Consider the following 144,179-nt stretch of genomic DNA (forward strand, 5'->3'; position numbering starts at 1 on the left):
GGGGTGCAGGGTTTGGGGAAGGAGGATATGGGGGTGCAGGGTATAGGAGAGCAGGATCTTGGGGTGCAGGGGTTTGGGGTGGGGGGCTTGGTAGGGCAGGATTTGGGGGTGGAAAGTTTATTGGGTAGGGCTGGGGGTGCAGGATTTGGGGGTGAAGGGGTTGTGGGGTGCAGGGTTGTGGGGTGCAGGGTTTGGGAGATCGGTACGTGGGGCTGGAGGATTTGGGGGTGCAGGGTTTGGAGCAGCAGAATCTGGGGGTGCAGAGTTGGGGGGTGCAAGATTGGGGGTAGCAGGGTTTTGGGGAGCAGGGTTTCGGGGTCAGGCTTTAGGGGGACAGGGTTTGGGGGGCAGGGTTGGGAGGGATGATTTTGGGGTGCAGGGTTTAGGGCAGCAGGATCTTGGGGTGAAGGGGTTTGGGGTGAAGGGTTGGGTAGGACAGGATTTGGGGTGCAGGTTTTTAGGGTGCAACTTGTGGGGGTCAGGATTTGGGGTACAGGGTTTGGGGGTGCAGGGTTTAGTGGTGCAGGGTTTGGGGGTGCAGGTCTTGGGGAGGCAGAATTAGGGTGCAAGACTTGAGGGTGCAGGGTTTGGGGGTTTGGGACATGGGGCTGGAGGATTTGGGGGTGCAGGATTTGGGGTGCAGTGTGTGGGGGTGTGTCCTGGTTTTGTTAAAAACAAGTTTCTCTTTTAGTGAATTTGCCTGTCAGCCAAAGCCTTCATGTCAGCTGCATTTTCCTGGAGAACCAGACACATGTTTTGGCAAACCCAGCAATGGAATGAAAACTTATTGATAAGCACGGATGGACATCTCGCGAGAGGGGCAACGAGAAAACTGATGTCCGAGAGACTGACCAACGGTGAATAACATTCCATTCACGTGAATACTTCATATAAAAGTGGGAGATCACGAGGATCTCGTCCCCTTTGCCTTTTCCCTTTTTTCCTCATGGCCGACATCAGGAGAGGACCTTGCTGGTCGTCCCTGCGAACGGAGGCCAGTGAGAGACTGAATCCAGCTCCGGTTGGCTGCAGAGTCTGATCCAGGACTTTGGGTGCTGGCTCTGCAGTTGCTGAGACTTACAAGATGGGTTTTGTATATTTGTATCATTTTCTCTGTTCTTATCAGTAGCATCAGTAAAACATCTTGAACTTTTCCAACTCTCTCCCCTCTGTCCTTCTTCCCCTCCCGATCGCCTGTGCTGAGTGGGAAGGGGGGAGGGGGAGGGGCAAAAGGGGGAAGTGGGGGGGAGAGGAGGTTGACAACACATCTGCCAGGGTTTGATTGTCACCCCGCAATCCTAACCCTCGACAGATAATTGGCGCCCAACGTGGGGCCAGAGAACGGGGTAAATTTGGAGATTTTTGGCTTTTCTACTGCTCTGACGTACCTTTCAATTTTCTTGGCACGGTGCTAGCTCATAGAGTTGTGATACTCGCGCGTCTGTTTGATTCGGATATTATTTAGTTGTGATGATGATCCTGTGTGGTTTGGCACTGGTTTATTTCATTATACTGCAGCCGCTAATGTATTTTTACTCGTTTTTGCTTTACCGTGAAAAACCTCCAGGAGAGATTAAAGAGCAGAATGGCTCTATATTTGCTAATTGGTCAAGCGAATCTTTAGAAAGGCTGACTAACAATACTTTTGTGATTTCGCTGGGACAGTTTGCAAATGTGTTAGAGAACTTTGAATACCCTTGGAGGTTTGATAGAACTGTGATGGTGTTATCTGGTTTGCTGAATGTGTGTCAGTTTGCGTTACTGTTAAGAGAAATGAGGTTCAATAGGAGGTTTGCGTCTCTTTTTAGTCCTGAGATTTGCGGTGCGCCTTCGGAAGCTTTAGCAAAAAGCACTCCTGGCCGCTCGAGAAAAGGCAAAACAGCCAAAGCTGCTGCTGCAGCCACTGCCCCCCAACCGCGGCCTCGCAGGCTGAAGCTCCAGCTCCTCCGCATTGCTCCTCTGCCAAGGCCGCTGCAGATAACGTTACTTCTCCAGCCTCAAAGGCTGACAAGGCAGCCCCCCCGCCTTCACACACTGGGCACTGTTGCTGCTGTAACCACAGCAATCACTGTGACAGTCATTCAGACTCTGGAAATGAATCAGATGATGGTGAACCCATATCAGCATCAGTTGCTGGTTGTAAGAAAGTCACTAGAAAGACCACCCGTGCAGCAGGTGATGGCACAGGGCCAACATCAACCCAAGGGGCATCATCAGGGCAGGGTGGAGATGAAGTGACCACCACTCGGTCCTTTTCTCCAGGTGAGCTGAGAGACCTGCGAAAAGACTTCAGTCGTCGTGAAGGTGAGAATATTTTAACCTGGCTGCTGCGATGCTGGGACAACGGGGCAGAAACAATTGAATTAGAAGGTGGTGAAGCCAGGCAGCTGGGATCTCTGTCAAAAGATTCCACCATTGATAGGGCAATTTCAAGAGAGTCTAATGCCGCTACTCTCTGGACCCGACTCCTGCAGCTATGAAAGTCAGATTTCCCTACAAGGAAGATTGTGTATCCAAGTTAGGGAAATGGAATACAATGGAGAGAGGTATCCAGTTCCTGAGAGAATGAGCTGTGCGAGAGATCATCTATCTAGGACCAAACAGCCAAGAGGGGACAGACCCAGATAGAATCAATTGTACAAAATCTATGTGGCGCAGATTTGTACAAAGTGCACCACCTGCATATGCTAAGTCATTGGCAGGAATGGTCTGGTCAGCTAGAGGTGCACAAGAAATTAATGAAGTGATTGAGCAGCTCCGGAACTTTGAGGACAGCCTTGCTGGTTCTCTACGGGCTTGTGTCTCCGCTGTGGAGAAACTGTGTGAAAAATCTGATGACCGGTTTGAAAAGCTGCTGCAAGAAATCCAAGAGCTCAGAGCAGACTCGTACCGTTCACGACCTGCACAAACCTATGTTTCAGCTGTTAGGAGAAGGCGTTTCCAATCTCGAGAGAGAGGGCAGAGGCAGCCCACAAAAAGAGGTTCACTGTGGTTCTTCCTACATGAGCAGGGAGAAAACATGAACAAGTGGCATGGAAGGCCGACCTCAGAACTTCAAGAACGAGTACGTGAGATAAAAGGAAAAACTCCTAGGAAGGTGGCTGCTCCAGTTTACAAAAGGAGCAGAAGAGATTGTGATGCTCTTGAAGGAACCTCTAATTCACACCCAGAAACTGTGCAAAACAGGAATTAGAGGTGCCCTGCCTCCAACCAGGTGGAGGAAAGGGATAACAGAGTTTATTGGACTGTACAAATACAATGGCCTGGTACAACACAACCCCACGAGTACAAAGCTTTAGTGGACACTGGTGCTCAGTGCACAATAATTCCTTCTAATTATAAAGGAACACAACCCATCAATATTGTTGGAGTGACTGGGGGATCCCAGGAGCTGACTGTTGTAGAGGCTGAAATGAGCCTAACTGGAAAAAACTGGCAAAAGCATCCCATTGTGACTGGTCCAGATGCTCCATGCATCCTTGGCACAGACCACCTCAGGAGAGGGTATTTTAAGGACCCAAAAGGGTATAGGTGGGCATTTGGTATAGCAGCTGTGGACACTGAGAAAATTGAACAACTGTCTGATTTGCCTGGTCTTTCAGATGACCCTTCTGCTGTAGGACTGCTGATGGTTGACGATCAGCAGGTGCCAATTGCTACCACGACGGTGCATCGCCGGCAATATCGCACCAGTCGAGACTCTTGGATTCCTATCCAGAAGCTGATCCGTCAATTGGAAAGCCAGGGTGTGATCAGTAAGACTCGCTCACCTTTTAACAGCCCAATCTGGCCAGTGCGTAAGTCTAGTGATGAGTGGAGACTAACTGTAGGCTATCGTGGCCTGAATGAAGTTACAGCACACTGAGTGCTGCTGTGCCTGACATGCTAGAACTGCAATTTGAACTGGAGTCAAAGGCAGTGAAGTGCGATGCTACAATTGACATTGCTCATGCATTTTTCTCTATTCCTGTAGCAGCAGAGTGCAGGCCGCAGTTTGCTTTCACCTGGAGGGGCATCCAGTATACATGGAATCGCTTGCCCCAGGGGTGGAAACACAGTCCTACCATCTGCCATGGGCTGATCCAGACCACGCTGGAGCAAGGTGAAGCTCCAGAACACTTGCAATATATTGATGACATCATCGTATGGGGCGACGCAGCGAAAGAAGTCTTCAAAAAAGGTGAGAGAATAATTCCTATTCTTTTGGATGCTGGTTTTGCCATAAAACGGAGCAAGGTCAAGGGACCTGCACGAGAGATCCAGTTTTTAGGAATAAAATGGCAAGATGGCCGTCGTCAGATCCCAATGGAGGTGATTAACAAAATTGCAGCAATGTCTCCACCTACTAATAAAAAGGAGACACAGACTTTCTTGGGCATTGTAGGTTTTTGGAGAATGCACATTCCTGACTACAGCCACATTGTGAGCCCTCTCTATCGAGTGACTCGTAAAAAGAACCAATTTGAGTGGGGCCCTGAACAACAACAAGCCTTTGAACAAATGAAGCGTGAGATAACTCATGCAGTGGCCCTTGGACCAGTCCGAACTGGACCAGATGTTAAAAATGTGCTCTACACCGCAGCCGGAGATAATGGACTTACCTGGAGCCTCTGGCAGAAAGCACCAGGAGAAACCTGAGGTCGACCCTTAGGTTTTTGGAGTCGAGGATACAAAGGATCTGAGGCCAACTGTACTCCAACTGAAAAGGAGAGACTGGCAGCATATGAAGGAGTTGGAGCTGCTTCAGAAGTGATCGGCACTGAAGCACAGCTCCTCCTGCACCTCGACTGCCGGTGCTGAGCTGGGTGTTCAAAGGGACGGTTCCCTCTCCACATCATGGCACCGAAGTTACATGGAGTAAATGGATTGCACTGATCACGCAATGAGCTCGGATTGGAAGTCCCAACCGTCCAGGGATATTAGAAGTGATTACAGACTGGCCAGAAAGCAAAGACTTTGGGATGTCTGCAGATGAGGAGGAAGTAAAACGTGCTGAAGAAGCACCACCATATAATCCGCTTTCAGAGACTGATAAGCAGTGTGCACTGTTCACAGATGGATCCTGTCGTCTGTAGGAAAACATCGACGGTGAAAGCTGCTGTGTGGAGTCCCACACGACAAGTTACAGAAGCCACTGAAGGACAAGGTGAATCCAGTCAGTTTGCAGCAGTGAAAGCCATCCAGCTGGCTTTGGACATTGCTGAACGAGAGAAGTGGCCAATGCTTTGTCTCTATACTGACTCATGGATGGGAGCAAATGCCTTGTGGGGGTGGCTACAGCAATGGAAGAAAAGCAACTGGCAGCGCAGAGGTGAAACCATTGGGAACCACGCTGTGGCAAGACATTGCTGCTCGGCTGGAGAGCCTGCCTGGGGAAGTTGGTCATGTAGATGCTCATGTGCCTAAAAGTCGAGCCACCGAGGAACATCGAAACAACCAACAAGCAGATCAAGCTGCTAAGATTAAAGTAGCTGAGGTGGACTTGGACTGGCAACATAAAGGTGAACTTTTCCTAGCTCGGTGGGCCCATGGTGCTTCAGGGCATCAAGGTAGAGATGCAACATACAAATGGGCTCGTGATCGAGGGGTGGATTTAACTATGGACACTGTTTCACAGGTTATTCATGAATGTGAAACTTGCGCCGAAATCAAACAAGCAAAACGGTTAAAACCTGTATGGTATGGGGGTCGATGGTTAAAGTATAAGTATGGAGAAGCTTGGCAGATTGATTATATTACACTTCCACAAACACGTCAAGGTAAGCGTTATGTACTTACAATGGTGGAAGCAACCACTGGATGGTTGGAAACATCTGCCGTACCTCCTGCTACAGCCCGAAATACCATCTTGGGCCTTGAGAAGCAAGTCCTTTGGAGGCACGGTACACCAGAAAGAATTGAATCAGACAATGGTACTCATTTCAAAAACAGTATTATAGACAATTGGGCCAAAGAACATGGTATTGAGTGGGTGTATCATATTCCATATCATGCACCAGCCTCTGGGAAAATTGAAAGGTACAATGGTTTGTTAAAAACTACACTAAAGGCACTGGGTGGTGGAGCCTTTAAAAACTGGGATTCACATTTAGCAAAAGCCACTTGGTTGGTCAACACCAGGGGATCAACCAATCGAGCCGGGCCTGCCCAATCAGAAATTCTATGGACTGTGGAAGGAGATAAAGTCCCTGTAGTACACATGAAAAATATGTTAGGAAAGGCAGTCTGGGTTCCTCCTGCATCGGGCACAGGCAAACCTATTCGTGGGATTGTTTTTGCCCAGGGACCTGGCAGCACCTGGTGGGTGATGCTTAAGGATGGAGAAGTTCGGTGTGCACCTCAAGGGGATTTGATTTGAGGTGAAAATGTGCAATGCTGAACTGTATGATGTGAATTGCCGCACTAACAATGTTTAATAAGTGTCTTTCAGATCAAGACAATGGTGATGAAACCAGCGCTGGCTTCTTCGAGTGGCGCCCGACACCTTCTTGGAAGTTGGTGTCCTTAACCCACCAACAGGGGTCATGAGATGCACTTGGACCATTTTCCCTGCCCTGGGAGACTGTGGTGACAAAATGAACTTAATGAACTTTTCAAAGGATGGTCCACTGATTAATTACTCCTGTGTATATATGTACATATCTATATATATATATATATATATAGTAGTAGTGATTAATTAGATTGTATTGATAGATTGTATTGATAAGGTTTAAGTATTCAGTGAATGTCATATGATAAGGGGTGGAATGTCCTGGTTTTGTTAAAAACAAGTTTCTCTTTTAGTGAATTTGCCTGTCAGCCAAAGCCTTCATGTCAGCTGCATTTTCCTGGAGAACCCGACACATGTTTTGGTTAAACCCAGCAATGGAATGCAAACTTATTGATAAGCATGGATGGACATCTCGCGAGAGGGGCAACGAGAAAACTGATGACCGAGAGACTGACCAACGGTGAATAACATTCCGTTCACATGAATACTTCATATAAAAGTGGGAGATCACGAGGATCTCGTCCCTTTTGTCTCTTTTCCCTTTTTTTTTTTTCCTCATGGCCGACATCAGGAGAGGACCTTGCTGGTCGTCCCTGCGAACTGAGGCCAGTGAGAGACTGAATCCAGCTCCGGTTGGCTGCAGAGTCTGATCCAGGACTTTGGGTGCTGGCTCTGCAGTTGCTCAGACTTACAAGATTGGTTTTGTATATTTGTATTATTTTCTCTGTTCTTATCAGTAGCATTAGTAAAACATCTTTAACTTTTCCAACTCCCTTCTCTCTGTCCTTCTTTCCCTCCCGATCGCCTGTGCTGAGTGGGAAGGGGAGAGAGGGAGGGGCAAAAGGGGGAAGTGGGGGGGAGAAGAGGTTGACAACACATCTGCCAGGGTTTGATTGTCACCCCGCAATCCTAACCCTCGACACTCTGTCTACAACTACCTAATAGGGAGTTATAGAGAAGACTGAGCCAATTTTTTTTGGAGGTGTATAGCAAAAGGACAAGAGGTAACAAACTGCAGGAAGGGAAATTCCAACTGAAATAAAAATATATCAGCTTCACCGTGGAGTGGGTTTAGTGGTGTGACAAGGGTCGGAGAGGTTATGGGAACTCCAGTCATGGAAACATTCAAAACTTGGCTGATCAGCCTGACCTGACTTTGAAGCCAGCACTGCACAAGAAGGGTTTGGACAAGAGAGTGTGAGCTAAATTATGAGTTTATGAAGATTGAATGAAAGTAACACATGGAAATGCATTCCCGGAGCTTCTTTCACACTCAATTTCAGGAAGAAAATTGTGTTCCCGTAGGGACAAACAGGATATCAGGAGATCTCAAAAACTCAAGAATATTTAATGTGAAGGAATAATCAAGAATGAATCCAAAAGGTAAGGAAGGATTTCAAGAAAAATTGGACCACTATTTCAATAAACATTATGAAGCCCAGGAGCCAGACTCCCCCACTCCTGAAGCCACGCGATAAACAAAACAACACCTGAGCTCAGTCGCTGCTCCTGCCCCAGCATCCAGACCTGGCAGGACATTTCCTAATATCCCACAACCTGAGCACCTTTCAAGCAGGTTACAGTTAAAATTAAAGCTTCCCATGGAAATGCTGCTTTTCTCTCTCTGCCTTTCAAAGCACAGATTAACTAGAAGTCAGGAGTTAACACGACCCACATCTAACATCAAAAGCTGCTGATGTTTAGCTGAGCATAAGTGACAGGTCTGATTCTTTCTTGGCACAAAAGAGTTATTAACTTTTTCAAGGCCCTGTTTTTGCATTTCCCACTACGTCATTACTTCAGTTCTTGTGTGATGGACCAGACCACAAGGCACCAAACTTTCAGTACGTACTTAGGAGAACAGGTGTTAAGAAGGACAGCAACAAGTTACAAACCGGGGTTCTACAAGAGTTTATGGTGTTCCAAACCTCTCGATTCGGCTGCTGAGAACCTTCTCAAATTTTACTAATCAGCCTTAAACTCTGAAAGGCTCTTTGAGCAGTAATATCTACTGCTTCAAAGTACGAGATTTCAGGGGAAAAAAAAGTCTCTCCGTTGTTGGAAGAAAATATTTCTAAATCTGAACAACTTCCCCTTGGTACAGAACTGGCTCTGGTGGAAATTCAGTTTTAGCAATTAAGTCAAAGCTGGGTTTGATTCAATTATCACCTTTTTAAATGCCACCCTTCATGCAGATACTGAGCATCTGACCATCAAGAAGCTAAGAGGACATGCCAGTACAGGCCAACAAGCTAAGCTGGATCTAACTTCAGGGCCAGTAACCCACTACCTATCCACCACCTGCTTCAGTACAATAAAATACTTTGCCTGTGTGGTGGAACAGTGCCATTAATCCCCACATTTACACGTGTGGAACTGAGGCTCCCAAAGATGAGCGCAGCTCCATCGCACTCACCATCAGTCATTTAAGTGCTGAAGTCGGAAGCCCAAAGCTCCCTTCAGCTGGTCCCTTCTACAGCCAGAGGGCGTTTCAACCCACCCCAAACCTGCACATCCATCTGGAACTACTCATCCCTCCCCGCTGACCACAAGAGGCTGGAAAGTAACTAAGCTTCTCAAAGCCATGGGCAATGGTTCTGGAATCCATCCAAAACTAACAAGGAATTAAGGAACGGCCTAAGGTCACCCACTTTACTCAGGGCACACATGTGCTGTGTCATTTTTAGGTAGGAGACTGCATTCTGCCCACCAGAGCTAGAGGAACACAGCTCCGCAGCCTCTTGTAGCATCGGGACAAGCTTCAAGTCCCACAGGACAGCAACTGCACTTACTTGGAAGATACTGGAGAAGTCTCTCAAGTTGAAAATGTAGTGGAACTTGATGGCTGTTGGAAGGAATGTAGCGGCTACTTTCTGGTGCAGTCCCAGGGCAAGGGCAATCAGCTGCTGAGCTGATTTTTGCACAGCCCCCGAGAAATTTCCACTTGTCAGGTGCTGCGTTAAAATGGTGCTATAGATCCTGGACAAGGCATCCTGCCCAGGGATGGACAGCGCGAAGACACAGAAGTGACGCTGAGGGAGAGAAAGGAAGGCATGGAAAGGTCAGAGAGGTAGAAAAACACCTTTCAAGCAAAATGCCCTTGGGGATTTGCTGTGATAATCTCATCTAGGCTCGCTTTCCCATGAAATGCTGGACCAGATGATCTTTTGAGGTCCCTTCCAACCTGGGTTGTTCTATGATTCTCTGATTTGCAGTCCACCTGAACAAGGTTATTTCCCTCTCCCAGTTTGCCAGCAGAGCTCAGGTGGGAAGTGACATCACTCTGCTCACTAAACCAGGGATTTTCAACTGCATCTCACCAATGCTACACTGGAAGTGCAGTCCATTGAAGAGCCAAAGGGCTCTGAAGGTCCCACCGACCTCTGACAAAGCCCAGTCACTGTCTCTATTAAGAGCAGCCCCTGGAAGGTGCCATCTCCCAGAGGACCTCTTTACTAATTTGGAACTTGCAAAGTTGCCCATGGGACACTTCATTTTAACTCCACACCTTGCTGAAGAGGAGCCAGGGTCCAAGCTGACTCTGGTCATTAGGTTTCTCCATGATGAAATGAATTTTGCTCACTGCTACCCAGTCCCTCCATCGGTTGGCAGCTCCCAAAAATCAAAGTCTAATGTTTAAGATCTCTTCCCAAATCTTCTGTTATCAGCAGCGCTTGAACTGCTTTTTGTTTGGCTTGGGGTTTTTTTGTTCGGTTAGGTTTTTGGGGGGATTTGGTTGGTTGGTTGGTTTTGGTGTTCTTTGTTTTGTTGGTTTTGTTTGGTTGCTTGGTTTGGGGTTTGTTGGGGTTTTTGTTGTTGTTGTGTTTTGGTGTGGCTTGGGTTTTTTTTTAGTTTTGTCTGTTTTCTTCGTTTGGGTTTCTCCCCCACACCTCTTTTTACTGACAGCTGCAGCAGACAATTCTGGAAAGCAGGCGGCGTTAATGCACCATGCTTCAGAGCTAAATACGAGCTAAATGAAGGCAAAATCTGCCTGTATGGACCAGAAGGTTGTCCTGAAAGTAGGTGTTAAGCTGGCTGGCAACTTTTGACTTCCTCCTCTGACGGAGCTGCAGAACGCGAGGAAAAACAAACAAGGGAATAAGGGACCCAGTTCGGTGCTTCACTATTAGGAATCACAGTCACTCGACAGATTCGTGCCATTTGTACTGATAAAACAACAGCAGGATCTGCCAGTGGTTGTCCTCTAACCTCACGTTTAAATGATCCACCCCAAAATAAACCCAGCGATGCACCTGCCGTTGTGCAGGGCTTTACCTGCAGCCGAGGGTTGATGGTGAAGCTCCCCGCCGTCGGGTTCACGCACGACACACACTGCACGTTCGTGATCTCCTTCAGCGACAGCTTGGTCCGGTCGTACCTTCGGGCAAAACACAAGCAGCAGCACAGTGACCACGGCCACTGCCTCTCTCAGTACGTGTCCCTGGGCTGCCAGAGGCCGCTTGTCTTCAGGGGGTCAAATTCTGCGTCTTGCCAAGATGAGGCCCAGGCCCAGGTTGCCGGCCTATCTGTACACGGCCTGGCACACGCGAGTCCTGCTCCTGGTGGAAATCCTTCAGCTTCAACAACCTGTAGCTAATATTTCTATCAGTAATAAGCACTGAGCAAAGCCCCTGGGCCATACTCTTCACTTGCATGGAAATGGCAGAAAACAGCAGGAGTGTCTCTGGTTTGATCCCAACCCGGGACAGGGTGTGAGAGACTACAAGGGTGACTCTCAAACACTGTGGCAAACCCAGCCCTGCAACACCCAGTCATGGGAGACGGGCCATCGTGAGCAGGTGAATGGTGATTTACATGTCAAGGCCGAGGTGACAGCCACAGACAAAGGCTGGGTGACACAGGCAGTGCTGTGTTGAAGGACACGCAGCCTGTGCGCTGACAGGCCCGACACGGTGTCAAGGCCCAGGCTGAGAGACCCTCCGGGCCTCCCCCATCTTCCACAATCACCCCCAGTGACGCCTGCACAAAAGCCCAGGTGATCCCGAGGGCTATAAACCCTATAAAACCTGTGCCAGCACGGGCAGGGTGCCACCCTGGGGACCCTTCCACCCACCGGGCTGACCACGGGAACCGAACCACACACCACAGGGTGCTGAACCCTGACTACAGACCCAAGCATTCCTGCACAGGAACTGGACCTGAGACTACAAACCCCTCAAACACACCACGGAGCCCTAAGGGTGGTGAGACCTTTCCTTTCCCTTTCCTTTTCCTTCCCTTCCCATTTCCTTCCCCCTTCCTTTCCCCTTCTTTTCTTCCTCTCTCTTTCCTTCCTATATTCCTATTTCCTTGCCTTCCTTTTTGTGAGTAATACAGTAACATAAGGTTTAGAGCCCCACTTGTGCCACAAAACTCTTTCATGTGAATCTTTTCGCTGCTAAACTGTTTATCGATTGAGCTTAAGTAACATAAATCCTTCTGCCACTGAGTCATTTGCCAATTGGACCAAGCTACAAAAAATAAAGGTCTTTTGTTTGTGGACCTTCAGGATTGTATGTACTTTTTTCCAACCCAGGGGACTGACAAATCTCAGTCACACTTCCCCCAACCATAGCGCCAGGTGGGACATGACAAGGGTCAGCAGGCTGCTGCTGCCGGGGGAGGACAGGGAGTCCTGGGCTCCCTGGTTTAAGAAGGACAAGGAATTACTGGAGAGAGTCCAGCGGTGGCTACAAAGATGCTAAGGGATCTGGAGCACCTTTCTTGTGACAAGAAACTGAGAGAGCTGGGGCTGTTGAGCTGGAGAAGAGAAGCTGAGAGGGATCTGATCAATGGGATCAATATCTCAGGGTGGGTGTCAGAGGATGGACCAGACTCTGCTCAGTGGTGCCCAACGCCAGGGTGAGGGGCAACGGGCACAGACTGAAACACAGGAGGCTCCATCTGAACATGAGCAGAAACTTGTTTGCTGGGAGGTGCCAGAGCCTGGCCCAGGCTGCCCAGAGCGGGTGTGGAGGAATTGAAAACCATTCCAGTGGTTAAAATTCAGACAGTCAAGAAAACACACCTTCAATGAAAATAAAGAAATAATGGGAAGGGTTATTAGAATGGAGTCGTGAGACAGGTAAACTGAGCCTGGGCAGCTAGGAAGTGTCAGGTAGTCTGTAAACCCTGCCGTACCCAACCAACGGGGAATTGGGGAGGGAATTTGCAGTTGGGATTAGGGGTGGATATAAGAAGTGGCTTTTTGCCCTGTTTTGTGTGCCTACCTTTAGGTGGAACACCCGACCTTGCAAAATCGTTAATAAAATATGCTTTGCTGAGAGATCCTACCTGAGCCTATTATATTGGTGAGATGATAACTTCCTGCATGCAATACAGTGCCCAGTGGGCACTGCTGAGCACATGGGCAGAAGGCCTCGATGTGTCTGGGAGGGGACCCATGGCATGCTGCATCCCCCCGCACCTCGCTGCATCCCCTGTACGTTGCTGCATCCGCCCGCACCTCGCTGCATCCCCTGTACGTTGCTGCATCCGCCCGCACCTCGCTGCATCCCCTGTACGTTGCTGCATCCGCCCGCACCTCGCTGCATCCCCTGTACGTTGCTGCATCCGCCCGCACCTCGCTGCATCCCCTGTACGTTGCTGCATCCGCCCGCACCTCGCTGCATCCCCTGTACGTTGCTGCATCCGCCCGCACCTCGCTGCATCCCCTGTACGTTGCTGCATCCCCCCGCACCTCGCTGCATCCCCTGTACGTTGCTGCATCCGCCCGCACCTCGCTGCATCCCCTGTACGTTGCTGCATCCCCCCGCACCTCGCTGCATCCCCTGTACGTTGCTGCATCCCCCCGCACCTCGCTGCATCCCCTGTACGTTGCTGCATCCGCCCGCACCTCGCTGCATCCCCTGTACGTTGCTGCATCCCCCCGCACCTCGCTGCATCCCCTGTACGTTGCTGCATCCGCCCGCACCTCGCTGCATCCCCTGTACGTTGCTGCATCCGCCCGCACCTCGCTGCATCCCCTGTACGTTGCTGCATCCGCCCGCACCTCGCTGCATCCCCTGTACGTTGCTGCATCCGCCCGCACCTCGCTGCATCCCCTGTACGTTGCTGCATCCGCCCGCACCTCGCTGCATCCCCTGTACGTTGCTGCATCCCCCCGCACCTCGCTGCATCCCCTGTACGTTGCTGCATCCCACCGCACCTCGCTGCATCCCCTGCACGTTGCTGCATCCGCCCGCACCTCGCTGCATCCCCTGCACGTTGCTGCATCCCCCCGCACCTCGCTGCATCCCCTGTACGTTGCTGCATCCGCCCGCACCTCGCTGCATCCCCTGTACGTTGCTGCATCCCCCCGCACCTCGCTGCATCCCCTGTACGTTGCTGCATCCCCCCGCACCTCGCTGCATCCCCTGTACGTTGCTGCATCCGCCCGCACCTCGCTGCATCCCCTGTACGTTGCTGCATCCCCCCGCACCTCGCTGCATCCCCTGTACGTTGCTGCATCCCCCCGCACCTCGCTGCATCCCCTGTACGTTGCTGCATCCGCCCGCACCTCGCTGCATCCCCTGTACGTTGCTGCATCCCCCCGCACCTCGCTGCATCCCCTGTACGTTGCTGCATCCCCCCGCACCTCGCTGCATCCCCTGTACGTTGCTGCATCCGCCCGCACCTCGCTGCATCCCCTGTACGTTGCTGCATCCCCCCGCACCTCGCTGCATCCCCCTATGCCTCACTCCATCCCCCACACCTCGTTGCATCCCTCTGCGCCTCACTGCATCCCCCTACTCCTCGCTGCAGCCCCTTGTGCCTCCAACGCTCCCTCGCAGCTCCCTCACCCTCTATCTGCCTGACTTCCCTGACACCCACAGCCCAAGATTTCTGCCTCCGCTCCACTGTCTCTGTTCCTCGGAAGCTTTTGGCAGAGCTCAGGCATGCACACAGCTGAGGAGAGTGGAAATTGCAATGCGTCCCTGCCCTGTATTCCCTGTGGAGAGATGCAAATATTCATGTCCCACACAGAGCTGCTGGCTAAAGTGTAAAACACACCAATCTCCTTCCAAAACAGTCACTGCTTTTCCTTCAAATCCCCTCTGCCTAGATAACGGTTGTTTGCTGCTGCCTGACAGAAGACAATGTTAGGTGCTCACAGCAGGGGGGTTCACCCCAGCTGAGGCCAAATCCACAGCCGCCTCTGCTCTCAGCGTCGCGGGGCAGCAAGGCCGAGCATCGCGCTCCCCTCGCAGGCTTTGCCCTGGGACCACAGTCACAAGCCACAGCAAGAGCAGAGCAAAGCTCCTCTCAACCCAGCTATGAGTAAGCAATCAAGCGGTATTAAAGAAGCGATGGACAACGTCCTCGGACACACGGTGTGAACTGTGGGGTTGTCCTGTGCAGGGACAGGAGCTGGACTCGATGATCCTTGCGGGTCCCTTCCAGCTCAGGACGTTTTGTGATTCTAAGTGAATTTGTTTGCTGGGGACAGGGGAAGCCCTGAGGGTGCTCAACTCTCAGTTCACCCAGAGCCTCCCAACCAGCTCTAGCCCAGCAGTATGCAATGGGAAGAGGGACCCACGCTTTGAGATTCTCTCAAACCCACTCCCCAGCACTGGAGCTGAACAAAAAGGTCTCCGACAACCAAGCCCGAGCAGGCTCCTACCAGTGGCCGTAGTCCAGGTGCTGCCGGATCAGCGTATGGGGCTGCACTGTCCCGTAAGCGTCCACCTCGGGCATGTTGAGATCATCAATGAAGTACACGAGCTTCTTGGTACCTGGAGGGCCATAATTCCTACCAGCCTTTTTCTCCAGAGGTTTCTCAAGCATACCTGTAGGGAGGCAGAGGTGCAAAGCTCATCTACTGGGAGAGCAACTGCTGCAAAATAAAAATGATTTCTCAGCCCAGCTCACTGCTGTGCTGTGTGTAGCTACAGCGGCCCCTCAAGGAGCTGAGATGTCCCCCAGCTGCAGCTGTATGAGGAGCAGCTGAGGGGCCTGGGGGTTCAGCTGGAGAACAGGAGCTGAGGGGAGACCTTCTGATCTCTGAACTGCCTGAAAGGAGCTTGGAGCCAGGGGGGTCGGGCTCTGCTCCCCAGGAACAAGCGCCAGGAGCAGAGGAAACGGCCTCAAGTTGCACCAGGGGAGGCTGAGGCTGGATCTGGGGAACAATTTCTTCCCCAAAGGGCTGTGGGGCATTGGAACAGGCTGCCCAGGGCAGTGCTGGAGTCACCAGCCCTGGAGGGTTGGACAGACGTGGAGATGAGGTTCTCAGGGACTAGAGTGCTAGAGCTGGGTTACGGTTGGACTCGATGATCCTGAAGGTCTCTTCCAACCAAACTGATTCTATGATTCTACAGTGCAGCTGGGAGCCCTGCAGGGACCCTTGGTCAGCACTTTGGTTTGACTTAAATCAGAAAGCTCTCAACTCTTCCTTCCAAACAAAAATACAACAAACTTCGTCTGCTACAAAACATGTCTACCTCAGAGCAAACAAGAGCTTTTCATGCAAGATAAAGCCTTTTGAATCTCTTCTGCATAATTTTGTAAACGAAATCTTGCTTGCAGAGGTGGCTGTGCCAGAGCAGTGAGCATCCCCTGCTGCCTGCCCCGGCGATGCGGCAACTGCAGCGTGGCCAGGGCAGCAGGCACTGGGCGCTGCGATGGAGAAAGGGAGATGGATGCTGTGGGCACAGAAGCCCACGAGCAAAGCTGCTGGTTTTGTGAATATATGCATCTTTTACCCTGTTAGACAAAAATAGGCGATCTCAGGGCCAAATTCCTGGACATCTTCAGAACAACCAACATGACACTTTTATTGAAATGCATCAAATAATCATAAGTTCCCTGATCTTCTCACCAGCGTTACCCAACCCTCCAGATAATGTGACAAGACTTAATTCCAACACGAGCTGTCAAATTACCACCTAGTTTCAAGTAGGGTCACGCACACGCAAAGGAAAGCACGGAGAGAACAGTTTCGCATTTCAAAGCCTTGGAAGACTTTAATTTGTTTTAGCAGAAGGCTGGGGTCATATGTTGCTCTAGCTCATAAAACGTGGGGAATATTTATAATCCTGGGCTGATATTTAATAAAAATCACCCCACGTCGCTGCACATCATGTTCTATAGGTTATTGATTCCTCTGATTGCAGCCCAGGCAACCTTTACTGTCTCAGTAAGTGGAAAAGCAAACGGAAGCAACGCTCCTCTGCCCAGACCCCGGGTGGGTTTTCTGCCCTGTGCTTACTCGAAGAATTTGTTTCATTAGCAGTTTTGGGTTGGCAACAGACCTATAAGGTGCTATAAAGCAGCACACGGTAAGTAGCAATTCTTTGTAATTAGGGAAGACTGGCAAATGTAAACGGGACTGGGAGTTTTTTTAAGCCATTTATTATCACGTGCAAAAGTTGTTAAGGAAGATTTATATTCCGTTGGTTTGTTTCAGATCACAGACCTTTCAAAACGCTGGGTTTTTCCTGCTTGGGTGCACTGCAGACAGCTCGCCTTGCTCACCACTCAAAACGCAGCTGATTTCTTGTCACAGACAGTTGCTGCACAAAGGAATGGATTGTGCTACGAAAAATGATGAATCTTTCCTCAGCGGAGCCTCTCTCCCCGTTCAATAAAACCACAATATTTGAAATTTCTGGTAGCAAGTTAAATTAAGTGTTTCAAATAAGCATTTAATTTAAATTTAATTAGTCCCTAATTAACATATAAAATCAGCCCTTTTTGAGGTTAAACAAGTATGCAAGAGATTCATCACACTGAAATGCAATTACTGGGGATCAAGTGACATGTTCGTGGAAGTGGTATTTTAATTCAAAGCCGTATCTCACAATAATAATAAGGGGCGGTGTGTCTGTGTGAGATCCTGACACATACTCAAACCAGCACCTCAAAGAAACAGCCTGGACACCTCGTACCTTCTGGTTGGTGAGCAAGGGAGAGGGAAAAAAAGAACCCAAACAAAAAAAACCACAAGATTTATTGCAATTTCTCTGAATGACAGAAGTCAGGGCTACATCTGATGGAGGGGCAGAGGCCCAAGAGGGCACGAAGCAGAGCGAGGCCCAGGGCAAATGCCACAGAATGTGGTATTTAGTCACAATAAACTACAGAAAATCCCCAAACTGGCCCCAGGTTCAGGCAGAGAGAGTGTTGGGCTCCTTTTAACCCCTGTGCACACGGCGCTTCTGGAAGCCACAGGATGCAGGGATGGGTTGAACAACAACTCTGCTTCCCCTAAGGGCTGCATCTTATACATCTCTGCAGCAACAGGCACCTTGTCTAAGGAACTACTGGAACTCAGGTTAGGATCTTTTTTAAGTAAGAAAAAATCCAAAATTACTTTGTGCCCATGTTTTACAAATTTAAAGATGTGCCTGCTGGGGAAAAGAATAAAGCAGCCAAGTGACAAACTACACAAAAAGGGACAAATTAACTCTAAAAAATGAGCAGCAGGGATCCAGGCCAAGCAGTATAAATCATGCTTCTCAATGCAAATCTCACCACCACATCTTCATCCACACACAAGACAACTTGCTCCTCTGTGCAGGGGAAGAAAATCACTGACTCAGCCCACAGCTCATGACCAGGGACACGGTGCCAGGTCTGCCTGTACAAATAACACCTGCACACACTCGCCCATCCAGCTGGAGACAAACGGCTGCACATTCACAGAATCACAGGATCCCAGCCTGGTTGGGCTGAAGGGCCCTCTGCAGATCCCCCAGTCCAAGCCCTGCTCACGCAGGGTCACAGAGCAGATCACACAGGTGGGTCCAGGCGGGTTTCAATGTCTCAGAGAAGGAGACTCCACACCCGCTCTGGGCAGCCTGGGCCAGGCTCTGGCACCTCCCAGCAAACAAGTTTCTGCTCATGTTCAGATGGAGCCTCCTGTGTTTCAGTCTGTGCCCGCTGCCCCTCACCCTGGCGTTGGGCACCACTGAACAGACTCTGGTCCATCCTCTGACAGCCACCCTGACATATTGATCCCATTGATCAGATCCCTCTCAGCTTCTCTTCTCCAGCTCAACAGCCCCAGCTCTCTCAGTCTCTCCCCATAAGAAAGAATCTCTAGGTCCCTCAGCATCTTTGTCCCCCACCCAGGCAGCTGGACAGAGAGACAGACAGACAGACAGACAGACAGACAGACAGACAGACAGACAGACAGACAGACAGCTCAGCCCATTTAGCAGCTCAAGGGCATTTTGCAGAGACCCCAACACAGGGAAAAAAGCAAAGGGGCACCTGGGAGGGAGGAGGGAGACTGCAGCCATCACACACTAGCAAGACCCAAAACCCTTCAGACCTGCCCCAGAAAGCTGCCGTGACTCCACGACACAGCCCCAGGTGACACAGCGTGGGCTGAGCCTGTGCTGTCACCTCTGCGAGTGGATCAGTCCCACAGGGCAACTTTAAACTCTGACACCTTCCTTAAAACATCTGCAGTGTCGGGAGCCCAGCAGAGCACAGACAGGGGCTGTGATGCTCATGGCCGTGAGCGTGTTCGCCCCAGGGCCACCTGGCCAGGAAAAACCCACATGGTGAAGGTTAAAACCTTGGTCTCACTGGTGCTGGTCCTGTAGAGGGAGTAAAGGGATTTCAGGACACTTGGGTCAGACCAAACTCCATAAAGGAAGTTATTTTGGTTTACAGTGACCCACAGCTGTTGTTCAACTCAAAACAAGCAAGGTTGTTTCATTCCTGATTAATAAACACATGTAGAAAATTATCCTCTCTCTTTAGGTCAACTGAAAGTGAAAATACCATTCCAAAATGAGTCACTTTTCAACAATTCCCTCTTTCTCTTCATCTGTGAAAAGACTACACAGCAGAACTGACCTTATCCTGGTCTCAAACTTCATCTTTCACTGATGTGCCAAAATCCTCATCAAAGATATTCTCATGGGCTTCCCCAGGTCAGAGCCTCCCAGGGTCAGCAGCCGTGTCCCCTGGGGCGGTGGGATGTGGCACCCGCTCCGTGGGAGCACACGGGGCTGCATCAGGATGCGGGGGACAGCCCAGGAACCAGCAGCACCTGCACATCCCCATTAGCACTGTCCTCACTGACAACTGGGATGCAATTCCCATCATTGCACTCTGAGGACAGCTTAGATCCCAGCCAAGCAACCCATTCTATTCAGCACGGGCTTAAATTCAAGCGTATTAAAGACACACCTCAAGTCAAGTACGAGCTGTGTGCTGTAGAGAACAGCAGCAGATTTAAGTGTGTGCTTTGCACAGCCCTGAACCAGAGTCGTGGTGTTCAGAATTCAATCCCTCATGTTGGGAAATGCCATTTTCCATAAAACCAGGAGTCTGCGGACCAGTGAGTTTCACAGTGGGATTTAAGAGTCAGTGGGTGCCAGTGCAGTGCCCACAGTGCACACCCAGCTCCAAACCCCGACGGGCGCCCCAGGAATTTGGTGACCTGCCAGGCAGAAGTCCCACATCTCAGCCATTGTCTTACCTTGCAGCATGGCAGAGGTGGTGTAGTAGTTAAACGGGACCTTCTTCACCACATAGGCGTCTGTATCCAGTGAGCAGAGCTTGTCCCCCACCAGCACAGACTTCCCCGTGCCGGCGTTGCCCACCAGCATCACGGGGCGCCGGCGCTCCAGGAGCCTGTCCATGAAGTGCCGCACACGGACCGTCTCGGTGGTGGGCACCAGGCAAGCCTGAGAGGGGCAAAACGAGCAGGTGAGTGTACCCATCTGTGGCACCACCCCACTGCCATGTTCTGAGGAGACATCAAACTGGGAGAGCCAGGAATGAGTGCGGTGACCTGAGTTTCTAGATGGCGCTAGGAAGGGAACAATACACTGCTACCAACCATTCAAGTCAAACTATCTGTACAGACGAAACAATGACAGCGGGATGCTGAGAGCAACATCTGGATCTCCCCGCAAACACACATTTTGCTAAAATGGTAACAATTTTTACAAGTCATCTGCTCACTGTGGCACCTCTAAAAGGAAAGAAAGGCATAGCTGGCAAACGCAATTCACTACCTGCAGCAACTCTCATTTTTCGTCCAAATCATATAAACAACCCTATTTTCAGCCACGCAGAATGACGAGATGGTGTCTCAGGGACTTTGTCACTACGTTGTCCCACATCCTGCTTCTCTCTGCAGGCCAAACGCACCTCCATCCCGCACCCTGGGCACACCAGCCCTGGCTCATAGGTGTCTCTGAGCCTGCGCCTCATGTACATCACTCAGCTCTGGAAGATGGATGGAGGATGAGTCTTCACAGTCAAAGTACAGTAAAGAAAGATGGGTAATTGAGTTGTACTTCATAAAGAATGTGTCAAGGGTTTTGATTGTGGGGTGACAATACAACCATGGCAGATGTGTTGTTAGCCCCCTCTCCCCCACCTTCAGCCCCTCTCTCTCCCCCATTCCCACTCAGGACAGGTGATTGGGAGGGAAAGAAGGATAGATAGAAGAGAATTGGAAAAATTAAAAATGTTTTACTAATGCTACTAATAAGAATAGAGAAAATAATACAAAATATACAAAACCAATCTTGAAAGCCCCAGCAACTGCAGAGCTGGCACCTGAAGTCCTGGACTGGACTGTGCAGCCAACCGGAGCTGGATTCAGTCTGTCATGAGGCCTCAGTTCGCAGGGACGACCAGCAAGGTCCTCTCCTAATCTCGGCCATAAGCAAAATGGACGAGATCCTCGTGATCTCCCACTTTTACATGAAGTATTCACGTGAATGGGATGTTATACTCTGTTTGTCAGTTTCTTGGTCACCTGTTTCTCATTGCCCCTCTCGCGAGATGCGAATCTGTCCTTATCAATAACCTCACATTCCATTGCTATGTTTACCAAAACATGTGTCTGGTTCTCCAGGAAAACGCAGCTGATATGAAGGTTTTACCTGACAGGCAAATTCACTAAAAGAGAAACTTGTTTTTAACAAAACCAGGACGGAATGCCATTCTTATTATGAAGTGCTTGACCTCGAATGAGACTTCAATTGAAATGCCTGCATACAGTCACTAAAATGCATGTGCTCTTCCCAGACAAAACACGTGCAAGGTTCACATACCTGTAAGGGCATTTCTGGATCAAATTCAAACTGAGGAATAAGTTTAGACCAAGGTTCAAACTTCTTCGTTTCTGGATCAATGTAGAAGTCAAAGACTGTGCCCTGAGAGGGAAACTTGATAGTCTTGAATTCTGCCACCCACCACTTGCTGAACTCCACTCTGTAGTCCACAAGCTATAAGACAAAAAGTGGAGAAAATACACTAATCTGGATCAATTAATTAGTAATGGAGAATGTTATCTATCCCAGTCCACCAGAGCGGGATTAGTCCTTAAAATATATTCCACAGCATAAAGTTCTTATCATTTTTCCTGCTATTAAGCCTAATTTTTCATTTTCTTCATTTCTGCTCATCAGTCCTATTTATTCATCTAAATAATTCATCCTCTGTGTTGATCACTCTTGGTATGTCTGAGACTAGATAGATGGATCAATTTGAAAAAGAGAAATACGTGCCTATGACTAAACAGACCGCTTGATTGATTCTTGGTGCCTACTTCTTCCAACAGACAAGGACACAACATCCGTCTACATCTGTGCTCATGGTCGGTCACAGCATGCATACCAAAGCCTTTCCTCATCAATCACACCACTCTATTCAGAGTGAGTTGTTGTCTTCTGGCTTCTTTTCAAGCCACAACGTTTCAGACAAGCAGGACAGCAGACACCAGCGTACCAAAGCAGCAGCGAGGGGCTGCCCCTTTGACCCCGCCGTGATTCTGCGCTGCCACATTCCCCTCAAAGCACCCGTTTCCTTGCTTTTCCCCATTGTATCTTTCTACACATGGAGATTTTGGAGCATCTGAATTTTTTCAACTGGGGTGACAGTTTTGCTTTAGATGCTGGGTCAGGACTCACCAAATGTGCTTAGTCCCCTCCTCTGCCCTAGGTCTCCTGTATGACATTGGGCCAGCCATTCTGCCCAAACACCTTCCCATGTGGACAATGGGAACTGGAGAGAGGTGGAGGGGAGGAGGAGAGGAAAATTGCTGTGAGAAAGATGTTTGTGAAATACCGGACGCATCATTTAGCCCGTTTTAACAGCACAGTTTGTTCCTGGGGTGTCTGCGGGTCTCTCCTCCCCATAGCCATACAATGTGGGGTCACCAACACATTGTCCATAGGCTGCTCGGCCTCCATAAGGAAACCTGGGTTTGTTGCTGAACTGAACCAAGTGTCCTCCATAAAGCCTCCTGAGCCACAGTCCCTCAAAAGACCAGTGGATTTGAAAAACACATTAATAGTATCCACGATTTTGCAGACTCGTGCTATTCAGAGAGGCAGAATCCCTGTAATTCTCCATTCTCCTGTTGTTATAACTCCTCAGCAGCGGCAGCAGAGTCGCCCGCAGTGGAGCGGGACGTGCGTGGCTGCTAAAAGCTTTCCCACAAGGGTGCCCTTACCCCGCACAGCCAGACCGCCTGCAAGCGCGCTGTGCCGCGCTGCCCGCCCTCCCTGACCCCGCGGTTAAATGGAGCCACTCCAGCCCCAGCTCTATTGCCAGAACGGTGTGGAATTCAAACCACTTCCTTAATAAAAACCCCATATGGATTACCGCTAATTTCAGAGCCAGGAAATGGCAAATCTATCATCTGTTTTTATACAGGGGCCCCGCTACCCACCAACAAGCACCGAGTAGTGGGAAGCCTCCCAGACTGTTTCTCCTGACATTTCGGCCGCGAAAGGTCAGCGCGAAGGGCACCTTCGGTGGAAAGCAATAAACAGATTTTATATTGGATCATTTTTCATCAGGCTCCCCATTGCTCGGACTGCTGTATCCTCGCACTCTCAGCTCTGACATTTACAGAGCACCGCGGGCAGTAACGCACAGCCAGGCTCCCGGCGGAGCCTCCCGGAGGGTCGCTGTGCCTGCAGCTGCTCCTGCAGCCCACCCAGAGCCACTACCGCAGGCAGGAGCCCGGCCTGATGCACCCGAGACTGACTGTGCGGCATGGGGAACACAGCGGCCAGCTGCCACAGCACCGCACACCAGCATACTTGCGCTTGTACTGCTGAAGCAAAGACAAGTAGTGCTTCCCAGGCTTTATTGTGTTTTGTTTTGTTTCTTTAAGTCATCCTAGACTGGCAACACTAAGGCTGAGTATTTCCCAGCTGGCACATGGGAAATGGAGGCTCCACAAGGACCAAGGAAGCTGGTCTCGCACAGGTCATTCAATGGTCACAAGGTGTGATGGCACCAAGTGAGCACCCAGCTGAGCTTGAGCTGTGTTGTTCAGCACTTCCTGAAGCATCTGATCCTTGGCATGGAGCAAATCTGAAGAGACCAGCAGACACTCTAGGTCTGGCGTTAAGGTACATGAAAACACACAAAGAGACCCCTGGGAGCACTTGAGCAGCCATCAAGAACGGCAGTGCCTCCACCCGAGCTGGGGAGGGGTGTCTGGTGTTACATTCGTGGAGAGACCTCCCGCATAGTCCAGACAACACAGAGTTTGACACGAGCCCAGCGGAGATCAGACGTGGATCTCCAAGCCCTTGACAGCAGTGCAGTGTGGGCAGACCCAGACATCAGGACTACACACTTTAGATCTGAGGATAAGGCGTCCTCTGACTAGGGGATGCAACCACCCAAGAGTAGGTGTGCCCCTGTGGCCACGAAAGTCAATGGCACCTGGGGTGCCTTAGGAAAAGTATGACCAGCAGGTCAAGGGAGGTTGTTCCTCCGGCTCTGCTCTGCCCTGGTGACAAAACACCGGCTGGTTTGTGTTATGTAGCACGTCTACTGTGCAGTCAGAAGGCTGAAAGACTGCTCCACTGATACATCCATCTGATAAATCAGTCTTAATTTGATCACATTATGCACATCCACAGGCTTCTATAAGTTAACCTTATGTTTCTCCCCAGTGAAATGCATCTGCATAAGCAAACATCCCTCCACCTTTACCACTGACCCCTCAGCTGTTCTCCGGTGGTGTTACACCCTGGATAACGAGGCCTTTCGTAAAAGGAATTGTTGTGTTTCTAGTTTATTATCACCTATATGAGAGCCCCAGGAAAACAGCATTACTGGCATAGCACTATGTTTCAGAAAGTATGAAGAAATCAAAACAACACAAAACCACACAAACAAACTGTGTGAAAGATGCTGAAGAGGCATCTTCCGTCTTACCTGATCTCGAAACATTGATCCACCAAAGGCCCAGACGGCAGCAAAGACAAAGTAAAGTTCATAAAGCTCCTTGGGACAGTCAGGAGGTGTGTTCTCCTCTGCCAGGAGACATTCAAGGAGGTAGCACAACATCTGAACCATACTCTGTTCAGGAAGGGGAATAATCTTCTTAAATCTAAGGGATGGAAATTAGAAAGCAATACGTCCATCACAACCCAGGAAGACTAGAAATGCTCTTTCAGAATACTGGCATTCTGCTTGTCAGCGGTACGTGTCCTATTTCCAGGTACAATAAAGAGAACACCCATTCTCACACTCAGACCCGCTGGCACCGGCACATATACAAGTGATAACAATAATCAGAAGTTTCAAGCATTTTAAAACTTTGATCTTCTTGAAAGAAGCAGAACGGAAGACTTGCTAAAGGCAATGATTTCCTGCGAGCACGATGAGTTCAAAAGCGGTCAAATAGAGGAGTAATAAAATAAACCCTTTCATCTTGCCATTTTACATTCATTTAAGCTACACTTACAGAATTCCAAACTAATATTGTAGCTGCACTGAAGTCCTCCATAAAGTAATTATAGCTATTTGAAAGGTTGGTTCTACGATTTCTGAATTAAGCAAGCTACCAAAACACTCAGCTCAGGGTTGCCTGCAGCTAATCCCGTGGATTTCACGCTCTGAGACAATGTTCAGCAAACAGAATGGGAAACGTCCGATTGACTTTGCTACCAACAGTCAAAACCAACTTGGTCCCACAGAGAGAAGTTCCCTAGCACAATGTTTAAGTCCTGATTCCAGACCCTTCTGACACATCCCCCTTTTGGCTGACATCTCCCATGCTCACTGATTTTTCTTTTGTTTTTAAAGGAAAGTGCAACTATAGGAAGCAAGTAGAGGATGGGAGATGCTCCCTTAAGTTTTCTGGGACTCTACTTTGGCCAGTCCTCACCACAGTATGAGAAAGAGAATGGTTTCACATGATGATAAGCAAGAACCACATGACTTCCCTGTGGACACTGCTTTAAAGCCAAATCAAGCCAAGAAGCACTAGGACCCTTCCAAATACCCAAGTTCTTAATGAAAAATAACTTGTGGAGTGGGCTCAGGTCTAGCCTGACACATCAGGAGGCTGAAAAGCTTTCTCTTTGGGATCTGCCGGAATTATTTTCCAAGAGATAGAGAGTTGATACAGGAAATACAATAAAAATCAAATCAAAATCAGATGAAAACCAGATCTGACCAACACGATACAGGCAGGAGCGTCACTTTGCCCACCTCGCCCTGCTGGTTCTCTGAGCTTAAGCCAATGATGCTCAGGGCTTCCAGGGGCAAGGAGGATCATGTGCAGCACAACCCAGCGCAGCACAGCTGGGCTGGACAGTGGCAGGTGTCCCCATGCCCTCACCACGGGTGACACAATCACTCATCAGATGGTACCTTGTTCTGAGGGTGTCCAGGCAAATGGGCAGGTACTTATCAAACAAAATGGTCAGGTTGGCTCTTTCGGACTGGATCTCTCGCCTGTCGATCCAGCTGCTCACTGGAGGATTCCAGCCCAGATCCGACGGGTTGATGTACAGGATCCCTTTAGGCCCAGGGTAGGAGAGAACATATAGTAAAGACATAGCAGAAACTGTTCCTTTCTTCCAGCAGAGTTTACCAGGTACTTTCACACAACTAAAACCCTATCAAATATGACGGGACGTCCCATTACCTGCCCCCTTTTCCTGCCCCACTGCAGAGTAGCAACATGAACAGTGAAGAAACTTCACCCTTGAAACCACGGCGCTTTTCATGACCTTGCTCTAAATTCAGAACATTGTCTTGTCTGAGCAGTTTCATTGCTCTGGGCCCCATTTCCCCATGTGTAAAACTAGGGGACACCTCCATTCCCTTCTCCCATACTTCATGCACTTCTTCAGAAGATCAAGAACTCTTTGAGACAGATACTGTCCTTCTCCTCATAAAGTCCATCCAAAGGGCTTTGCACAACAGGAGCACTCAGCAACGCTGAAGCCATGATCACCCACCAACAGTCAGAGTGCTCTGGGTAAATCTCCAGGATGATGACAGCTCCACATGTGCATTTGGGGTCAGGATCCTCAGTTTGTCTGTCAGAAACCTGCCCTGTCCACCCACGGCCGCTGTGATCTCAGGTTGGGTACTCGCAACAGGAGTCAAGTTGGCCAACAGAAGACTGGTTAATGGCACTAGATCCTCCTGGGTTCACGGCAAATCCCAGTGCGGAGCTCAGGCCAGGACTCACCCGCTCGGGACACGGTTGCTGGGGTGGCTGTGCGCAGGTGGCTGATCTCAAACACCAACCGCATCGCTGGGTTCAGAGGGATTCTCTCATTGCTCGCCAGGGTCAGCACCTGCATTGGGCAGACAGACAGACAGAATGACATCTTCCCCAGGAACAGGAATGAAAAGCATTCAGCACTTTGCACTAAAAAGCTTGGTTGCTGCCAGCACAGTTCCTTGAGGGAATGCAGCTGATTTCCAGCAGGCAGTAGAACTGTCTTCCATGACTCAAAGGAACAGCACTCCCTTCGAGCGGCGGAAAAAGGTGTGGAATTATGACCCCACCCTATTTTTGAAGGGCCTGGAGTTACAATCAGGACATCTGTGATTATCCATGAGCCCAGTTCCAGGAAGGGAAATTACAATGAAACCATGATTTGAGCTATTTCCCCTCATGCACCATTTTCTATATGTGATATTGTTTGGTGTATCTGAAGAAACACAACCGCATTATTCTAGGAGGTGTTATTTCAGCATCTGCATTTTTAGGCTGAACCATGCCATGCAGTCAAAGAATATCTCCTTCTTTAACTTATATTCATTACCTTATTATCATCCATCACAGTATTAAGAGACTCAATCCGCATTGGATCAATATCTCCATCTAGTACCATCCACTTGGGACCGTCATGCGTGATGTTGGCCAGCTCTCGCATGATTGATGGAAACAGGCCTGGGAGGGTGACAGGAAGATGGTGATGAACACTGAACTTGACACCTGCTCTAACGGTTTTCTCCAGCAACACAGTAAAAATTACTCTAATTAATGCTTTCCTCTCAAACATGCAAAACTCTATGTGCCTATACGTAAATATTACTATATCACAATACGGTTCTAGTTTGCTTTAAAGTGAAAAAAGGGTTATCAGTTATCACTACTGAAAATGATTGCAGACCTACGCACGAGCTTCATTCCCACCGAGAATCATAAGGGATAAGAAAAATGTAGAGTAGCTACTCAAAGGCAAAAGGCGGCATGAGTTATACAATGCAGAGAAAACCACCTGAATATGCCTAGGAAATCCTTATAAATATTTTTTTGTGGCTCAAAGTATATCAGGGCAATCAAGATGCATTAAACGCTGGGTCATGGCTTTAGTGAGACTGAGGGGAGAACAAGCACAGAATGACATTGAATGACAGAACAAAATGTTGGTAAAATCAAGGAGAGAGAGGATACAGAGTCTCAAGGGGAGTAAATAATGAATGTTAAGAAGACCACGAAGGCTGGGAATAGAGCAGCAGCACTGCAGAGCAAATGAAAACTCCACAAAACTATTGCTCTCCTCTACATGTGAAATACCTCGGGAGACGCTGGTCTTCATGAAAAAACATCAGGCAAACATTAAAAAAAAGCCTCTCTTCCAGTGAATTGTGACAAGAACTCTTTTTTTTTTCTTTTTTTCTCCAGGACAAGCTATTTCTTTGTGATCCAGATCAGGAACAGCTAGTGGCACCATCTGACTGAAGACAAAGCTTGTGCTCAGCAAATGCAGAACGGCTCACCTGGAACAGGTGTGTGATCCCGAGACTGGGTCAACAAAAATAACGCTTCAGCGCCTCTGCCTCCAGCCAGTTCCTTACGTGTTGGACACACGCCTTGGGAACCACTCCGACATTATTAGCATCAGAAACAGTTGCTGTCTCAGGGCATCAGGGCTTCCCTCGGATACACCGCGGCAGCGGGGAGAGGAAAGCGCCTCTGTCCTGACCTTGTGCATCCACAGCACACGGCTCTCTTGGGGTTTAAAAGAAGAGTTTTGTTCTGCAAAGAACACTTTTGGGATTCCCATATGGGACCTTTTACCACCTAACATGTAGGACCTTTTCAACTTCTGATAATGTGACAGGATAAAACTGGGGAGCGGAAAAGCAGGGGCTGATCTGTAAGGGAACAGGTCACCTCTTGCTAGGCTGTGGTGAAGATTGCCTTGCTGGTCTTTGACAACATGAAACAACATTTTCAGGAATGGTTACTGCAGAAAATATCTGCCTTGAAAGCTCAGGGAGGAGTGCCACTATTTCATTTAAACCATCGCAGGCCAGAAACCACTGGACAGTCACCTGTAAAATGTCCCTCCTGCTGTTCGGTGTCACCGCTGCCCTCGATCTGCAGCCACTGCTGCAGCCAGTCTGCACAGTTCAGGCTGTACCCTGCACGTCCCTCTGCCACTTTGATTTAGGCTCCCTAATTACAATTAGAAAGAAATTAACCTGGCATTGGAGCAAAGCAGGGGGTCGGGAAGGGTCCATGGCGGGGCCAGGGGAGGTGGGTGGCAGCTCATCTGCTGCTGTGGATGATTCATGGTAATGTCTTCCCTCACCTCCCCCACACCTCCCAAACCCGCCGCACACGTAAATCGAAGCTGCCTTTATGTATCAGTCACAACCCAACATTTCCACTCCAGATTTTCTGTAATCTGCCAGCAAGTTTGAAATGTTCCTCAGGAGTAAGCAGGATCAACAGCTTGGCAAACGCTGGTGTGCTACAGAGATCGGGCAGCCATACTGAGTGGAAAAACTGACGTTAAGGCTGCTGTGCGTGCTATCAGCAATGAAAACCTGGGGATGGGACATTTTTTGGGGTCCCAGTGCACACCACAGTGCAGGAGGGACATCTCTTCCATCACTGGTCCAGCCAACTCCCAAAACCTGCCTGCCCCACCTAGGAACTGGTAAGTGTTGGTATTAATGGGCATTAAAATTATTCTTAGGGCAATAGGATCAAGTAGGCTTATGCTATATTTCCCATTTGAAGATCAAAGAGCTAAAACATCCTGTGTATCCTTTCAACAACAAACTGTCATGTGGCTGTAGGCAGCAGACAAGCACCTGGGCTCTCAGACCTGCACATGAAGAACCAGTCACCCTGCTGCTGCTCGGGAAATTCATTAAAAACACCCGTCTTTATCTACATATTTCAGACATGAAATGACATTTACCGTCTTTCCATTCTCTTGTTGCTGGGTTAATGATGCCAAAGAGCTCATCATTGGTGACTGCCTTGGGGTTGAGGTCTGTCCAGACAGGACGTCGCTTCATTATCTGGTAAGTCCTGTTCAGGGATCTCATCACCTGAGACTTGCCCGTGCCCGCGTTACCCACCACGCAGACAGAGTGCCGGACCGTCAGCAACTCCTCCAGCTGCACCACCTGAGAAAAACACTCCCAAATTTTAGACAAAGATGCCAAACTGAAGTTCAGGTCTATAAAATAGGTCCCACTGGGCCACCTCTTTAGAAAGACGTGACCCTGAGACACAAGCAGATTTGACAATTGAGTTTGGTCCAGCCACTCTAATCACAATGGGTGAAATCCTCAGCCTGCAGATAAACTTTCAGCGCTGTTTATACTTGACAACCACCACCTGATGAGGCCCTGCTCTCCAGGGGCTACACTTTCATGAGCCTACAAAAGTTGGCCCCTTTGGAAGCCCAGAGACTGATCCAGTGCTGACTTCAGGAGCAGGTGCAGCTGCCTCAGACCCAGCACAGCTGACTGCCCTCCAGCGAGATCTGCCTGCAAGGACAATGCTGTGCAGAGCTCTCTTTGTAGAAGCAAAGCTGTTTGAGAAAACCCAAATGATTTGATGGCGATGTGGGTGTAGCAGAAGATCTCTTGGTCTTACTTTGAGCACAAAGTTGTCCTCAGCCTGCAGCCGGAGGTCCAGCACAGCCTGCCTCACAAACGACTCAAAATTCAGGTCACGCTTCCGAGGCACATCCAGTGCAGGGAATAGATCCCCAATCAGCCCCATAAACACCGGCACATCATCCGTCACAATCTTGGGGATGTTGAAGTCACGAAGAGAGCGCATCAGAACCTGGTCTTCGGGTCGCTCTGGGTCATCTCGCTTGAGGGAGCCAGCAACAACTAGCACTGACTTAATGGCACGCAAGCCCCAGTCGTAGTGATCCTACACCAGAGGAAGAAAAAAAAAGAGGCATGAGTTTATGCTTAGACAGCACCATGTAGGGTGAAGAACCACCATTCCCAAACTGCCAGACTAGTAAGCAATGAAAATACATCTAAATCTGTTACTTGCATTGTGGCCAGAGACCTTCTCCAGCCTGAGTGACCTGGTTTCCATCTCAGTAGGTGAGATTCCCGTCAGGGACAGTATTAAAGAGTCAAATAATTCAGCTGTTCAGACCATCACATGGGCTCACAGTTGGCAGTAAGACAGCAGCAGGATTTGCACTCCAGAGACCAAAGCAATTTGTTTCACCTAAATCATAAAGCACCTATAGCAAGGCCAGCCAGCCCCCTGCATCTGCAGGAGCCACCAAGGTGAAAGGCTTGTTAGTCCATTATGAGGCCCCAAAGACCCAAGTTTCTCCACCCTGCCCATCACAAGATGACAGGCCTGTTTGGTCTCAGAGGAGGTCCAGGAATAAGGGGTCAGTAAAGACATTGCTGAAAAAGTACCACAAAACGGCATGAGAAGAACTCTCAAGCCAACAAACAACTGTTCATATTTCTGTCCTGTTAACACCCTCCAGAGCACAGCTCGACAGCTGACTGCTCTGTGTGGGAGGCCATGGCTTCCACCAGGCCCCTCAAGGCACAGCACCAAGTTTCTGCGACAGAGCATATCCCACCCAGCCTCATGCTGGCACAGCCAAGATCAGGTTTGTATCATCAGGAATCCTGATTCAGGTCTCCTCTGGACCCAGCTTCGATCTACACAAATAATGACAAGGAAAAATCTGATTTGCTTTGCACTGACAGTAACTCTAACAAGACCTGGAACCAGCCTAAGGCTGAACTCAGAGAGGGACACCATAAACCCTTTGCAGGCAGGAGAATCAATAGGAAGAGACTGGAAAGCAAAAGGTCACTGAATACTACCCCAAACATGGTGTCATTTAAACTCACTGAAAGGTCTCCCATTAATGCAGCTGGTCAAATGCTTTTGTCCCTGCAGATGCTCCAGTAAAGCAGTCTGAAAATTTTATTGCTCCGATGATCACCAACCCTCTCCTCCCCCAGCAGCCAGTGCAAATGCAGTCATTAAATAAAAGCTGTGAAACGTTAGCCATGGAGCTGAGCAGCACAGTGCCATGTTTCTGCTGATTTTGGAGATTCATCATACCACTCAGCCACAGAATCAGGCTCACCTGCTTGGACAGGAGCTCTTTGCAGAGTTGGTAGAGAGTAATGAACTTCCTGGCTAACACCCGGGCCTCGATGAATCCCTCAGCCACCAACATAATTTCACAGATCAGCTCAAAGTCTGGCACAACCATCGCACACGGCCTAAAATGACAGGTGAGGAGGCATTGCAGAACAAGTATTTCTTGACTACAGGTCTTACAGGCAGCGCATTTGCAGCTTCATCTTCTAGGCCTTCTTTTATGAGCCAGGTCACCCTCTGCCTTCCCCACGACAAGGGACAGAGCTCCTTTGCCCTGCCTGTGCGTGCCCAGACCCAGGCCTGTTGTGCAAGGCTTAAACTACCTGCGAATGCCCTATGCAAGTGAATTCCCCAAGGACATGAGGTCGAGCCTGGATGTTCCAAAAGACAGTTTCTGCCAGGTCACAAACCCTGACCTGGACTCACCTGAAGAGAGCTTTTAAATTCTCAGGTAGCTCTGTTCGCCCTGCGTAACCAGGGTTCATGGTGATGAAAATGCCTACTGATGGTACTAAGTTGATGTCTTCTCCAAGAAAATGGAAGGATTTCTTCTTCTCCCGTATTGCATCCTGCACGCTCTTCACCTAGAAATCAAGACAGTACTATAGTATCAGCGTTCACTTATGAAAAACACATCAGACAACGGTGCTTCCTTCGTTACTCTTGGCCTCGTGACAAATGGGGCTAATCACTGTTTTATTTTTTACCGGCAGCATAAAGCTTTATACACTGTTTGGAGTACATCAGCATGGCAATATCAATTTCCCATCTCAGTCAAACTCTGGCAAAGCAGAAAAAAGAGCTGAAGAGAGTGGAAAGTCAAAATGCAAAGGAGTTGCAAGACTTCACACCTTTGCTCCATGAGACAATGATGAACGTGGGTCAGGAAGAGCAACTCAGGAGCGGGAAATGTCCCCAGCACTGCCTGCATTCACCTTGGCTTTTGACATCACCTGTGGGACACTGCTCAGCACATCTCACAGCAAAAACACCACCAAAGGCTCCACCATCTCTGAACCAGCCAGCCCAGCAGAGGTCTGATGTGTGAGAGAGACACAGGGCAGTACAGGTATCCACAACACAGCCAACACCCAAACGCACTCCCCAAAGTCTATCACAATATGGGCCCATTATTCCCTTTACCCATCTCACCTCTCCCCACACAGCGTTGCTCTTCAGGACATCCCAAAACCCTCCTGTGCCTGCTCCGTTCCCTGACCAGGCCCAGAGAAGGGGTAGCACCTCCCAATAAGCTTGGCCTCAGCTCAGTTGTAAACTGACCACTTGATATCACTTTTAAAGATTTTGGGACATCAGACGTTTGATTTAAAAACAAAACCAGAAGGCAGAAGCTGTAAAACCTCTCCTAACACCTTCACTCACTAATATTATATTGTTTTTTATATTTGCCTGATTGCAGCTTTGTTCTGCTCATTCCTCTCCTTCCGAAGAGTTCACCTCTCTGCAAACAGCACCTCAGCGAGGGGCAAATCTCTCTCTATTCACCGCTCTAACCTCACTACTGTTTGCCATCTCAAAGTAAAGCAATTAATCGAATTTTTCCCTGTAAGGAACCATATCGACATCAGCTGCATGAGTAAGACAGCCAATTAAACATCGCCATGGTAACACTCCTAATAGCAGCCAGGAGACACCATGATGGAATGACGGCCGTGCCGCTTTCTTCAGCTGCCACGCTCCAGCCAGGAGCCAGGGAACCATCAGCAGTTGAGTCATTCCTGGGCTTCTTTTGTTCAGCTTCCCTTTTTATTTCAAGATCCTCAAAGACTTTTTTTCAATGACAACTTTAAACTAGGACCTGACGGAAGAGAAATTGAGAGGGAATGATACATAAACTCTTGTACCTGCCTGGGGTTTCTCTGGGATGCCACATAAGGTACCAATTATGAGTGAAACAGATGAGAAGAATGAGGAGTTCATGGAGGGGTTAAGAACAATGTCTTTGACCGAAACATTTACAGAAGTGTAGAAACTTCTGAGCTTTATATCTTTCTATAACACTGAGCCCAAAAGGGAGTCCAGGAACAATTCAGCACCTCAATCAGATATTAGGATCCTAAAACACGCACTCAGCTGACAGTTGGATCCTGAAGAACTTGGGCACTTTGGCACCTCAGTTTTCTGCACTGAAGCCCCCCAAGGCTTCCCCTGTATAAAATAATGCCAGGTTTCCTCATGGGCTGGTAAGAGGAGGGGAAGGAGGACGCGAAGTGACAGATTATATATATAAGCACGAGAGCACAGGACTTTCTGGCACGATGGGGAGGCCAGTCTCCCTTCCAGCCCTTCTCCAGGGATGCTGCTGCGCTTCACACGAGACTCACCAACACAATGCACTGAGCAGCTGAACTACAGAGGAGATGAGAAACCATTCGCCAGGGGAAACACCCATGCCCAGCTGGGCACCGCTCCAATAGCTCTGTCCCAGGTTTAATCCCACGGTGTCAGGGTACCCTGGGCAAGCGCGTCAGCAAGGGCCGCAGATCTGCCCCAGATTCCAGCTCCCGAGTGTCACCAGCTGACACTGGCTTTTGGGAGCACCACGGGGCTGCGCACATTCCTCCAAGGAATGGTGCCAGTTGGCCAGGAATACCTTCCAAAGCCACTTGGCAGAGCTGTCGTTACAGACACCAGAACTAAATCCACAGCCATATAGTTTTGGAGACAGGTTAAGAAAATTAATCCTGAATGTATTCCCATTTCCTGAGTATGACACACAACCTGTGCCTGACCAGGGGTGATAAGGAACCCCCAGAAGTCCAGCGGATCTGCCCCAAACACCCCTCTTCCCCTCTGTGAAAATTATTCCCTACATTGCAGACTGAGCAGCCGCAAGTCAAGGCAGCTTCTCTGTCTTGAAACGATGTGCTGCAATTATCTCACAGCAGATTAATGACACGAGTGCTTTCCTGAGGAGGAACAGGTACAGAGCCATGGTGCGTAGTGGTCCGGGAAAAGATGCTACAAAGAATTGTCTTGGCACAAATGCTGTAACTGGGGCAAGAAAAGTGACAAATATCTTTGCAGCACGTAACTGCGACATCTTGGCAGTGCTGTGATATTCATGTGATTAATCTTGAGATCTAATCCCACACCTGCCTATACACAGAACTGAAACCGGCAATATGCAATTGCCGTTTTTACCCTTGCTCCAAAGACTGCAGAATGGCTCTGCTCTGTTTGTATTTATTTATGAGGGTTTCTCCACTCACCTGTACAGCAACCACAGAAAGGACCTCAACTGAGATCCTGTTAAATTCATCAAAACAGCCCCAGGCTCCCGTCTGGGAAAGGCCTTTGTAAATATTCCCACAAGACTGGAAAAACAAAACAAAAACAAAGATTACAGGAGTGAAATCATAAATGGAATCAACTCCAGCAAAAAATTGATTTTATTTCCCAGCCTGTTTATTTATAGCAATTTACAGTCTATTGTGGGTATTTAGAAAAGTGCATGGAAACAGCAGGCACAACTCAATTATAATATTTATAGCTCTGCGCAGCTTGCCACTTTATCTGCTAATTGCACTTTCTCGAGATATCTGTGCACCAGTTTCATTTAAAGGTCACTTGTGCTGAATTACTGATGGTCCCGTTTCCTGGGAGAGCCCATAAGCTAAATGAAATATGATCCGAGGCTACCAAAATCACTGTACCGTGCCAGACTGGCAGAGAGCAAGACTCAGCCTCATGATTCAGTGCTCTGTAGCGGCTGAAGGTTCACTATGTTTTGGGTTTATTCTGGGAGAGGATCCTGAGAAAACCAGGACAGGTCCCTCCCCGTGCCAGGGGCTGCCAGGTCGCGAGCACGCCGAGAAGAAACGACCAGGGTCCAACTATCAGCACAGCCTTGGTCTCAACTGAACAGACCAACATTTTTGAAGAATTACACATGAAATCTAACTCCAGAAAGGAAGGGAAATGCATAATGAGGCAGAGAAGATAGTTCGGGTCTCTGCCTCCTGAAGAACCTTGTGCAAATCTTAGAGAAGGAACGGGAGGAGAAGGAAAAGGCATTCAGCTTAAAGGAGTGTAGCAGGGATTTGGAGAGAGGTGATCACAGAATCCCAGCCTGGTGGGGCTGAAGGGACCTCTGCAGATCCCCCAGTCCAAGCCCTGCTCACGCAGGGTCACAGAGCAGATCACACAGGTGGGTCCAGGCGGGTTTCAATGTCTCACAGAAGGAGACTCCACACCCGCTCTGGGCAGCCTGGGCCAGGCTCTGGCACCTCCCAGCAAACAAGTTTCTGCTCGTGTTCACATGGAGCCTCCTGTGTTTCAGTCTGTGCCCGTTGCCCCTCACCCTGGCGTTGGGCACCACTGAACAGAGTCTGGTCCATCCTCTGACACCCACCCTGAGATATTGATCCATTGATCAGATCCCTCTCAGCTTCTCTTCTCCAGCTCAACAGCTCCAGCTCTCTCAGTCTCTCCTCACAAGAAAGAAGCTCCAGACCCCTCAGCATCTTTGTAGCCCACTGCTGGACTCTGTGCAGTTATTCCTTCTTAAACTGGGGAGCCCAGAACTGGACACAACTCCAGATGTGGCATCACCAGGGCAGAGCAGAGCGGAAGGAACAACCTCCCTTGACCTGCTGGTCATACCTCTCCTAATGCACCCCAGGTACCATTGGATTACTCTCATCCTTCAGGTTTGCTCGGGCCCTGAGCATCCCCAGCCCCATGTGACCGCACTGCAGCCGAGGTGGGAGCCATACCTTGTAGTCCATCTGCTCGGAGCAGTTAAACACGTACACCATGATGCCCAGGGCTCGCCCCAAATCTTTCGTAGTCTCCGTCTTGCCGGTGCCCGCAGGGCCTGCAGGTGCTCCGCTCATGGTCAGGTGCAGTGACTGGGTCAGGGTGATGTAACATCTTTCACAGTGAATGATGAATGAAAAAAGGAAATATGTCCAATAGGTCAACTGTGGGCTGCAGGGCAATAGCACTAGAGCATTGCACTCAGCAGAGCCTCTCCTCTGAAAAGCTGTACGTGAGCAGGGGTCATGTCTGAGCTGAAAGCCTTCTTGGCATTAATTACCACCTCTGCCCAGCTCTGTTTTCTCCAAGAGATACTCATCTTCCACCAAGGTCTGCCCAAACCTCTTCATGTCCAGCTTGTGTTCTCTCTGGATCCTCATACAACTCATGGATATTGGGCACATCTCAGGCAGTATGAGAAAAGGACAGCTTTTCTGGAAGACCTGTCACTGACAGAAACCTGCTCAGGTGGCCTATGAGTGAACCCAACTCAAAGCTGCAGCAAGTCCCAAAGTTTCTCCATCATGTTGATGATGGACACTGGGGTGGTGTCCACATGTGAGTATCTATACTACCTGTATAAGCCACAGAGGTGTAGTCAATATAGCCAACAAAACCTGATGATACCTGGGGGCTTGACGCAGCTGACTAACACAGGTGACTAGAGCCACCTGAGATGCTCTTGGTTGCTGAAATGTCACATAGGGTGGAGAGATATGACAAGGGGTCCATAGGAGACTTTTACACTTCTGGATTGGCAGCTGGAAGCCAGGTGGGACAACACAGAGTATCTCAAGTAACCCTAGGTGTCCCCACTGAGGCAACCAGGTAGATGTCTGCTTCAAGATGGGATGAAAGCTCTCTAGACTCACCAGCTTTATGGACTGTGGACATCTTGTGCACAGGAAGACACCCACAAGTGTTTTAATGTGTGAGCTGAATCCCACCCAGGGATCTGATGTACAAATTCCCCAGAGGGTACCACCAAAAACCAGATAAGAGTTAGAGCTCGACCACTGGAGTGCTGGGACATGGAGACAGAACAAGAGGGATACAGGTGTCTGAACTAAATCCATCTTTGGTTGGCATCTCTCTCTCTACCTGTGTGGCAAAGCCCAGCTATGACATTGTGTCCCAGGGACTTACCTGTCGGTCAGCGGAGTGATCACAAGCCGAGGGGTATTGCCAAGGTATTCATAGGAGTACAGGAACTGGGCGTCACAGATGTTGGCAAAGCAGTGCCGTTCCTCATCTGACCATCTGTGCCGGAGCTGTGACAGCCAAATGAAGGCCTGGGCATTGTCCACCTGCAACACACCCACAAACACCATCACAGGAAGGCCGGGGATGCCAGACACATGCAGCTCGGGGGCCAAAATAGCGACTGCTATAAAATTTTCATGGGGGATGACTGGTCCTCACTGCAAGGCAGGTGTGGTGAGGAAGGCCGCCTCCTTGCAATGCGGTGAGAAATGTCACCTCCCCATCTCCCATCAGTAAAGGGGAGGAACCAAATTAGTGACCACATTGGTGGGAGAGGAAAAAATTAATGGCCAAGAGAAAGAGCCTTACAAAAAGACTCCTGAATAGATTTAAGAAGCAGCAAGTCATGAAGAAGGTCTCATAACGCAACCAGAGTGAGAGAAGGAGCAGAGGCCATCTAGACAAGGAAGAGGTTGCAGACAGCACCAAGGAAACAGACTGGGGACAGGTGGACAAAGACAGGCATGGCCAGCGCTCTCTGCACAACCAGCAGGCAGGTCCAGATGCATCACTTCACCCCAGGCTGGACCGAGGCACCACTGAGCCCAGCTGAGCCTTGAAGACAGAAACCCTGTGAGCAGCCTGGCTGCCTCTGAGATGACACAGATGAGGGAAGAGCCACAACCCAATACATTCAGGGCATCTTCCCACCCACCTGCAAGGCTAAACACTTGGCATGGTGTCAGGGACAGGGGAGTAGTGTGGGAGAGGTGTTGCAGGAGAAGGGAGTCCCACATAAGTCCCTGTGGCCCCACACCAGACAAAGGACGCTACAAAGAACAAAGCTTGAATGCTTTTTCTTACTTTCTAAAGTCAAAACTGAGACTGAGTCCAGCAGCCTCCCAACACACCACCATCATCCACCAGCACATGTCTTGGCACCAGGACGCAGTGCCGCGCTCTCACTCCTGGTGTGAATCTGCAGCAACTACAAGTTGGTGTTGCAGGGCCATGACACAGCACAGCTCTGCAGGCTTACAGGGGCTTTCTGCACACTTACTACAAACATTGTAGAAATAAATTTAGTCATACGTCTCCCACTGAGACCGGCAGTGATCTGAATGGCCAGTGGTTGGGCCCCCTGAAGCCCCCTCTCCAGCACCCACAGAACTGTGCTGAACTGCCAACACCAACCTTCTGTGCTATCATCTTTGCCACCACATCCCGAGCATGCACGTCGATGGTGCAAATGGTCATGATTTTCTGTCTGTCGCCCTTGGAGAGCTGCCCGATCAGCATGGTAACGAGGGTGTTCAGCTGGGTCACTTGCTTCTTGTGCTATTCCTTCATCGCATTCTCGTAGCCTTCCTCCACCCTGGCAAAGGCAATCCCAACCTCGGTTGTCCACCAGATCTGGGTGCAGCAAAGCGCCACCTAGGGAAATAGGCTGGTTCAGTATCAGGGAAAATACCAAAGCTTCCTTATGTTCAAGAGTGTCGGATCCACAGGGAGATCAAGGATGAAACATCCGTGACATGAAATTAAGTATTTTTTCATACAGTAGTCACAGCAGACAGCACAACAAGGATCTGCTCCATGACATCCATTTAAAACACCGTATCAGTGATAGACACATTTAGCAGCTAGTTGTAAGTAAATCAGCACCTTTCACATGCCTGACACAGCAGAGGAGGAAGAGTTGGAGACCACGAGGTTGTCAGAGGTGCATCTGAGGGGCTCTTCACTCTTATCAGGCCTCACCACTTTGCCTTCCTGCTGCACCTCTCACTGCTCTGGCTGTACAGACTGCACTGCCCAAGCCCCTGGGCTCTGTCACCCAACCAAGAGCCCCAACCAGAGCATGGAGCTCAGCCTGAAAACTCCATCAGGAGACCGCCAGGATAAAGGACAACTCATCCTCCCTCTCTCCTGGATAGCAAGGTGGAGGCCAGAAACATGCCTGTCCACAGCTGCTGAAAGAAGGGAAGGGCAGGACTGATGGGGAACCCAAGAGCTACCTTTCCACGAGCCAGCCTGAGTGGTGATAAGAAGCAGTGGCAGATACCTGGGCAGGATAGTCAAAGAGCCATTGTTCCCTTGGTTTTTCCTCATAAGCCATGACGGCTTCTGTCATCTCATCTCTCACAGTAGCCCTCATGCTGTCTAGTACATGACTGAGCCAGACTTCAACCTGGAAAAGAGATTAAATCCCAGTAACACATTTGCTCTTCTTAAGTGCCTTTGGTAATTAGTGAAGATAGGAAATGAGGCAAGCATCTCAGTTCTCTTTAGACTGGACATGAGGGAAAGGTTCTTCACCCAGAGGTGCTGGACACTGAACAGGCTCCCAGGGAGGTGTCACAGCCCCAACCTGACAGTGTTCAAGGAGAGACTGGACAACGTCCTCAGACACACGGGGTGACCTGTGGGGTTGTCACTGCAGGGACAGGACTTGGACTCCATGATCCTGGTGGGTCCCTTCCAGCTCAGGACATTCTATGAGTTAACCAAACCTCACAGCCTCCTTCAGACTGGGTAGATTTGGCTAATTCTGGTACTGTAGGATTAGCATCTACTTCCAGACACCAAGAACAGAAGACAGATTTTTTTCTTGAACTCTAGCTACAGGAGGAACCAAAATGAACTCCGTCAATGAATAATTTGGTCAGGTGTGTTCCACCTCCAGGCCATGACAGAATCCCTGGTGGGATGTGGGCAGTCTGCCAGCAGCAGAAGAAAGATGCTGCCAAACTTGGGAACACAATTCCTGCTGAATTTCATATTTCACAGGCAAAGCCCTCAACAAGAAGACAGACTGAACGCAGCAAGCTCCATTGCTGGGGAGCTCAGTAGCCGGTATTACGTACTTTAGCTTCCTGTAATAGACCGTGCAGAAAGGTGAAACTACCAGGATAGATAAGCTGAGCAGTAGCTTGATTCTTACATTTCATACTTTCACTCGTGGTATGAAATAATGAAGACTTGAGAAACAGGTAAAAGGCCTTCTCCTGCCAAACACACCCGTGCAGAGGTACTATGGAATAGCTTAGTCTCTTTTCAGTCTGCATCCCCTCCCTCACCGAGGATATTTGTAGCAAGCTTTAAGACTAACCTTCAAAAGGTCTTAGAAAAAATCAAATTAAAAACCTAGTCAGAAAAATGGCACAGCTCTTTCTCTCACAGTGGACTGCGACATCCACGTCCCCCCTTAGTGAGGACCTATCCAGAGTGACACGAAAGGTTGCGGTGTAAGGAGGTACTAAATCACCACCTCTTCCAGCTTTGCTCATGCACCAAGGGAGAGCAGTGAAGCTCTATGACGTCTTGGCAAGGGATCTCACACGAGGGGCAGGGGAGCAGACTCCACCGGACAGTTTTGATAGACAAGGACTTCCCTCTCACCTGCCCGCTGCAGTCACAGGGCTCGCTGAAGCTGACGTACTCCTCCTCTCTACTGTACATTCCCAGGCCAACCTTGGTTGGCTTTTGCTCAGAGTCCAGCTGGAATTTCATCCTGGCCAAGCTGTCAAAGAGTTTGGAAAGATGACGTTGCACCTGCAAAACGGGTCGTATAAATAAAGCAACCGAGATAGGACGAGCGGAATGAAGATCACTATACATGTCACAAGCAAAATCATGTTAACAAAATATCTTGGATATTTAGGTAGCACCACATCTTCTCAAATGTGGCCAACATACTGCCAACAAAAGCCTCTTGCTGTCTCTTGTAATACTTCCACCTATTTCTACGTAATTTAGAAAACAGACATGCCTTAATAAATCATGTTTCTCCATTGGGAAATCTTCCATACAGAGCAAAAGCATAGAAAACATTGAAACACCTCATGACTCCTACCCCAAATTTCCCTACATGTAGTGATGAGAAGTCTGTAGCCATTTCTCCACCTCATCCTATTCTCAGCACAACGTGGAGTTTTCTTCACTATGAACTTTCCTGTTTTTCCACTACTAGAAACTGATTTTGTGCTAGTGAAATATCCTAAATTCTCTTTCATGGAGAAGAAAGATCTTTATTTCTGCCTAAGACCTATGATAAACAGCCCAGACCTCCTATAGAACAACCATGTTCACCAAAAGCACTCTTCCAGAAGGAAAAGAATAATTCAGTTCTTTCCTGTTCACCTCCATCTGAGTCTGCAAAGCCAACAGGGAGATGCTGTGGGCTCTCAACATCAGCATCTGCCTGCTGGGAGCTGAGCAGGTCACCAGCACTTCTTCCAGACCACTGCGTAACACACAACTGCATCACTGCGCGCCCCACGCCAATGAAGGTGAGATTCTCCTAGGATTGACGTCCCCACAGAAAGGGGAAGCTCCCAAAGCAGTCCCAGACAGGAGCTGCCTCTCTCAATTACAGCAGAGAGGTAGAAAAACTCCCATAGGGGAGATGAGAAATGAGGGAAAGGGACCTGGGGGTCCTGGGGACAGCAGGGTGACCATGAGCCAGCACTGGGCCCTTGTGGCCAGGAAGGCCAATGGTACCTGGGGTGGGTTAGAAGGGGGTGGTCAGTAGGTCAGAGAGGTTCTCCTGCCCCTCTGCTCTGCCCTGGGGAGACCACACCTGGAATCTTGTGTCCAGTTGTGGCCCCTCAGTTCCAGAAGGACAGGGAACTGCTGGAGAGAGTCCAGCGCAGCCACCAAGATGCTGAAGGGAGTGGAGCATCTCCCGTGTGAGGAAAGGCTGAGGGAGCTGGGGCTCTGGAGCTGGACAAGAGGAGACAGAGGGGGGACTCATTCATGTTTACAGATATATAAAGGGGCAGTGTCAGGAGAATGGAGCCAGGCTCTCCTCGGTGACAACCAGTGATAGGACAAGGGGTAATGGGTTCAAACTGGAACACAGGAGGTTTCACTTAAATTTGAGAAGAAACTTCTTCTCAGTGAGGGTGGCAGAGCCTGGCCCAGGCTGCCCAGGGAGGTTGTGGAGTCTCCTTCTCTGCAGACATTCAAACCCGCCTGGACCCCTTCCTGTGGAACCTCAGCTGGGTGTTCCTGCTCCATGGGGGGATTGCACTGGATGAGCTTTCCAGGTCCCTTCCAACCCTGACATTCTGGGATTCTGCGTGAGATGCCCAATGCTCTGATGCTTTCAGAGAAGGAAGGGTGGAGGTGGATTTGTCCATCTAATTCTGACTCACTGACTCACAAAGAACTACAACCCTCCCTCTCATGAGCTGTGCTGCAAGTGGACGCAGCTTCTCACACACATACAAGCAGGGCCAAACCCTGGGAGGTGCTAAGTGACTCTGAGAAGCACAGGGCACTCAGCATCCCCCCAGATCACAGAATCATTTTGGGTGGAAGAAACCCTCAGGATCAAGTCCAGCCATACCCTAGCTCTGGCACTAATCCATGTCCCTAAGAACCTCGTCTAAATGTCTTTTAAACCCCTCCAGGGATGGTGACTCCAGCACTGCCCTGGGCAGCCTGTTCCCATGCCCCACAGCCCTTTCTGGGAAGAATTTTTTTACAATATCCAATCTGAACCTCCCCTGGCACAACTTGAGGCCATTAAGCGTATCTTGAGGCCATAAGCTTATCTCTTTTCAAACCGTAAGTAAACCGTAGAAACTTTTTCTTACATGTAGAAGCTTCTGGTCACAAATCCCCAGCTGCCCCTTCCCAGACCCTGTCCAGTCTGGAGGGTTCGGACACAACCCCAGCACTTGCTGCGATCCTGCTGCCAGAGCCCGAACGCACCTGAATCTGCACAAGTTCAGCACCCAGTTCACGAGGATAATGTCACTGTGTATTTAATCCTCCTTTAGGAATCATCAGACTTTGAAACTACATTGGGAAGGCTGAGAGTGTATCTATGTATGATACTGCTTGACATTTACTTTGATTTTACTGCAAATACTTTTGAATAACAGAAAACACCAGGAATTTCTTCTTACTCAATAGAGCATTTCAACACAGTATCTTTGCTTCCTGTGTTTTTTTTTTCCTCTTCATTTTAAATATCAATCAACTATGTATTTATGATACTCTGTGGGCTGAAATCACCCAGCAGCAGACACAGATAGAAGCAGCGTTACAGGTTAGAGGTAAACAACAGCATTTCCAAATACACATGCAAACCTGCTCCATTCCTGTGCTCACATCAATACTGAAAATGGTGGAAAGCCTGAAGAAAGTGAAAATACTCGCTACCAAAAGACAGAATTAGGACTTTGTTCATCATCCAACACTCGCCTTTTGCTGTGAACGTTTTGACTGGTTTTATGCACCAACCTCTGAATAAAAGATGCGTCCCAAACAAGGCCAAGCAGAGCTGTGCAGGGGTGGGTGGCAACCCAAGGAAGTCCTGCCTTGGCCACAGCCACTGTCTGACCACCAGCTGTCTTACCTCTTCCAGGCTGTGTTCTGCTCTTCCCCTGTGAACAGGCCATCCCAAAGACCTTTGCATGGGGGAAGGAAGAAGTGGCTGACTAGCAGATGTCTCCTCTGCCTAAAAACAGAGACGTCTCCAAGCCCTCGGCTGTCAACACTGTCACATTTGAATGATCGGTCTGTGGCTCTTTCAACAACAGATGCTGTTTGCTGGCATCCCAGCTTGGGGAACCAAGCTCAGCAACAAGTTTTGGCTGAGATCCTCAAGAAATGGTTTCCCCCAACCTCACTGTATCCCAGCAGAAACAAACCCACTGTTTTTATGGTATCAAGAACATAGCTCTGCTCTGTGCAGTGCTTTCAGAACCATCTGCAAGCATCACCAGGGACAGATGGGACAACATACAGTGTGCGCATTGCCTTTCAGAGACGACAGATGAAGGCCAGCAGTGAAAGAGTTATTGTTAATCCAAGTGAGGGTGGGAGAAAAGGCACTCAAGAAAGGATAAGCTACAGCTGAGTCCCTAGACAGCATCTTCCACCCTGACATTACTGACAGCTGGAAAATGTGAAGGTGACATAGTGCAAGGCTTACCAGCTGTGGGTTGGTGCCATTGGAAAGAATATCCAATCAATCTGCTGAAGAAACAAAGTAAAATCTGGGAAAGGCCAATCTTTTCATGTCCAAATATTCAGCCAAAGCCTTCTCACACAGGGACAACCTGGGGAGAAGAGCAGAACAATAGAGCCCAGGACAGGCGGGTGAATATCCTTTAATGTGTCGTGCTACAGTTTGGGTTATCGAGCAGATTCTCCCCTCCCATGGGGAAATGCCAGACATGAGCTGAGCCTGCAGGCTGGTCCTTTACAGCATTTTCCAAATAGACAACAAAGCACATAGTAACTCATAGATCTCTCTCCACTCCCAAGGGTCAAACAGACAAAGAGTCAGAGAATCCTCACCAAAAAGCAGAAACACAGGTGGAAGAAGAGGCTAGAAAGGCTTTGCAGTCTGACTTACTGTTTTAGACAAGCTCTCAACTGCCACAGGTGATTTCACACTAGGATGAAAGTTTCCAAAACTGCTTTTATTCTAATGAGCACATTTTAAAGTCTGATTCAAACCTACTCAGCTTTTTGTGCTTGTGAAGCCTGAAAAGAAACTTGTTTGCTCCGTTCTAAAATGAATCTCTCAGTGTTTACATGTTAAACTGCTGCTGAGCTTTCAAAGTTCATAAATAACATGCAGTTAGTCCTCTGTGGGGAACACGGGCCTTATCTGTTTAGGAAGTAAAATTAGATCTCTATTTTAAATGGATAGTTATTACTGACACAACAGCTCTCACGTTAACTTGTTAGGTGTGTTCCAGGTAGAGTAGCTCATATGTTAGGTGAGAACTGTATCCATCTCTGGACATTAAGGTCTTTCTCAGGGAGTTTAGTTATACCATCTGTGAAGGGTACACACACAAAGATAATTTTGTTAATTAAAGCACATGGGATCAGCTCTGCTGCAGATATCCCTGCTTGGACTGCTAAATAGATATTTAAGACACCAAATTTGGGGTGGCAGTGAGGCCACATGTTATTAAAACCAACTGAGTGCCTAGCTTTGTATGTGTGCAAATCAATATTCAAGATAAGAGTTTGCACATACGCAAAGCCAGAATCCACCTTGGGGGCTTCAGGGTGATGGATCATGAATAAAAAGACTCAATGTGTGAACGCAAAGAACGCACAGTCCAGAAGGAAAGCCTTGGAGCACAGGTTAAACCAACTTATTAGAGCTGATCCCAGTCTCTGACAAAATCCTGGGACTGAAGTTGTACCTACCTACTCTGAATGTCCTCCAGTTGTTGGGACAGACCTGGTTTATTGGTGGCCTCAACCACATTTGGGGTTTTCTGAGTTTCACAGGCCAGTTCTTTAAAGTCCGCATCAATCCCTTCAAAGCGTTTGGAGTCCTAAAAAGCAACACAAACATGTTCATGGTAAAACATGGATTTTGTGCTAAAGGTCTCCATCCTCTGGGTGCTGTCTTTGGGTTGAGGGGAAAACCTTCTGTCCAGTGCAGACAGGGACCCCTCCACCATTCCAGAATGGCTCTTCCACTGACTTGCCTGAAACTAGTCTGCAAACAGGCACTTGCCTTCTTGTCACTGTATCCCAAAGGGGTTGTGGATAAAGTGCTCCATGCAGGAGGCAATGTCTAGGACCAACCATTTTCATGGGATTTAATTCCCCTTGGAAAACCTCATAAATCTCTCTCTCCCATGTCCAGGTGAAGTACCAAGTTTCCCTGGCTGCAGCAGCAGGAGATGCTCCCACACCGTGGAAAGGCTCCCAGCCTCATGTGAGTGCACTCCTCCCCTCCTGCTACAGCACAGGAATCCCAACACCCATCCACAAAACGGGTATGATGACTCTTGTAGAGGAGAGCCCTTCCTTGCCTTCAATGAGGGTATGGAAACCCCATGTCAGCACCGGAGGCCCACATCAACAATTATGCTCCATATCTAACAGGGACTCTGAATTTCTGGAGCTAAACACTGAAGAATAAAGCAAGCTACGTTCAAAACATCTCTGCTCCTCCCTTCTTCCCAGGTCAGGCCTCCTAAGTGAGGCGGGACACTGAACAAGTGTTCCAAGCAGTCCAGGTAACACTTCCACGCTACCCTGTGTTCAGCCCCAGGAGCAAGGCTCCATCTGGAAGGTTGAGCCCTCCCTACACTCACGCCACAGATCCAGCTCCAGGTGAGCATCCCACAGCCTGTCAGCACATCCCCCCAGCCCTGGATGCATCCTGAGGGTGCTCAGCTACAGAGACTTTGAGCTTCAGTCTTTCTTTTACGGAAGAGAAGCTGCTGACTGAGCCACCTGTGTCCCTGGAGCCAAGAGGGCCCCGTGTCCTGGTGCATCCAGCACGGCACGGCCAGCCGGGCAGGGAGGGGATTGTCCCGCTCTGCTCTGTGCTGGGGCGGCCTCACCTGGAGCATTCACTGTGTGCAGGGCTGGGGACACAGGAGAAAAGGAGATAAAGCTACTGGAGGGTGTCCAGAGGAGGGACATGAACTTGGTGAAGGGTTCGGAGGGGAAACCGTATGAGGAGAGGCTGAAGTCCCTGGGTTTGCTCAGCTGGAGCAGAGGAGACTGAGGGCAGAGCTCATGGGGCTGCAGGTTCCTCAGCAGGAGCAGGAGGGGCAGGGCTGAGCTCTTCTCTGTGACAGTGACAGAGCCCAGGGAATGGCAGAAGATGTGCCAGGGAGGGCAGTGGGACATGAGGAAAAGGTTCTTCACCCAGAGGTGCTGGACACTGAACAGGCTCCCAGGGAGGGGTCACAGCCCCAACCTGACAGTGTTCAAGGAGAGACTGGACAACGTCCTCAGACACATGGGGTGAATTGTGGGGTGTCCTGTGCAGGGACAGGAGTTGGACTTGACAATCCTGATGGGTCCTTCCAAGTCAGGACATCCTATGGTTCTATGGTTCATACCACTGCCAGACAGCTACTGAGATGCAGACAGCTGCCCAGCAGGATGCAAATGTAAATCATGATGCAATTTCAGACATGACATTAGATAGCTCCTGGATATTAAGAGCTTGCTGGCACATGGTACAGCCTCAGGGCACTGGTTATCAGCACCTGTATATATTGCCCAGTGAGCGAGGTGTGCCCAGAATCATAGAATCATTTAGCTGGAGGAGACCATTGAGATCACTGAGTCCAACCATAACCTAAATCTAGTACTAAACCATGTTCCTCATCTATACATCTTCCAGGGATGGTGACTCCAGCACTGCCCTGGGCAGCCTGTTCCAATGCCCCACAGCCCTTTGGGGAAGAAATTGTTCCCCAGATCCAACCTCAGCCTCCCCTGGCGCAACTTGAGGCCGTTTCCTCTGCTCCTGGCGCTTGTTCCTGGGGAGCAGAGCCCGACCCCCCCGGCTCCAAGCTCCCTTCAGGCAGTTCAGAGATCAGAAGGTCTCCCCTCACCTCCTGTTCTCCAGCTGAACCCCCCAGCTCCCTCAGCCGCTCCCATCACACTTGTGCTCCAGCCCCTCACCAGCTCCATTCCCTTCTCTCAACTTGCTCCAGCACCACAAGGGCTTTCTTGGTGTGAGGGGCCAAAAACTGCCCCCAGGACACTCAGCACAGCGTGCTCTCTGAAGCAGATGGAGGAACAGTCCAAGCAGAGCAGAGTGCAGGGTTGGAGACAGAACAGTGTGTTGTCCAGGGGTCAATGGGCTGCGCACATCCCCTCGTGGGTGTTCGTCCCACAGTGGTGCTGTCAGCGATGCTGCTCGTGAACAGGGACGGGGGTCACACAGCCAACTGTGGGTCACTCGTGAGTGAAAGGCAGGTTCCTCCACAGGGCTGCGAGTGGTCCAGCGGGGCCAGGAACAAGCTTGGAAGATTTTCTAAATAATCAAGAGAATAGGGAATAAGACTGGAAGCTGGACTCAAAGACAGCCCTGAGGAGGTCACAACCCTGAGGAGGGCATCAGTGACAACTCTGCTCAATTTTCTGAAGCTGAAGTGGGAGAAGAGCTGCTCTCCTGCTGCACCAGCACTGGAGGCAGGGAAGCGGATACTGCAAAGCTGCCTGGTCCAGCTCTGATTTGACAATTTGCACCATCTGAGTAATTATCTCCGTCTTCTCCCCTCCAAGGAAAGAGGGAACATGCCTGCATCACTGAAGGAAGCCAGCAGCCTCCTGCTCAGCCTCCAGGAACTCTGCATCTGCTGTGCAATGGTGGAGGGGAGGAAAAACAGTTTCTCAGCAGGGTTCAGGCACAACCAACAGTACAAAAACAGCCTGGGGCAACACTGGGGAAACTGCTGTAGCATTAAGGGAGCCTCCAAGAAAGCAATGCAGCAAGAGAACAGTCCTGCTTGGGGGAACACGGCAATATAGACAACCTTCTTCTGTGTAATGGAGGCTCTTCTTCAACGCTTTCCACACAGGAAAAATAGGATTTGGGATTTCATACCTTAGGAAGCTGTGCCCGTATATCTTCTGAGCCTATGAATATGCTCTCCAAGTGAGACCACGTACGCTGCACTTCGAACCAGAGAGAAATGACGGAATCTGTTGTGGACAGCTTCCTCTGCCATACGGACACTTCCTCCAAGAAGAAAGCAATACATTTGGATGTCATTAAATTCTGCAGCTGCACCTGGTTGTCTTCTAAAGTTTCTATGAGTTCCTCGTCTGACTTCAGCAACGGGATGTTCGTCCGGGGGTGAGGCTCATACTGAAACTCCATGGTGCTCCAAGTCATTTTTAGCTCCTTCAGGACTTTCTCCATACTCATTTCTCGTACCGCTTTGTCCACAATGCCACGAACCTCATCCTCAAAGTTACGGAGGTTGAGCTTCAGGAGGTCAGCCAGCGTGGTGTCCGAGTCCATCACAAACCTCACACCCGTCACCTGCATCAGCTGATTCCAGTGCCTTTCCCTAATGGCGGGATTTTGAAGTTCTGCCACAGCTTTCAGGGCCGTCAGCATGTTCTTCACCTTGCTGTCCAGCCCAGTGAAAGCATCCCACGCCCTCACCTCCTTATCCAAATTCCGAATCTCTCTTGCAAACTTTTTACACTCCAGATCCATGTTTTCCACGTTAATATCCGCCCATTTGGTGGTCTGCCAGTCATCAAGGCAAGTGCCCACAAGGGAGATCATACCCCAGAGCTCTTTGAGAAGACACAGCTCCTTTCGGCACTGCTTCAGTTGTTTATAGTCTGGCACTATGACTTCAAACAGACCAGCTGATTCATAAATCGAGGTCATGGCTGACTCCATTTGTTTAATCTCAATGTGCTTTGTATCCAGCAGTTGATAAGGCTTTTTGGTGTCAAACCTAGAAAGAAATGTTTATTCTTCATAAGTGATATTGTAACAACTTCTAAAGAAAACATAAAACAAATGGTGCCTCTGAGACACAAAGCAGACATGATACATCTATAGTACCCATTGATGGTGCAGCCACATGGCACTGCTGACAACCCCTTTAAGCAATATTGTGCACTCAGCATCCAGATTGAATCTCTTGCTAACACCTTACAGTGTTTGCAGGGACAAAACACCCAGGGCATAACAGATTCAACACCGTGAGCAGGTAGGAAATGTATGCAAGGGTTCAAGAACACATCCTCAGGACACTCCGAGATGATCCCATGAAGCTTTTCTTCCTCAGGGCTTCTCTGATGTTATAATTTCACTGTACCTGAATGGTGCTTCTTTCCGAAATCGCTCTCTGAATCTGTGTTGCTCAACATCAAACGCCGCACAGCTCTTGCGCACAACTGTCATTTCGTTCGCCTGCAGAGGAGCCACATGCTGCTTCACAGCTATCGCCAGCTTCTTTATATTGTTCCATTTTTCTGGCAGCTCCTGCAAGCAAAATTTAAATGACGGTAGGCAGTATTTGCTATTTGATATAAGATGTGACTGATCTGTTTATGGACAATCACAGAACAGGAAAAGCAACAGATTCCATGCCTAAAACTGCAAGGAAGTTTTGTTGTGATGCAAAAGCTAAACACAATTTGGGATAAAACTTATCAGTTATCCACAATTTTGAAGACGAATGAAGACTGAGACTTTAAAACTGACTGCTCTGATTGCAAAAACATGTTAAATAACTTCAGAAGAAGGGTCCCAGACCAGATCCTGGGCTCCCAGGATGGCTCGGTGGTTGAGAGAGCACAGTTCTCCTGACACCGAGCCCAGCGGGACCCAGAGCTGGCTGGAGGCAGGAGGGTGGGCTGAGGATGCAAGTTCATCAGATCGTCCGGCTTCCCAGAGCTAATTAAGAAACAGAGCCCGGGAAATTTCCAGCCAGCTCTTAGAGCAGAAGATATTATGCCAGAAGGACTTCTACAGAGCTTTCTGGGGCAAATCCCTCCAGCCTGCCTGTATAATATTAGTACTAAATAAGACAGTTTCTTTCTCAGGACTGCATCCAAGCTGCTGGTGCACAGCACTGCTAACAATCCACCCTTTGCACCTGGGATTTTATTCAGAAAGAGATTTGATTTCTTCTCTTCTCACTAGACTTCTCGAGCCAAATCCTCACCCCAGACAGTGACACCAGCCAGGGCTCTGCTGTCCTCAAGTCCCACAGCTTTGCTCTCCCACTTCCCCAGGTACTGTGCCAGCCTACAGGAAAGACTTTGGGCTTCTTTTCATCCCAGTGCACATAGTTGAGAAGACTAATGGAGATGCACCAACACTATGCAAAGAAGCGAAATAACCTGGAGGCAGCAGAGGCGGCCAGAGCAGGGCCAGTCCCTCCTGAGGGGTCTCTTTCTGGCACTTCATGTTCCAGTCTCTGTAGAAATCACTATCCATGACCATAGCAGGGCACACATGGAGCTGCTTCCTTGTCCTTCTCATACAAACTATCAGCTCCAGCCCATCCATCTTCATGGCCATGGAGGGAGCGGTACCTGGAGGAACTTACTTTGGTTTTCCTACTGTGTACAGCAGTGAATGAATTATTCAACTATGTGTTGCTGTCACTTGCCAGAAAGAACGAAACTGTTTTGTTATCTCCTCCATCTGAATGGCTGCCCTGCATACCTCATTTCTTCTGTCAGAAAAATAAATCAGTTGTTCAAATCTACACGCACAAACAGGCACCAAGCAAGCAGCTCTTGGGCAGAGGAATCAGCAGAGCTGGGTTCCCCATAGCACCATTTTTTATGCTGAACTGAAGCTGCTGTAGCAGCCAAAACATTCATTTAATGCAGCTCTTCTGTTTTTCAGGGTGTCTGTAGGAATCCAGTTATCTTTAGGACCCTTACCCGTGTCAGATTTGGTGATACAACCATCCGTGGATCACGGCTGCACCAGCAGAAAACTGGGGGATTGCTAAACCCCGCTCAGGTCCCATCCAAGCCTGCAGCAGAGGGAGGAACTTCTCCCCAAAAAGCTCTGCCTTAAACCTGGTGTCCTACACAGAGCCCTCTGCACACAACGCCCCGTGACTAAGGGGTATCCATCAGTACGCAGCCACACGCTCCTCCACCGTAACATGGTGACTGCTGCCAGTTCCCCAAGGCTGGCTGGGCATCCCACAGGCTTTTCCAGCCTTCACCTCATGGTCCCCTGTCCAGAAATGAGAAGAATTCCCCAAAGAAAAATTGATTCATCAGGGCCAGATGTGGAAAGGTGCTGAAATACTTTCATAGCGTGCTCCCAGTGATGTCCTTTGGGTCAAGCAGATTGGGTGTTATAGACCTAGTGGAGGACTGAAGTCCTATGAGAAGGCGACTCCTCTGCCAACATTATCCTTCCCATCTCCACAGTTGCCAAGAACTGGCTTATTTAAAAATAATTATAATTCAAACTAATTAACAGATGTATTTGAAAATGCATTAATTTTTTTCAAGAGTAATCGCTGAGAGTTGGAGCAGGCAATTCTATGTTCTTCATACATAACAAAAGGCTTAATCTCTGCTTTAAAAGAAAAACCTCAATATAACTCCAAAATTTAGAGCTATTAAGGCACATCCCACAATAGTAAAATACTATCCACTGAGGCCCTCTAATGACAGGGAGTGGGGCTTTAAATATTCCTGCAATGCTCTTAAGCTCATACTCTTTGACGCTGGCTACTTGGCAAACCGCCGTGTCCACCGCAGCTTTTCACCCACCTCCAGTTGCTTATAGACTTCCTCCGGCAGCTCTTGCTCATACGTCTTCAGCAGTTCGACGGTTTGCTTCAGGGGCTCGAACGTGGCATCGGTGACACTGTGCCTTTCCTTAACGGCCAGGAGATGCCCCATGATCTCCACCAAACCATCATAATCGCCTTTTTCAACCTTTTTGCTCAAACCTTTGTCAGCAGTTTTTATGAACTCGTCCAGGTCAGACAAGCTGTAGAACACAAAACAGGAAAGCACCAAATGAGAGCAGTTCCCACCGGAATCATCCAGGCAGCTGGACTGGCACGGAGAGGGAAAGGCCTGGCTAACTCTGCCCATCACATGGCAACATGCTGAGGGCATCAGAACCACAGTTCATGCTCACAGGGATCCATAGATGTGGTACAGCTTCCTGTGAGGAACGGATAAATGGGTTGGGACTTCACAGGTTGGAGAAAAGGCATTTGAGGAGCACAAGTCTTACGAGGAGCAGCTGAGGGAGCTGGGGCTGTTCAGCCTGGAGAACAGGAGATGAGGGGAGACCTGATCTCTGCAACTGTCTGAAAGGAGGTTGGAGCATGGAGGGGGTTGGTCTCTTCTCTCAGGTAGCAAGTGATGAGATAAAATGGCCTCAAATTTCTCCAGGGGAGGTTCAGATTGGGTATTAGGAAAAAAATTATTCACAGAAATGGCTGTCGGGCCTTGGAACAGGCTGCCCTGGGCAGTGGTGGAGTCACCATCCCTGGAGGGGTTGGATAGACATATAGATGAGGTTCTCAGGGACATGGGGTAGTGCCAGAGTTAGGTTATGGTTGGACTCTGTGATCTTGATGGTCTCTTCCAACCAAACAGATTCTATGACTCTATCCTATGATTCTATAAGGGAGACCTGTGAGCTCGGGTCTGTGGTCTGAAGAGAGTGAATGTGAAAGGACAGTTTTCATGTCATCTCTTCCAATACAAGAATTCAACAAATGAACCTGGTAGGTTGTAAAGCTACAACAAACAGGGATTCTTCTTCGCACGCTGCCTTATTTCAGAGGGTAAGTCTCTGCTGCAGAAGGATGCAGATGTTAAAAATTCACAGCGGTTCAGAAAAGCAACCGAACATTTGTGGGAGAAAAAAAAATCCATCCAGGTCTTTAGATACAAAGGTACAACCCATGACTCTCAAAGTCCTCAGGTATGAATGGTTAGAGACAAGGAGACTATTTGGGGGAAGTTTCCCTACCTGCTTCTTGATCTCACCAGCTGCTGGACACTGTTAGCAGAGCTTGATGGGCTCCTGGATCTTTGGTCCTTTCCATTCTTCCCTTCTCAAAACGCTTACTTTTGAAGTGCCCGCTTAAATTCTGTGGATGCTGCTGGACCAAAACAGAGCCCTAAACACTTCACCTATTAAAGACTAAACTGCTGAGTCAGGAGCTCTTAATAAGAACTCCTAAATGCCTGTTCTAACCTATGCAAAAACCTCTTTGCACAGGAATTATCGTGCTGAAAAGAACACAAGAGATCACAGCAGCCACCACACGCAGCAGCCTTCACTAGTACATATGGCTGTAAATATTTCTTCGTAAGCATCCAAGCCCTGTGGCATCCTTCAGCTGCTACTACTCAAATAAATCACCTAACACATCATCCTGCAGAGACCAGGCGGCTGAGCAGCTATTCAGAGCAGGGAACACATGTTAATTCAAAACTTACATCCAAAGCTCCTCCTTTTTGTAACCTTGAAACTGCCTCCCCATGACTGCTCATGCCAGGCAACCCAAATTACTTTTTTTACAAAGAGCGCACTCAAAAGAGCACTGCATTTAGAAACGGAGCAAGTATCTCATGGCATTAATGCAGCTTTACTGATGGCAAATTCAACAAAATAAGCATAGAGCCCTAGAAGAGATTAGATTAGTTGGACCAGGATGAACAGACAAACAGACATCCTGTCCAACACCACACAGTAGGTCGTAGGAGCATCAGCTCGCAGGATGTCGATGGTACCGAGTTCGTGGAACTGTTTGCACTTTACACACTCAGCTGGACCAGCTGCTCCCAGCAGAGACGAGGGGATGAAAGTTAGCAGAGATGCGATGGAGCTGGCAGGGGGTGTGTGCCCCCTCCTCTTGCTCCTGTATTAGCCTTTTGCTTATCAGTGTGAAATGATAAAGCCCAGCCAACACAAGAGAAACCCACTTTGGTTCTGGGAAGAAGAGGTAGAACGGTTCCTACCTGTGCATGACGTGGTCCATGAGATGCTGCTTGAACACCAAGCTCCACCGTTTAATCACATTCAGCAGAGACGCTTTGAAAGGCCGAGCATCAACTTTCATCCAACTCTGGAAAATGCTGATGGGCTCGATGCGATTCACCTCCTCATAGATCTTCTCGTAGGAGTCAATCTGCTCTCGGAACTGCTGCAGCGTGGGAGGTGACTCAGGGACCCCGTTCTCTGCATGGGCCTCGATTTCTGCCGCAGTGAGAATGTGCCCGTAGAGGAGGAACTGGCGGAAGAACTCCTTTCTGTCCTCCCCGTACAGGTAGGAGTAGTGGTCGAAGGCACTGCGGTAATCACAGCAGGCCGCCATCACGGCCTGCACACGCCCCATCAGCTCATGGCGCATGTCGGCCAGGTCAGCCATGTCCTCCATGTCAGCCTGGAGAGAAGAGGAGAGGAGCTCGCAGTGATGCGGGGGCAGCGTGGCACCTCCGCACTGCCACACAGCGTGAGGGAGCTCCACAGCCACGGACCTGGTGGTGGAGGAAGCCGCTGTGCTCAGCCAGCCTGGGCACCAGCGATGAGATCCGGTAGATGTCGTTGAGAAGACCTTCCACCACGTCGTAGAAGCCATCGTTTGTGCCAGGGTCCAAGGAGGGTTGAAATACCAAATCTGGGATCACCAAATCCAGCTGCACCTCAAACAGGGGAGGAAGCCCTGCCTTGGGATCTGGTAGGGAAGAACAGAGGTGCCAGGTTATTTTTGAAGGGGAGAAAAGTGATCTAGAGCCACCACTAACATCCCACCACAAGACACACACATGCCCCACAGGGACACCAGGCAGGTGGGACACCCACTCGCTGGGTCCAGTGACATTGTGTCTGCATACAACGCAGAGGGGAGGCTGCCAAACCAGCTGGTGTTCTGGTACCCACAGGAGATACTGGAGAACAGATGAGACACAAGTGATTTAAGGACCGGAAAAATGCTGTGGAGGGAAGCCTTAAAGAGACCAGGCTCTTCAGCTAATCAAAAGGGAGTCTGAGAGCTGAACAATTACAGCGCATAAGTACTTAAAGAGGAGAAAAACAACAGGAACCAAGAGGCTCTTTAATTTAGTGGAGAAAGGCATGAAAAAATAAAACACCAACTGGTTTCACAAATGTGAAATTCTGTGCTTGTTTTTAACAAGATGGTGAGGAACTGGATGCAATTCTCCAGCTCAGTGTGCCTCCACATCCAGGAGGGAAGCGTTCTGAAGATGTGCTTTAGCTGGACACAGCTGCTCTCAGCAGAGTGACCCTCCGTGGCAGCCTTAGGCAGGAGCTCTGCTTTGGTGACCCCTCTCCTCACTCCTCAGTGATGGAGGTTTTTCTTTCATGTCTTTCATCCACAGAACCAACTCTTGAGACTCTCCACAAACGAAAGGTTGTGTCACCTTGATGCTTTGTGCATGGGAGGTCAGGAGATGGCTGATGCCCAAGAACAGACTTGGAATGATGCCTCAATTTTGTCTGTTCACAAATCCCAGCAAATGGTGCACAGTCATCTCTGTCCCTTCCCTTGAGCAAGGCTTTGCTCCAGTGACCAGGGGACAGAGTTACCCTCTGAGTCTGGAGGCTCCTCCAGCACTTGCTGTAGACAATGCAAGAGGCAGAGTAGAAAGACCACCACAAGTCAAAGCACAAAACAGAAACTTCCTTTTGGTGAGACTGAAGATGGTATCACGGCCAGAGCTGAGGAACCAGCAGTTACCTGTGTTTTCGAGGAGGTACTTGAGTGAGCACTCAATGGCAGTGAAGAATCCATCCAGAACTATCTCATCCACGTCATCCACATAGGCCTTCCAGATGTCAGATGCTGGGTCTGCAAGTAAGAGGCTCTGGTTTTCCTGGAAGAAAAAGACGACACTTTGAAATACAGCGGGGCTGAGTCGGTCCTACAAGAGCTGCCCACAGCTGAGGACTCATGGCAATGAGCACACAGGTACCAGCCCTGCGGGGGGAGAGAAACCAGACAGACGGATGTTGCTGCTGGTAGCATGGCCACAATTTTCTCCTTCTGTCAAGGGCTGCTTTGTCATCTGAAGCAACTCAAAATAATCACAAGGTAAAAATGGAGTGCGTGAGAGACTTAGCAGCCCTGCAACCTTCTCCTCCCTCTTCTCTGAGGCCAAAGGGCTCAAGGGTGCTTTGCAGACCTGGGCCAAAGGCTCATCCCAATGCATGAAGCCTCAGTCCTTGTGGCCTGTATAATGTTACCTCGGGTGGATGAGTCCTTCCAAGTGGACTGCTTACACCTCTGCCCTACAAATGGTCATCTCAAAACAAGAGAACTTTAAAATTCAGAAAAGGGTTTTTAAATAAACCAAGTGAAAATAGTTAAAGATTGGGATCAGAAGACAAAGGGTTGGCTTACAGCCTCCCTTCTCAGCTTATTGCGTCCCTTACCTCCAGGCAAGTTCACAGTCAGGAAATTCACGGTTTTCTAGGCCACAGAACGGCCCCATCCTTCTTGCGTCTCCTCTTCCACACCCACAAGACCAGCCTGGGTATCCATCCCCTGCACCTCCCAGGCTCTGCCGTGATCCTGTTCCGGCCTTGCTATGCCCTCTGAGGGCTCTTTCTCCTAAGCCTGCCAGGGGCTCTCAACACAGGCACGGGCTCAAAAAAAACGTAAGGTCCAGCTTGCAGTCTGCTGCCAGGGGTTCAAAGCTGGCTGTATTTCATCTCTGGGGACACAGGAGAGGGTGCCATTCCCAGTGGCATGGCAGCTTGGCACACATGAGATCATAGAATCATTCTGGTTGGAAGAGACCCTCAAGATCATCGAATCCAACCATAACCTAACTCCACCACTAACCCATGTCCCTAAGAACCCCATCTGTACATTTGTCAACACCTCCAGGGATGTGACTCCACCACTGCTCTGGGCAGCCTATTCCAAAGCTTCACAATCCTCTCTGTGAATTATTTTTTCCTAATATCCAATCTGAACTTTCCTTGGTGCAACTTGAGGCCACTTCCTCTCATCCTATCTCTTACTACTTGGGAGAAGAGACCAACCCCCTCCATGCTCCAACCTCCTTTCAGACAGTTGCAGAGAGCAAGAAGGTCTGGCCTCAGCCTCCTCAAGATAGAGTGGCATTGCCAATTGGGCTTGAGTCAACCCAGAGTTGCTGCTCCCCAACTTTACACATCAACGCTGAGTGATTAAACTGTTAACAGAGCAAGCCAGGGCTCTGGTGCCTTGCAGACTCACCTCCACATTTTGCTGACACAAGAGAAAGGGGAACTTCACAGGACTGAACACTATGGGAATGCCCATTTGAAAGCACCACCCCCTCTTCACCGTCCCATGCCCTTGTATTTGACAATGCCCCCTTGTCACTGGTGTTCTACTGAACCTTTACTCCAGAGGCCTCATCCTGGTGCAAAAGGGCAATGCAAGCCAGCATCTCACTGTCCTGCCTGTGCTTGTGGGTGCACGTACCCAAACTCTCTGTGCTCTTCTCTCAGCAGCCTCAAGACTCACCTGCTCAAAAGAAGACCTGAACACCCAAGGGAAACACAGCAGACCAGCTCTTGGCCCCTTTGCTGCTGTTCCTCCAGGTTTGACCAGCACAGCAGGACAGAGGCATGGGGACATCCTATTTTGGGCCACGGTGCCTTTCCCTCCCCAGGACCTTCATGCTGCTTTGCAGTTGGTCCTGCCCTGTGAGCCACCAGAGCAGCGGTGCCAGCCCTTCTGCCTTGGCCACAGCCCCATGTTCTCTCCGGTCAATTTAGGAAGTGTTCCCATCTTTTGGGTGTAGCTGGAGGTGGTTGAGCCTGTCACAGCTGTAGCAGCAGGACAACGTGGGCATAGTAAAATCCTCGCCGTGGGTTCAGAGGGTACAGAAGTGGGTCAGAAGCCCAAGGCTGAGTGCAGACAGTGAAGTAAGGTGAGCAACAAGGGCTCAGTGTCCCAGAGAGGGTCAGCCCAGTCTCTCCAGAGTCCAAGGCCAGATGGCGACCCTCAGGAGTGGGCTGGACCTAAAATCCATCTGCCTTCCAGCCAAGGTGCTGTCCCTGACACGCTAAAACCTCTGGGCAGGTGAGGCGCAGAGATTTGGGCTTTCTCCTGCTCTGCAAAGAGGACTCTCAGCTCTGGCAAAGCCACTGGAAAAAACCCAGGGTTCAGACAGCAGCTTTTTTCTTGTTACTCAGCTTCTCCCTGGACTGACAGCGTCACCTCCTGCTCCCACAGAGGAACAACAAGCCTAAAGCAGAAAGGTCAGCCACAGCCAGCTGCCTCTCCATTTTAAGGTGAATATTTCGGAGGAGTTTTTCCTCTGAGCAGGATCCCAAAGCCTGATGCACGACTCCCCTCTAGTGGCTTCACAAGAACCAGGACTGGGAGCCAGACTGGGCTGCATCGGCTCCCACTCCTGCTCCAAACTCGGTGCCTGGTCAGCAGCCCCGCACACTCAGCTGTACCAGCTCACCCATCAAAGTATTCCTTAATCAACAACAGGTAAGTTTTTCAAATGAGTTAAGGGAGTTAATTTTAAGGTGAAGCAGCTCTGGACATTTTCACCAGAGCGGAGAGACACCCAGAGCCTATGAAGAGTCAACAAACCCCTGGAGAAGGTCCCCCCTCACCTTCACCAGCAGATGAATCCTCTGCCCTGACTCTCGGACAAGGCTGTAACGCCGTTCCAGGCGGTCCTGACAGTCCTCCAGGCTCAGCAGCGATTCTCTTTTACAATCTCTTCTCACAAATATGGGAGACGCCCACGATCCCACGATGGTCTGGATCTCCTCAACATTGTTTTTGGCTTTCTGTATCCTCTGCTCGAGGTCATGGACATCATCCATCACCATGGAGATGTGATCCCAGACACCTGGTAAAAAATGAGATGATTGACTACTTTTTTTCAGAGCTGCATGGCCAAGCTCTTGTGCACTCTCCATAAGACTTTTCCCCCACGGTTTCATGTATTTCTCACCCATCATTAACACAAGAGACTTACCACCTCAACCAAAAGAGTCACTTCTAGCTCCCTCCTACCCCAACAATCCATGGTACAGCTGCAGCCTCTGTTTTCTGCCAGGAGCACCAGCACCGTGGGGACGTCTGACACTTCCCCCTTTCCCGTACCCAGATTTAATCTGCTACCAGAGAGAGAACAAGGACAACAGGCTGAGTGTCCCTGCCACTGTCACTAGAGCAGGGACCCACAGCCCCACAAACACAGGCTGTGACAGCCCAAGGTACCAGCGAGGGCTGCATTTAGATTCAGGGAACTTCATCTGCAGGAAAGTCCCTTCATCTTTGTTGTGCAATGGAGAAAGAGTTTTTCAGCATGAGGAATTCTGCTTTGCAAGTTCCCAAGGGAGGACACTTGTTCCTGTTCATACCACAAGCCTGATGACAGAAATATATATTCCAACAGCGAGCAGTTTGCTTTCACCAAGAGGAAACAAATTGTCTTCCTCCATTCTGCTTTGCAGTTAAAACTGATCAAGCAAGAACACTGGTTAAATCATCCCAAAGTCACGGTGCACAAACCTCACCACTAACCACAGTATTTCATCTGCCTGGAAAGGATAACGAGGTGGCCCTGGCCCCCACCGGGAGAAGTCTGTCCCAAGCCAGATGGCTGGGCCAAGGGGTCCCAGTCCCTGCACAACTCAGGGAGAAAGCAGTGCCTTGGGGACACAGGGACATGACCACACAGTGGGTCACTTGGGCTGGCACGCGCAGGGAGCAGACTCTTCAACCCCAGCCTTGCCAGCTCTCACAAACCCCAATCTTGCCGTTTCCTCAGCATCACTGCTTACAGGGCAGCCTCTCTTCCCCAAAAGCCCAGAGGGAAGCTGAAGGGATCAGGATCCTGTCCCCAGCCCAAGCAGATCAAGGTAAGATGGGAAGGAGCAGGCAGGCTGGGGGCTGCCCTTTGTCTCCCCAGTGCTGGCTCTGCTGGAGAGTCCCCTGCCCTGCTGTGAACTGTCACTGGGAACCAGGTGATGGAGGCTGGGGACATGGGAGGAATCTGATGAGACCCAAGTGAGCAGGTTAACCATGAGCAATGTGCCCTGTGGCCAAGAAGGTTGATGGTACCTGGGCTGCGTGAGTAGGAGTGTGGCCAGCAGGTCGAGGGAGGTGAATCCTCCCCCTCTGCTCTGCACTCGTGAGGCCCCATCTGAGTGGTGTGTCCAGTTCTGGGCACCCCAGTTTAAGAAGGACAAGGAATTACTGGGGAGAGCCAAGCGGTGGCTACCAAGATGCTGAGGGGTCTAGAGCATTTTTCTTCTGAGGAAAGGCTGAGAGAGCTGGGGCTGTTGAGCTGGAGAAGAGAAGCTGAGAGGGATCTGATCAATGGGATCAATATCTCAGGGTGGGTGTCAGAGGATGGACCAGACTCTGTTCAGTGGTGCCCAGCGCCAGGGTGAGGGGCAACGGGCACAGACTGAAACACAGGAGGCTCCATCTGAACATGAGCAGAAACTTGTTTGCTGGGAGGTGCCAGAGCCTGGCCCAGGCTGCCCAGAGCGGGTGTGGAGTCTCCTTCTGTGAGACATTGAAACCCGCCTGGACCCACCTGTGTGATCTGCTCTGTGACCCTGCGTGAGCAGGGGGGTTGGACGGGGAGATCTCCAGAGGTCTCTTCAGCCCTCACCAGTCTGGGATTCTGTGAAATCCTGTACGGCCTCTTTTGCCCTAACACAGAGCTAGCTCACCCTCCATCTTCCAGTTGAGTGTTTCTTCTGCCTTCTTCAGCTTCAAGTTAATATCCCACAGCTGCTCCTGTATGAGAGGGTATTCGACCTCCAGGACTGTCTTCAGGACCTTGTTGTATCTGTTCACCATCAGCTCCAAGTTGGCCGCCAGCTGCCGGTATGACTCCTTGGAGGAATAGATTTCTGCTGCCGTGGGTGGGATGGCTCCCAGCCGGCTGCCAGACAGGTAGCTCAGCTCCCTCAGCACCGACACCAGCTGCAGAAACAAGGCAGAGAGCTGAATGTGAGACAATCCTCCCCATTCACCTGGTAGACACCCTCCCGTCAATTCTGGGGATCTTAGGGGGTTCCTGCTGTTTTATTCACAAAGCAGCACGCTCTGAGAAGGGCCTGGACACCTCCTAGTCCAGACCATCTCCCTCCCATTGATCTTTGCCTCTGATTTGCTTCCCAATCAAAGACATATAGCTCTGTTAACTACCCAGCCAGCAAACCCTGTGCAGCCTCTAAAAGCCATGATGATCTCTGGTCTTCTCAGCTATCCTCATCAATACAGTCTTTCAGCAATACTGTGCCTGCAGGAGGAGGCACAACCAAAAGCATCTTTGAGTTGTGATGGAACGGGATTGAGTGGGTTATTAAACTATAAACCCAAGTAGAAGTGAGTCCCTGCAACAAACGGAGCAGCAAGGTCTTCCAACGCAACATATCACTTCTAAGACAAAAAAAAAAAAATCTTTGCTCAGTTTAGTGGCTTGTGAGAGGGAAAATGCTCCTGAAACTGCACATTTTGGCTGGGTGACAGAAATTCAGTATATTGTATGGGCAATGGCAGGGGTGAGGAGTATCTACAATACTAAAGTGACTATGTCCACAATGACAAGAAGAGGAAAGAAAGACGGAGCGCAGAAGGGTGAAGGGAGCAGTTTGAGGAGGTGGATGGAAGAGGATGGGATGGCAGGAAGGGAAAAGCAGGGGATTGAGGGAGCAGGAGGCCAAGTGAGATAGAACCAAACTCCCCTCCCTTTTATGCACTGGAATGTCTGAGACATCCCCACCATGGTGTCAAGGATGTCTTACCCTCTTTCCCTCTCCTCCATGGAAGGTGAGCTCTGGAAGATTCTTTAATGTTGAAGGGTTGCAAATACATCCTCCCTTTAGGCAAAATGAGGTGCTCCTATCTGCTCTGAAGGGCATGAAGGGGCTGCTAAGCAGGCACCTGAGGACATGAGGCAGTCCTCAGTATGGAAAGCTGAGAGCAGCGCAGAAGCACTCAGAGACTGGAGCTGAGAACATGCTCAGCACGTCACAGGCTCCAAACCCTGGCACCAGGGTGAAGGGTGGAAAACATCCCCTGGGGCCATTTGCTTCCCACCTTAGCAAGGAGATTCCAAGGAGCTGGACAAATCCTTTGTCTGAGAGCCAAGCTGGAATGAGCTCTGGAACCTCAACACTTTTCTCTAACAGCAGCAAGTCCCAGGGAAAGGGGGAAGTGTTTGATGTTTTCCCAGGCCCCTGAGATTCAGCACCTCCGCAGCAAATGGCATTTCACATTTGAGAGGCCCCAGCTCTCATCAGGCCCCAGAACCTTTGAACCCACCTCTGCACTCTGCTGGCTTGGACCCTGCCTCTGCTTTGGGCAGGGGGATGGTCAGGCCTCCCTGTGCTGGAGAGGGCAGCCCTAGGGAACAGAGACCTACTGGAAGCCTCCTGCACCACAATTAAGGAAATCCAACAGCCACAACACTGAAGTAACAAAACAAACCTTTCCTGGGATTTTTATACCCTTTCAGGAAGCTCAGATTTCAGGTAAACATAACACGAACCCACGTCTGTAGGATGATGCTCCTACGCTCCCCACACCAGCGTCAAACCAACCTGCTCTGGAGATGTTGACACCAGTTAACATCTGGCTACTCACAGACTTTCTGGCTTTAATTACAATCTGCGCTGCTTAAACTGTAATCCTGATATTTTACCAGGAGACAGAGCCCACAAAGGGGATGGTTAATTCATGTCACCCATAACAGATGCTCCAGGGACCTCAGCAGAACAGATCTAGTAGCGATCCCACCAGACTTGCCATGCACGGTGGGGCACAGCTTGGAGACGTGCCCTCCAGCAGACAGGAAAGCTGGTTCTTACCTGGGGATCAAAAGTAACTGTGATCAGTTTGGTTTCTGGATCTCGCCGGATAAGCGGTTGAGTAAGGTTGTACTGTGATTTTTCAGAGACTGTCTGGGACCAGTCTGCATAGAGCTTCTCCTGATACCTGCCGAAAAACAAACAAACAAATTAAAACATCCACCACGTAGCTGCCAAGCCCGCACACCAAGACATAGAACCAAATAAAAGCCAAGTCCACTTCTGAGGGCTGAAGAACATCAAGGAATATTTAAAACCCACCCACACCACCTCCATAAAGATCTTGGCTTCAAAGACAAACACCTGAAAACCAGTGACAGCATCAAGTCAGGAAAACAAAGATCCCCCAAGTACCATTCTTAGCAGAGGATTCAAATTTGGGGACAAACATTCAAAAGCTCAGAGCAATCAGTTCAGTTTTAGCATCAAACATTAAGATATTAAGTGAGGTGCAACGAATCCCACTCCCACTTGTGGAATACACACATTACAGCCACGGTAAGTACACTGTGAATGGGCACAAGTGGATTGAGACTTCTGGTCAGCTCAGGTTTTCTACCACAGCATCTCCTACATCCAAAAGAATCTCGTTCCAACATTTCTGCTGGGCTGCACAGCCCCTGTCCCTCCCATGCAAACTTCTCATTTCAAGATATCACAGAAAGACTGTGGTGTGTAGCAAAGGATTCCTCCTCCTCTCTCATCACAAAATTCCTTCTGGCTTAGAAAGAGACATTCTCAGGCCCTGGGCTTGCAAATGTGCTGAAAGGTGGTTTAGAGAAGGAGAAGGAAATGGCCTCAAGTTGCACCAGGGGAGGTTCAGACTGGATATTAGGAAACATTTCTTCCCCAAAGGGCTGTCGGGCATTGGAACAGGCTGCGAGGGCAGTGGTGGAGTCATCATCCCTGGAGGGGTGGACAGACGTGGAGACGAGGTTCTCAGGGACACGGGGCAGTGCCAGGGTTGTGTTAATGGATGGACATGAGGGTCTCTTCCAACCAAAACAATTCTATGATTCTATAAGGTTTGGCTTTTTTTCATATAGTTACAGTCATGCCTGAGCCACCACTTACCTGTCGAGCAGCTGGATCATTTCTTCATACTTCTCTATCACCCTTCTTCCTTCAGCAGAGTCCAAGCAGCTGGTGGCACAACAGACAAGCTCAGCGTTACACTTAGCCCTGTGAGGCTGCAGTCTCTATTTACCCCTTCCCAAAACCACCCACCACCTTGCAGGCAGAGCCTGGCTGGGGATCTTACATTCCAACCCCACCATATCGCCCAAAACCATTTCACTGCACAAAAGCTCTCCAAGCCCCAGTGCGCCCTTTTGCGGGTGTTTGCATGGCAACTGGCAAATGAGAACCACGTCCTGGGGGAAGAACAAGGGCCCAGAGCTGCTGGAGGAACACTGGTCTCCGTAACATACTCAATGCTCCGGTGTTTGCACAGAGCAGGGCAACCTCTGCTCACCAGCCACCACTTTCTGAGGTCAAAGAGGCACAGAAAGAAGCAGAGTGTGGCTCCCGGCAGATGAAGCTCTTGGCGGTGCCCAATTCATGCCCCTCAAACCGAAGAGCAAAGGTGTCCCAGAGTGCGGGAGGCAGAGCCCTGGCCACGCTGCCAGGGCTGTACAGCCCAGGGAACAGCAGGCCAGAGGAATTCTTATCATGCTGTCTTTTCCCCACTGTTTCATCTACAGTATCCAAGTTTTCCTCAAGATGGTTGTTGATTTTGGAGGACATATTGACAAAACTTGAATTAACTTAACCAAAAGCTGGAAAAAAGGAGCGCCTGAGCAGTCACCGCTGGGCAAGTGCTGAGAAACCTGCTGGAAGTAAACAAGTCCTCTGAGCAAATCCAAGTAAATCCCAGCAAAACCACTTTTGTTTCTCCTTTTTAATCCTTTTTCCCTTTCAACAGCATCATGTCACCACCGTTGCAGAGCATGTTATTAACTACTCTAAACAGAGGACAGAAAATCAGTGTGAAATGCAGATCTGGGTCCTTCATGGTGGACAAAAATTTGCCATTTAGGTTCAAATCAGACATGATAACTTGGGCTCTGTGCTGGGAACAGCCCAAGAGTTTGTTTCATTGCACCAATGTCTTTGCTGCTGCAGAATAACTGTGCACTTAAAGACACTTAATGGCAAGATACAGTGAGAGAAGGTTACAAACATGGTACAGTGACGGTCAAGTTATTTTGGTCAAGTACATTAAAAAAGTGGATCCATTTACACAGAATCCTGACCAGCACACGTGAAGCCATTCCTGTGAGCTACCAGGTGCAGTCCCTAGAACACCCTCAGTTGTCATAAGTCCAACACTGCCTTGCTTACAGAGCTCTTAAATGTTGTCTCATGTGGTGCCAGCTGTGAGTATGAGGCCATACTTCCCTGACACCATCCGTTATAACAAGCATTTGGGTGATAAATATACCAGCATTGGTTTCTTTCCTTGATCTTGGGAGATGGCTCCTTTGTTTAACGCTGAGAAAGTTTTCTTCTGCCCAACAAAATGCTCGTCTGCTCCCCAACATGCAAACCCAGCTCCATCGACCCATCTCAGCTGAGTCCAGCCCAGCACTTCTCTGCTATTCACAGTTTGGATGATGCCAGAACCAGGACTTGCAGCTGAGGAGGTCCTGGAGAACATGCTGAGTGGGATTGCAGCAGGAAAGGTTCTGATACCTCTTTCAATTGCAACCCGGGAACTATGTCTGAAAGCTGAATAGCCCACTGTGCCTCTTAATCGCTTCAAAACAAATCCAGTTAATGAGTTTCTTAAAAAAAATAATGATCACAAGGAAGCTGAAAAGCACCAGTGCAACCACTTCACACCTCTTTGACTAAGAATTATTTCAGCTATAACCATGGGATAATGTTCACCACAGAAAGAAAATCAGATTGATTACAGAGAAGATAGCAAGGTGGTCATAAAGCAACTCAGCTGGAACAGACACGCACAGATGTGGGATGTGCCTGAAGTGATCAAACGGCACCTGGATTCGCGCTCGCAGCTCCTGCGCCCAGCGCAGCGCTCCAGCCACCGGCGGCATGTTCTTGTGCACAGGGGGGGATCCTGGGGAGGGCACATTGGAACAGCATTGGACTGAACGCTGCACTTGTAACCCCAAAGATGCAACAACAGAACCTCATTTGCAGAAAACTGCTCTGATTTCCCAGCTTCCTTCCTTAAATCCAACATCTGCCACACTGATGTAGGTCTGTGACCAAGGCGAGTGCCTCTGGATCTTGAATAAGGAGCTGAGATCGAACGAGAAGCCCAGACTATGTCCAAACCTGAGCTGATGTGAGGTGTCCCTTGCCTGGGACACATTCCCCGCCCCTCACAAACACTGACATAGGGATTTCTGACCAGGAGTTACTTCTGTCCGTCTTATCTAACAGCCACAGAACAATAACCACAAATTCACAGCAAATGATTCTCTCCATGATTCTCTCCAGTCCAGGACTTGTCTCGTTCCAGTATGATCTTTCTGAGGCAAGTAAATAGGTTATTGTTCAAAATGACACACTTGAATCCTCATAATCTGATAGAAATCCACCCATTCCCCCCTGTGCCAACAGTCACGGGGAATAATAAACTTGGAAAAGGCTGATTAAACCCTTGGTTACAAAGTCCCACTCGCATACTTTGCATTTTAAGCATTGTAAGGGAAACAAAATAAATTCATTCTGAGGAGCACATGAGTGGGTTTGCAGGTCCCATGGGGTGTTGGAGGCAGCACACAAATGTGGAGAGAAACCTCCTGTCACAGCCTCGCTGGGAGAAAAGCTCAGCATGTGTCTCCATTCCCAGTCACATATCACGCATACACATTTGAAAAAGGGTATTTTTACTCCTAACCAATTATTTGCTTTAATACTAAGAACAGAGCTTTCCCAGGCATTTCCATTGCCACTAGGAGCTACAGAGGCTGAAAACATCTGCAATTTGTAAAGTTTTGGGTTCCTTAGAAAAATAAATCATTTCCCCCCCAAATTAATCTCAATCAAACTCCCTGTAAAACCCATGTTACTCAGCACGTTCTACCTACCGAGCTTCAGCTCTGCCTGGATGTGCCGGGAGTAGATCAGCCTGGCGTGGTCCAGGGCCCTGCTGAACATGCTGATGAGGACGGAGTGTTTGCCAGCAGCATCTGCAGCGACTACCGGTCGCTCCAAAAGGCTCCCGAACATGTCCAGCAGCTGTTGGGGTGAACACGCAGGAAAAGAAGAGGGGAAAAATTTACAACCCCGACTCCTGCAGAGAGATCAGCTGGGACCTTCCTCCCCAGCCCAGAGGCTTCAATACTGTCCGCACCGATGGGCACTTTGGAAAAAGGAAATTTGCTCCCTTTGTTACGGGGCCTCTCAGACTTTCTCTGGGGTTGGACCACATTCCAACTGTTGTTCTTCAAATGCTTCAAGATTTTCTATTTTTTTCAAAAAACTTACAAAGATAAACACTGTCACTTGCTAAAGTCTTTTCTACAAATGCTTATATTGATTTTTTTAAAAAAATACCATTTATTATTTCTGCAAGATAGATTAATTGATAAATAAACCAGCTTTGTTTCTAGAAAACCTGTTTCCAAAACTGAAACAGATCCATGTATTAATAATATTAACAAATTGATACTAACAATATCAATTCTCACCAGGAAATCCTAGAAAAAGCATGATTTCCCCCGACTTGCAGAGAGAGACACAAATATATCTCCTGGCATCCAAAAGCTTTGTGAGGGACCCACCAGCCTGAGCATCCCAAACCAAGAGCAGCCCAAAAGCTACAAGTCCCACTGTCCCACCAGCAAACACCAGCCCCATGTGCCTGTGGCTCCAGCACTGCCTGGTCTCCTCAACGTGATTCTCACCGAGCCGGGTGCCCTGATTTCCCTTTTAGGGAAGAGCAAGGGAGCGATAAACAAACCTTGAAGGCGTGGTCCAAGTTGGAGGCGTCATCAAAAGCCTGGATGAAAATGGTGCCCAGCCGACGGCCCATGTCTTCTACTTTCTGCTGGAAACCAAAGGCATCCTGCTCAAAGTCCTGCACAAAGGCAAAACACAAGCTGTGAGGCTGCAAGATGGCACTAGGAAGGTACCTGTAACTCCTCGATCCAGAGATGCCCTCTCTTATTCACCGTGAACTAAGCCACTCCTCTGGCCAATCTTCAGCCATCGCAACGTGGCAAAGTCCTCACGAAGCTTGAGAACATTTCTGTGCTGTCCCATGGCTGAGATGTTGGCCCTTTCTCTGGGAGGGACCCTTTGGTCCTGAGGGCTTTCCACAGCCCACATGGCACTATCTTCAGCCTACAGGCAAGATGGACTATTTCCACACCCTCTCCCCCACCACTTGGCCTGAAGACCACACCATCATCCAGAAAACCCACGGATGCACCTGCTGAGTCCCAAATCCAACCTACTTTCAAGTCAAAACAAGCCTGTGGTTCCATGGTGAGCTGGTTGTGAGTGAGGCAGTTTCAAAACACTCGCACAGGTTGCCCAGAGAGGCTGTGGAGTCTCCACACTTGGACATAGGTAATCTTGGAGATATTTCACCTGACCAGTCACAGTCCTGCTCTAGCTGAGCCTGCTTTGAGCAGGGAAGGTGGACTGGGTGATCTCCAGAGGTCCTTTTCAAACTCAACAGTACTGGGTTTCTGTAATTTCCATCATCTTCTTGCACTGCTTTTCTTGCTTCAATTGTAATAAATCCTTTGAACTTCAAGAGTAACATCTATATTTGTTTTCCTACACGTAAAAGAGTCCAAATCAAAGACTGAACTTGACAGTCCGTGACAGTCCTTCTGTTCTAGCTTGGACAAAACCACTAAAAATGAGGTCATGTGTCTCTTTTCCAAAGGACAAAGTGCAAGGAAATAGCTTTTACTATTGCTACTGCTGAGCTCCAGCAGATCCAGATGCCATGTTTTAGCTAAAAAAAACGGCTCCAGCAGTGGCAGAGGGTGCAAAACTAGAGCACTGAAAGAACAAACATGACTCAGAGTCACACAAATGGCCATGGGGTCACCAAACCCAAGCCACCTCCTGCAGAGCCACTGTCACCTCTCCTCTGTGCCTGCCCTGCTGAAGGAGGGGTGCTATGGAGCAAGCAGCTTTCCAGCAAGAAACACTGGGGACGGGCCACCCCCTGCAGAGATGTACTGGGAGCTGCAGGAAGCAAAGCACGAGCCACCCATCCCCACACCAGGCAGGTCCCAGAGGGCTGGGAATATTCCTTTAATTAAAGCACTACTGATAATAAAATAGAGCATCCTTGAATTCTGAGAGCCCCAGATGCCATGTGTTCATCTAGGCAGGAGCGAACACATCCCAGAGATGATCTGAGTTGGCCCTCATCAGGCAAACTACCTTGTTTTTCCAAAACTAAGACAGCGTCTTATATTAATTTTTGCTGCAAAAGATGCTTACTTTTTTACATGTATAGCTGCCTGGACCCTATTTAAATTGACTTTTTTATGAACTGTAACTAGGGCTAATTTTTTGAATAGGGTTCATATTTCAAGCATCCTGAAAAATCATGCTATAGCTTGTTTTTGGGGTAGGTCTTTTTTTTGGGGAAACATGGTAAATACCAAGAGCAGGAAAGCAAAGAGATGTGGGTGTTGGTATAGCTCTTATACCTCAGCAAGCACCATGTACAGCAAAAGCTTGTGCATAACTCATGGAAATCCCAGTTTCTCAGCTGCACTGATCTAAGGTGCTGATCTAGCAAGATATGTTAGATATAGACGTGCAAGAAGTCCCAAATCTCTGCAGGAAAGGCCAGCGGCTCCCTGTTCCCTCCAGTACCAGATCAGATCATAATGAAAGGAGGAAAGAGCTGGGAAGAAGATAGCAGGAAACTGCTGCTTTGGAAACATGCACATGTTCCTGATGTTCCCGCAAACTGGTCCCACCTACCGTGTTGGTCAGGTCAAGACAGTCATAGGTTCGCTCTGAAAACACCTTGTATGCCTCCTGGAATTCCTCATACATGTCCAGGACCTGCTGGCCCAGGGTCTTCCCTTTAATCCCACTGAATTCAATTTTCTCCAGCTTCATCAAGTCCAAGGAAGTTGCCAGGAGATCCTTCAAAGTCAACGGAGGGAGACACAGGTCATGATGTTGACAAAAGAAGATGACAGCAGTTGTCACGACAGAGTTGCACTTGCTGAGGGACCTTCCCAAGCACAGCGCTGGTGCTCAGGCTGGGTGGCAGGGATGGGAAGGGGGGAGCCTGATCTGCCTGTCCTGAGCGTCAGTGGCTGCTCATAACACGTCCCTGCCCAGTGAGACCTGCTGCAGCCACTAGAAATACCATGACAACTGTAAAATCGCTTTTAAGTGTATTTAAAGGACAGATCCAAAGCAGGATATGAGACTCTTATATGTCATCCAGCATAGCTAAGAATCCCAATTTTATAGGTATTAACCAAGGACAGATTTCTAATATTTACAGGTACCCAAACTGTCCAAAGCTCCTGCGCAGTCAAACCTCCACGTGTCCAAGTGGGTGTTGCAGCACCTGCCCCGCTGGCCCTCTCTGCTGAGGTGGCACACGGGTCCTTCCCTTCCCTTCCCATCCTCTGCAGCCTGGCAGTGTCACCTCTTGGGAAAATGTCCCGCTCCCCCAGTGGTGGTGGCAGCACTGGGCAGCTCTGCTGCCATCCCACCTCATCTGTCTCCCTAGGTAGGGCCAAGTAAGGGCTGGTTGAACGTCCATTGTCTCAGAGGACCAGGAGAAATGTGCACAGGAATGTACTGGTGGCCACTCTCTGCTTGCACTTGTCCTGGGGCCACCCGAGCAGGGCAGCAGGTTTTACCACAGACACGTAATATGAAACAGTGCAACGAACCAAAGGAAAGGGATCCTTCCCTCTTCACGTGCTCATGGGCTACCCATGCACCAGTGTAACTGCAGCTTTTATGAAAATTCGAAAACAAATGCACGTATGCATTCATATTCACTTCGACACACCAGCACATCCGCTTGAACAAATACCTAGTAAGGCAAAAAAATAATGTGGAAATACCAGTTGTCCCTTGCTTTGTCTTGCAAGGTTGCTTGAAATGAAGTGATGAGGGGAAATTGAGACGGAGAGAGATGCAGCAGTTTTCCTCATTAACAGGCTGGTGTGCACTATGCTTTTAATTATTGTTTTACAGCTCACTCCGCAGGCTCTCCCTCTGACTCCAGATACTGCAGCTTCTACTGTCCCTGGAGTGTGGGACAGCCACGGAAGGAGGAAACAGACACTGGTCAAAACGCACAGTGCCCCAGCTCAAAACCTCCCCACTGGCTTTTGTCTGCAGCCCATATCCACAGTGTGCCCATGGCATCCATGGAATCCCAGCAGTCAGTGCCCCAGAGCCTTTACAGGGTCCCAGTAAACCTGTCACCAACACTGTCCTCATGATAACCTGCAGTTATTCCTGTGTCTATTTATATTCCTCTCTACACTGACCAGCATAATTTGGTTTATTTCACATCAAACCCTACTGGAAACCATCATTATGAATACTTTTAAAATAGGCACCAGTCATGACAGTTTTCAACATAGTTAATTAAGGAACACATAAAAGTATATGGCACATTTAAAGCAGTAAAACTGCAAACACCAGCAACCTGTACACTGGCCATCCAACCCTACACACTGAGAACGCAGCAACAATCAACAAAGAAATTCATTTGGGATGTGTGTGGAGAGCAGATGAATGTGTGTGGTTAGCCACGTGAGAGATAACAGGTACATGCAAGGTCTGTACAAGAGGTACATACAGTATCTGTATAAGAGGTATATACAGTGTCTGTATAACAGGTACATATGGTGTCTGTATGTCTGTGGTCTCCAGACACAGCCATGTGGTAAGGAGAGCATAGGGAGCTCCCACATTCACACTCAGACCTGCTCTCTGCAGAACATCTCCTGTGGCTCAAGGAGCCCTTGGCCACACTGGGAGCTCAGGGATGACACCCCAATGTCCCTGCCTCAGGTGACAGATCTGGCAAACAGGGACACCCCTGAGCCACAGCACCCCAGTTTGATGGACTATGAGGATGCGAAGGGACAACCTGGTGAGGAACGTGTCCCTGCTCCTCCCCAGGCCCACGTGGCACAGCCAAGGGGATCCTGCCATCTGGCCTCTCCAAGACAGGCAGGACCCAGCTCTAGGGTGTCATAGAATCATAGAACCATTTCAGTTGCAAGAGACCCTTAAGATCATTGAGTCCAACCATAACCTAAATCTGTCTCTGATGGCACCAGGAGACCTGGGAGATTACATTGCTTTATTTACAGCTGTGCAAACCACACCTCCAGTAATCCTCCTTTTCTTGCCCCAACAGGAGCAAGGAGTCCAACGGGACTCCTGAGAGCAAAAAACACACCTATCAACCTGACCAGCTTACATATGCACTGAGCAGGACATAGTAAAACACAGTCTTAGACTCGCTGTAACAGGAGACCTAACAGCAAAAGAGTGGCCCCATTCCCTGGTATCAGGTGAAGCTATAGAAAGGAAAGATGCCAGCAAGTGATCTCCTGGCTACAGAGTTCTCCTGACGGTTTGCAATGCTTTTCAAGACCAGAGTCTCACCTCCACCATCTCCAGTCTCTTCAGGAAGGTGTCCAGCCTCGCAAACACCATCGTGGAGCTGAAGTCCCACTCCCTCACTTCTTGGCCTGGTTCATAATACATGTGCAGTTTTTCCCTTCTCTCCTCAAATGCCTCTTTGAACATGTTCAGGATACCGAGCACCATTCGCACCTTGCCCAGGCTCTCCTCCATGTCCCCTTTCAGAAGGTCTTCTGGAGACAGGTACACCAGGGCCTGGAAGAGCAAAATCACACCTGAGAGGTCACTTCTGCCATCATGGAAAACAAGGACTTCTTGTGTTGAACACATTTGAACCTGTTTATTAAGTTAAATGTTGCCTAAAGAATCACTTTTCCAGGGAAGGACAATAGGAAGAAGGGGAGAGGGGACACAGGGGACTGCAAACACAGGCATCACAGCCACAGACCTGCTCAATGAGAAGGTTGCAGATCTCCTGGAGCAGCACCACTATCCGCACGGGCATGTTGTAGTGCTTGGAGGTGACCCAGATCAAACACACCACGTGGAGCAGGGGGAGCAGGAAAGGCTTCACCTCGCTGAACTCAACCCTCTCTACGTCTTCCAAGCGGCGCTTGAGGGGTGTCAGGTGCAGGTGAACGTCCTGAGCTTCAGTCAAAGCTGTGTTGAGAGACGTGAGAAGCGGTAAGAACCACCCAGCTGCGGTGTGCTGGGTTCCCAGCTGGGTGCTGGCCTCACCACATGGAAAAGTGCCTGGGAAAAGAAACTGTCCTGACAAGCACTGAGCACCCTCAGCCACCTGTGTGCTGCAGGTCACTCACTCGTGAACATCACTCACCTGCGGCAGTAACCAGAACAGAAATAAGCTGATGTGATGGCAGGGGACAGGGAGCTGGGACAGGGCTTCGTGGAGAGCCTGAGTCCACAACTGCTAAAAAGTCACACGGAATTTGCCCAACAGCACCAAAAATACAGTGCTGCCATGGCTGTGAGCCATGGCCTTGCTGTACAGCACGACAGGCTGTACAGCCTTGGCCTGAGCCCTTTTTAGCTCAGTTTTGGCTCAAGCAACTCCTTGTCCAGTGGGCAGATGACGACGGCCCCACTAGTCCTGACTGTAATAGAAAACCTGTCAACAGTAAAGCAACTGATGTCTGACTCGTCGAAAGCTTTAGCTTAGCTCTGTACAGCTGTGTGGTTTTACCCTGAAGAATTACCCCAGAGCGCAAGCATTAATAAAACCAGATCGTTGTGCAATTAAACCTGTGGACCAACAAGAAGTGACAGAAGTGCTTGAATGCATGCAAAAATAACCCCTAAGGCCCAAGACCAAGGAAGAAGAGACTCCCACTATCAGCATCACCCTCCCAGCAAATCCACCAACAGCAGCCACACCAGTACAATGCCAGGGAAAGGGGCAGAGACTTAAAAGCAGGTGCACACAAATCTGAACTGCGCTGTAATGGAAATTAACAATTATAGTCCAAATTATCCAATTAGGGTTAGTATCGCTGTAGCCGGATTAAAACGAAATATTTGTTGTACTTTGATTAAACCCTTAAAGTATTAATTAGTTTAACAATGAACCCTTGGCTCCTTATATAAGGGGTGTTTCTCCAGCCCATTTCAACTGCACAATGCAGAGTGTGACACAGATCCTTAAGAGATTCAATGTTTGCACGTGAAGTGGTGAAGAACAGTGTTTTCTGCCAGCACGTGCACAGCTAACACAGTCTAGATGGTTTCATTGTGCCAGAGAGCAGCTGGGTTGGACATGGATGTCCAGCTGTGTTGGTCTGCAGGGACAGACCAGCAGGACTACACTGTTTTTCACTACAGACAGGGATTTGCAATATTTCCTTGGGCTGCGCTCAACTCCCCTAAGCAAAGCAAAGCAAGGAAATTCGGGCTGCAGTGGCCAAAGCCTGAGAAGCAGCGCTCTAACAAAGCAGTCTTAGGTACAAGATCTGTCCTCTTAGTCTGAACTCCCGTTCCTGCATAATAACACCAGAGGAGCTGGTGGAAGTTGAGGTGAGTCCTGTTAGAGTAATGCAAACACTTTATTACAGCAGAATAAATTCCCAAACCCATTCACCCTGAACTTTGGCAAGAGTCTGGCTCAACAGACCAGCGATGGAGCTTGTCCCAGCCTGGAAACAAAAGCCTAGACTCAAGCACAAGCAGCCCAGTCTCAATTCACAAACTAGAAAGATTTGGCTTGAAATCAGTCACACCAGGCCATGAAGAAAGGCCAGAAGCCAGCACTGTGGTAAAGTTGCCCCAGCATCTCACCTGCCTCAACATCCATTAGCATGGTTTTGAAGGCTGGGATGTAGCTGCTCTCAACTCTCTCCAGCAGCTCCATCATGTTCCTGACCTTCCTCGTTGTCAGCTGGTTGTAAATGCATTCCAGGTCATCACACCTACAGCAACCGAGACACAGAATCACAGAATCAGTTGGTTGGAAGAGACCCTCAAGATCATCGAGTCCAACCATAACCTAACCCCTGGCACTGCCCCGTGTCCCTGAGAATGTCATCTCTGTGACTGTTCAACCCCTCCAGGAATGGTGACTCCACCACTGCCCTGGGCAGCCTGTTCCAATGCTTCACAACCCCTTCTGGGAAGAAATGTTTCCTAATATCCAACCTCAGCCTCCCCTGGCGCAACTTGAGGCCGTTTCCTCTGCTCCTGGCGCTTGTTCCTGGGGAGCAGAGCCCGACCCCCCCTGGCTCCAAGCTCCTTTCAGGCAGTGCAGAGATCAGAAGGTCTCCCCTCAGCTCCTGTTCTCCAGCTGAACCCCCCAGGTCCCTCAGCCACTCCCATCACACTTGTGCTCCAGCCCCTCACCAGCTCTATTCCCTTCTCTCAACTCACTCCACTACCTCAAGGTCTTTCTTGGCCTGAGGGGCCCAAAACTGATTTGAGGTTTGGCTTCCCCAGCGCTGAGTACAGTGGGACAGTCATTGCCCTGGGCCTGCTGGCCACACTGTTCTTGATGCACACCAGGATGCTGGTGGCCATGTTACCCACCTACACTGGGCCATCAGCTGTCCCCCAACATCATCTGTTTCCCCTGGGCCTGATTCAGGGCTTCCTCCAGCTACACATGGACTGTGGAAATGGGAGAAAGCTGCATGAGGCACAGACAAACCCTACAGGACAGAAAGTGCTGAGTTCAGCATGACAGCAGCTCTGCTACTGACAGAACGTCGCTGAAAAAAAGCCATCGTGTTTCTGCAGGCATTAGCAACAGCTCTCCAGCCAGCAGGGCTTTGCCCCGAGTCAGCCTGAACCAGTACAGCACAAAGGTTTTCAAAGGGCAGGAGGAAATACCACTCCCAGGCTCCTGAGCATCTAAAGCCCCTCTGGCCCTGACAGATGAACAGCAGCCAGCTGAGATGCACCATTTCCAGACAGCCCCCAGCAGGTGTCCATCAGCAATTACTCCTGTGGATGGCTCCCAGTGAACAGTGACGAAAGAGTGCCCAGAGCGGGTGTGGAGTCTCCTTCTCTGAGACATTCGAACCCGCCTGGACCCACCTGTGTGATCTGCTCTGTGACCCTGCGTGAGCAGGGCTTGGACTGGGGGATCTGCAGAGGTCCCTTCAGCCCAACCAGCCTGGGATCCTGTAAAGGGCATTTCTGAAAAAAGTCCCTTGAGGTGTAGCCCCTGTGGTGGGGCTAAGTTAAAACACAGCCAGCTGCCCAGTGACCTCCCAGGCACTTTGCAGATCATGATGATTTTCTGTGCGGGAGCAATTTTCCTTAGTTGAAGCCTACATGAACCCCAAGTGGCCTGTTCTTCTCAACTCATGGAATTAGCAGCTCCACCACCAGCACTCTCCCTCTACACAAAACCAGCACCACAGGGCACCATGCACTGGCCAGGCTGCTCTGGGTACCTGTTCTTCCAGAACTCCAGCTCCACCTTCGGGTTCGGATTGCTGCCTTGCAGGAGAGGCTCTGAAGACTCTTTCTTCAGTGCCTCCTGGATCTGGTGGCTCCAGTCTATGATGGCCGACTCCATGGCATACACCAGAGATTTATCTATCCGTTCCATGCTGTAGTAAACAGAGTACGTGATTAACTTTGTTGATGTGCATTGCTCAGTTGGATCTACTTCCAATGGCCGTGTGGGCAGCTGGATTTTACAGGGTTTCACATTTCAAAACCACAAAACAATCAAACCCCATAAGATTTTGTCACTGGTTTAATATAGGAATTACACTCTGGAGAAAATGGCTGAATGTCTGCAGCAGTGTGGGCAACAACACTGTTCATAAAGTGAATGGTGGAAATGAAGAGCCAGTCGCCACCTCTCTGCACAGCCAGTCATTGTCACATCAGATCCATTCAGGTTCAGGATCTGACCTGGAGACTCACACATCCAGCAAGATTCTCTCTCCCCATACCATTCTCCCTCAAAATATTCTACATCCCTGCAGTCATTAACTCACTTAATTCAGCAAGAAACACCACCAAGTGGGCTGGGAAGCTGAGGACAGGTCACCCCACTGCCTTGGAAGCAGTAACTTCTCACAAAATCCCACCCGCACCACGTCCTGTCTGAGGAGTGATTCATTCCACTGCACCCACACATCTCCTGGGGTTCCACAGGGGCACGCACGCAGCCCAGACACGATGACAACTTGATGTACAAACGCATCTGCTTCTCCGGACCTTCCAGAACCTGTTATTTTGGGGTGGTACTCACGATTTCTCATTTTCCAGATCAATGTCCTCAATTCCCTCTGAGCCAGCTGGGAGAGGCAGCAAGGTCTTGCCGTCTACTTGGCCAACAACTGTGAAAATGGTACTTTTGAGGTTGTGGACATGACGCACGATGTCTTGTGACACCACTTGTGGCCAGCCCTGATGGTTCTTCTTGTTCGTTAGGATGGGCACGATCACCTACAGCGGGAGTCACGGAAGACCAATGGAGAAAAAAGTGCAGCAGGAGACGGACGGGCCACCAGGCTCTGAGGTCTGTGCTTGGCCAAGCCTGGAGACCCATATTCATTGCTGTCTCAAGCAGTTCCCATGTGAAATAGAGGCAGCTGATGATGAATGGGCATCTCTACAGGCCCACTTTATACAGCAGAACACCCTTTTCCCCAAATCCAAGCAGCCAAGGAGGGTGGAAGCCAGTAGGCAAAGTGAGCAGCCCCATCCCCAGGCTCTCCCAGCCTTTCAAGCCCGCAACTGGAGATGGCCCCATGGGCTGCTGTCCCTTGCCCTCACAACTGTCCCCGGTGCTTGGTCCCCATGTCCCTGCCCATGGGCACAGCCGTCAGGCTGCCCTTTGAGCCTGCCAGGGCTGGGCTGAGCTCAGTGTGCTGCAAGGGAAGGTCTGCTGGTACCCCCTGGGATACACTGGTGGTGAGGGTCCCCCAGGTCCCAGCTGCAGCCCACCAAACAGGAGCTTTGCCTTTATCAGCACTTTTACTGACCCGGCAGCATGGGGTTGTGGGGCTGGTCGGGGTTTGCCCAGATTTGAGCTGCTTTTGGCTTGTTTGAGCTGTGACAGCAACACCGTGTCTGTCACCTATCCTGGCTGGCTCTGCACTGGGACCAGCCTGTGGCAACAGCCTAACAAAGCCAGGTTGTCCCTAGTGACAAACAACAGCCCTTTGTGTTACTGGACTCAGGGTGGGGGTAGGGGAGGGGGGGGAGGTGACTAAAGGCATAAAAATAGCTGCAAATGGACATACAATTGAAACGGAATAAAGCAGCTCAGCACCTCCATGGTGCTGTCCCAGGATGCTGAAGACTCTTTGGAACTGTGGCTGGCTCTGTAGACCCGAAGAAGACCCGACCAGCCACCTTCGTGCCCAGGGAGCCGTGGGAAGGGGGAGCACAACCCCAGGGAACACACGGGCAGGTGCTGACGAGTTCACCTTCAGCAGTTTTAGCTGCATTATTAGCAAGATGTGTCTCTATTACTTAAAGCATGTGGACTGCTAATGCCAGTGATGTTGTAACCAGGCAAATGATAGCCGTTCATTTTCTTTCTGACTGTTAAAATGATAACTGGACTCAGGATGAAGCCCCAGCCCACAGAGCAGGTGTGTTCCCTTCGGCACCGCAGGAGTGAAGCAACAAGTGGACAAGGTCACCAGCTGTGACCCCTCACTGAATAAAGACAAAGTGTGGGCAGAGGAACACACGACCCCAACCCCAGGAAATTCAAGACCTTTTTCACCTTCACGCAGACCCACCCCACCTGCCTGACCCAGCACCACCGCTGCTTTTGCCTTCAAGTGAAGCTTGAGAGGAAAATAGGATGAAAACCAGGCACAATCTGCTCCCTGCAGAAATACTGCATGTCTGCACAGGGGAGAGCAAAGCCTGCAAACACGCAGCTGGGACGCACAATCCCGGCTCCCAAAGGCATCCAGAAAACGGGATTTAACAGGATCTGCCAAAGTGTTCCTACCCCACCATCTACCCATAGCAGACGGTGCTTGCAATGCTATTGGCCAGCCGTGATGCAAAACCACTGTTTGTGCAGACTTCGCAAGACCACGGGGCTCATCAAAACAAAAGCTCCCCGTATAAATAACGTGTTTTCTCACAAAACCAGGATAACCAGTCTGGCAGCCTGCTCTTGGGAATCCAATCTATCAGTCACCATCTTAATATACCAAACATCATGATCAGAGCTTCTCAAATCCAGCAGCTCCTCTGCTTTCCCATTACAGCCTCATTCCTGAGACTTCTCCAGGTGAGGAGCCATCAGGAATAAACCGAAACAACGTTGTCTAGTTCAGGCTAATAACACAGCAAAGCAAAAGCACTCGAACCTCTTGACGATCTCTTTAAGAAAACATCAGCCCACCTGAGATAACCCGACACTGAGCTACAGGAGGCTCCTGAACATCACAAAACACTTTTTCACTAGGAGAGTAATCGAGCACTGGCCCAGGTTGCTCAAAGAGGTTGTGAAGTCTCCATCCTTAGAGATAATGAAGAGCTACCTGGACATGGCCCTGGGCAACTGGCTCTGGATGGCCCTGCTTGAGCAGGGGTTTGGAGTAGGTGACCTGCAGATGTCCCCTCCAGCACCTGTGGGTACATCAGTCCCACAAGGACCCCACTGATAGACAGAGCTGATGTGGATCAGCATTCAGGTGGTTTATATGAGTTCTAAAGCCGTCCATGGTACTGCAAAGGGCAGAGTTAAGGGTACAAGTGCATCAGCAGAGAAGGGAGGGAGGCCAAGGAGCCTGTCTGTAGGAGGGGACACCTTCCCCGCTGCCATGTGCGAGGGGCACCCGGTACTCATGGGTGCCAGGGCTCCCTCTGCACCTCCGGGGCTGCCCAGGCCTCACAGGATCCCAGCCTGGTTAGGTTGAAGGGATCTCTGCAGATCCCCCAGTCCAAGCCCTGCTCACGCAGGGTCACAGAGCAGATCACACAGGTGGGTCCAGGCGGGTTTCAATGTCTCAGAGAAGGAGACTCCACACCCGCCCTGGGCAGCCTGGGCCAGGCTCTGCCATCTCCCAGCAAACAAATTTCTCCTCATGTTGAGCCTGCCCCCGTGGCCCCTCATCCTCACCTCCTCCACGAGGGCGGCAAAGTGCCGCAGGGCATCGGCGGGCAGGTCCCCGCAGAGCAGCTCCCCGGGGCCGGCGCCGGGGGCCCGCAGGAAGAACAGCCCCTTGCGGCGGGCGGCAGGGGGCGGCGGGGGCGGCCCCAGCTCCAGCTCCCCGGCCGGGCCCCGCCAGAGCAGCAGCGCCGGCCCCGCCGGCCCCGCCAGGAAGCTCCGCAGCAGCGGCCCCGCCGCCTCCCCGCCTGCCCAGCGCTCCCAGCGCTCCGCCGGCACCCCCAGCCCCCGCGCCGCGCACCGGCACAGCCGCTCGGCGCCGGGCACCGGCTCCACCGCCTGCTCCATCCGGCCGGCACCGGCGGGTGTTGGCGGGGAAGAGCCGCGTTGCCCGGGGGAAGGGACACTGCGAGGAGCCGGGGGCGGGCCGGGGCGGGACCCAGCTCGCCTGGGAGACGCAGCTGCCCCGGGCAACCACGGCTATCAACACAAGCTGGGGATGGAGGGCCTGAGAGCAGCCCTGCGAAGGACTTGGGGGTGCTGGGGGATGCTCCCTCTGGGGGGGGTCTGGATACCACTGGATCCACCTGGGCACCCCCAAAGTGGCTTTTTAGCACTTATTTTTCTCCTGAAAAAGCAAACACAGTGGGGCTTTCTCCCACCTGGTTTGGCCTTTAGGAAGGGAAGAGCAGAAGAAGGGGCCTTGGGGACTAGAACCACTACGCAAACATTTGATTAGGGAGACAGGAGCTAGAGATTTGTCTGTCACTGTGGAAGAGGTGACAGCGGTGTGATCTTTGCCTCCAGACTAATCCCAAAAATATGCCCAAGCTAGAAATGGGTCAAATGGGGAAAGGGAATGGGCCTGGACCACAATGGCAAACTGATTGTTCAGAACTCCCAGGAAAAGGGGGGTACCGATATTTGTTGGTATTAACTGATGTTTTTTCAGGTTGGCCAGAAGCGTTCCCTACCAGGACAGCAAAAGCTTAGGAGGTGACTACAACACTGATACACAAAATAATACCAAGGCTTGGAGGCCCAGCTGTTAGATCCTCTGATTGAGGGCCACATTTTACTGACGAGTATGTGAAGTCTTTTGCAGAAAACTTTGAAACCATAATAGGAAGGTCCATTTCAAGACCCCCTGACTGCTACCAATATCGGAGAACAGAATGCCTGGATTCGCCATTCTAGAGTGAAGAAAGCCTGCGAAACACCACGGAGGGTAACCCGGGCGCAACCTGGAAAACTCTGTTTTTCACAGTCACCTTTTGGTCCTTCTGGGGGACCAGCCTGGGTGGTGCTTCCCGCATTGGGAAGAAGAAACCCAAAAGAACAAACAAGTAGAATTTTTGGTAGATATGGGGGCAACACTAATGAAAACCTGGACAGAAGAAACTTCAACCCCATGACGGGAGGGGCCTTTTTCTTGTTTTGTTAACTACAGAACCAGCCGCTGCCCCCACCCTGAAGCACGCAGGCTGTTGTCCCACACTGCCAGCACCACCCCCCTTCTTTTAGCAGGATCATTTTATCTGAGCATGGCAGCGGCCCTAAAGGCACTTGCTTTGATAGAGCTGTCCAATAAGGTGTTGAACAAGTCCTTGCAGACACGGAATGATGTAGCACGCTATAGAAATCAGTGCTTCTGTTACTTCGATTAAAGAAGTAATTTCTCTCAATATTCCAAACCAAGATTCTAACAATCCCATGAGTGGACTATCTACACCTGAATTCTCAGCCAATTCTTCTGCTGAAGCTGTGGTTAGACACATATCACCTTTTTCTGCCAACATCGTATCTGGGACCATGTTATTTTCCCATGCCATTCTACTAGTAGCATCTAATTGCTTGGTGATTCATTTAACTGCTTGTCTAGTATAACTTATAAATAAATGTTATTTATCCCGTCTACATTCTTGTTTGTAGTTACCTACCAAAACAAAAAGGACTCAGAACCCGCAGCTACCTTGACTTCTTGCTTTGTGTTCCTTGGGGACTCCTCTGGGGACCCCAATCTAATTGAAATAAACCCTGTCATCAGAGGAAAGCCCTCAACTCCTTTTTCTGTTGCCCTGATGGATCACAGTGTTCAAATGCCAGGGTAAAAGGAATTTCCAATTGTACGACGTCACAGGTACCTTCCCAGTGGGGGATAAAATGGAATGAAGTGTCATCTTCCCACAGTACCACCAAAGATCCACTCAAGAAGCATTTGAGGACATATGAGGACCAACTTCCCGTGTCTCTGCACACCTACTCATGTTCCTAGGAACTTGGTATCATTCCTGCCGCGTCGTGAGAGACAGGCAGTATGATTTCCAATTATTCCTGAAAATGCCAGGGGAATTTTGATATTTTCCCCTGCAAAGCTGGAAACAGGAGGGAGAGAGTATGACACGACTTATTTCTCCATGCCGTAGAGTCTTGGCATAAGGCTAAGACGCACTCCATCCCCTGTCAATCTTCGCTCCACCCCAGAGGGAAGGGTACCACTTGGGCCACAGGCCTTCCTGCTGCACAGGCATAGCAATTGCTCGTTTAGGCTTTGCACCATATATTTGATCCATTCTACCCAGGCATTTGTACCTCCATATATTTTGAACCTTCCCAGGGCATCTTTTCTACTAATGTCTATTTGTGATCCATAAACCCCACTTACTGAATCATCTGCTCTCTGTCTTGCAATTAGCAAAGGGTTGCACTGCAGAGACTCACATCCTGGGAGAGACTGTCCTTTAGATAGGGTCATTTTTCTTTTCAACTCTATAACCGTTCATTGCTCACTGTCCATCCCCTAAACTCTGTGCTCCAAATAACACTGTACCAGGAGGGGCAATGAGAGCACAGGCGGCGGCCTTCCCCGGCCCCAACCACCGCCTGCCCGCCCCAGTCCGCCGCAGCGAGCCCGGCCGCCCATCCCCGCCCAGAGTTCCTCCCCACCCCCCGCCCCGGCCTTTCGCCAGCGAGTTCGCCTCCCCCCCGGGAAGCCGGGGCGTCCCTGCCGGCTCCGTGCCCGGGGTGGACGGCGGGGGGGGGGTGGACGGCGGGGGGGGGGTGGACGGCGCGGGGGGGGGGGGGCACGCGGGCGTCCCGCGGTTTCTCAGCCCCGCTGTCGGAGGCCTAACCCCCTCACCTGCCCGTGCTGCCGCCTCCCGCGCTTCTTCCTCGGTGGCTCGCTCGCTCGGTCCCTCGGCCCGCTGCCCGCCCCGGCCGCGGGCTGAAGAAGAAACCGACCCCGCCAGCGGCTTTGCCTCCCCCCGGGGAGGCATAGAGACACCGCCTCCCCGTCCCCGTCTCCCCGTCCCGGCCCGCCTGCCTCCCTGCCTACCCGCGCGCGGGGTTCCTCGGCCGATCGGCAAGACGCTCCCGCGCTGGCCTCCCCGCGACCGCCCGCCCGACGGGCTTGACTCCGAGTGACTGACCGTTGGGCACCTGGCGGGGGGCAGGGGGCCGGTTGCCGGGCGGCGGGGAGAGCGCGCATGCGCGGCGCGCGCAGTTGCCGACCCCCTCCGGCCCTTCCCGCGGGTGGGCCGGAGGGGGCGGGGGGCAAGGCGAGGGCGGGAGAGACCGCGCTTTGGGGTGCGGGCGGGGGGCGGGGTGTTTGTGCTCGCCGTGCAGTCTGAGCCGGAACACGAAGTGAAATTATACGGCGGCGGCGGCGGCAGGTGCGGGTGGGGGGCACGACGACACCACCACGACCCCGCCGCCCCTGCCGAAATAAACCCCCACCAAAAAAAAAAAAACCACCGCCACGAAACCCGCATCCCCACGCCACGCGCGAGCCCCGAAACTCCAGACACGGACTCGCCGAGCGTGTGCACGGATCGCGAGGGTCGAAAAGCTCGACTCGTAGAGTCGCGTACACTGTCCCGCAGCGGTCCGGTTCGGTTCGGTTCGGTTCAGTTCAGGCCTTTCCCGCCGGTCCGGTGCGGTCCGGTCCGGTTCAGTCCTTGCCCGCCGGTCCCACTTACTTAGACTAAGCCTAAAATGCAAAGATCTCTCCATAAGGATGGGTTTTATACTCTACTTCCACAATCTGCTGGCAGTACAAAAGAATAAGCGGCAGATCTCCTTAGGCTGAGTCACGGTGCTTTGCTCCTAAGACCATGCATACCATGGGAATATTTCAGCTGCATGTCCCACCCCAACCCCAGAGAGCAAGAGCTCCAGGAACAGGTGGAGAAACAGGGAAGAACACTGCAGTGCTTCTGAGAAATAAAGCAAGGACAGAAAGGCAGACGGGCATGCTGTGGAACCTTCTCCTTACCCGACTGTGCTGCTGCCACTCATGAAATGACACTGTAGAGCAAGTACTTTTAGCACCTTTTTTGTGTACCACGTTCCAGGAACCCTTCCCCTGGAGGTCCAGCTGCTGAGGTGGAGACTCAGGACCTGGACCCCATTGCTTCGGGGCAGAGGCTCTGATGGAGAGGAGAGGAGACCAGGGGTTGCACTGGGAAATGTGTCTGCACTGCAGGGGATGTGAGAGAGGTTCCTAAATCCCATCCCCAGCATTTCTGGTAGCAGTTAACTCTTCCTGCCCATGTCTGTGCTCCTGCAGCTGTGTCTCTGTCCCTGGATCTGCTCCCTGTCCGTGTCACAGACCCCGTCCCACCCGCTGTGTGCTCAGCTCTGCCCTGCTCACACCTCCTGGCACTGCCCAGGGGCAGCTCTGTGTGTGCAGGGGCTCAGGAGCAGCTCAGACAAGTCCTAACGAGAACTGGGGTCTCAGTGTCTTCTCCAAAGAGAGAAATAAATCCCCATCTCCCACTGCACACCCAGACAACCAAGAGTGGAAAACTGAAAGCACAGACTCCTTCCCTTGCAGCTGTTGCTGTCTTGATGTCCTTGTTCAGAAGGACCCTCTGCCGTGTCTGTGGGGTTGATCTGGAGCTCTGAGCAGCCTTGACCCACACAGCACCCTCCAACCCCACAAGGTCCCTGCCTGCCCTGCCGGGGGTCGCTCCTTCCACCCACAGCTGCTGCCATGGGATCTCCCCGGGCAGACTGAGCGCTGACCCTGGCAGGCGGCAGAGTCCCTGCCCTGGCACAGCCCTGGGGTGCAGGGACCCTGCTCTGCAGGACAGCCCTGGGCACCCCTGGGTGCTCACCCGGCTTCACAGCTGTTCAAAATTGAGGTGCAAGATCCCCCACCTTACAGATCCCACCAGCTGTGCCTGTGCCAGTTTTAGGAGATGCCTCCAGGAGCTACAGCTGCATTGCCCTGCACCCAGAGACTTACCATGGCAAGGGCTGCAAAGGTTTCTCCTCCAGTGAGCTCTCAGTCATCCTCCCAGTCCTGACCACCTTTAATCTCTCTCTGCCTTGCTCGTCTCCCTGAGATCCGCAGGCAGAGCCCTCAGCCCTGCTGCGTGTGCAGAGGAGCTGCTCCTGGGCAGAGCTGTCTCTCTGCAGCGCTGCCGCTTGCCAGGAGCTCCCTGTGTCCCAGGAGCCCAGCCCAGCTCAGCAGCACAGGAGCAGTCCAAGGCGCTTTAATGACCCCTCTGGTGGGTTTGGTGCTGAGTCCATGAACCTCAGACCCTGAGGGCAAGTTGAAGAAGTCAAACTCAGATCTAAACTTCAAAGTTTCTTGTAATGTTAATGAATCCCACTGAGGGACACAGCTGAGAAACCATCCCCAGGGCAGCTGGGACAGAAAACTTGAAGCAGAACAAAGGGTAAGCATGTGAAAGGTGGCTCTGATGCTGAGTAAACCTGAATGTGTTTCATTAACCAAAGGGCCAAACCCTGACTCCCAGCCCTGAGAAGGCAGATCCTGTCCCTCCCACATTGCCCAGTGCCCTTCCTGGACAGTGTGATGTGGGACTGTGCAAGGCCAAGGGCAGGACTATGGTCCCACACCTCCCAGGTTCCTGGCTGGGGACAAGGAGGCCATGAGGCCCCTGTGCTGGAAGGACAAGGTGTCTCCTCACAGGCATCAGAGGTGCAGACAACAGCCATAGCCAAGGGGAGAAGGAGCTCATGTCTGTTGGGGCTTTCAGCCTCTTTACATCCCTTGATCATCTCCACCACAGCCTGTCCTGTGCTGTGGCATCCCCTGCACCTCTCTCCCTGCAGGCTGCAGACATCCCCCCTGCTGCCCCACCTTGCTCTTGTCTGAGCATCTTCCTCCCTTTGCTGAGATCTCTGCATCCTCCCCAGCTGTTCCTTGAAGCACAAAGCCTTGGGCTGATGCAGACTCCCTCTGCTGACCTGCTCCACCACAGCACTGCCCTTCCAGTCACATTCCTTCCTGCTCATCTCCAGCCTGGACCTCCCCAGCTGCACTTTGGGCCATTATTTCTTCATCTTGTCAAAATTCAGAGTTATCTGATGGTAAATACCAGATGCGTGAAGTTGTGCCTGGGGACAGACAATGTCAGCTGAAGGCTGAGGAGTCAGCATGAGAGGGCAGAACAACATGGGCAGTGTTGTGGTGACTGGACATCAACTACAGGATCCCTGATCAGGAAGAGGAATTAGATGAGGCCTCGTTCAGACAAATGAAAGAAGCCTCATGTTTCCAGGGCCGTGTCCTTGTGGCAGACCTTAGACATCCCAGTCTCTGCAAGGTACCAGCCATCCATGAGGGGTTGGAGCTCATTGACATCATCTTCCTGACACGGGTGACTGAGGAGTCAGTGAGGTGAGGTGCCCTGTGGGACTTCACACTTACAAACCACAAAGAGTTGGTCAGGATGGAACAGTCAGGGATGGGAAAGTGGAGCTGAGGCTCCTGGGAGATGATCACAAGGCCAAGAGCAGGATTTCAGGAGAGCAAGCTTTGGCCTGCTGAGGGACCTGCTTGGGTCCTATGGGATATGACCTTGGTGTCTGCAGTGCTTTTCTCTCACATTTCCTCCCTCCTCTCTCCCACCTGCTGTTGTGCAGCGTTTTTTACCCTTTCTCAACTACAATATCCCAGAGGTGCTGCCAGCATCACTGAGTGGCTCAAATTTGGGAAGGAGTGGATCCATCTTGGAGCCAGCTGAAATCGGCTCTGTCTGACATCGGTCAAACTCCTGTACTTGCCCTGACATTCACTGGCCTGGCGAAGTGGCAGGTGCCAACAGTCCAAAGGATCTTGGGCCAACTGCTCGACAGAGCTGCCTTGTGGGCCAGTGAGGGTGATCTTCACCTGGATCTGGAACTGGGAAACAAGGAAACCCTGGTGAGGGATGTGAACATCAGTGTCCACCTTGGCTGTTGTGACCATGACACAGTGGGGTCCCAGGCACCAGAGGGGAGGGAGGAAGGCCAGCAGCAGAGCACAGGCTGGTGGGCTCCAGAGGAGAAGACTTTGACGTACTGGGGGCTGGTGGGCGACGTGGTGACATGGAAGTCGGTCTGCAGGGTGAAGGAGCTCAGGAGACATGAGAAGCCTTACAGGACAGGCTGCTCCAAGCTCAAGAATGATCTCTGCAAGTACCCATGAAAAGAAGCATTTATGTCATGAGGCTGCTTGTCTGAACTGATGGAGCTCCAGGGCACAAAGGCAGCACACAGGAGGTGGGAGCAGGGGAAGCTGCAAAGGAGGAATTTAGAAACCTTGTCCATGGATGTGGGGATGATGCCAAAGCTGCCCTGGACTTGATACCCGAAGGGGAAGCACAGTAAGATGTGCTGATACAGCTTCCTTACAGTAAGAGAATAGACAGGGTGATCGTGGGACTGCCGCTGAACTTCCTAAGAGTAGAATCAGACAGGACTGGGGTACTTCATGGCTTCTTTGCCTCCATCTTCACCACCAAGGTCTCCTGGGACTTTGTTCCTGATAGCAGGATTCTGGAGAACACCCAGCAGTGGATGGGGCTCAAGTCAGGGGTGACCTGAGCAAACTCAGACACCATTACAGAACAGGAGATGGGTCACTTGACCAGCTCCCTGAACACAAGTATCACTGTGCTGTGGCACCTGAGATTCCCAGGAACACCCACCTTGTTGGTGCAGAGGAGTGTGATTCCTCCAGAGGTGGCCTGGCCTATCCCCTCCCTCATAAAGTGATTTAGGCACCTTCTTTTGTGACATTTTCAGTCTTTATCAGGAGATGCTACACATCAATATGAACCGGAGGCTGCTGCTACCACCTGTTCTGGAAAGGGAGGGAAGGGCAAGCAGAGGAGGATATAGAAGTAATGGGGCTTTACCGCTATTTCCTGTGGAAATGTTCTCTGTTTGGCTGTTCCTGAAATCTCCCTGATCATCCACACCAGACTTGAAGCCTTTAGGAAAATGATGCACAGAGCCTTGGCTTGTAAGAGCATTTTCGGTTCTTTATAGAAGTACTTTTAGAAAGGCCAGCTCTGTCACAGCAGTGCCCATTGCCTGTCCCTGCCTGCGCTCACAGCACTGACACACAGCAGGACGGGGACCAAGCTGCCAGAGCACTCAGGCCTTGCACCAACACAAGGGATGAGAAGGAGAGTGGGGGAGTGGAACCAGAACAGCTCTGGAAGAACAAGCACTGGTGCTCCCTGGCAGGGCTGCCATGCTGGACATTTTTCGCCCTTCTCCCACACACAATAACTCTCCCTGAACCTCCAGAAAAGCCTTGGAGGAAGAATATCAGTGAAAAACATCACTGCAGAGCCTTTTATTTTGTTTAAATACACAGAGAGCATGGCTCCATATTTATACAGCCAGTGGGTTTAAAAGGAAAAGAAGACAGTGAGTTAGAAAGGAGATGACTAAAATATCATGATTTATTAAAAAATAAACACCACCACCACACACACACACAGGTCTGGGCCTCTAATAAGTTCCATTAAAACTGTTATCCATTAAAGAGAAGATGCTGAACACTTTATTATTTTTGAAATGCATCCCTCCATCAGTTTCCACAGGGCATCCTTGAGCTCCTGGTTCCTCATGCTGTAGATGAGGAGATTCAATGTTGGAGGTGCCACCGAGTACAGAACAGAGACCAACAGGTCCAGGATGGGGGAGGAGATGGAGGCGGGCTTCAGGTAGGCAAACATGGCAGTACTGAGAAACAGGGAGACCACGGCCAGGTGAGGGAGGCAGGTGGAAAAGGCTTTGTGCCGTCCCTGCTCAGAGGGGATCCTCAGCACGGCCCTCAAGATCTGCACATAGGACGCCACGATGAACACAAAACACACAAATCCTAACCAGACACTGACCACCAGAAGCCCAAGTTCCCTGAGGTAGGTGCCCGAGCAGGAGAGCTTGAGGATCTGGGGGATTTCACAGAAGAACTGGTCCAGGGCATTGCCCTTGCACAGGGGCAGTGAAAATGTATTGGCCGTGTGCAGCAGAGCATAGAGAAACCCAGTGGCCCAGGCAGCTGCTGCCATGTGGACACAAGCTCTGCTGCCCAGGAGGGTCCCGTAGTGCAGGGGTTTGCAGATGGCAACGTAGCGGTTGTAGGACATGATGGTGAGAAGAAAAAATTCTGCTGAAATGAAAAAGAAACACAGAAAGAGCTGTGCAGCACATCCTGCATAGGAAATGACCCTGGTATCCCACAGAGAATTGGCCATGGACTTGGGGACGATGGTGGTGATGCAGCCCAGGTCGAGGAGGGCGAGGTTGAGCAGGAAGAAATACATGGGGGTGTGGAGGTGCTGGTCCCAGGCTATGGTGGTGATGATGAGGCCGTTGCCCAGCAGGGCAGCCAGGTAGATGCCCAGGAAGAGCCAGAAGTGCAAGAGCTGCAGCTCCCGCGTGTCTGTGAACGCCAGGAGGAGGAACTGGGTGATAGAGCTGCTGTTGGACATTTGCTGCCTGTAGGCATGAGGACCTGTGCAAGGAGGAAAAGACAGTGACGGTTTTGATGAGACTTCTCTGGGAAAAAGCCAAAGCCATTTCTCACAGACCCTCCCACAAAGAGACCCATTTTTTTCTTTTTCCAGGAGAACGTCCTGGCTGGAGGCCTCGTGTGTGCTTGGTGAGTGTGCAATGAAGAGCAGGGTCTCTGCCCAGGGGCTCTTGAGCAGTCAGCCTGACCCTGTGTGATTGGGTGGGCAGGGGCCAGTCCTGGGGTTCGGCTTTGTCAGCTGGAACCGCCCCTGGTGCAGAAGGGACTGTCAGCATCTGTACCCCCAGGCCTGAGAAACTGAGTTGGAGAGGTCTGGTGTTTCTACATCTGCTTCTGCCCTCCCACCCTGGGGAGTGTTGTTGGGTGTCAGAAGCCCTCAGCATTTCTCCTGCACTCAGGGAGAACAGAGTGAGTCCTGTGAGACCAGAGGATGCCTGTGGGTCAGTGCAGAGTGAGGGCAGCTGCTCTGTCCCTCTGTCCTGCTCCAGCTGCCCTGGGCTGGCACTTTTCTGAGGCAGAGGCTGATCACACTCCCATGTTACCCTGAAAAGCCACCAGGCACTGCTGAGAGCAGAGGGATCCACCACAGAGAACAACATGTCCAACCTTTCCCAAGGTCTCAGCACCCCACGTTTAGCCCAAGACACACATGGATCAGTCCCCAGACCCACAGACTGCATTGCCCACACCCCACAGGTCAGAGCAAAGCTGGGACACGTGTTCCCATGGACACACCTGCAGGAAAGGACCCACAAGATCAGGCTGTGACTCTGCAGCTGAAACTGCCATCCCCAGAGAGCCTGACAGCAAGAACAAGATCCCAACAGCAGTGACCCAGAGCAGGGGAGCAAGAAGGACAATGCGGTGAGGGTGGGTGTGAGAGAGGCCAGGGCAGAGGCAGCCGGGCACTCAGACAGCGTCACCCTTCCCCAGCTGTGCAGCCACCTCCCAGACACCAACATTGCCGGGCAGCTGCTCTCAGCCCCTGTGCTCTGCAGAGGAACTGGAGCTCTGGCTGCACAGGAGCTGCTCCATGCCTTGGAGCCCCCGGCCCTGAGGGCAGAGGCTTTGCTGGGTGGGACAGGAGGCCAGGGGGCTGCTCACAGAGGGATCTGCACTGCAGGGGATCACAGGGACTTTTCTCTGTTCTCCCTCCCATAACAATGCCAGGTTTAGTTTCCTCTCATTTCTGATCATTTCCCTGCTGCCTGGAGATTCTCCCCCTGGGAGGTGTTTCCCTGTCCATGTCTCTTCCCTGTCAGTGCTCACAGACCCCATCCCACCCTCTGTGCCCTCCCCCTGGCCCTACAGATCCTGCCTGTTCACAGGGCACTGCCTGGGGGCATCTTCCTGTTTGTAGGCTGGAAAACAGGACAGGTCAGACTAGGCTGAGGGGTCCAGCAAAGGCGATGCAGGTGCTGTGCACAGGCAGAGGGGTGGTGAAGGGATGGTATGAGCCTTCTGGCAGATGTGCTGATCACTCAGAGCTGCAGTTCAGGAGTCTCAGTGACTTGTTTAAGCATTAGAGCTCATTTTCATTTTATCTTTTCCTGCACCCCCACCCCTTGGGAGAGGAAACTGAAAAGACAGGCTCAGGAAAGCTCCTTATCTGTGTGGTAATCCTTGCACTGATCTTGTCCTTGAGGCATCCTCTTGGAAAAATGCTGGGGGTGATCTGGAGCTGTGAGCAGTGCTGACCCACACAGCACCCTCTCCACAGCAGAAACACATTTCCTGCCCTATAGGGTTTGCTCCTTCATGCGACAGCTTCTCCTCTCAGTGTTGTTGGGATCACCCTGGGCAGGCTGAGCGCTGACCCTGGCAGGCGGCAGAGTCCCTGCCCCGGCACAGCCCTGGGGTGCAGGGACCCTGCTCTGTAGCACAGCCCTGGGCACCCCTGGGAGCTCCCCCTGCAGTATCCATCAGCAGAAGGTGCCATGATGCCCTTCCCCACTGACAGTGTCGCAGGGAAGCCCTGCTCTAGAGTGTGTTCTTCTCTACAACAGAGATACTGTGAGAGAGACCTGACAGATCCTGCAAACTGAGTCATGTACCAGCTTTAGGAGATCCCTCCAGGAAATGCATGATGCACAGAGACTTACCGTGTTAGGACTGTGAAGATTTGTCTCTCAGTGAGCCCTCAGCAACGAACCACCTACATTGCCTTTCCCCTCTCTCTGCCTGGCTCCTGTGCCCTCGGTGCTGCAGGCAGAGCCCTCAGCCCTGCTGCGTGTGCAGAGGAGCTGCTCCTGGGCAGAGCTGTCTCTCTGCAGCGCTGCCGCTTGCCAGGAGCTCCCTCTGTCCCAGGAGCCCAGCCCAGCTCAGCAGCACAGGAGCAGCCCATGATGTCCCTTTCTCTGTCCCCTCTGGGCTCCCTCCACGTACCCCTGGGGCTCAAGAGGCACATCCTTTCAAACAGCCTCAAGTGATCAGTGATTCTCTCTCCTCTGAACAGACACTTCTTGCCAACATTGTGTTCTCTGTATTAAAAAATAAATCAGTATGAGAATCATGTTTTTTTGTCCCATCATTAGGCAGGACACAAGGAATGTTACAGCAAATTATCAAATTTCTGTAAACTGTGGATGGGAATTTCTTCATTTGAATGAGTTTAAGCATTATATTCTGGTTTTATACTCCTAGGTCTAGAGAGACATTCATCAATCTTTGGCCATGTCATGTCTGAGCTCTGAAGCAAAGCCTTTGCACACATGGGCTCTTGGACACTTGGTACCAGGTTTCCTGTGGCAGGTCAGAGCTGGGCTGGTGCCACAGCTGGGGTGGTTCAGCCCAGATGTGAGGCAATGGCCTCAGCCAGGGACCTGACTGGGGAGCTGGAGCTGTCAGTGCTGCAGACAGAGCTGTGACACGGGTGGAATGAACTGCCAGGCAGGGTGGCAGAAGTGAGTTCATCTGGTCTGCAAGGACAGCAGCCTCCAAGCACAGGACAGCCCAGATCAGAACTCAGTCTGGACCTCTAAGGCAATTCAAGGGCCCATAATGAGCTGCTACTACTGCAGGAACAGTTAAAGGAGAAACAAAGACACTGTGTGGCCACTGATGAATATAAGAAGAGTAGGAGGGAAGAATCCCTGTGTCCTCTTGTTCTTCCGCTTCACCAGCAAGGTCTACCAGGCCTCTGTGACTGGAGGCAGAACAACCACCAGTGGATGGGATCAAGTCACGGGCCACTGGATCTAACACAACCCTTTCCAGCCTATGGGACAGCAGGGGCAGCATCCCAGGAGCTGAGACAGCAGGACGGTGTCACAGTGAGGCCACTCTCCACCATCTTGGAAAGCTCATGGAGACTGGGGGGACTCCCTGACCACTGGCAGCTCTCACACAGTGTGTGCACTTTTCAAAATGGCCAATGGGTGAGCAGGGGAACTAAGGGCTGTGCCCCAGAACATGTCCACTGGGACCCCATTTCTGGGTGTCTGGAAGAGAAGGTGACGGGGTTTACCCAGGGCAGGTTCTGCCTGTCCATCCTCTTTGTTTTCTCTGAGGAAAGGACAGGGTTTGGATGTGGGCAGAGCAGCTGTTATTATTATTATACTCCCCCAACACCATAGTTTGTATTGCATTCCCTGCTGCACTTGGTACCTGACTTGTGGAGCCCGGACGGTTCGGGCATTCATTTTTCCAGTGTCCTTCCTCCTTACAATAAGCACATTGATTTATACCAAGCTTTACAACAGGTCTTAAAGGAGTTCCCTGAACATTCCGAAAACCGCGCCCTCGGCCGCCTCTGGTTCCTCTACCACGGGCTTCCATTCCTATTCCCCTGCCTTGCCCTTGGACCAGGGCCAACAAGTCTTGCTGAGAACGCCTCGACTGTTCCTTTTCTCTATTATTATAAACTTTCCAGGCTGTTTCTAACATAACATCCAGATCTCGTAGTTGTGCCCCCTCCAGTTTCTGTAATTTCTTCCGAATGTCATCCTGAGACTGTCCCAAAAAGACTAAAGCCAACTGAACCCTTGCTTGTTCCGTTTCAATATCTAAATCCGTATACTTCTTTGCAGTTTCTTTTAACCTTTCTAAAAAGGTTGAAGGGGATTCATTCTTTTCCTGCCTCACATTATACAATTTTGACCAATTCATTTGTTTCGGCATAGCAGTCTGAACACCGATCAATAACCAGTCCTGATATCTCCGGAGGAGAAGCTGACCAGCCCCAGTATTATAATCCCATCGGGGATCCTCTTTTGGGAAATTCTCATCAACATTACCGCCCACTGTTCCATTCCGAATATCCTCCCTTACTCTATCTCTTGCTACCCGTATAACCATATCCTTTTCTGTAGAATACATCGAAGTGTCAAGAATCACTTGCAAATCATCCCAATCAGGATTCTGCGTTTTAATTATCATTTTAATTACCCTTGCAACCTTGTCTGGGTTTTCCCGGTAAGGACCAGCTGATTGTTTCCAGATCACTAAATCTCCTGGCGAAAACGGGACTTTTACATAAACCGGCTCTCCCCCCACTCCTACTGCTTGTCGCAGGGGTGCTATTACATTTGGCAGTCCACCCCCCTTTTGGGCTTCCTTTCCTCTGTTCCTGCTCCTCTGGGATATTGGTGTGGTTGTTACTCCTTTTACACCAGTTGCTGCCCCCACATCCCCACTGGGATCAATATCACTTTCAGTAAGACGCACAGGTGCCGAGGGTTTAAGGGGTTTAGGTGCAGAAGGTTCAGTTTCTGAAGGCGCAACATCGAGACCCGGCAGATCTAATTTTAAAGCGTTACCGCTACTGTTCTCTACAGCCAAACACGTCATGCATTTCTGTTCTGCCGTACAGCCCATACATTTATCATTAGTACCGCTCCTCCGCACTAACATTAACCCACATTCCTTCCTCCAGTCCTGTTTTTGTACAAGATAGAAAAAGAGATCCACATACTGTACCTCATCCCATTTACCTTCCCTTTGACAAAACCTCATGAATTCACTAATAGTTCCAGGTTCTAAAGTACCCTCCGGTGGCCACCGCACTTCATTAGGCAAGTCATACTCAGGCCAGCAGTGAGTACAATATTCAATTAATTTCTTTTTACTCATTGATTGTCCAAATCCAGCCTCCTTCCAATGTTTCAACAAACAGTCCAATGGTGACATCTTTGTATCGCTCATATCAACACAAAAGGGTAACACACAGACGATTAACACAGAAAGGTAACACACAGATAACTTTACCAGAACAGCAGTAAAGACGGATCAAACCACCAGTTTCAACAGCAAATACAGATCAAATTGCTAAAACTGTAGACCAGGTCCTGAACAGCACAGATAACCAGATCAGGTGAGCGCAAATAACCAGACCAAACCAGGTGCCGAGCCTGCGGCGTAAATAACCAGAACCAGAACCAGATGCCGAACCTGCAGAGGTTTCCCTCGGTCTAACGGACGGCGGCCTGGGCAATACCCCGGGAGCTCCCTGCCCAACCGAGCGTGGCTTTCGCCGCGTCTGACCGGCAGGCTACCAAATGCCTGACCAGCAGGCTACAGGACCAGAACAGAACCAGACCAGATGGGTACCCAATAATCCAGGTAAAACAACAGATAAAGCACCTTCTTACCAATCAGAGGTCCGTCGTGAGCAGCGGAGAGCCGGTCGCGTCCGATGCACTCCCCAAGAATACCTCGGTGCTAGCCAGAGCAGGATTGAGACGCGATCCATCTCAGCAATGCTCACGAGGTCCCATCTGGGTCGCCAAAATGTCAGCAATCAGGACACACAACCACGGACGTAGTTCTATGCGGTGCTTTATTTCAGCGCTGGGAAACCAGGGGTTCGCACCCAAAGCTGGTTTCAAACAGCTGATTCAGACCATACCTTATTATACAAGTTGGTCACATACATATTCATTACACCCCTGACAACCATTAGCATATCCCACACCTATTCTAGCACAAACTGTCTATCTAAAAGATGCTATAATTATCAGTTATTTTCTACGGTACCAACTTTAAAAGAATATATCGTAAATCTATGTCCACCTTAAGAATAAGGCTCGGTTACAGTTACCTGCCTTATAAGAATATACCATAAATCTATGTCAGCTTTAAGAACAGAGTTTGGTTACTGATTACAAGAGTTCTATGGCTACAGGGCTGGTTGCCATCCTAATATTAATCCAACTGTAACAGATCCAGCGATATTCAGGGAAGACCCATCCTGTCCTGTTCCATGGAAAAAAAAATCATTTTGTAAGGTCGATTACTATCACTGGGGTTCCCGCACGCCGGCTTTTGGGATCCGGCGCTCGGACAAAACCCATCCCCACCCCTGCAGGAAACACCGAGAGCGCGGCTGCAGCACGTTAGCGCCCCAAAACCCCCAGGCTGCCCCATAGACACCCTAGAGATCCCCCCAGGGATCTGGGCATGGGCTTGGGGACAGCGAAGCGGGGACGGAAAGAGCCGAAGTAAGGACGGAAAGAGCCGAAGCCGAAGGCGCAGGGCGGAGAGAGATGAAGCGGGGACGGAAAGAGACGAAGTAAGGACGGAAAGAGCCGAAGCCGAAGGCGCAGGGCGGAGAGAGATGAAGCGGGGACGGAAAGAGACGAAGGCGGCGAGGCCGGAAAGAGCCGAAGCGGTTACGGAAAGAGCCGAAGGCGCAGGGCGGAGAGAGACGACGAGGAGGCGGAAAGAGCCGAAGAGGGGACGGAAAGAGCCGAAGGAGCAAGGCGGAGAGAGACGAAGAGGAGACGGAAAGAGCCGAAGGTGCAGGGCGGAGAGAGACGAAGCGGGGACGGAAAGAGCCGAAGCAAGGACGGAAAGAGCCGAAGGCTCAGGGCGAAGAGAGACGAAGCGCGTACGGAAAGAGCCGAAGGCGGCGGAAAGAGCCGAAGGGTAACGAGCAGGGGCGGCACCACCCGAGCGTTGCCGGGGCGAGCCGAAGAGGAGGCGGGGAGAGCCGAGCGCTTCCGAACGGCGCCGAGGAGCGTGCAAGGATACCCGAGCGGTTCCGAACGGCACCGAAGAGGAGGTGGGGACACCCGAGCGGTTCCGAACGGCGCCGAAGAAGAGGCGGGGACACCCGAGCGCTTCCGAACGGCGCCGAAGAGCGTGCGAGGACACCCGAGCGCTTCCGAACGGCGCGGAAGAGGAGGCGGGGACAACGGCGCCATCTTGGCCGTCACGGAGCTGGAGATCGTTAAGGAGCTAATTAGCGCTAATGAGGGGATGGGGCTGATTGAGGAGCTGGATTGAGGTTAATGAGGTCGGAAAGCAATTAATGAACATCTGGAGAAGCAGCTCGTTAAGGAACCCAATTAATGAACACCTAGAGAAAAGCCGCTCGTTAAGGGCTGAATTAATGAGTGGGGGAATCTGCTCATTAATGAACCCCGTGGCTCGTTAAGGGCCAACGCTTAATTAACGTAGTAACCAATAAACTCAATTCCTAAAGAGCGGGAGCCGCTAATTGGTGGGGTGGGGGTAATTAACCCATCGACCCCCCAGAGAGCACCCAGGCGTTCGGGGCGTGGCCTGAGGGCGCCCCGCCCACCGGCCGCTGATTGGCTGAACGATAAAGAGCGTGACTCCCCCCCCTCCGCGAGGCCCCGCCCCCTCCCGGCTCTTAAAGCGACAGTGACCCCAATAATTGATTGTTTGGGGGGGTTGTCCCGGAGTTCGGGAGGGACCCAGGAGTGCCCCAAGGGAGCCAGGAGTTCGGGAGGGACCCAGGAGTTCCCCAAGGGACCCAGGAGTTCAGGAGGGACCCAGGAGTGCCCCAAGGGACCCAGGACTGAGGGAACGACCCAGGAGAACCCCAAAAGATCCAGAGGTTCGGGAGGGACCCAGGAGTGCCCCAAGGGACCCAGGAGTTCGGGAGGGACCCAGGATTTCCCCAAGGGACCCAGGAGTTCCCCAAGGGACCCAGGACTCAGGGAGGGACCCAGGACTCAGGGAGGGACCCAGGAGTTCCGCAAGGGACCCAGGAGTTCGGGAGGGACCCAGGAGTGCCCCAAGGGACCCAGGAGTTTGGGAGGGACCTAAGAGTTCCCCAAGGGACCCAGGAGTCCGGGCAGGGACCCAGGAGTTCCCCAAGGGACCCAGGAGTGCCCCAAGGGACCCAGGAGTTCGGGAGGGACCGAGGAGTCGTGCGTGTGGATGAACAGAAGGGTGTTGGGTTCTCCAGTGGGTTGGGGGTGACATAGAGTGCCCCATAGACCCCCATAAGTGACCCATAGTGCCCCATAAGTGACCCATAGAGCCCCATCAGTGCCCCATAGAGCCCCATAAGTACCCCAGAGAGCCCCATCAGTGCCCCATAGAGCCCCATAGGTGACCCATAGTGCCCCATAGGTGACCCATAGGGCCCCATCAGTGCCTCACAGAGACCCGTAAGTGCCCCATAGCGTCTCCGCACTGCCCCATAGGGCCCCACAAGTGACCCATGGAGCCCCATTACTGCCCCATAGAGCCCCGTAAGTGCCCCACAAATGACTCATGAGCCCCATAAGTGACTCTTAGCAACCCACAAGTGCCCCCTAAGTGCCTGTTAGTGACCCCCAAGTGCCCCATGGAGCCTCATAAGTGACCTATAGTGCCCCATAAGTGACTCTTAGTGCCCCATAAGTGCCTTTTAGTGACCCCCCACGTGCCCCATAGCGACCCACAAGTTCCCCATACGTGCCCCATAGAGCACCATAAGTGACTCACAGAGACCCATAAGTGCCCCATAGCGTCTCCCCAGTGCCCCATAGCGCCCCACGAGTGACTCATGGAGCCCCATAACTGCCCCATAGAGCCCCATAAGTGACCCATAGTGCCCCATAAATAACTCACAGAGCCCCATAAGTGACCCATATAACCCCGAAAGAGGCCTATACTGACCCACAAGTGACTCATGGAGCCCCATAAGCAACTCATACAGATCCACAAGTGCCGCATAGTGTCTCCCCAGTGCCCCATAGTGCCCCACAAGTGACTCATGGAGCCCCATAAGTGCCCCATAGAGCCACATAAGTGACCTCTAGTGCCCCAAAAGTGATGCATAGAGACTGGGTCCATCCCGAACTCCTGGGTCCCTTGGGGCACTCCTGGGTCCCTCCCTGAGTCCCGGGAGATCAGGGAAGGGACCCAAAGAAAGGACCCAGGCGTCCGGGAGGGACCCAAATAAGGGACCCAGGCGTCCAGGGGGGGAATCAAATCCGGGACCCGTACAGGGATCCGGGCTCCGGAAGGGACCCAGGAGTGCCCCAAGGGACCCAGGAGTGCCTCCCTGAACTCCTGAGTCCCTTGGGGTACTCCTGGGTCCCTCCCGGACGCCTGGGTCCCCTATTTGTGTCCCCCCTCCCGTAACCTACAGTGCCCCCTACATGACTCATAGTGCCCCACAAGTGCTCCATGGAGCCCCATAAGTGACTCTTAGCGACCCATAAGTGCCCCATAAGTGCCTGTTAGTGACCCCCAAGTGCCCCATAGCGACCCACAAGTTCCCCATTAGTGCCCCGTAGAGACCCATAAGTGACTCATAAGTGGCTCATAAGTGACCTAGTGCCCCATAAGTGACCATAGAGACAGGGTCCCTCCCGAACTCCTGGGTCCCTGCGGCACTCCTGGGTCCCCCCGGACGCCTGGGTCCGCTCTATGGGTCCCCCCGGACTCCTGGTTGCGGCACTTATGGGGCTCTATGAACCACCAGGTGTTCCATGTCCATAATGACCCCAGGAACGCCCGTACATGTTCATAAAGTGAGTCTCAGGTCACCATTTCCATAGCCCCTCCCTGGCCCTCCCCTGTTCGCCTGCGCAGTGGCACTGGGTGAATTTGAGGAGGGGTCCTTGGGGTCTTTGGATGAAGGCTCCTTCAGCTTCCTCACAGTGGATTTGTACCTTTGGCTCATTATGAGGAACTGGCTGGAACCCAAGCGGCCAAACCGACTGAGACCAGACTGTCACCCACTTTTTGCTGTAAATCCTGGCCATCTCGTCTCCTCAAGGTTGCAGCTGGTGCTGTGGCGATCTCGGCATTTGATGAAGTCCTGCTCTTTTTAGCACAATCAGTTACATACAGCTCTAAACTAGATATTCATTATGTGGCTTAGAATGTTAGCTTGTTAGTAGGCCCTTACTATGTAGTTGCTTAACCCTTAAAACGTTAGTTCCCTCTATCAATATAACTTCCTAAACGAGCTTCATAATATTTTACACAGAACTTAACCACCTTTTTCCTTTTTCCAGGTTCAGAGTCCGTGCCTCATTTGGTTGTATCTGTGCACTCTGAACATCTCAGCACGGATCACAACCGCACTTCCCACAAGGCCCAAGTCTCAAGGCCTCTCCAGACCCCCTCTGCTGGCAGCACAGCCGCTTCCCGCACTAACGGCACCGCACTGCTGAGCGAGGGGAAACAGCTCAGGCGAGCAGGAGAGCTGCGTGTGAGGAAGAGATCTTTCTCTTTCTCTTTCATCTTTCTCTTGCTCCAAGTCTGCCGGGGGCAGCAGAGTCTGCCGGGGCAGCTAGAGCTGGGTTGTGGTTGGGCTCGATGATCTTAAGGGTCGCTTCCAACCAAGAAGATTCTCTGATTCTCTGACAGACGTGGGCTACGCTCGGGGCTCTCGCCAGCTCCGTGCTCGCACCCTGTCCCGTCACCGTCCTGTCGGACAGTGTGGGCTGGGCCCGCAGCGGCGCTGAGCACATGCGGGGCAGTGGGTGTCACCAAGTGACGTCACAAAGGGCCCCACTGTGACCCTGTGCCTGGGCAGGGAGGGTCAGGATGTCCCTTGGGAGGCACAGGCCAGCTCAGCCCTGGGCACCTGGCTGCTGAGTTTCCATCCCAGTTTCTAAAAGCTCCAGCACCCATTGCTCTGAGCAGAGTCTTGAACAGTCTGCTGCACCGCTCCATGTTCCCAGCGGCTGGTGCATGATGGGGGTGTCACAGACACACTCAATGCCACGCTCCTTGCTTCAGGCGCCTATGGGGATGTTGCGGAAAGGATCCCGCTATCTGGCTCTGTTCTCTCTGGGCTGCCAGGGGTGGCAGATGCACTCGATCCCCCAGTCACCCCCAGCCAAACCAGAGCAGTTTGGTCCAGGCTCCAGAGGAGGGAAGGGGCTGAGCCGTAACCAGGCCAAGAACTCCTGCCAGGAGACCCACGGGGAAGCAGAAGAGCAGATGAGCGCTGGTGATTTGTGAGCGCATGAGTCTCAGACACACTTTTCTTACTGTGCGCAACGTGACTACGAGCCTATCACTTCACTCCATAAATACGACAGCCTGGATGAGCCCACTGTGAGCTCTCCCTGCTAAATAAGTGAGCTGTGTGGCAATGGTTTTGCTACTCAGAGATAAGTTTAATATTAATCATTTACCTTAAGTAGATGCACACTAAATATAATCAATTCTTTTGGGACATAAGGTGGTATGATTTTTAATATACTCTTTGCTTTTGTTACTTGGTAAGCTGGATTTGCTAAAATTTTAGGCTGCGAAGTTCTGCTCATATCTACAAAAAGCAACTACAAACTACACTGATCACTTACAAGACAAGGCCCGTATTGCACTTCACCGAGAAGAAAGGAATTTGCGTCCAGGCAAAACAGCACCTGCAAGGCTATGGACAATAAACAATGTCTACAGCTCAACACAGCAAAGCCCACGTGGAATCAGAGAAGTTTGCCACTGGAGCTTTAAACAGGGACTCCAGGGCGAACGGTTATCAGGGAGAGAAGAATCCTGACCGTGTGCTCCGTGAACGGGTACAGGCACCTGCAGAGAAGGTCAGCAGCACTGGGCTTGGCGTATTTCCCCCATTCAGTGAACGATAGAGTGAACCTGCCACGGAATTCACAGTATCACAGTATCACAGTGTGTTTGGGATTGGAAGGGACCTCAAAAGATCATCCAGTCCAATCCCCCTGCTGGAGCAGGAATGCCTAGGAGAGGTCGCACAGGAACATGTCCAGGCGGGTTTGAATGTCTGCAGGGAAGGAGACTCCACAACCTCCCTGGGCAGCCTGTTCCAGTGCTCTGTTACCCTCACTGAGAAGAAGTTCTTTCTCAAATTTAAGTGGAACCTCTTGTGTTCCAGCTTGATCCCATTGCCCCTTGTCCTATCATTGTTTGCCACTGAGAAGAGCCCGGCTCCATCCTCGTGGCACTCACCCTTTATATATTTATAAACATTAATAAGGTCACCCCTCAGTCTCCTCTTCTCCAAACTAAAGAGCCCCAGCTCCCTCAGCCTTTCTTCATAAGGGAGATGCTCCACTCCCTTCAGCATCTTTGTTGCCCTATGCTGGACCCTCTCCAGCAGTTCCCTGTCCTTCTGGAACTGAGGGGCCACAACTGGACACAATATTCCAGGTGTGGTCTAACCAGGGTGGAGTAGAGAGGATGGAGGACCTCTCTCGATCTACTGACCACCCCTCCTCTAATACACCCCAGGTACCATTGGCCTTCCTGGCCACAAGGGCCCAGTGCTGGCTCATGGTCATCCTGTTGTCCACCAGGACACCCAGGTCCCTTTCCCCTACACTGCTCTCTAATAGGTCATTCCCCAACCTATACTGGAACCTGGGGTTGTTCCTGCCCAGATGCAGGACTCTACACTTTCCCTTGTTAAATTCCATCAGGTTATCCCCCGCCCAACTCTCCAGCCTGTCCAGGTCTCTGGATGGCGGCACAGCTTCCAGTGTCAGCCACTCCTCCCAGCTTGGTGTCATCAGCAAACTTGCTGATGGTACACTCAATTCCCTCGTCTAAATCATTAATGAATATATTGAATAATATTGGCCCCAGTACTGACCCCTGAGGCACTCCACTAGATACTGGCCTCCAACTGGACTCCGCACCATTGACCACCACTCTCTGGCTTCTCTCTTTAAGCCAGTTTGCAACCCACCTCACTACTCTATTGTCCAGACCACACCTCCTCAATTTAGCTGTGAGGATGCTGTGAGGGACTGTGTCAAAGGCTTTACTGAAGTCAAGGTAGACCACATCCACCGCTCTGCCATCATCCATCCACCTTGGTACATTCTCATAAAAGGCTGTGAGGTTGGTCAAGCATGACTTCCCCTTGGTAAAGCCATGCTGACTGCCCCTAATGACCCTCTTATCCCTGATGTGCCTTGAGATGCCACCAAGGATAAGCTGTTCCATTACTTTCCCAGGGACAGAGGTGAGGCTGACCGGTCTATAATTACCCGGGTCCTCCTTCTTGCCCTTTTTGAAGCCTGCAGTGACATTTGCTTTCCTCCAATCCTCGGGCACCTCTCCCGTTTCCCAAGACTTGGCAAAAATGATGGAGAGCGGTCCAGCAATGACTTCAGCCAGCTCCCTCAGCACCCGCGGGTGCATCCCATCTGGACCCATGGATTTATGGATGTCCAGACTATTTAATTGTTCCCTAACCCAGTCCTCATCGACTAAAGCAAACTCCTCCATTGACCTGGCTTCATCCGGGGTCTCAGGGGTACAGGGTTCCCCAGGACAGCCTCCAGCGGAGTAGACAGAGACAAAGGTGGCATTCAGCAATTCTGCCTTCTCTGTGTCTTCTGCCACCAGGGCACCCACCTCATTCATCAGTGGGCCTACATTGCCTCTGGTATTAGTTTTATCTGCTATGTATTTGAAAAAGTTCTTCTTGCTGTCCTTGACCCCTCTCGCCAGCTGTAATTCTAAGGAGGCCTTGGCTACCCTAGCTGCCCTCCTGCATCCTCTAACAGCAGCCTTATATTCCTCCCAAGTGGCCAGTCCCTGCTTCCATGACCTGTAAACTCGCCTCTTCTGCTTGAGCATACCCAACAGATCCCTATTCAACCACGCAGGCCTCCTGGCTCCCTTCCTCGACTTCCTACGTGTGGGGATGCTCTGATCCTGAGCATGGAAGAAGCAATCTCTGAATGCAATCCAGCTCTCTTGGGCCCCTTTTCCTTCAAGCAGTCTTGCCCATGGGATTTCCCCCAGCAATTGCTTGGAAAGGCCGAAATTAGCCCTGCCAAAGTCCAGGGTTGCAATTCTACTTGCTGTTCTGTTCCTGCCACACGAGATGCTGAACTCCACCATCTCGTGGTCACTGCAACCCAGGCAGCCCTCGACCTTTACTGCTTCGACCAGACCCTCTTTGTTAGTGAGGATGAGATCCAGCAGTGCACCTCTCCTGGTCGGCTCCTCCACCATCTGCATGAGGAAGTGATCATCAATGCGCTGGAGGAACCTCCTGGACTGTGGCTGGCTGGCTGAATGGTCCTTCCAGCCATTAATAAATACTGGCCATCATTAATAAATACTGATCGCCATTAATAAATACTGACCATCATTAATAAATACTGATCCTTATTAATAAATGCTGATCACCATTAATAAATATTGATCCTTATTCATAATGCTGATCATCATTAATAAATACTGGCCATCATTAATAAATACTGATCATCATTAATAAATACCAATCGTTATTAATAAATACTGACCGTCATTAATAAATACTGATTGTCATTAATAAATACCGATCGTTACTAATAAATACTGACCACCATTAATAAATACTGATCACCATTAATAAATACTGACTATCACTAATAAATACTGATCGTTATTAACAAATACTGATCACCATTAATAAATATTGATCCTTATTAATAATGCTGATCATCATTAATAAATACTGACCATCATTAATAAATGCTGATTGTCCTTAATAAATACTGACCATCATTAATAAATACTGATCGTCATTAATAAATACTGACCATCATTAATAAATACTGATCGTCATTAATAAATACTGACCGTTATTAATAATTACTGATCACCACTAATAAATACTGATCATCATTAGTAAATACTGACCATCATTAGTAAATAGTGATCGTCATTAATAAATACTGACCGTTATTAATAATTACTGATCACCATTAATAAATACTGATCATCATTAATAAATACTGACCATCATTAGTAAATACTGAGCTCAATGCTCAGGTTGGGCTCCAGGTCAGGCTCCAGGCTCAGGTTGGGCTCCAGGTCAGGTTCCAGGCTCAGGTTGGGCTCCAGGTCGGGCTCCAGGCTCAGGTTGGGCTCCAGGCTGAGGTTGGGCTCCAGGTCAGGTTCAAGGCTCAGGCTGGGCTCCAGGTCAGGCTCCAGGCTCACGTTGGGCTCCAGGTCGGGCTCCAGGCTCAGGTCGGGCTCCAGGCTCAGGTTGGGCTCCAGGCTCAGGTTGGGCTCCAGGTCAGGTTCAAGGCTCAGGTTGGGCTCCAGGTCAGGCTCCAGGCTCACATTGGGCTCCAGGTCGGGCTCCAGGCTCAGGTTGGGCTCCAGGTCGGGCTCCAGGCTCAGGTTGGGCTCCAGGCTCAGGTTGGGCTCCAGGTCAGGTTCAAGGCTCAGGTTGGGCTCCAGGTCAGGCTCCAGGCTCACATTGGGCTCCAGGTCGGGCTCCAGGCTCAGGTTGGGCTCCAGGCTCAGACTGGGCTCCAGGCTCAGGTTGGGCTGCAGGCTCAGGTCGGGCTCCAGGCTCAGACTGGGCTCCAGGCTCAGGTCGGGCTCCAGGCTCAGGTCCAGCGCTTCCCCGCAGAGCAGCCCGGGGCTCTGGGCAAAGCCACGCAGCTCGTCGCCCAAGGGAAACAGGTCCATGGTCACCGGGCTCCAAACACCCCGGAGCAAAAACCAGAGCGGCCCCAGGACACCCGGGCTCCCAAAGAGCCTGAAAAAGGGACACAAAGAGTTAAATTGGGGGGGGGAGTGAAGTGGCTGCTGATGCTGAGAAACCCCCGGGGGTTCGGGGCTGGGGGGAAAGGGGGGATCTGTATGAAAACTGCTCTGGGGAAAAGGGGGGAAGGGGTTGGGCTGCATGGGAATGGGAGGAGGGACGGGAAAACGGGAGAGGGAAACGGGGGAAGAGGGAAAAGGGGGGAAAAGGGGGAAAGAGGGAAAAGGGGGAAAAAGGGAAAAGAGGGAAAAAGGGGGGAAAGAGGGAAAAGGGGGAAAAAGGGAGGAAAGAGGGGAAGAGGGGGAAAGGGGGGAAAGAGGGAAAAAGGGGGGAAAAGGGGAAGAGGGGGGAAAGGGGGAAAGAGGAAAAAGAGGGGGAAAGGGGGGAAAGAGGGGAAGAGGGAAAAGGAGGGAAAGAAGGAAAAAAGGGGGAAAAGGGGGAAGAGGGAAAAAGGGGGGGAAAGGGGGGAAGAGGAAAAAGAGGGAAAAGGGGGGGAAGGGGGGGGGGAAGAGGAAAAAGAGGGAAAAGGGGGGAAAGAGGGGAAGAGGGAAAAAGGGAGGAAAGAGGGAAAAGGGGGGAAGAGGGGAAGAGGGGGGAAAAGGGGGGAAAGAGGAAAAAGAGGGAAAAGGGGGGAAAGAGGGGAAGAAGGAAAAAAGGGGGAAAGAGGGAAAAAGGGGGAAACAGGGATAAAGGGGGAAAGAGGAAAAATATGGAAAAAGGGGGGAAAGAGGGAAAAGGGGGAAAAGACGGAAAAGGGGGTGAAAGGGGGGAAGGGAAAAAGAGGGGAAAGAGGGATAAAGGGGGGAAAAGAGGGGAAAGAGGGAAAAAGGGAAAGAGGGGAAAGAGGAAAAAGGGGGGAAAAGAGGGGAAAGAGGGAAAAAGAGGGGAAGAGGGATAAAGGGGGAAGAGAGAAAAGGGGGGCAAGAGGGGAAAGAGGAGAAAGGGGGGGAAAGAGGAAAAAGAGGGAAAAAGGGGGTGAAAGGGAAAAAGGGGGGAAAGAGGGATAAAGGGGGAAAAGGGGGCAAAAGAGGGAAGAGGGGGAGGAAAGAGGGAAAAAGTCTGTGGGGGGATTGATGGCGGATCTGCCCCAGCCCCGGGGTCTCTCCTGGAGGGGAGGGACGGGCGGGCTCCAGCGGGTGTGCTGAGGAGATGAGGGGACACGAGGGGACCCGAGGGACACGAGGGGACGATGAAGGGACCCGAGGGACGCGAGGGGACACGATGGGACATGAAGGGACACGAGGGACCCGAGGGGACGCGATGGGACATGAAGAGACACAAGGGACCCGAGGGGACGCGATCTCCTAACCCGGCGTTTCCCGCCCCGGCGCTTCCCGCCCGCCGGCGCCGCGGCCACGCCCCCTCGCCGCCGGCCACGCCCCCTCGCCGGCGTCACGTGCCGGGGGTGTGTGGCGGGAAAAGGCGGGAGGGAGGAGAGGGAGGCGCCGCCGTTTTGGTGGAGGTTGTGAGGGGAGCTGGGGGTCGGCGGGAGGGGCATTGGGGGTCGGTGTGGGGGGAGGAATTGGGGTCGGTGTGAGGGGCATTGGGGGGCCGGGGGGGGACATTGGGGGTCGGTGTGAGGGGGGGATTTGGGGCGCAGTGTGGGGGTGGGGATTTGGGGTCGGTGTGAGGGGGGAATTGGGGGGCGGTGTGGGGGAGGAACTGGGGGGCGGTGTGAGCGGGACATTGGGGGTCGGTGTGGGGAGGAATTGGGGATCGGTGGGGGGGGCTTGGGGGGTCGGTGTGAGGGGGAATTGGGGGTCGGTGTGGGGGAAGTTGGGGGTTGGTGTGGGGAGGATTTGAGGGGTCAGTGTGGGGAGGATTTGGGGGTCGATGTGAGGGGCATTAGGGGTTGGTGTGGGGGGCAGGAACTGGGGGTCGGTGTGTGGGGGGCGTTGGGGGTCGGTGCGAGGGGGAATTAGGGTCCAGTGGGGGGGCACTGGGGGTCGGTGTTTGAGGGGGGAATTGGGGGGTCGGTGTGGGGGGGTCAGTGCAGGGGGGGCCTTGGGGGTCGGTGTGAGGGGGCATTGGGGGTCAGTCTGGGGAGGAATTGGGGGTCGGTGTGGGGGGGGGCATTGGGGATCAGTGTGGGGGGAATTGGGGGTCGGTGTGGGGGGGAATTGGGGTCTGGTGTGGGGGGGGGGACATTGGGGGTCGGTGTGAGGGGGAATTGGGGCTCGGTGTGGGGGGGAAGTTGGGGGTTGGTCTGGGGAGGATTTGAGGGGTCAGTCTGGGGAGGATTTGGGGGTCGATGTGAGGGGCATTAGGGGTTGGTGTGGGGGGCGTTGGGGGTCAGTGCGAGGGGGAATTAGGGTCCGGGGGGGGATTGGGGGTCGGTGTTTGAGGGGGGAACTGGGGGGTTGGTGTGCGGGGGCGGCCTTGGGGGTCGGTGTGAGGGGGCATTGGGGGTCAGTCTGGGGAGGAATTGGGGGTCGGGGGGGCATTTGGGGGTCGGTGGGGGGGAGCTGGGGGTCGGGGTTTGGGGGGAGCTGGGGGTCGGGTGGGGGGTGGATTGAGGGTCGGTGTGAAGGGAATGGGGGGGCCATGAGGGGAACGGAGGCGCAGAAACAACTTTACAGCCTCCGGAGCCATGAACCTTCACACCCCGCAGGGCTCCAGAGCAGCTGCGTTCGTTTCGCCGTCGGGCGCAAGGGGAGCGATGGTTCCACCCCTCGTGCGCCGCTCCGAGCGGCAGGAGCTGCGTTTAAATACAGCGAGGTGCTCGTGTCCCAGCGACCCCGGAGCGCCCGCACACATCCATAACCTTTCCCGCTCATCACTGCCGTAGTCTCCGCCTGGACGCCCCCTGTTCGCCTGCGCGGTGCCACCTGGTGCTCTGGAGGAGGGGTCTTTGGATGAAGGCTCCTTCAGCTTCCTCAGGTTTGGCTCCTTGTGTTGAATGGACTGGGACCCAAGCTCCAGGTCGGTTGAACCCAGCCTGGCACCCCCTTTTTGCTGTAAATCTCGGTTCTCTCGTCCCCTCGACTTCACAGCTGGTGCCGTAAAACTCCTGATCCTGGCACTGCTGGGTTCTGGTTTCCTTACCATGAGTTCACCTAAAGCTCTGAACTAAGGGCTCGTGTGGCTCAGCCCTAAAGTGTTGGCTCGCTAGTGGGCACCCAATTATGTTTTGTTAACCCTTAAAATGTTCGTGCCCTCTATCAGACCCAGGAGTTCGGGCGGGGATTCAGTTCAGGAGGGACCCGGGAGTAACCCTAAGGACCCAGTAGTTGGGGGGTGTCAAGGGTTAAGATCGTGAAACCGTTGGGACCCCTAATGTCCCCAGGGGCCATTGTGACATCCTGGGGACCCTGCATTGTCCCCAGGGTGTTGTGACACCATGGGGACCCACTTTGTCCCCAGGGCCCATTGTGACGTCTCAGGATCCCCCATTGTCCCCAGGGCCCATTGTGACATTCTGGGGACCCCAAATGTCCCCAGGGCCCATTGTGACATTCTGGGGACCCCCTTTGTCCCCAGGGCCCATCGTGGCACCGAGGGGACCCCCCCCCCCTAGTCCCCAGGGCCCATTGTGGCACCATGGACACCCCCTTTGTCCCCAGGGCCCATTGTGACATCCCAGGACCCCACCTTGTCCCCAGGGTCCCTTCTGACAGGGTGGGGACCCCCCTTTCTCCCCAGGGCTCATTGTGACGTCCCAGGACCCCTCGTTGTCCCCAGTACCCATTGTGACATCCTGGGGACCCCTTTGTCCCCGGGGCCCATTGTGACATCCTAGGGACCCCCCTTTGTCCCCAAGGCCCATTGTGACACTGTGGGGACCCCACTTCTTTCCAGGACCCATTGTGGCATTCTGGGGACTTCCTTTGTCCCCAGGGCCCATTGTGACATCCTGGAGACCCCCTTTATCCCCAGAGCTCGTTGTCGCACCATGGGGACCCCCTTTGTCACTGGGGCCCATTGTGACATCCCAGGACCCCCCATTGTGCCCAGGGCCCATTGTGACACCGTGGGGACCCCGCCTTTTCCCCAGGGCCCATTGTGACGTCTCAGGACCCCCTTTGTCCCCAGGGCCCACTGTGGCACCATGGGGACCCCCTTTGTCCTCTGGGCCCATTGTGACATTCCAGGACCCCACTTTGTCCCCAGGGCCCATTGTGACACCGTGGGGACCCCCCTTGTCCCCAGGGCCCATTGTGACAATTAAGGGACCCCCTTTGTCCCCAGGGCCCATTTTGACATCCCAGGACCCCACTTTGTCCCCAGTGCTCATTGTGAAATTCTGGGGACCCCCCTTGTCCTCAGGGCTCATTGTGACAGCCGAGGACCTTACTTTGTCCCCAGGGCCCATTGTGACATCCCAGGACCCCCCACTGTCTCCAGTGCCCATTGTGACATCATGGGGACCACCCTTTTTCCCCAGGGCTCATTGTGACGTCCCAGGACCCCTCGTTGTCCCCAGGCCCCATCGTGACATCCTGGGGACCCCCCTTGTCTCCAGGGCCCATAGTGGCACTGTGGGGACTCATCACTTGGGCCCATTGTGACATCCTGGAGACCCCCCTTTATCCCCAGGGCCCATTGTGACACCGTGGAGACCCCATTTGTCACTGGGGCCCATTGTGACATCCCAGGACACCCCATTGTCCCCAGGGCCCACTGAGACATCCCGGCGACCACCCTTTGTCCCCAGGGCCCATTATGCACATTCAGGGGACACCCCTTTGTCCCCAAGGCCCATTGTGACATCCTGGGGAGACCCCATTGTCCCCAAGGCCCATTGTGGCACCATGGGGACCCCCTTTGTCCCCAGTGCCCATTGTGACATCTTAGGACCCCACTTTGTCCCCAGGGCCCATTGTGACATCCTGGGGACCACCTGTGTCCCCAGGGCCCATTGTGACATCCCAGGAGCCACCGTTGTCCCCAGGGCCCATTGTGACATCCTGGGGACCCCCTTGTCCCCAGTGTCCATTGTGGCATCCTGGGACCCCCGTTGTCCCCAGGGCCCATTGTGGCACCATGTGGACCCCCTTTTTCCCGAGGGCCCATTATAACGTCCCAGGACCCCCCATTGTCCCCTGGGCCCATTGTGACATCCTGGGGTCCCCCTTTTATCCCCTGGGCCCATTGTGACACTGTGGGGATCTCCTTTGTCCCCAGGGACCATTGTGACACTGTGGGGACCCCCTTTGTCCCCAGGGCCCATTGTGACATCCTGGGGAATCCCTTTGTCTCCAGGGCCCATTGTGACGTCCCAGGACCCTGCTTTGTCCCCGGGGCCCATTGTGACATCCTGGGGAACCGCTTTGTCCCCAGGACCCATTGTGACGTCCCAGGACCCCCCCTTGTCCCCAGGGCTCATTGTGATGTCCCAGGATCCCCATTGTCCCCAGAGCCCATTGTGATGTCCTGGGAACCCCCTTTGACCCCAGGGTCCATTGTGACACCATGGGGACCCCCTCTTGTCCCCAGGGCCCATCGTGGCACCGTGGGGACCCCCTTGTCACTGGGGACCCATTGTGACACTATGGGGACCCCCCTTTGTGCCCAGGGCCCATTGTAACATCCTGGGGACCCCCTTGCCTCCAGGGCCCCTTGTGACATCAAAGGATCACCCTTTGTCCCCAGGACCCATTGTGACATCCCAGGACCCCACTTACTCCCCAGGGCCCATTGTGGCACCATGAGGACCCCCTTTGTCACTGGTGCCCATTGTGACATCCCAGGACCCCCCATTGTCTGCAGAGCCCATTGTGACACTATAGGGACCCCCCTTGTCACTGAGGACCCATTGTGACACCATGGGCACCTCCCCTTGTCGTCAGAGCCCATCGTGACATCCCAAAACCCCCAATTGTCTCCAGGGCCCATTGTGACATCCTGGGGACCTCCCTTTCTCCCCAGGGCCCATTGTGACGTTCCAGGAACCCCCATTGTCCTCAGGGCCCATTGTGACACCATGGAGACCCCATTTGTCACTCGGGCCCATTGTGACATCCTAGGACCCCCCATTGTCCCCAAGGCCCATTGCGACATCCTGGGGACCCCCCTTTGTCCTCAGGGCCCATTGTGACATTCAGGGCACCCCTCTTTGTCCCCAGGGCCCATTCTGATACCATGGGGACCACTTTGTCCCCAGGGCCCACTGTGACATCCTGGGGACGCCCTTTGTCCCCAGGGCCCATTTTGACACCATGTGCACCCCCCTTTGTGCCCAGGGCCGATTGTGACATCCTGGGGACCCTCTTTGTCCCCAGGGCCCATTGTGACATCCTGGGGACACCCCATTGTCTCCAGGGCCCATTGTGAACATCCTGCGGACCCCCTTGTCCCCAGGGCCCATCGTGGCACCGTGGGGACCCCCCGTTGTCCCCAGGGCCTATAGTGACACCGTGGGTACCCCCTTTGTCCCCAGTGCCCATTGTGACATCCTGGGGACCCCCCTTGTCCCCAGGGCTTATTGTGACATCCTGGGGACCGCCTTTGTCCCCAGGGCCCATTGTGACATCCCAGGACCCCAAGTTGTCCCCAGGGACCATTGTGACACCGTGGGGACCCCCTTTGTCCTCAGGGCCCGTTGTGAACATCCTGGGGACCCCCTTGTCCACACGACCCATCGTGGCACCGTGGGGACCCCCCGTTGTCCCCAGGGCCTATAGTGACACCGTGGGTACCCCCTTTATCCCATGAGCCCATTGTGACATCCTGGGGACCCCCTTGTCCCCAGGGCCCATTGTGACACCATGGGGATCGCCTTTGTCCCCGTGGCCCATTGTGACATCCCAGGACCCCGCGTTGTCCCCAGTGCCCATTGTGACATCCTGGGGACCCCCCTTGTCCCCAGGGCTTATTTTGACAACCTGGGGACCGCCTTTGTCCCCAGGGCCCATTGTGACATCCCAGGACCCCAAGTTGTCCCCAGGGACCATTGTGACACCGTGGGGACCCCCTTTGTCCTCATGGCCCATTGTGAACATCCTGGGGACCCCCCTTGTCCCCAGGGCTTATTGTGACATCCTGGGGACCCCTTTGTCCCAGGGACACATTGTGGCACCATGGGGACCCCCTTTATCCCCAGGGCCACTTGTGACATCCTGGGGACCCCCCTTGTCCCCAGTGCCCATTATGACATTCTGGGGACCCCCTTTGTCCCAGGGGCACATTGTGGCACCACGGGGAACCCTTTGTCACCGGGACCCATTGTGACATCCCAGGACCCCAAGTTGTCCCCAGGGCCCATTGTGACACCATGGGGACCTCCTTGTCGCCAGGGCCCATCATGGCACCGTGGGGACCCCCCTTTGTCCCCAGTGCCCATTGTGACATCCTGGGGACCCCCCTTGTCCCCATGGCTTATTGTGACACCCTGGGACCCCCTTTGTCCCCAGGGCCCATTGTGACGTCCCAGGACCCCCCATTGTCCCCAGGGACCATTGTGACATCCTGGGGACCCCCTTTGTCCCAAGACCCCATTGTGACATCCTGGGGACCCCGCCTTGTCCCCAAAGCCCATTGTGACATCCTGGGGACCCTCTTTGTCCCCAGGGCCCATTGTGGCACCATGGGGACACCCTTTGTCACTGGGGCCAGTTGTGACATCCCAGGACCCCACTTTGTCCCCAGGGCTTATTGTGATACCATGGGGACCCCCCTTGTCCCCAGGGCCCATTGTGACATTCAGGGGGACTCCTCTTTGTCCCCAGGGCCTATTGTGTCATCCTGGGGATCTCCCCTTGTCTCTAGGGCCCATTGTGAGACTGTGGAAGACCCCCTTTGTCCCCAAGTCCCATTGTGACGTCCCAGGACGCCTCGTTGTCCCCAGGAGCCATTGTGACTCCATGGGAACCCCCCCTTGTCCCCAGGGCCCATTGTGACATCCTGGGACCCCCCTTTGTCCCCAGTGCTCATTGTGAAATCCTGGGGACCCACTTTGTCCCCAGGGCCCATTGTGGCACCATGGGGAGCGCCTTTGTCACTGGGGACCATTGTGACATTCCAGGATTTTACTTTGTCCCCGGGGCCCATTGTGACATCCTAGGGATCCCCCTTTGTCGCCAGGGCCCACTGTGACACCGTGGGCACCCTCTTTGTCCCATGGGCCCATTGTGACCTTCAAGGGACCCCCCATTGTCCCCAGGGCCCATTGTGACATCCTGGGTACCCCCTTTGTCCCCAAGACCCATTGTGACATCCTAGTACCCCCCGCAGTCCCCAGGGCCCATTGTGACATCCTGGGGATCCCTTTGGCCCCAGGGCCCATTGTGACAGGGCGGGGATCCCCCTTGTCCCCAGGGCCCATTGTGAAACCGTGGGGACCCTCTTGTCCCCAGGGCCCATTGTGGCACCGTGGAGACCCCCCCTTTGTCTCCAGTGCCCATTGTGACATCCTGGGGACCCCCTTTGTCCCCAGTGCTCATTGTGACAGGGTGGGACCCCCCTTGTACCCAGGGCCCGTTGTGACATCCTGGGGACCCCCTTTGTCCCCAGGGCCTATTGTGACATCCTGGGGAGTCCCCTTTATCCCCAGGGCCCATTGTGACATCCTGGGGACCCCCTTTGTCCCTAGGGTTCATTGTGACATCCCAGGACCCCCATTGTCCCCAGGGCCCATTGTGAACAACCTGGGGACCCCCCTTTTTCCCCGGGCCCATTGTGGCGTCCCAGGATGCTTCGTTGTCCCCTGGGCCCATTGTGACATCCCGGGGACCCCTTTTGTCCCCAGGGTCCATTGTGACATCCTGGGGCCTCCCTTTGTCCCCAGGGCCCATTGTGACATCGCAGGAGCCCCCATTGTCCCAAGGGCACATTGTTACATCCTGGGGACCCCCTTGTCCCCAGGGCCCATCGTGGCACCGTGGGGGCCCCCCTTTGTCTCCAGTGCCCATTGTGACATCCTTGGGACCCCCCTTGTCCCCAGGACCCGTTGTGACATCTTGGGGACCCCTATGTCACCAGAGCCCATTGTGATATCCTGGGGAGCCCCCTTTGTCCCCAGGGCCCATTGTGCACATCCTGTGGACCCCTCTTTGTCCCCAGGGCCCATTGTGATATCCTGGGGAGCCCTCTTTTTCCCCAGGGCCTATTGTGACATCCTGGGGACCCCCTTTGTCCCCCGGGCCCATTGTGACATCCTGAAGACCCCCTTTGTCCCCAGGGCCTATTGTGACATCCCAGGACCCCCCCTTTTCTCCACGGCCCATTGTGACGTCCCAGGACCCCCTATTGTCCCCAGAGCCCATTGTGACATCCCAGGACCCCCCATTGTCCCCAGGCCCCATTATACACATCCTGGGGACCCCCTTTGTCCCCAGGGCCCATTGTGACGTCCCAGGATGCCCCATTGTCCCCTGGGCCCATTGTGAAATCATGGGGACCCCCTTTGTCCCCAGGGCCTATTGTGACATCCCAGGACCCCCCATTGTCCCCAGGGCCCATTGTGACACCGTGGAGACCCTCCTTGTCCTCAGGGCCCATTATGACATTCAGGGGACTCCTCTTTGTCCCCAGGGCCTATTGTGACATCCTGGGGACCCCCCTTTACTCCAGGGCCCATTGTGACGTCCCAGGACCCCCTATTGTTCCCAGGGCCCATTGTGACATTCTGGGGACCCCAAATGTCCCCAGGGCCCATTGTGACATTCTGGGGACCCCTCTTTGTCCCCAGGGCCCATTGTGGCACCATGGACACCCCCTTTGTCCCCAGGGCCCATTGTGACATCCCAGAACCCCAATTTGTCCTCAGGGCCCATTGTGACATCCTGGGGACCCCCTTGTCCCCAGGGCCCATCGTGGCACCGAGGGGACCCCCCCCCCCCGTAGTCCCCAGGGCCCATTGTGAAATCCGGGGAACCCCCTGGTCTCCAGGGCCCATAGTGGTACCGTGGGGACTCGTCCTGTCACTTGGGTCCATTGTGACACCATGGGGACCCCGCCTTTGTCCCCAGTACCCATTGTGACATCCTGGGGACCCCTTTGTCCCCGGGGCCCATTGTGACATCCTGGGGACCCCCCTTTGTCCCCAAGGCCCATTGTGACACGGTGGGGACCCCACTTCTTTCCAGGACCCATTGTGGCATTCTGGGGACTTCCTTTGTCCCCAGGGCCCATTGTGACATCGCAGGAGCCCCCATTGTCCCAAGGGCACATTGTTACATCCTGGGGACCCCCTTGTCCCCAGGGCCCATCGTGGCACCGTGGGGACCCCCCCTTTGTCTCCAGTGCCCATTGTGACATCCTTGGGACCCCCCTTGTCCCCAGGACCCGTTGTGACATCTTGGGGACCCCTATGTCACCAGAGCCCATTGTGATATCCTGGGGAGCCCCCTTTGTCCCCAGGGCCCATTGTGCACATCCTGTGGACCCCTCTTTGTCCCCAGGGCCCATTGTGATATCCTGGGGAGCCCTCTTTTTCCCCAGGGCCTATTGTGACATCCTGGGGACCCCCTTTGTCCCCCGGGCCCATTGTGACATCCTGAAGACCCCCTTTGTCCCCAGGGCCTATTGTGACATCCCAGGACCCCCCCTTTTCTCCACGGCCCATTGTGACGTCCCAGGACCCCCTATTGTCCCCAGAGCCCATTGTGACATCCCAGGACCCCCCTTGTCCCCAGGGCTTATTGTGACATCCTGGGGACCGCCTTTGTCCCCAGGGCCCATTGTGACATCCCAGGACCCCAAGTTGTCCCCAGGGACCATTGTGACACCGTGGGGACCCCCTTTGTCCTCAGGGCCCGTTGTGAACATCCTGGGGACCCCCTTGTCCGCACGACCCATCGTGGCACCGTGGGGACCCCCCGTTGTCCCCAGGGCCTATAGTGACACCGTGGGTACCCCCTTTATCCCATGAGCCCATTGTGACATCCTGGGGACCCCCTTGTCCCCAGGGCCCATTGTGACACCATGGGGATCGCCTTTGTCCCCGTGGCCCATTGTGACATCCCAGGACCCCGCGTTGTCCCCAGGGCCCATTCTGACATCCTGGGGACCCCCCTTGTCCCCAGGGCTTATTGTGACATCCTGGGGACCCCTTTGTCCCAGGGGCACATTGTGGCACCATGGGGACCCCCTTTATCCCCAGGGCCACTTGTGACATCCTGGGGACCCCCCTTGTCCCCAGTGCCCATTATGACATTCTGGGGACCCCCTTTGTCCCAGGGGCACATTGTGGCACCACGGGGACCCCCTTTGTCACCGGGGCCCATTGTGACATCCCAGGACCCCAAGTTGTCCCCAGGGCCCATTGTGACACCATGGGTACCCCCTTTGTCCCATGGGCCCATTGTGACATCCTGGGGACCCCCTTGTCGCCAGGGCCCATCATGGCACCGTGGGGACCCCCCTTTGTCCCCAGTGACCATTGTGACATCCTGGGGACCCCCCTTGTCCCCATGGCTTATTGTGACACCCTGGGACCGCCTTTGTCCCCAGGGCCCATTGTGACGTCCCAGGACCCCCCATTGTCCCCAGGGACCATTGTGACATCCTGGGGACCCCCTTTTTCCCAAGACCCCATTGTGACATCCTGGGGATCCCGCCTTGTCCCCAAAGCCCATTGTGACATCCTGGGGACCCTCTTTGTCCCCAGGGCCCATTGTGGCACCATGGGGACACCCTTTGTCCCTGGGGCCAGTTGTGACATCCCAGGACCCCACTTTGTCTCCAGGGCTTATTGTGATACCATGGGGACCCCCCTTGTCCCCAGGGCCCATTGTGACATTCAGGGGGACTCCTCTTTGTCCCCAGGGCCTATTGTGTCATCCTGGGGATCTCCCCTTGTCTCTAGGGCCCATTGTGAGACTGTGGAAGACCCCCTTTGTCCCCAAGTCCCATTGTGACGTCCCAGGACGCCTCGTTGTCCCCAGGAGCCATTGTGACTCCATGGGAACCCCCCCTTGTCCCCAGGGCCCATTGTGACATCCTGGGACCCCCCTTTGTCCCCAGTGCTCATTGTGAAATCCTGGGGACCCACTTTGTCCCCAGGGCCCATTGTGGCACCATGGGGAGCGCCTTTGTCACTGGGGACCATTGTGACATTCCAGGATTTTACTTTGTCCCCGGGGCCCATTGTGACATCCTGGGGATCCCCCTTTGTCGCCAGGGCCCACTGTGACACCGTGGGCACCCTCTTTGTCCCATGGGCCCATTGTGACCTTCAAGGGACCCCCCATTGTCCCCAGGGCCCATTGTGACATCCTGGGTACCCCCTTTGTCCCCAAGACCCATTGTGACATCCTAGTACCCCCCGCAGTCCCCAGGGCCCATTGTGACATCCTGGGGATCCCTTTGGCCCCAGGGCCCATTGTGACAGGGCGGGGATCCCCCTTGTCCCCAGGGCCCATTGTGAAACCGTGGGGACCCTCTTGTCCCCAGGGCCCATTGTGGCACCGTGGAGACCCCCCCTTTGTCTCCAGTGCCCATTGTGACATCCTGGGGACCCCCTTTGTCCCCAGTGCTCATTGTGACAGGGTGGGACCCCCCTTGTACCCAGGGCCCGTTGTGACATCCTGGGGACCCCCTTTGTCCCCAGGGCCTATTGTGACATCCTGGGGAGTCCCCTTTATCCCCAGGGCCCATTGTGACATCCTGGGGACCCCCTTTGTCCCTAGGGTTCATTGTGACATCCCAGGACCCCCATTGTCCCCAGGGCCCATTGTGAACAACCTGGGGACCCCCCTTTTTCCCCGGGCCCATTGTGGCGTCCCAGGATGCTTCGTTGTCCCCTGGGCCCATTGTGACATCCCGGGGACCCCTTTTGTCCCCAGGGTCCATTGTGACATCCTGGGGCCTCCCTTTGTCCCCAGGGCCCATTGTGACATCGCAGGAGCCCCCATTGTCCCAAGGGCACATTGTTACATCCTGGGGACCCCCTTGTCCCCAGGGCCCATCGTGGCACCGTGGGGACCCCTATGTCACCAGAGCCCATTGTGATATCCTGGGGAGCCCCCTTTGTCCCCAGGGCCCATTGTGCACATCCTGTGGACCCCTCTTTGTCCCCAGGGCCCATTGTGATATCCTGGGGAGCCCTCTTTTTCCCCAGGGCCTATTGTGACATCCTGGGGACCCCCTTTGTCCCCCGGGCCCATTGTGACATCCTGAAGACCCCCTTTGTCCCCAGGGCCTATTGTGACATCCCAGGACCCCCCCTTTTCTCCACGGCCCATTGTGACGTCCCAGGACCCCCTATTGTCCCCAGAGCCCATTGTGACATCCCAGGACCCCCCATTGTCCCCAGGCCCCATTATACACATCCTGGGGTCCCCCTTTATCCCCAGGGCCATTGTGACACCATGGGGACCCCCTTTGTCCCCAGGGCCCATTGTGACGTCCCAGGATGCCCCATTGTCCCCTGGGCCCATTGTGAAATCATGGGGACCCCCTTTGTCCCTAGGGCCTATTGTGACATCCCAGGACCCCCCATTGTCCCCAGGGCCCATTGTGACACCGTGGAGACCCTCCTTGTCCTCAGGGCCCATTATGACATTCAGGGGACTCCTCTTTGTCCCCAGGGCCTATTGTGACATCCTGGGGACCCCCCTTTACTCCAGGGCCCATTGTGACGTCCCAGGACCCCCTATTGTTCCCAGGGCCCATTGTGACATTCTGGGGACCCCAAATGTCCCTAGGGCCCATTGTGACATTCTGGGGACCCCTCTTTGTCCCCAGGGCCCATTGTGGCACCATGGACACCCCCTTTGTCCCCAGGGCCCATTGTGACATCCCAGAACCCCAATTTGTCCTCAGGGCCCATTGTGACATCCTGGGGACCCCCTTGTCCCCAGGGCCCATCGTGGCACCGAGGGGACCCCCCCCCCCCGTAGTCCCCAGGGCCCATTGTGAAATCCGGGGAACCCCCTGGTCTCCAGGGCCCATAGTGGTACCGTGGGGACTCGTCCTGTCACTTGGGTCCATTGTGACACCATGGGGACCCTGCCTTTGTCCCCAGTACCCATTGTGACATCCTGGGGACCCCTTTGTCCCCGGGGCCCATTGTGACATCCTGGGGACCCCCCTTTGTCCCCAAGGCCCATTGTGACACCGTGGGGACCCCACTTCTTTCCAGGACCCATTGTGGCATTCTGGGGACTTCCTTTGTCCCCAGGGCCCATTGTGACATCCAGGAGACCCCCTTTATCCCCAGAGCTCGTTGTCGCACCATGGGGACCCCCTTTGTCACTGGGGCCCATTGTGACATCCCAGGACCCCCCATTGTCCCCAGGGCCCATTGTGACACCGTGGGGACCCCGCCTTTTCCCCAGGGCCCATTGTGACGTCTCAGGACCCCCTTTGTCCCCAGGGCCCACTGTGGCACCATGGGGACCCCCTTTGTCCTCTGGGCCCATTGTGACATTCCAGGACCCCACTTTGTCCCCAGGGCCCATTGTGACAATTAAGGGACCCCCCTTGTCCCCAGGGCCCATTGTGACAATTAAGGGACCCCCTTTGTCCCCAGGGCCCATTTTGACATCCCAGGACCCCACTTTGTCCCCAGTGCTCATTGTGAAATTCTGGGAACCCCCCTTGTCCTCAGGGCTCATTGTGACAGCCGAGGACCTTACTTTGTCCCCAGGGCCCATTGTGACATCCCAGGACCCCCCACTGTCTCCAGTGCCCATTGTGACATCATGGGGACCACCCTTTTTCCCCAGGGCTCATTGTGACGTCCCAGGACCCCTCGTTGTCCCCAGGCCCCATCGTGACATCCTGGGGACCCCCCTTGTCCCCAGGGCCCATTGTGACATCCGTGGGACCCCCTTGTCTCCAGGGCCCATAGTGGCACTGTGGGGACTCATCACTTGGGCCCATTGTGACATCCTGGAGAACCCCCTTTATCCCCAGGGCCCATTGTTACACCGTGGAGACCCCATTTGTCACTGGGGCCCATTGTGACATCCCAGGACACCCCATTGTCCCCAGGGCCCACTGAGACATCCTGGCGACCACCCTTTGTCCCCAGGGCCCATTATGCACATTCAGGGGACACCCCTTTGTCCCCAAGGCCCATTGTGACATCCTGGGGAGACCCCATTGTCCTCAAGGCCCATTGTGACACCATGGGGACCCCCTTTGTCCCCAGTGCCCATTGTGACATCTTAGGACCCCACTTTGTCCCCAGGGCCCATTGTGACATCCTGGGGACCACCTGTGTCCCCAGGGCCCATTGTGACATCCCAGGAGCCACCTGTGTCCCTAGGGCCCATTGTGACATCCTGGGGACCCCCTTGTCCCCAGTGTCCATTGTGGCATCCTGGGACCCCCGTTGTCCCCAGGGCCCATTGTGGCACCATGTGGACCCCCTTTTTCCCGAGGGCCCATTATAACGTCCCAGGACCCCCCATTCTCCCCTGGGCCCATTGTGACATCCTGGGGTCCGCCTTTTGTCCCCTGGGCCCATTGTGACACTGTGGGGACCTCCTTTGTCCCCAGGGCCCATTGTGACACTGTGGGGACCCCCTTTGTCCCCAGGGCCCATTGTGACGTCCTGGGGAACCGCTTTGTCCCCAGGACCCATTGTGAGGTCCCAGGACCCCCCCTTGTCCCCATGGCTCATGTCCCAGGATCCCCATTGTCCCCAGAGCCCATTGTGATGTCCTGGGAACCCCCTTTGACCCCAGGGTCCATTGTGACACCATGGGGACCCCCTCTTGTCCCCAGGGCCCATCGTGGCACCGTGGGGACCCCCTTGTCACTGGGGACCCATTGTGACACTATGGGGACCCCCCTTTGTGCCCAGGGCCCATTGTAACATCCTGGGGACCCCCTTGCCTCCAGGGCCCCTTGTGACATCAAAGGATTACCCTTTGTCCCCAGGACCCATTGTGACATCCCAGGACCCCACTTACTCCCCAGGGCCCATTGTGGCACCATGAGGACCCCCTTTGTCACTGGTGCCCATTGTGACATCCCAGGACCCCCCATTGTCTGCAGAGCCCATTGTGACACTATAGGGACCCCCCTTGTCACTGAGGACCCATTGTGACACCATGGGCACCTCCCCTTGTCGTCAGAGCCCATCGTGACATCCCAAAACCCCCAATTGTCTCCAGGGCCCATTGTGACATCCTGGGGACCTCCCTTTCTCCCCAGGGCCCATTGTGACGTTCCAGGAACCCCCATTGTCCTCAGGGCCCATTGTGACATTCAGGGGACCCCCTTTGTCTTCAGGGCCCATTGTGACACCATGGAGACCCCATTTGTCACTCGGGCCCATTGTGACTCCTAGGACCCCCCATTGTCCCCAAGGCCCATTGCGACATCCTGGGGACCCTCCTTTGTCCTCAGGGCTTATTGTGACATCCTGGGGACCGCCTTTGTCCCCAGGGCCCATTGTGACATCCCAGGACCCCAAGTTGTCCCCAGGGACCATTGTGACACCGTGGGGACCCCCTTTGTCCTCAGGGCCCGTTGTGAACATCCTGGGGACCTCCTTGTCCACACGACCCATCGTGGCACCGTGGGGACCCCCCGTTGTCCCCAGGGCCTATAGTGACACCGTGGGTACCCCCTTTATCCCATGAGCCCATTGTGACATCCTGGGGACCCCCTTGTCCCCAGGGCCCATTGTGACACCATGGGGATCGCCTTTGTCCCCGTGGCCCATTGTGACATCCCAGGACCCCGCGTTGTCCCCAGGGCCCATTCTGACATCCCAGGACCCCCCGTTGTCCCCAGGGCCCATTGTGACACCATGGGTACCCCCTTTGTCCCATGGGCCCATTGTGACATCCTGGGGACCCCCTTGTCGCCAGGGCCCATCATGGCACCGTGGGGACCCCCCTTTGTCCCCAGTGCCCATTGTGACATCCTGGGGACCCCCCTTGTCCCCATGGCTTATTGTGACACCCTGGGACCCCCTTTGTCCCCAGGGCCCATTGTGACGTCCCAGGACCCCCCATTGTCCCCAGGGACCATTGTGACATCCTGGGGACCCCCTTTGTCCCAAGACCCCATTGTGACATCCTGGGGACCCCGCCTTGTCCCCAAAGCCCATTGTGACATCCTGGGGACCCTCTTTGTCCCCAGGGCCCATTGTGGCACCATGGGGACACCCTTTGTCACTGGGGCCAATTGTGACATCCCAGGACCCCACTTTGTCTCCAGGGCTTATTGTGATACCATGGGGACCCCCCTTGTCCCCAGGGCCCATTGTGACATTCAGGGGGACTCCTCTTTGTCCCCAGGGCCTATTGTGTCATCCTGGGGATCTCCCCTTGTCTCTAGGGCCCATTGTGAGACTGTGGAAGACCCCCTTTGTCCCCAAGTCCCATTGTGACGTCCCAGGACGCCTCGTTGTCCCCAGGAGCCATTGTGACTCCATGGGAACCCCCCCTTGTCCCCAGGGCCCATTGTGACATCCTGGGACCCCCCTTTGTCCCCAGTGCTCATTGTGAAATCCTGGGGACCCACTTTGTCCCCAGGGCCCATTGTGGCACCATGGGGAGCGCCTTTGTCACTGGGGACCATTGTGACATTCCAGGATTTTACTTTGTCCCCGGGGCCCATTGTGACATCCTGGGGATCCCCCTTTGTCGCCAGGGCCCACTGTGACACCGTGGGCACCCTCTTTGTCCCATGGGCCCATTGTGACCTTCAAGGGACCCCCCATTGTCCCCAGGGCCCATTGTGACATCCTGGGTACCCCCTTTGTCCCCAAGACCCATTGTGACATCCTAGTACCCCCCGCAGTCCCCAGGGCCCATTGTGACATCCTGGGGATCCCTTTGGCCCCAGGGCCCATTGTGACAGGGCGGGGATCCCCCTTGTCCCCAGGGCCCATTGTGAAACCGTGGGGACCCTCTTGTCCCCAGGGCCCATTGTGGCACCGTGGAGACCCCCCCTTTGTCTCCAGTGCCCATTGTGACATCCTGGGGACCCCCTTTGTCCCCAGTGCTCATTGTGACAGGGTGGGACCCCCCTTGTACCCAGGGCCCGTTGTGACATCCTGGGGACCCCCTTTGTCCCCAGGGCCTATTGTGACATTCTGGGGAGTCCCCTTTATCCCCAGGGCCCATTGTGACATCCTGGGGACCCCCTTTGTCCCCAGGGCCCATTGTGACATCCCAGGACCCCCATTGTCCCCAGGGCCCATTGTGAACAACCTGGGGACCCCCCTTTTTCCCCGGGCCCATTGTGGCGTCCCAGGATGCTTCGTTGTCTCCTGGGCCCATTGTGACATCCCGGGGACCCCTTTTGTCCCCAGGGTCCATTGTGACATCCTGGGGCCTCCCTTTGTCCCCAGGGCCCATTGTGACATCGCAGGAGCCCCCATTGTCCCAAGGGCACATTGTTACATCCTGGGGACCCCCTTGTCCCCAGGGCCCATCGTGGCACCGTGGGGGCCCCCCTTTGTCTCCAGTGCCCATTGTGACATCCTTGGGACCCCCCTTGTCCCCAGGACCCGTTGTGACATCTTGGGGACCCCTATGTCACCAGAGCCCATTGTGATATCCTGGGGAGCCCCCTTTGTCCCCAGGGCCCATTGTGCACATCCTGTGGACCCCTCTTTGTCCCCAGGGCCCATTGTGATATCCTGGGGAGCCCTCTTTTTCCCCAGGGCCTATTGTGACATCCTGGGGACCCCCTTTGTCCCCCGGGCCCATTGTGACATCCTGAAGACCCCCTTTGTCCCCAGGGCCTATTGTGACATCCCAGGACCCCCCCTTTTCTCCAGGGCCCATTGTGACGTCCCAGGACCCCCTATTGTCCCCAGAGCCCATTGTGACATCCCAGGACCCCCCATTGTCCCCAGGCCCCATTATACACATCCTGGGGTCCCCCTTTATCCCCAGGGCCATTGTGACACCTTGGGGACCCCCTTTGTCCCCAGGGCCCATTGTGACGTCCCAGGATGCCCCATTGTCCCCTGGGCCCATTGTGAAATCATGGGGACCCCCTTTGTCCCCAGGGCCTGTTGTGACATCCCAGGACCCCCCATTGTCCCCAGGGCCCATTGTGACACCGTGGAGACCCTCCTTGTCCTCAGGGCCCATTATGACATTCAGGGGACTCCTCTTTGTCCCCAGGGCCTATTGTGACATCCTGGGGACCCCCCTTTACTCCAGGGCCCATTGTGACGTCCCAGGACCCCCTATTGTTCCCAGGGCCCATTGTGACATTCTGGGGACCCCAAATGTCCCCAGGGCCCATTGTGACATTCTGGGGACCCCTCTTTGTCCCCAGGGCCCATTGTGGCACCATGGACACCCCCTTTGTCCCCAGGGCCCATTGTGACATCCCAGAACCCCAATTTGTCCTCAGGGCCCATTGTGACATCCTGGGGACCCCCTTGTCCCCAGGGCCCATCGTGGCACCGAGGGGACCCCCCCCCCCCGTAGTCCCCAGGGCCCATTGTGAAATCCGGGGAACCCCCTGGTCTCCAGGGCCCATAGTGGTACCGTGGGGACTCGTCCTGTCACTTGGGTCCATTGTGACACCATGGGGACCCCGCCTTTGTCCCCAGTACCCATTGTGACATCCTGGGGACCCCTTTGTCCCCGGGGCCCATTGTGACATCCTGGGGACCCCCCTTTGTCCCCAAGGCCCATTGTGACACGGTGGGGACCCCACTTCTTTCCAGGACCCATTGTGGCATTCTGGGGACTTCCTTTGTCCCCAGGGCCCATTGTGACATCGCAGGAGCCCCCATTGTCCCAAGGGCACATTGTTACATCCTGGGGACCCCCTTGTCCCCAGGGCCCATCGTGGCACCGTGGGGACCCCCCCTTTGTCTCCAGTGCCCATTGTGACATCCTTGGGACCCCCCTTGTCCCCAGGACCCGTTGTGACATCTTGGGGACCCCTATGTCACCAGAGCCCATTGTGATATCCTGGGGAGCCCCCTTTGTCCCCAGGGCCCACTGTGCACATCCTGTGGACCCCTCTTTGTCCCCAGGGCCCATTGTGATATCCTGGGGAGCCCTCTTTTTCCCCAGGGCCTATTGTGACATCCTGGGGACCCCCTTTGTCCCCCGGGCCCATTGTGACATCCTGAAGACCCCCTTTGTCCCCAGGGCCCATTGTGACGTCCCAGGATGCCCCATTGTCCCCTGGGCCCATTGTGAAATCATGGGGACCCCCTTTGTCCCCAGGGCCTATTGTGACATCCCAGGACCCCCCATTGTCCCCAGGGCCCATTGTGACACCGTGGAGACCCTCCTTGTCCTCAGGGCCCATTATGACATTCAGGGGACTCCTCTTTGTCCCCAGGGACTATTGTGACATCCTGGGGACCCCCCTTTACTCCAGGGCCCATTGTGACACCGTGGAGACCCCATTTGTCACTGGGGCCCATTGTGACATCCCAGGACACCCCATTGTCCCCAGGGCCCACTGAGACATCCCGGCGACCACCCTTTGTCCCCAGGGCCCATTATGCACATTCAGGGGACACCCCTTTGTCCCCAAGGCCCATTGTGACATCCTGGGGAGACCCCATTGTCCCCAAGGCCCATTGTGGCACCATGGGGATCGCCTTTGTCCCCAGTGCCCATTGTGACATTTTAGGACCCCACTTTGTCCCCAGGGCCCATTGTGACATCCTGGGGACCACCTGTGTCCCCAGGGCCCATTGTGACATCCCAGGAGCCACCGTTGTCCCCAGGGCCCATTGTGACATCCTGGGGACCCCCTTGTCCCCAGTGTCCATTGTGGCATCCTGGGACCCCCGTTGTCCCCAGGGCCCATTGTGGCACCATGTGGACCCCCTTTTTCCCGAGGGCCCATTATAACGTCCCAGGATCCCCCATTGTCCCCTGGGCCCATTGTGACATCCTGGGGTCCCCCTTTTGTCCCCTGGGCCCATTGTGACACTGTGGGGATCTCCTTTGTCCCCAGGGACCATTGTGACACTGTGGGGACCCCCTTTGTCCCCAGGGCCCATTGTGACATCCTGGGGAATCCCTTTGTCTCCAGGGCCCATTGTGACGTCCCAGGACCCTGCTTTGTCCCCGGGGCCCATTGTGACATCCTGGGGAACCGCTTTGTCCCCAGGACCCATTGTGACGTCCCAGGACCCCCCCTTGTCCCCAGGGCTCATTGTGATGTCCCAGGATCCCCATTGTCCCCAGAGCCCATTGTGATGTCCTGGGAACCCCCTTTGACCCCAGGGTCCATTGTGACACCATGGGGACCCCCTCTTGTCCCCAGGGCCCATCGTGGCACCGTGGGGACCCCCTTGTCACTGGGGACCCATTGTGACACTATGGGGACCCCCCTTTGTGCCCAGGGCCCATTGTAACATCCTGGGGACCCCCTTGCCTCCAGGGCCCCTTGTGACATCAAAGGATCACCCTTTGTCCCCAGGACCCATTGTGACATCCCAGGACCCCACTTACTCCCCAGGGCCCATTGTGGCACCATGAGGACCCCCTTTGTCACTGGTGCCCATTGTGACATCCCAGGACCCCCCATTGTCTGCAGAGCCCATTGTGACACTATAGGGACCCCCCTTGTCACTGAGGACCCATTGTGACACCATGGGCACCTCCCCTTGTCGTCAGAGCCCATCGTGACATCCCAAAACCCCCAATTGTCTCCAGGGCCCATTGTGACATCCTGGGGACCTCCCTTTCTCCCCAGGGCCCATTGTGACGTTCCAGGAACCCCCATTGTCCTCAGGGCCCATTGTGACATTCAGGGGACCCCCTTTGTCTTCAGGGCCCATTGTGACACCATGGAGTCCCCATTTGTCACTCGGGCCCATTGTGACATCCTAGGACCCCCCATTGTCCCCAAGGCCCATTGCGACATCCTGGGGACCCCCCTTTGTCCTCAGGGCCCATTGTGACATTCAGGGCACCCCTCTTTGTCCCCAGGGCCCATTCTGATACCATGGGGACCACTTTGTCCCCAGGGCCCACTGTGACATCCTGGGGACGCCCTTTGTCCCCAGGGCCCATTTTGACACCATGTGCACCCCCCTTTGTGCCCAGGGCCGATTGTGACATCGTGGGGACCCTCTTTGTCCCCAGGGCCCATTGTGACATCCTGGGGACACCCCATTGTCTCCAGGGCCCATTGTGAACATCCTGCGGACCCCCTTGTCCCCAGGGCCCATCGTGGCACCGTGGGGACCCCCCGTTGTCCCCAGGGCCTATAGTGACACCGTGGGTACCCCCTTTGTCCCCAGTGCCCATTGTGACATCCTGGGGACCCCCCTTGTCCCCAGGGCTTATTGTGACATCCTGGGGACCGCCTTTGTCCCCAGGGCCCATTGTGACATCCCAGGACCCCAAGTTGTCCCCAGGGACCATTGTGACACCGTGGGGACCCCCTTTGTCCTCAGGGCCCGTTGTGAACATCCTGGGGACCCCCTTGTCCGCACGACCCATCGTGGCACCGTGGGGACCCCCCGTTGTCCCCAGGGCCTATAGTGACACCGTGGGTACCCCCTTTATCCCATGAGCCCATTGTGACATCCTGGGGACCCCCTTGTCCCCAGGGCCCATTGTGACACCATGGGGATCGCCTTTGTCCCCGTGGCCCATTGTGACATCCCAGGACCCCGCGTTGTCCCCAGGGCCCATTCTGACATCCTGGGGACCCCCCTTGTCCCCAGGGCTTATTGTGACATCCTGGGGACCCCTTTGTCCCAGGGGCACATTGTGGCACCATGGGGACCCCCTTTATCCCCAGGGCCACTTGTGACATCCTGGGGACCCCCCTTGTCCCCAGTGCCCATTATGACATTCTGGGGACCCCCTTTGTCCCAGGGGCACATTGTGGCACCACGGGGACCCCCTTTGTCACCAGGGCCCATTGTGACATCCCAGGACCCCAAGTTGTCCCCAGGGCCCATTGTGACACCATGGGTACCCCCTTTGTCCCATGGGCCCATTGTGACATCCTGGGGACCCCCTTGTCGCCAGGGCCCATCATGGCACCGTGGGGACCCCCCTTTGTCCCCAGTGACCATTGTGACATCCTGGGGACCCCCCTTGTCCCCATGGCTTATTGTGACACCCTGGGACCGCCTTTGTCCCCAGGGCCCATTGTGACGTCCCAGGACCCCCCATTGTCCCCAGGGACCATTGTGACATCCTGGGGACCCCCTTTTTCCCAAGACCCCATTGTGACATCCTGGGGACCCCGCCTTGTCCCCAAAGCCCATTGTGACATCCTGGGGACCCTCTTTGTCCCCAGGGCCCATTGTGGCACCATGGGGACACCCTTTGTCCCTGGGGCCAGTTGTGACATCCCAGGACCCCACTTTGTCCCCAGGGCTTATTGTGATACCATGGGGACCCCCCTTTGTCCCCAGTGCTCATTGTGAAATCCTGGGGACCCACTTTGTCCCCAGGGCCCATTGTGGCACCATGGGGAGCGCCTTTGTCACTGGGGACCATTGTGACATTCCAGGATTTTACTTTGTCCCCGGGGCCCATTGTGACATCCTGGGGATCCCCCTTTGTCGCCAGGGCCCACTGTGACACCGTGGGCACCCTCTTTGTCCCATGGGCCCATTGTGACCTTCAAGGGACCCCACATTGTCCCCAGGGCCCATTGTGACATCCTGGGTACCCCCTTTGTCCCCAAGACCCATTGTGACATCCTAGTACCCCCTGCAGTCCCCAGGGCCCATTGTGACATCCTGGGGATCCCTTTGGCCCCAGGGCCCATTGTGACAGGGCGGGGATCCCCCTTGTCCCCAGGGCCCATTGTGAAACCGTGGGGACCCTCTTGTCCCCAGGGCCCATTGTGGCACCGTGGAGACCCCCCCTTTGTCTCCAGTGCCCATTGTGACATCCTGGGGACCCCCTTTGTCCCCAGTGCTCATTGTGACAGGGTGGGACCCCCCTTGTACCCAGGGCCCGTTGTGACATCCTGGGGACCCCCTTTGTCCCCAGGGCCTATTGTGACATCCTGGGGAGTCCCCTTTATCCCCAGGGCCCATTGTGACATCCTGGGGACCCCCTTTGTCCCCAGGGCCCATTGTGACATCCCAGGACCCCCATTGTCCCCAGGGCCCATTGTGAACAACCTGGGGACCCCCCTTTTTCCCCGGGCCCATTGTGGCGTCCCAGGATGCTTCGTTGTCCCCTGGGCCCATTGTGACATCCCGGGGACCCCTTTTGTCCCCAGGGTCCATTGTGACATCCTGGGGCCTCCCTTTGTCCCCAGGGCCCATTGTGACATCGCAGGAGCCCCCATTGTCCCAAGGGCACATTGTTACATCCTGGGGACCCCCTTGTCCCCAGGGCCCATCGTGGCACCGTGGGGACCCCTATGTCACCAGAGCCCATTGTGATATCCTGGGGAGCCCCCTTTGTCCCCAGGGCCCATTGTGCACATCCTGTGGACCCCTCTTTGTCCCTAGGGCCCATTGTGATATCCTGGGGAGCCCTCTTTTTCCCCAGGGCCTATTGTGACATCCTGGGGACCCCCTTTGTCCCCCGGGCCCATTGTGACATCCTGAAGACCCCCTTTGTCCCCAGGGCCTATTGTGACATCCCAGGACCCCCCCTTTTCTCCAGGGCCCATTGTGACGTCCCAGGACCCCCTATTGTCCCCAGAGCCCATTGTGACATCCCAGGACCCCCCATTGTCCCCAGGCCCCATTATACACATCCTGGGGTCCCCCTTTATCCCCAGGGCCATTGTGACACCATGGGGACCCCCTTTGTCCCCAGGGCCCATTGTGACGTCCCAGGATGCCCCATTGTCCCCTGGGCCCATTGTGAAATCATGGGGACCCCCTTTGTCCCCAGGGCCTATTGTGACATCCCAGGACCCCCCATTGTCCCCAGGGCCCATTGTGACACCGTGGAGACCCTCCTTGTCCTCAGGGCCCATTATGACATTCAGGGGACTCCTCTTTGTCCCCAGGGCCTATTGTGACATCCTGGGGACCCCCCTTTACTCCAGGGCCCATTGTGACGTCCCAGGACCCCCTATTGTTCCCAGGGCCCATTGTGACATTCTGGGGACCCCAAATGTCCCTAGGGCCCATTGTGACATTCTGGGGACCCCTCTTTGTCCCCAGGGCCCATTGTGAAACCGTGGGGACCCTCTTGTCCCCAGGGCCCATCGTGGCACCGTGGAGACCCCCCCTTTGTCTCCAGTGCCCATTGTGACATCCTGGGGACCCCCTTTGTCCCCAGTGCTCATTGTGACAGGGTGTGACCCCCCTTGTACCCAGGGCCCATTGTGACATCCTGGGGACCCCCTTTGTCCCCAGGGCCCATTGTGACATCCTGGGGACCCCCTTTGTCCCCAGGGCCTATTGTGACATCCTGGGGAGTCCCCTTTATCCCCAGGGCCCATTGTGACATCCTGGGGACCCCCTTTGTCCCTAGGGTTCATTGTGACATCCCAGGACCCCCATTGTCCCCAGGGCCCATTGTGAACAACCTGGGGACCCCCCTTTTTCCCCGGGCCCATTGTGGCGTCCCAGGATGCTTTGTTGTCCCCTGGGCCCATTGTGACATCCTGGGGACCCCTTTTGTCCCCAGGGTCCATTGTGACTTCCTGGGGCCTCCCTTTGTCCCCAGGGCCCATTGTGACATCGCAGGAGCCCCCATTGTCCCAAGGGCACATTGTTACATCCTGGGGACCCCCTTGTCCCCAGGACCCGTTGTGACATCTTGGGGACCCCTATATCACCAGAGCCCATTGTGATATCCTGGGGAGCCCCCTTTGTCCCCAGGGCCCATTGTGCACATCCTGTGGACCCCTCTTTGTCCCCAGGGCCCATTGTGATATCCTGGGGAGCCCTCTTTTTCCCCAGGGCCTATTGTGACATCCTGGGGACCGCCTTTGTCCCCCGGGCTCATTGTGACATCCTGAAGATCCCCTTTGTCCCCAGGGCCTATTGTGACATCCCAGGACCCCCCCTTTTCTCCAGGGCCCATTGTGATGTCCCAGGACCCCCTATTGTCCCCAGAGCCCATTGTGACATCCCAGGACCCCCCATTGTCCCCAGGCCCCATTATTCACATCCTGGGGTCCCCCTTTATCCCCAGGGCCATTGTGACACCATGGGGACGCCCTTTGTCCCCAGGGCCCATTGTGACGTCCCAGGATGCCCCATTGTCCCCAGGGCCCATTGTGAAATCATGGGGACCCCCTTTATCCCCAGGGCCTGTTGTGACATCCCAGGACCCCCCATTGTCCCCAGGGCCCATTGTGACATCCCAGGACCCCACTTACTCCCCAGGGCCCATTGTGGCACCATGAGGACCCCCTTTGTCACTGGTGCCCATTGTGACATCCCAGGACCCCCCATTGTCTGCAGAGCCCATTGTGACACTATAGGGACCCCCCTTGTCACTGAGGACCCATTGTGACACCATGGGCACCTCCCCTTGTCGTCAGAGCCCATCGTGACATCCCAAAACCCCCAATTGTCTCCAGGGCCCATTGTGACATCCTGGGGACCTCCCTTTCTCCCCAGGGCCCATTGTGACGTTCCAGGAACCCCCATTGTCCTCAGGGCCCATTGTGACATTCAGGGGACCCCCTTTGTCTTCAGGGCCCATTGTGACACCATGGAGACCCCATTTGTCACTCGGGCCCATTGTGACTCCTAGGACCCCCCATTGTCCCCAAGGCCCATTGCGACATCCTGGGGACCCTCCTTTGTCCTCAGGGCTTATTGTGACATCCTGGGGACCGCCTTTGTCCCCAGGGCCCATTGTGACATCCCAGGACCCCAAGTTGTCCCCAGGGACCATTGTGACACCGTGGGGACCCCCTTTGTCCTCAGGGCCCGTTGTGAACATCCTGGGGACCCCCTTGTCCACACGACCCATCGTGGCACCGTGGGGACCCCCCGTTGTCCCCAGGGCCTATAGTGACACCGTGGGTACCCCCTTTATCCCATGAGCCCATTGTGACATCCTGGGGACCCCCTTGTCCCCAGGGCCCATTGTGACACCATGGGGATCGCCTTTGTCCCCGTGGCCCATTGTGACATCCCAGGACCCCGCGTTGTCCCCAGGGCCCATTCTGACATCCCAGGACCCCCCGTTGTCCCCAGGGCCCATTGTGACACCATGGGTACCCCCTTTGTCCCATGGGCCCATTGTGACATCCTGGGGACCCCCTTGTCGCCAGGGCCCATCATGGCACCGTGGGGACCCCCCTTTGTCCCCAGTGCCCATTGTGACATCCTGGGGACCCCCCTTGTCCCCATGGCTTATTGTGACACCCTGGGACCCCCTTTGTCCCCAGGGCCCATTGTGACGTCCCAGGACCCCCCATTGTCCCCAGGGACCATTGTGACATCCTGGGGACCCCCTTTGTCCCAAGACCCCATTGTGACATCCTGGGGACCCCGCCTTGTCCCCAAAGCCCATTGTGACATCCTGGGGACCCTCTTTGTCCCCAGGGCCCATTGTGGCACCATGGGGACACCCTTTGTCACTGGGGCCAATTGTGACATCCCAGGACCCCACTTTGTCTCCAGGGCTTATTGTGATACCATGGGGACCCCCCTTGTCCCCAGGGCCCATTGTGACATTCAGGGGGACTCCTCTTTGTCCCCAGGGCCTATTGTGTCATCCTGGGGATCTCCCCTTGTCTCTAGGGCCCATTGTGAGACTGTGGAAGACCCCCTTTGTCCCCAAGTCCCATTGTGACGTCCCAGGACGCCTCGTTGTCCCCAGGACCCATTGTGACTCCATGGGAACCCCCCCTTGTCCCCAGGGCCCATTGTGACATCATGGGACCCCCCTTTGTCCCCAGTGCTCATTGTGAAATCCTGGGGACCCACTTTGTCCCCAGGGCCCATTGTGGTACCATGGGGAGCGCCTTTGTCACTGGGGACCATTGTGACATTCCAGAATTTTACTTTGTCCCCAGGGCCCATTGTGACATCCTGGGGATCCCCCTTTGTCGCCAGGGCCCATTGTGACACCGTGGGCACCGTCTTTGTCCCATGGGCCCATTGTGACCTTCAAGGGACCCCCCATTGTCCCCAGGGCCCATTGTGACATCCTGGGTACCCCCTTTGTCCCCAAGACCCATTGTGACATCCTAGTACCCCCCGCAGTCCCCAGGTTCCATTGTGACATCCTGGAGATCCCCGTTGTCCCCAGGGCCCATTGTGAAACCGTGGGGACCCTCTTGTCCCCAGGGCCCATCGTGGCACCGTGGAGACCCCCCCTTTGTCTCCAGTGCCCATTGTGACATCCTGGGGACCCCCTTTGTCCCCAGTGCTCATTGTGACAGGGTGTGACCCCCCTTGTACCCAGGGCCCATTGTGACATCCTGGGGACCCCCTTTGTCCCCAGGGCCTATTGTGACATCCTGGGGAGTCCCCTTTATCCCCAGGGCCCATTGTGACATCCTGGGGACCCCCTTTGTCCCTAGGGTTCATTGTGACATCCCAGGACCCCCATTGTCCCCAGGGCCCATTGTGAACAACCTGGGGACCCGCCTTTTTCCCCGGGCCCATTGTGGCGTCCCAGGATGCTTCGTTGTCCCCTGGGCCCATTGTGACATCCTGGGGACCCCTTTTGTCCCCAGGGTCCATTGTGACTTCCTGGGGCCTCCCTTTGTCCCCAGGGCCCATTGTGACATCGCAGGAGCCCCCATTGTCCCAAGGGCACATTGTTACATCCTGGGGACCCCCTTGTCCCCAGGACCCGTTGTGACATCTTGGGGACCCCTATATCACCAGAGCCCATTGTGATATCCTGGGGAGCCCCCTTTGTCCCCAGGGCCCATTGTGCACATCCTGTGGACCCCTCTTTGTCCCCAGGGCCCATTGTGATATCCTGGGGAGCCCTCTTTTTCCCCAGGGCCTATTGTGACATCCTGGGGACCGCCTTTGTCCCCCGGGCTCATTGTGACATCCTGAAGATCCCCTTTGTCCCCAGGGCCTATTGTGACATCCCAGGACCCCCCCTTTTCTCCAGGGCCCATTGTGATGTCCCAGGACCCCCTATTGTCCCCAGAGCCCATTGTGACATCCCAGGACCCCCCATTGTCCCCAGGCCCCATTATTCACATCCTGGGGTCCCCCTTTATCCCCAGGGCCATTGTGACACCATGGGGACGCCCTTTGTCCCCAGGGCCCATTGTGACGTCCCAGGATGCCCCATTGTCCCCAGGGCCCATTGTGAAATCATGGGGACCCCCTTTATCCCCAGGGCCTGTTGTGACATCCCAGGACCCCCCATTGTCCCCAGGGCCCATTGTGACATCCCAGGACCCCCCATTGTCCCCAGGGCCCATTCAACACCATGGGGACCCCCTTTATCCCCAGGGCCCATTGTGATATCCTGGGGACTCCCTTTGTCCCCAGGGCCCATTGTGACACCATGGAGACCCTCCTTGTCCTCAGGGCCCATTATGACATTCAGGGGACTCCTCTTTGTCCCCAGGGCCTATTGTGACATCCTGGGGACCCCCCTTTTCTCCAGGGCCCATTGTGACGTCCCAGGACCCCCTGTTGTTCCCCGGGCCCATTGTGAAATCCTGGGGACCCCCTCTTTTTCCCCAAGGCCCATTGTGACATCCCACGACCCCCCATTGTCCCCAGGCCCCATTATGCACATCCTGCGGTCCCCCTTTATCCCCCGGCCCCATTCTGACACTGTGGGGACCCCCGTTGTCCCCAGGACCCATTGTGACATCCTGGGGACCCCCTTTGTCCCCAGGGCCTATTGTGACATACCAGAATCCCCCATTGTCCCCAGGGCTCATTGTGACACCGTGGGGACCCCCCCTTTTTCTCCAGTGCCCATTGTGACATCCTGGGGACCCCCCTTTGTCTCCAGGGCCCATTGTGACGTTCAGGGGAACCCCCTTTGTCCCCAGGGCCCATTGTGACATCCTGGGAACCCCCTTGTCCCCAGGGCCCGTCGTGGCACCGTGGGGACCCTCCCCTTTTTCTCCAGTGCCAATTGTGACATCCTTGGGACCCCTCTTGTCCTCAGAGCCCATTGTGACATCCTGGGGAGCCCCCTTTGTCCCCAGGGCCGATTGTGACATCCTGGAGACCCCGTTTGTCCCTAGGGCCCATTGTGGCACCATGGGGACCCCCTTTGTCCCCAGGGCCCATTGTGACGTCCCAGGACCCCCCATTTTCCCCAGGGCGCATTGTGACATCCTGGGGACCCTCCTTTGTCCCCAGGGGCCATTGTGACATACCAGGACCCACCCTTGTCCCCAGGGCCCTTTGTGACATCCTGGGGACCCCCATTGTCCCCAGAGTCCATTGTGACATCCTGGGCAGCCCCCTTTGTCCCCAGGGCCCATTGTGACATCCCAGGACCCCCCTTGTCTCCAGAACCCATTGTGACATCCTGGGGACCCTGTTGTCACAAGGGCCCATTGTGACACCGTGGGGACCCCCTTTGTCACTGGGGCCCATTGTGGCATACCAGGACTCCACTTTGTCCCCAGGGCCCATTGTGACACTGTGGGGACCCCTTTGTCCCTAGGACCCATTGTGACATCCCATGACCCCCCCTTGTCCCCAGGGCCCATTGTGACATCCTGGGGACCCCTTTGTCCCCAGGGACCATTGTGACAGGGTGGGACACCCCTTGTCTCCAAGGCCCATTGTGACATCATGGGGACCCCCCTTTGTCCCCAGGGCCCATTGTGACATCCTGGGGATCCCGTTTGTCCCCAGGGCCCATTGTTACATCCTGGGGACCCCCTTTGTCCCCAGGGGCCATTGTGACATCCTGGGGACCCCCCTTGTCCCCAGAGCCCATTGTGACATTCAGGGGACCCTCTCTTTGTCTCCAGGGCCGATTGTGACATCCTTGGGACCTCGTTTGTCCCCAGGGCCCATTGTTGTACCATGGGGAGCCCCTTTGTCCCCAGGGCCCATTGTGGCACCATGGTGAACCCCTTTGTCACTGGGGCTCATTGTGACATCCCAGGACCCCCCGTTGTCCCCAGGGCCCATTGTGACATCCTGGGTCCCCCTTTGTCCCTGTCGAGGGTTAGGATTGCGGGGTGACAATCAAACCCTGGCAGATGTGTTGTCAACCTCCTCTCCCCCCCACTCCCCCTTTTGCCCCTCCCTCTCCCCCCTTCCCACTCAGGGCAGGCGATCGGGAGGGGAAGAAGCACAGAGGGGAGAGAGCTGGAAAAGTTCAAGATGTTTTACTGATGCTACTGATGAGAACAGAGAAAATAATACAAATATACAAAACCCATCTTGTAAGTCTGAGCAACTGCAGAGCCAGCACCCAAAGTCCTGGATCAGACTCTGCAGCCAACCGGAGCTGGATTCAGTCTCTCACTGGCCTCAGTTCGCAGGGACGACCAGCAAGGTCCTCTCCTGATGTCGGCCATGAGCAGAAGGGAAGGAAAAAGGCAAAAGGGAAGGTAAAGGGACGAGATTCTCGTGATCTCCCACTTTTATATGAAGTATTCACGTGAACGGAATGTTATACACAGTTGGTCACCGGTTTCTCGTTGCCCCTCTCGCGAGATGTCCACCCGTGCTTATCAATAAGTTTCCATTCCATTGCTGGGTTTACCAAAACATGTGTCTGGTTCTCCAGGAAAATGCAGCTGACATGAAGGCTTTGGCTGACAGGCAAAATTCACTAAAAGAGAAACTTGTTTTTTACCAAAACCAGGACAGGTGGGGGCGCAGAGGCTGCTGAGACATGGAGATGGACTGGGACACGGGGGTGGGCTGGGACATAGAGATAGGCTGGGACATGGATGGCCTGGGTCACAGAGACTGCTGGGATGTGCAGACGGGCTGGGTCATGGGCACGAGTCAGAGCCAGCACAGGAGCAGGGAGGCTGGGGCAGCTCCATCCTGCAGACGTGCTTGTCCTGGCCATGCCAGCCATGGGATACGTGCCCCAGCACAGACACACACCCGTGGGACACACAGCTGGCCACGGGGACACCAGAGACACACGCACGCCCCGTGCCATCATTCCAGTTCACTGGTGGAGCCGTGGGGGTCACTGGGGTGGCGGTGGCGGTGGCCAAGGGTGGCGAGGGTGGCACCGAGGTGCTCACAGTCCAAACTGATCACTGTGTTTAAAAAGATAATCGAGGGGGAAGGGCAACCAAAGAGCCAGGAATCCATATTTCAAATAAATCAATAAGGTGAGAGGGTTGTTAATTAGATGAATGAGACAGGTAAACTGAGGCCAGCCCTGGGGAGTCTGTAACCCCTGCAGTGCCAAGCGCTGGGGAGCAGGGCAGGGAATGTGCAGCTGGGGTTGGTGGATGTGTAAGCGGGGGCTTTTTGTCCCATTCCCTGTGCTGTCTTTGGGTAGAACACCTGGTCTTGCCAAATCGTTTATAAAATACGCTTTGCTGAGAGATCCTCCCCGGGGCTGTTCTCTTGGCAAGGGGATTGTTTCCCACAGCAGGCTTTGGCAGCAGAAGTTTGGCAGGACAAGAGGGCCCATGAGGTCAGAAAGCACAGCAGAGCTGGAACGTGGGGTCACGGGCACCAAACCCAGCTCGGGTGGGAGCCAAGAGGGTCCCCTCGTGTGCAGGGCCCAAAGCGCCATCTGTGGCATCTGCCCGTCCTTCTGAGCGCCCAGAGCCTCCCTCTTGGGGCCAAATCCTCATGTTTAGGGTCCCAACGCGTCTTTCATCACCCACGGCCTTTGGTCAGGGCCCGCAGCTTCATTTTCAGGTGGAGCTCGCGGCCTGGCAACAACCGCCGGGAAGTCTGTGGACAGCCAGGGGATGAAATGCAGCCAATCACATTTGAGGAGGCGGGGCAAGTCATGTGATTGAAATGTAAGCAGCCAATCGAGCTTTGAGACCTGCAGGACAGTTGGCGACAGTTGGACAAACTGGGCAGCGCTCAGGGGCGGGCTGTGCTGGCTGCACCAATCACACCTGGTGGGAGTGCAGCACAGGGATGATTGACAAATAACCTGACCAATCATTTGGTGGGGGGAGCCAGTGGGAGATCCCAGACAGCCAATCAGAGAAAAGAGCGGCTCAGGGAAGGCGGACACTGTGGGGGGAGTAACCCCTCAGGCCGCCAATCAGAGAGAGTATCACCTCAGGGCAGGGCGAGCCCCAAAGCAGGACAGAATCACTGCCCAGGCAGCCAATCAGCTGCAGGATCAGCTCAGGGGAGGAGACTGACAGCCCTCCCGACCAATGGTGGCGCAGCCCAGGCTGAGCAGGCGGTTGCTCTGCAGGCGGCCAGCGTGAGCTTTGCCATGGCGCCCGTGGAGCTGCCCGAGGCCCAGCAGCGCCCGGCCCAGCCCTGGGGCCCTTTATCCTCCCTCTGGGGCCCTGGAGATGTCTTGCTGCCTCTGGCCCAGGTGTGTGTGGGCTGCTCTGGCCTTGTTCTCCTGGGCGGGGGAGGGGGCAGGGGGCACTTGCTGGAGAGGAGCAGCTGGGGCTGGGGCTGGAGCTGGAGAGAGCAGGAGAAGGGGAAGCAGCTGGAGGGTGAAGTGCAGGGGATCCCCACAGCTGCTGCTGCAGCTGCACCAGAGACAGCTGCCCCTCTGGGTGAGGAAGAGTCCCTGTGAGCAGCCTCAGCAGAGCAGATCACAAACGTGCACCGCAGGGTCTGTGTAAGTGGGGAAAATCACTGTCCGGCCGTATAGTGTGTGTGTGTGTGGGGTGCGTCTGGGGAGCCTCGTGCTGTGAGAGCTGTCAGACACCCATGTGTTCTCTTAGGTGCGGGATGGACAAACGGCTGGAGCTACAGAATAGGAGGGGAGGGAAAGACAGGCAGACAGAAGGGCCTGAACTGCACAGCTTGCCTGGCAGTGCAGAGAGCAGGAACTGTGGTGAGTGCTGGGCCCTTGGGCTCATTTCGTCCTGTTTTGTGCTCCCCTCCCTCCCTCCCTGCTCCCTCCTCTTTCCTACCGTGTCCTTCTCCCTCTTCATCTCTTCTCTCTCTGCCCCTCTCTGCTTCTTCCTCACCGTTTCCTCCACCCGTCTCCACCTCTGTGCAGGGTTTCTCGTATCTCCCTCTCTGTCTCCGCTGCTCTGTGCTTCTCATCATCCCTGGTTTCTCTTTGTCACCATTCTGCTCTGTTGCTGTGTCCTGCTCCCTGCCCCATCATTTCTCACTGTATCCCTCTGTCCTGCTCCCTGCACCTATTCCTGCCCCTCTTCTTTTTTACTCCCTCTCCATCTTGCTGCCCGCCCCAGGATTTTTTCCCCAATCTCTGTCCTGCCCCCAACCCTTGTTGTTCTTTCTCTCTCCTGCTCCCCTTCTGTCTTCTGCCTGTCTTCCCTTTCCCGGCTGCTTCTTTCTCCAGCTCTGTCCAGATTACTGCCCCTCTTCCTTTTGATGTCTTTCTGTCCTGGTTTTCTTTCTGTCTCCCATCCCTGTTCCCAGTGCCATCCCTTCTCACTATATCACCCCTGTCCAGCTGGCTCTGCCTTTTCTTTGTCTTCTCTTCCTCTTTCCTGCTCTTCAGCCCTCTTTTCCTCTTTCTCCAGCTCCTTGCTGCATGTTTCCCCTTTCCAGTCTCTTCATTTGGATCCCAACTTTGCTTTATTTCTCACTCCCTTTGTTCTGTTCCCTGTCTTTCTTTTTGTCTCTCCATCTGTGCATCCCCCTCCCTGTCTTTCTCCAGCCCCTTCCTGCTTCTCCTCCTCCCCCCTCCCCATCCCTCTGTCCTGCTCATCAGCCCTGCTGGTTCTTCCTCCCTGTCTCATCCCAGCTCATTGTCCCTTTTTGCCTTCATCTCTCCGTCCTTTTCCCTGTGTGTTTCTTTCTCTCTCAGCTCCTCTGTCTTCTCTCTTGTCTGATTTGTCTCTTGCTAGCCCTCTGTCCTTCTCCCCAGCAGCTTCACCTGAATGGCCAGGTGTCCCTGCACTCTGGTGGTTCCTCATCACTGCCCTGGGCTGTGTCTGTAGGGCTGGGGATCATTTAGGAGCTGCTCTCCTTCTGCAGACAGCAGAGCCTGGTGCAGCTACAGCAGAGGTTGTTCTCAGCTGCTGCTTATGCAGCTTGTTGGAAGAGCAGCTGTGGGCCTTCTTTGTAAGGGAGGTTTCTTGTTCTGTGCTTACTGCTCCTGGGGACCCTGCACAGGAGCGGTGTTGGGGTCTGCAGGGACGGGTGGGACCTGCTGTGATTCCTGGTGAACGTGAACTGAACTTGTCCTGATGTACTCGAATGAAAACAGACTGACTGGAGATGGTTTACTGCCCTGTTTCAGTTCCAAACGACATGTTTGGCACTGGAGAACATGAGACTTTGTGCTGCTTTCCAGATGTCAGCTGAGAACATCACTGCCTTTGGTACCAGGGCAGGTGGTCTGTGATCAGGGGTGCGGACTTGCATGGCAGTGCTTTAATGAACATTTTATGGTCTTGCCACTTCAAAGCCCTTCATTTTCCTAGAAATTTGAAGATGGCATTTCTCATTCGGAGGTTCAGACTTCGGTTGGACTTGATGTTGAATGGTCCATACAATGGGGTGCATAAAAGAAGAATCTCGCTTCCTTGTTGTTTTCTAACGCTGTCTGAATTTGGTAAGCAAGAGGAAGAGTGGCTTGCAGTGTCTGCTTTTGAGAGGAACGTATTCCTGACTGTCTCCGTCTCTGTATGGTGAAGCTTTCTGCCTGCACTATGATTTTGCTGGGCTGTGAGGCTGTGTTGGAGCAGCAGAGCTCAGAAGTGGTGGCTTTAAAGGCATTGAAGCTGTGGTCAAACTAGCAGGAAAAGCTGGTTTCTTCCCAGAGAGCTGCCTGACAAAAACAGCTACAAGTAAAGACCCTTGAAGTTGGCTTTTTTTATTTAAATTTACTATTAATATGTAGCTTTTGGGATTGATTGATTGATTGATTTCTGGGAAGCAAGAAGTGAGAGCCTGTGCACTCCCACAGGCAGAGCTGCCTCCCAAAATAGGTGCCCCCTTCTCCACTTCTGTTCCTTCCATGCTGGTGTAGCACAAGGCCATGCAGCAGTGTGCAGATGTGGTGATTCCAATGTGACTGTGAGGTCAGAGCCCCTCGGTGACGTGCTGTGCTGTGTCTTGGCAGCAGCAGCATCATGGGGCGAGCGTGGGGGCCATGGTCCTCACCCTGTTCCTCCTCCTGGTGTCCCTGCCAGCCCGGGACGCCCAGGCTGCTCCAGCCGAGCGCAGGGAGCAGGTGGGCGAGCAGGGGCAGCACCCAGCCCCGAGCAGCTCAGCAGGGCAGCAGTGGGGCCAGGGCTGGGGCTGGGGCCGGGAGAGCAGCCGGGCTGGGCCGGGCAGGGCGAGCCAGGCAGCACCAGGGTGTGGGCAGGGGGCAGACACCCGCAGGGAGGGGAGAGGGGCTGCGGCTGCTTCAGGGGCAGGTTCTGGGCAAGCAGGGGCTGGGAGTGCTGGCACAGGGCAGAAACCAGCACTGAGTCCCTGTGGGGCCCTCCCTGCCCCCCAGCCTCGTGCCACACGGCCCCATCCCAGGGCGCGCTTTGAGCCTTTGGGCCCGTTGCAAATCAAAGCTGGGATTGCTTTGGCACTTTGGGCCACTTTAGAGCTAAACCTGGGCACATTTGTGCCCTTTGGGATCGTTTCTGCCTATATCTGGGAGTTCTTTGGTTTTCCAGTTTTGTTTATACCCAAATCTGGGGGTGTTTGGGCCATTTTTGGCCATTTTTTTACCCAAATCTGGGCATACTTCGACTCTTTGGTCCAGTTTCACCCTGAATCTGGGGATGTTATACCCCTTTTTGGCCAGTTTTGCTCAAATCTAGTGGTGCTTTGGTTTTTTCTGCCTCTCTTGACCCGATATACTCAGGTGCTTTTGCCCATTTTTTCCCCTGATATGGGCACTGTGATCCCAAATATGGGATGTTTTCATGTTTGCCGACAGCTTTGCACCCAAGTGTGGATGTTTTTGCCTCTTTGGGCCACTTTTTGCCCAAATACTCAGATTGTTTTGCCTGTGTTGACCAATTTAGCCCCCAAATATTTGGAATATTTTGTCGTTTTGCCAGTTTTTTCCCCAAATACGGCTATTTTTCTGCAAGATATGGGCACTGTTGTCCTAAATATGTTGTGTTGTGTTTTGTTTTTTCTCTCTTGTCTATGTCCTCTTTTACCTGGAATGCAGGAGTGTTGCTCGGTGAGCCTGGAAATCTCTCTGATCTGTGCTTGACTCCAGGACATGGCATTGGCAGAGTTGATCGAGCTTCTCAGCTGGGTCCTGGTTAGGAGCCTTGGGCTGTCCCAGAGGTGAGTTGTCACTGTCTGTCTGCTTGAGCGAATAAACACTCGTGTTTTAATAGGTTATTCGTGTGTGATTGTACCCAAGATCCTCTCAGAGGCTTTCCAAAAGCTTTTTGTGCCTTGGTGGTATTACACAGACAAGTCATGAATGTTCAATTTGCCTGAAAACCTGCTAGGTCTCAGCAAAAAGGTCACCCGTGCTCTGTTTCTAGCTGTGGGAACACACACCTCTGTATGTGTCTCGTGTCATTATCTCACCCTCTCCCATCACAGCAGGTGACTGAGGAAGCAGGAGATCACAACGTGCCATGGAAGCTCCCACCCGTGTTTGACTCCCTGTTTGGTTCCTGCAGTCCATGCTGATCAAGCCTCTTGG

The 144,179-nt window shown here is 53.1% G+C and overlaps 1 protein-coding gene and 1 pseudogene across 1 annotated transcript; both read right to left on the reverse strand.

Moving 5' to 3' along the window:
- Positions 1–7,822: 7,822 nt before the first annotated feature.
- On the reverse strand, positions 7,823–84,867 carry LOC136115884 (dynein axonemal heavy chain 9-like; annotated as a pseudogene).
- Positions 84,868–89,468: 4,601 nt separating this feature from the next.
- LOC139826107 (olfactory receptor 14I1-like) lies at positions 89,469–96,750 on the reverse strand. Its single transcript, XM_071801053.1, has 4 exons — positions 96,686–96,750; positions 93,483–93,577; positions 90,608–91,079; positions 89,469–89,475 (listed from the first exon to the last, which is right to left on the reverse strand). Exons 2-4 carry the CDS (start codon positions 93,502–93,504, stop codon positions 89,469–89,471), a joined length of 501 nt encoding a protein of 166 aa, XP_071657154.1. The 5' UTR covers positions 93,505–93,577; positions 96,686–96,750.
- Between the last annotated feature and the right edge of the window lie 47,429 nt (positions 96,751–144,179).

The sequence above is a fragment of the Patagioenas fasciata genome, chromosome 35 (genome assembly GCF_037038585.1).
Source record: "Patagioenas fasciata isolate bPatFas1 chromosome 35, bPatFas1.hap1, whole genome shotgun sequence".
NCBI lineage: Eukaryota > Metazoa > Chordata > Aves > Columbiformes > Columbidae > Patagioenas > Patagioenas fasciata.

What these genes read in the sequence shown, in the direction of transcription:
- LOC139826107 (XM_071801053.1), bottom strand. Translation starts at nt 93,504, where the DNA reads ATGTGCCTCTTGAGCCCCAGGG. An exon ending in GTGCCTCTTGAGCCCCAGGG is followed by an intron (nt 91,080 to 93,482) that starts GTACGTGGAGGG and finishes CTCCTTGCACAG; the next exon opens with GTCCTCATGCCTACAGGCAG.